A 121763-nucleotide genomic window follows, 5' to 3' on the forward strand; every position below is an offset into this window, starting at 1 on the left:
GTCATTTTAAATATGATGATCATTTTATTGAAATGTTTTGTTCAATGTGGAGTGATGTCAGACTGTGTCACATGTTGTAAATAGGGTAACAAAGAATGATAAAGGTTGATTCTTTCACCATCCGTTATTCTGACTCAGCCTCTCCATGATGTTAGTTTTATACTAGGCTATGACTTTCTGCAGGGAAATTATCTAATCACTTGCAAAATGTTCCACTAACTCATTGTTTGGGGTTTTTTGTTGGTCCCTTGTAAGTTCACTTTGTCAGTAGTTGGCCATTTGTTGATTTTTATCAATACAGAACTCTCTTTTTTTCTCCTTAACAGCAAACACAATTGAAACAAAAATAAATAAACAACAAGAGATGAAGATAATTGTTTTGACATTGTATTATTGACTGAATACTGTTAGATTTCCCACCTCTGTCCTTACTTGTTTGACATGTATTTCACAAATCAACTTTGGAATAGACCTATTTTCAAAACAGTGTTTTCTGTTTCAAAATTCTACCATTATATTCATGATGTATCGTCTGAGATACCAAAGTTAACATAAACAATGAATTAAAATAGTTGAAAATGCCTTAACTTCGATATATGCCGATAATATACATGATTGGTCACAATTTGTCCCTCTGGCAGTGATAAGTTTCGGAAAAGACGTAGTTTTAAGGGTTAATGGTAATGAGACGTACAGTATCTACAGTCAGTGTGGGGGTGGGTGGGGTTGGGGGGTAAAAAGTGCGCAGGCGGAACCAATGTGTGCGCAGCGCGGCAGAGAGGAGGGAAAATTTAAAAACACGGACTGGACGCTCGCTGGTGACAACAGTCAGTTCAAAATAATAATTTTACGACGCCCGGGGGTGTTCGCTATACACCCGATTGGTCTTGAAGCTGTTTTCGCCCATTTTGTTTTTATCACAATATGGACACAAACTACGATCAGGTAACATTATAACGAGTCAGTTAGCTGACAGTGTGGCTAACGCGTTAGCTTCTTTACTTTCGCCTGTTGACGTCCGTCACCATCAGATTATGCTTTTCTTTTGGATCTGTTGTGTTTATCTCATCGACTGTCTCAGTGTTTCTCTTTATCTCTTTGTGGGAATAAACAAAAACTACAAAAAACATGTAAACAGACAGCTAAAATTGCATCCCTTATTAAAACACGTAAAAAAAATTTAATTATTGTCTATTAGTGAGAAAACAGACGTATGCTAAACTATGCCCCTGCCAAAAAATATATATACTTTTATATGTGGGGGTATAGTGAATAAGTAAATGCAAATTTTCCAATAGAATAAATGTGACGCAAACCTGTGTCCCATCTGGTGAATATAATCTTGCCCTGATTAAAGATGCACTGTTGTGTTGTGAATGTGTCCTCCACATGCTAGAAACCATGACATGTCTATTTCCTGCATTCCATTTGTAAATAAGGTTCAAATATGACTAAAACTACAATTTTTTTTTTTTTACAGCATTAGGATTTGCATCATATATTGTCACAGATCTAATCTTGGTCTTTGGGATTTCTTTAATTAACGTTTTCCTTTTGTTTTACATCCGACCGTTTATATTTAGTTTATAGTAGCTGCAACCCGTTTCTAAACCTGCTCTTCTTGTCATTTGTAGGTTTTAGATTCACCCTCCAAAAACAGTTATATCGGGAGCTACTACCAGCCTCCAGACAAGATACTTTCAGTGTCGCGACAACTGGAGTTCCCTTCACAACCATGCGTCATCTCAGACTCGCACGTGTCCAGCCCCAATCCCAATATTGACAGCAAAGGTACAGCACATGTTTTATGTTGAACTTGTTGTCTAATAAACCAATATGATCACCCTCTTAATTGTTGTGCATTCCTCTTCAGCTGTTGTTGCTGCACTGAAGACCCTCCAGGAGAAAATCAGGAAGCTGGAGGTGGAACGGAAACAAGCAGAGAAAAATTACAGGCAGTTTTCTCTTGATGCCCAAAAGCATCAGCAGGCCACTGCAGTGCACACAGCACCCGGTGAAATACCAACCGGCCTGAATGACGCCGACCGCTTTGCCAAGAAAGGTAAGTGACAGAAGGTGGAAACGGAGGAACTTTGTGCTTCATCGAGCTCTTAAAATATATATTTTTTTTAAAACGTTCAGTGTTTTCACGGCTATGTCTGCCTTGTGATAGCAGAGCTGGACTCCAAACTGCGGTCGGCAGAGGCTCGCTGTCAGGTCCTGGAGAAGCAGCTGGCATACATGAGGAGAATGGTTGAAAATGCCAAGAAGGAGAGGATTTCTCTAAAGCAAGACCAGGTAGCCCAGAGGGCACAAACTACTGAACAGTAACACAAGAAAAACGTTTCTTGGATATATATTTGAGTTCTAAAATAGATTTTTATCCACATGCACTAACAAAAGCCTTAGTTTCTTGACACATAATTTTTAGCTCCAGTTCCCAGCCATTGTGAAATAGTTTATTTCGATTTGACCCTATTTTTGAGAAGATGAAATGTTTGTGGTCCCTCACTGTGATCATCCTTGAAGTTCGTTTACAGATTTCACAGAAACAATATTTCAAATTCATACATATATATATAGCGTCAGGAACAACATACTGTAGCAATCACATTGCCCTTTTATAGGCAAAAAAACCTCAAACTATTCCACATGAGCAAGCATAGATGACAGCAGGAATTAAAAAACCCCTTTGAACAGGAAGAAACCTGTATAGAAGTTTCTGTTTCAGATGTTTTGGGGTAATAATAACGACTTCTGTTTTATCCGAGTTCAAATGCAGGAAATCACAGCTGCTCCAGACTCTTATGTCTTTAAGACGAGCCTCTAGTTTGACAAGCTGATCAGTATCATCAGATGTAACATTCATATTTTAACACTTATGCGATCTAGAATCTGGAAGTATTTCTAGATGTTATTGACATTATACAGCCAAATAATCTCCATTTCCCTTTTCCTTTCTTCACAAGGCCTCACTGCAGCAGCAGACGAGCAGCTCAAGCAGCCAAACTCAGCGGGAGAAGCTGGAGAAACTTGAATCCGAGTGTCTCAAACTGAGCAAAACTCAAACTGTGGCAGAGGTATCCCGGGGCTTCCCAGTACATGTGGCCGTCGGCAGGCTTCGTGAAGGGTTCTATCTCAATGTGAGGTTGTGTTTAACTTTCAGATGAAGCTTTCTATTCTGGAGCAGAAACTACTGCATGAAGAGCATGAGCGCAAACTCGTCCAGGAGAAGGCCGAGGAGGTCGGTCACAGTCAATTCAGTGTTTCACAGAAAGAGAGTAGCGTTCAAACTAATATGTAGACAGCTAAAAGTGGGTATGGTGGGCAATGCAAATCCTCAGCTGCTCTTGGATTTACACAATGTTGTACTGTAGCAGGTTCTTCAATACTCCACAGAAATGCTCTGAAGAATTCTTTATTTGTGGTTTGAACCCACGTGTTTTTTTTTTTCCTTGCCTCCAGCTGCAGAGGGAGTTTGACGTCAGCCTTCGACTGTCTGCGCCAGCTGCTGAAGAAACAAAACCAAAAAAGAAGACGAAGAAGACAAAAGTATTTCCTCACTCGTGAAGCTGATCAGATGTTGCTAATGAGACGAGTGTTTCTCTGGACTTGGCAGTGACAACAGCTCTCTGCTTCAACAGAAACAAAATGAGCCGGTGACTGGCAGCCCAAAGCAAATCCGATTCCCTTTTGTAGCAGGAACAGTGAGTCGGCGCTCGTCTTTGCAAAGCATGTCATGAGCTTGTTTTTCTCATTTTGAAAATCCTGCTCGTCGACTTGTTTTTGTGTGGATGTGTTCTAGTCAACCAGCCCGAGCCACTCCGTCCACGCCAACGTGCAAAGTATCCTGCACATGATGAAACACCACCAGCCTCAGCTGTGTGAGCGGGTGAGCTCGCTGCACAGGTCAGGAGCAAAGAAAGGCCTCCAGAAGACCTTTCCCTCCTCTGCCGGTTCCGCCCGGAGGCCGGAGAGCCGGCCAGCAGATCAGCCGCTGGGCTCGCTCTCCGACCTGCTCCTGGCTCTGCAAGATGAACTCGGACAGATGAGCTTGTGAGGAAAACTCTTTTGTTTTGTGTAATTGCTCGTCCACAAATTTTAGGCAAACGCATCTCAGTCCACGTTGATGTTTTTGGCAGCGAGCATCAGGAGTTGGTGCATCAGCTCGATGCAGCAGAACATCGGGATGAGAGGCGGGACCTGGAGAGGGACCTGGAGCGGCTGCTCACCAGGATGGAGGAGAAGGGCGCTCAGATCACGAAGCTCCGCAAACACCAGGAGACGGTACGAAACGGACTGTTCAGGATCACAGGCTGAGCTTGAAGCACGTATGAGTTGATCCTGATGTTTTATCTCCTCTGCTTGACCACAGGTACATAAAATCACGCAGAGTCAGCAGGGGGCCGAAGGACACAAAGCCAAGAAGGTGGGCGGCGTCAAGCCGCCTGCTCCTTCTCCCGTTACGGCCAAACAGAGAGCAAAGAACGGCACAACAATTCAAACCAACCGGCAGCTTCTCAGAGAGACCCAGAAGCTGAAAAACAGCCTAAGACAAGACGACCTCTCCTGGGAAACATGAGCTTCGCAAACGGACCCTTGTGAGGACAGATATTGATGCTGCAACTGGATGAAGCACACAACAGACATCCTTCTGGTTCCTGACGGCTCATTTTCCCAGTCTCTGCTTGTGTTTAGAATAGAAAATGAATTGCTTTACATAGGACCTAATTCTTCATTTTTAAAGCCTTAAAAGATGTGTGCTTCAAGTTTTGCACATAGGCAGCCTTCACTGAGTGTATGAACCTGAATGATAGAATAATATGTGAGTCATTAAAATTTTTTTAATAAAGCCTATTTTTTCCGCATGTGGGTATTCTTTATGTTTAGAATCTCAAACTAATGCCAAAGTGCAAGAGTTGGACTTGGTATATCCCATGATATAGTTCGTCCCTCTACTGTTGACAACCAGAAACCATCAGTCCTGCGCCCTCATTTCTACTACTCCCCTTTTCTTTTTCCATTTTATTCACTACTTTATTGTGTTCACTGTGATGTCTAATGCACTGTTTTTATGAAAGTCCCCTTTACATTTTATTGTGATTTTTCTGGAGCAACATTTGCCATCAATTATCAGCTTTTCGTGGGACTTCTTTAGAACCACCACTAGATGACAGCACTCAACTTATATCAGCACAATGCATATGGTGTGTTCTCCTTTGGAAAAACATGTAATTGTCTGTATTGCAGTGAAATATAACTCGATGATGTTGCTTGCAGCATCAATCTCGTCACTGTCTGAAACGGTAATGGAGAAGGATGAAATGCTGAGTGAGCTCTGTAGCAGCAGCTGGTCGGACAGCTGAGTCAATGTGGCCCGGCCTCGGCACAGGTCAAATGATGAGGGCTCTTCACCCTCTGCATGTGGGAGGAGGACCTGTGTTTCACACAAAACAAAACACTTCTATTCTCCACAGTTCATGTCGGGGAGTGAACCTACATCTTTTGGTCGGATGACGGGATACATTCGTTATGTTTATTCGAGTCAGCCACCCTACATGGGATGACACGTGAATCAGCCTCATGACATTCCTGAAATTATCTCCATTATATCAGGACATGATCCACATTTATGGTGTCAGTGAATAATGACGCAGGGACACAAGCAGGAATGGTGACCCACCATTCATTTCAACATATAAACTCTGAAGTGTTGTATTGTTTCAGATGGCTAAAATACACTTTTGGAATAAAAAAACAAAACAAAAACCAATCCAACAGGTCAGTCTCTAAATAGCTGGATGACAAAGAGAAATACTGGGGTTGATGGCTGCTGTTGTGGGTTTTTCCTGGTGTGCGGCGTTGTGCCGGATTTCTTGTCATGACCCAGAGTTCACTGCGTTGTTCAATGGACAGAGCTGAGAGAGACGAGGCCTGATGCATTGTTTTTCTCTGCTCAAATATTAGATTACTGGGCATGGCTGGACACAACAATCAGGTTAAGTCAAGATCTCTCTGCGGCTCTGTCCTCGCCACTCTCCTGACCGTGCAACTTTGATACCGTGTGACTACACCCATCTTTTTGTCCGAATAGTAGCCATGTGTCCTGAGAGGGAGGTATGTGAAAGCATTGTCCCTAAAACGGCTTTAAGTTCGTCATCGGGTTCAGAAATGTTTGTCACGCAGCAGTCAAACAAGAAAAGCAGCAACATTCGACTAAAATCTCTTAACAGCCTACAATGAAAACAACAACAGAAGCACTGTTTGCTGGCGTTTGCACCATTTTCACCTCCCAGCTGATGGATTTTAAATTAATTAAATTTAAATGAATATAGTTCGATGAAGCCATTTGACACGCTGACAAATAATGTAAGAACCATTTGAGCTTCTTCTCTCCTCATTACTGTCTGTTAGGACGGCCGCTCTCACAAGAAAACACCCTGTAAAGTGGAGGAGGGACAGAAGAGGGAGTGGGTGACTGGAAACCTTTTCTATTATTCCATCTTTTTTTACTTATTGTGCATCTAAACGGGGCACATCCGATTATTTGAGGTGTGTGTCTATTTAATTAGAGCTTTTACTGACTTAATTATATCTTTTGATTTGGTTTCGATTTTTAACAGCGATCGCTTATTTGAAAGCTTACATTATGGAAAAAGGGAAGGCTCCTGACTGTAGGAGGTGTGTTTCAGCTGCTCCCTTCAAGGGTTGCTGCAAAGATCACGTGACCTGCATGTTTGTTTTGGCACAACTTTGAGCAAGGCCAGAGCAGTTGGGGCTAAATGGCCTTGCCCAGGGACCGAGCACTCTAAACTGTGAACGTCTGGTTATAGCTTTGCTTTCTCTCCTCAGTGAATGAGTATTAAGTAGCTTTCGCAAGGATTTTTCTAAATATGGCCACACAAGGGCAGCGCGTTGTTGCTTTCAATCTGTAATATTGTCAGGCTTATTCGGCTCAAGATCAGCCCTGTGGCCACATTTAATAAATGCCTTTTCTTGCAATGCAAAAAAAAAAAAAAGGATAAATACTAAATGAAATAAGAGATATCCAAGAGCACCCCACTTGCATTAAACATGGAACAAAGCACGGAATTGCAGAAAACTTGCGATGAACTTGTGTGACGAATGAAACTAAACATCCTCTCCTCGGTTCTGGGAAACTCTGAAAAGAATAACACTGTGCTCAGCACAAAAAAAAAAAAATCACACACTCTCACACTTCATGGACGTAATGTAGAGAACTGGAGCTGGAGTCTCGACAGTGTACAGGCTCACCGACGTTTCCGTTAGAATCTTTTTTTGCTACACAAGCAGAAATCTCCCTGAAGCCTCGGGAACTGAGTGTCCCGTCAGGAACACGGCTGGAGTACGAAACTAGCAGATTGTTTTCAACACACTGGTGGTTTCTATGGGGGTTTCTTTTTGTTTGTTTTTTTTTTTCCTCTTGTGACTGGTTGATATGTTGACACGAGTCAAGTTGCAATGTCAGTTTCTCGGTGGTGTTTAGACTATGTGGAGTTTGCATGCTCTCCCTGATTTTCCTACATCTAATCCTTAAAAACAGATGCCTACTGTCTCAGGAACAGAGTCTCCAGCGTGTCGAGTCACCTGTCGCAGACCAGTAACCATATTTGGTAACTTCAACATCCCCCCCCCCCCCCCCCCCCTCCCCCTCCCAAATTGGCCACCATCACCCGACCAGATTCAAAGGTCAACTAGATAAGTAAGCAAAACACTGACATCCGTTTATCCACCTCACCAATCTTTGCCTTCAGAGTGTCGAAAAAAAATTGGACTAGGACCGTTTGTTTAACAATATTCAAACTTTATTGATTTAACATTGTGAAACTGAAGACGAGAAAAAGAAAAAAGAAAAGTTCAAAACGAAAAAGCTTGATCAGGGTGGGGGACAGAAAACATTACCAGAGGCATTGTGGCACCTGCAAGTGTGTGTGTGTGTGTGTTTGTGTGTGAGAGAGAAAGTGAGAAAAGCCAGAGGAAAAGACAGCCTCTTAATTGGCTGGTCAAAGATGTTGTGCACCCAATAAAGACACAGGGCAGAAAGCTGATCACTCATCACTCTGAACGATGAATTAAACACTGCAAGGCTGAAAAAGGATATATATATAGAAAGCTCTTTGTTATAAGAATGACTTTTAAGACTGGGTGAAATGAAAACTACACATCCCCCGTTTATTGAGCATCTATGGACACATTCACCCAGATCTTCATCTTTGCTAAATGATTGCCTAAGTTATATTTCTAATATTGCATTTTCTAATAGAAATGGCTTGGCAGGGTGTTTCCCTCTGAACATTCGACAAGGTGCCGATCAAACCTGGGGTACACCCGCTGAAGGTGGAATCGTTTTTTAAATCTGGCTGGACAGACGAGCAATCAGCCAATGACCATTTCAAATGCAGCGAAGTACAGCTCACCAATGCGCCTGCTTGCACTATGAAGGAAATGTTGCAATCTGGTAGTTACAACATTACTGACGAGTGGTGTTCTTAAAATAAGCTGGTGAGAAGCTGTTCAGGCTGCATCTTTCCTAAAAATCCCTCCCATTCATGTGATTACCGCCATTTGAGCAGCGTAACTATGCCACCGAGTCTCCATCTTGATGTGCAAATCAAAAACAAGTCGCCTCAGAGTTGCCTGGACAGCTTGCTACCAGAAAAAGCGTCATAGATTTGATTAAGAAGTTAAGGCTGGGTGTGACATAACAGACGTCTAAGCTGAACACGACACAGTAAATCACTTCACAGGGGCCTGAAAGTGCTGAGTTTGCTCTTCAAAACATGCGGCATCACTCTATAATACAACTCTATGCGGTCATTAACTGAATAAGGCACTTTTCCTGAATAGGTGCAGAAACTGAGTAACTTGGAAGAGATGCAACGATGGACATTAGATAGCCGTGACTGCTGGACGTCAACATGTGACTGTGTTTTGAACGAATGCGAGACTAGATCTGGAGGCGACACAGCAGCGGGCCACGCAAACGGCCAGGACATGAGACTTGGAGGCGTTTCACTTTTGGTTTGGGCCGGGGAAAGGGGGGGGGGGGGGGGGACGACTCCGCATGCAGGGAGTGAATGTATGGCTGCGGCTGAGGCAAAACTCCTGCAGCCGACCCGCCACACTTGTGTCTTTGGGCTGTAGCCTAATGCCTCCAGGTGACCGTCGGATAGAAAGGCGTGTTGATGGTGAGCAGCAGAGAAAACGTCATCGCACAAAAATAATGCAAGCAAAAACTCAATTTCTTATCGTTTGTGGTCATAGAAAACAAGGTGATTATTCCTCCGATATCTAGTTATATTCAAGACTGAGTATTTAAACAAGCAGATTTTTTTTATATATATATATATTTTTTTTTTTAATCTTTTGGCTGAGCCATGAAAATATTCACAAACGCAAAGTCACACAGCAAAGCTCGTCGGTGCAATGCTTAATTTCCATGCCAAAAACTGAGAACTTTGGCGTAATGCACACCGTTTCAAGGCATTCTTTCAACTAGCATATGGGCTAATCGCAAATGATCAAGTGTTTTTTTTTTTTCTTCGAGCAAACGCGAGGAGGAAAAGGGGCGAGGAATCACAACTCCAAGCATCCAGCATGCACTAATGAGCGAGAAAAAGGCATTTAAAATGAAAACATTCCCGACAAATGACAAAGCCGCTACCGACACGCTAAACGATCTGCTAATGCTTCTTCATTTCGCCCCTCTGAACTTAAGATACCTGCATGAACAAAAAAAACAAAAAAAAACGAACATGGCTATGTACAGATGGGGAAAAAAAACCGAAGACAAAAATCACAGTTAGCAGCGAGCTATTTACACGACATGATCTCGAGCACAGCCAGCTAAACCTTCACTTCAAACACAACCCGCTCGTGCACAAGGAGAAGTTCAACATTTTCGAGAAATCGAGCTTCATTCATCCACTTCCTTATCCAAAAAGATAGGGGAAAAGAAAAAAAAAAGTACCCTCTTAGCTTCATCATACTAAAAGTTTGGACATTTCCTCCCAGCTCCATTCTTTGTTTTTAAGTTTAACACACTTTGCAACCATCGACATCGAGGTGGGAGGAAATCCAAATGTGCTATTTGGTACTACAAAACAGAGGGAGCCTTTACACGATGTCCTCCTACAAAGTCAAAGTGGGTTTCATGTACTATGTACTGTGTGTGTGTGTGTGTGTGTGTGTGTGTGTGTGTGTGTGTGTGTGTGTGTGTATGCATGCTTCAATACCGACAGTGAATTAGGGCCACACGGAGAAAAAAAAAAATTACAAAAACAAACAAAAAAAACACATTTTAAGAAGTCAACCCAAAAAAATAAAAATTAGGGGGAGAATTTAAAAGAAACACATTTGAAGTTGGAATATGACAAAACATGTTGACAAAAGGTTGAAACTTCTCATGGAAAATCAAACGTTTCACCATCAACCTTTTCAACCATTTACTCTAAACACTGTAATACAACTTTATCCTTGATAATTGGACTTCAATCTCCAAAAATAACTTTGTATATTTTCTTCCTTTACATTGCTCAACTGGCTGCCACACTCCACATACTGCTTCTGTACCGCGAAAGAAACGTCTTGACCGATCGAGGCCCTCGAGTGACAACTATCTACTGTATTCTTCAACAACAAAAGGCTCTTCAGTCCAGCTGGGATCAACGGTCCTCTCCAACGTCGGCACCGCAATAACAATTCTCTCCTACAAATATAAACTAATGACAGAACACGGGCCTCAACCAGGAGAAAAGACTCCTCCTCTCTCTTTTTACACCAAACTGGACATTAAAGGCACTTCACTGCTCTGTCCACATAAAGAAAGGTGCATCATGCCACCACCCCCTCCCCAATCTTATTCATCATAATTCAAAAAAGTCCTACAATCACTCATTATGACTCCTCCATAAAGAGGAGGGGCCAGCTCCGTGTCAGCAGCCCGACTGGGGAAGGTTGGATGTCGGTGGAGATCAGAAATAACAGGAGATAAATGGGAGCAAAATGACCCGATACATCATTTATTGCATTGAACGGCTCGCTGGCAGTTCATGTTTGACTTTTTCCTCACATCTTGTACTGGGGGGGGACACGTTTTCCCAGGGGAACCCAACAACAGAAAACTCACAGAACTCGTAAATCTCAGGAGAAACACCGATCGCAGGCAAGAGCTTTTCTCTGACGTCAGATGATTGGGTGTTGCTTTTATTCCCCCGTGAGTAAACCTCGCCTCTTTTAAGTCGTCTATGAACTTGGGACAGCCGCGTTGAGGAGAGACGACTCACAATTTAGGCTGAAAACAAAACCGAATCAACGCATGTATGAATAGTTGTGAACTCAAACGGCGTCTCCCAATGCGATGCTGTACGACTCGGCATCAACAGCTCTTTATACGAGACTAATTTTTCCAACTGTCATGTGGTCGATTTAATAGGACAAGGTCTGTAAATAACACAAGCCCCCTCAGTTCACTTGAAAGTGGTCTTTGCAGGATGACTAACACCATGATGGGGGTGGGAGTGGCGAGCATGACGTGATCCATAAGCTCCGGGCCGAAACGAACCATCACCACAGATCTGCTTGGTTGCACTAATCAGTGTGGCAGAAATTTCCATACATATGGCGTGCGTGTGCAACTTAATACAGATTAGAAGGCCACCAGTAATAGCAACAAACACCACAAGTGGCACACACGTCAAAGTTTTGAAAGAATTAAAAAAAAAAAAAATGGGGGGGGGGGGGGGGCTGCTTGAAAACACCGTTTGAGTCCACCCTGATAAACAAGTGCAGAGTGGGAGTTTTCTCTGGGTAGGTCTAGTTAGTGAGGGGGGGGGGGGGGGGGGGGGCAGACGTAGAATGATGAGGATCCTAAAGTGCATTCACTTCAAAGAGTGTGGTAATTGCGGTCCTTGGACTTGCAGAATTTGTAGAGGAAGAAGACGACAGCCTGCAGACCCAGGACCAGCACTATTCCACCAATGAAGCTGGCGGCATCAAAGGTCGAGTTCTTATGGGGGGCGACTGCCGTGGTGCCAGGGGCATTGGCTGAGATAAAAACAGAAAGGAGGGGAATCAGAAACGTGTATGAATATTTCATACTACTGTTATTTAAAAACGATCACACATTTGAGGTACCGATATGACACATTGACACACATTCTTATCCTAGACTTACAGCATAGTATGCAGACAGTGTACTGCAGAGCTTTGACATCGGTGCTGAAGTGCCATAAATGCGGCACATTGAACACTATAGAAGTGGTCTCCCCTTTAAGGAGATGGTAGTCTGGTGGAAGCTGAACAGACACGACTTTCACACTGAAGACAAGTTACACGTCTTTTACCTGTAAATGTACAAACAATCAAACTTACTTGTGACGTGAGCTCCAGTGGTGTTGGAACTGATGGTGGTGCCGTTAAAACTGGGACTTGCAGTGGGGGGAACTTCAGTCCCATTGCCTAAAACAGAACACGTTTGTCAGCTCGTTTACCACATTACCCTTAAGTTATAACAAACTTCTGTATTGTGAAACCACAGTTAGAGAAGCAATGACAGTAAAACGTTTTGTAATGTTCTTCATGTTAGTATAAGGGGTAAAACACTGCAGCTTCATTTCGAACAAGAAAGAAACCCGACAAAAGTTGATACTGAATACCTCTTTTTGAATGTCTTATGCAATTCTATTTATCCCTAACGGTCTTAGTACTTTGATGTCTTTGTTATCCATTTCCAGTGTAACCAGTGAAATGGGTCAAGCCTCAGTGACCCATTTGAAAGACCTGATTTCCTGCGTCTCTCACAAAAACACTTCAATATGACAGCAGCACTGCACAGTGAAGCTGAATTTGTTGAGTTGGACTCAAACGTAACTGTGACAAACAGAGTTGTTGCAAGCCACAAGAATACATACTCATAGAGCTGCTTTTCGTCTTGTCCCAATACAAGTCTGATAAACTCTTACAGGAGTGGACAAGTAGCAAAGAGGCCGATTAAAATGACAAATTGTTTGCTTTGTGTCTATATTTAATGTATTTAGAGCTTAATATGGTCTATATATTAAAGGAATTTTGGCCCAACTCTATATAACTTAAGAATATGTATTTCAAATAAATAAAATCCCATAACGACTTGCTTGAAACTTGAGAAGACAGACCACAGCAGGTACAAGCTCGGGCCTGTTGGAAGACGTTACCTGAGGTGGTGCTGCTGTTAAAGGCGGCAGTGGTGACAACAGAGGTAGTGGGAGGAGGGGGGGTGACCGTACCAGAAGCAGTTGAGCTCGAGACTGACGGAGCAACTGGACAGGGGAACCGACAGCGGGACAAGGGTATAAAGTGGAAAGCGAGAGAAAGCACCCAAACACAGTTTTGCCCAGAAATTACATTAATGTCCATCATGTCTGCATGTTAGATTAAAACAATCATCTCTTAGGCACCAACACAAGGAGGGGATAGAAGTCAGACCCAACCCGTTCACACCAACGATTAATGAGCATTAAGGCCCTGTCCACACGAGCCTTTTTCTCCTCGGCGTTCTCAAAAAATAACGTTCAGCCACACCTCACCATGAACACGGCTCAACACGATGCCTCGGGGCATGTAGTACATATGCCAAGCCTCAAGAGGTGCTGTGACGCAACCAAAACGCAGAAGACGACACAGAAGATAGAACTATAGAAGTTGATTCCTGCTCATAGACTTCTATATAACTCAGGGTTAAACAGGTCCATGCTCCTCCTGGTACTGGAGAAATCTAACATGTCACCTTATTAAACCGACTAATATCACAAGCTTCTGCAGCTTCTGTCGTCCGCGATTATTGAGATTATAAGGCAACATCGTGGACCGCGGTGGGGTGAGGGGCGATGACATCATCATTTCCGTAGATGTGCATCTTGCCCATCCACATCTCACAGCCAGGCCCGCGTTTTAGAATTTCCCCATTGTGGGACTCGTGTTAAAAAACAAAAACAAACATTTTCAGGCTCCTAAAATGCTGCACCGTGTGGATAATCGGCCAAAAACGTGAAACTCGTGTGGACAGGCTCTAACTGAGACCTTAGTAAGGGACGAGTCAGACCCAAACAGAATCGACAGACAATGTTACAACCTGTTAATATGAAAGGATCATTTCTGCTTCGATGTGCTGGTGAACTTACCTGAGCAGGTGGCATTGAAGCAGGTTTCATTAGCTGCTGTCAGGGTCATGTTGCGACAGCTGGCGGCCGCTGAAAGACAAAAGTATTGAGGATTTGCGGCAATTAGATTAACACGAGTAGTTCACGGTATATTTCAAAAGGACTGTTTTAGTTTCAAGTTCAAGAGACAGAAAGGGTAGCCAGCTCGCACTAATGTACCACACATCACAAGAAAAGAAAAGAAAAACCATCAACAACAAACCATATCTGGATATTTTGAATGTTTTTACTATACTTGATGTTGTAATCCATTTTACACCAAAACCATGCAGGTAACTAGTTAAGTTCTCGTAATTTTATGACTTCACAATGACCAAAATATGTTTGTTCAACGTCTTCAAATTTAAAGTTTGACGTTCTTCAATATCCCTGTGGGTTTTTGACAGAACAGGAAGTTCTTCTACGGCAATGGAGTAAATGTAACAACAGTATGTGGGTGTAAAGCTCCGTTTCTCTTCTTCCAGATAGTTTTTGAATGTGCAAGACATCGTGAATGGTCTGTGAGTTTTTGTTATGACAAGTATGACCTATGAGGTATGATATGAAGTATGAGTACCAAACGGTTAAACAGACTTTCTGCAGGTATGAAACACCAAAGAAAAACAACAGTCAGTCCATTGGGTCAAACTGCAGTACTCGACAAACCGCCACGTCACAACACAATGAAAAGAAATTTTTTTTGTTCAAACGTTTGCACGTGTTTTTATACTGCAGAAATGCTTCTGTCAGCAGTGCGTCACTATATTTTACATTAAAGACTCGTGCATAATGCATCAACTTAGAAAAAGCATTTTCATGTTTCAGTTCGTTCAGGCTGAGCTCCTTCAATCCACCGCAACGTGTTAAGATTTTCTAAATGGATCTTCTGTTTCTAAAGTAGAATCAGAACTGGTGAGCGTGGCAGGGAGATGAATCCAGGCAGTGGAGGGGAAAAAGAAATGTACAATATTTGCCTCAGAAGTGCAGCACAGCTGAAATAGCATGAACTTAAGACAATGGCATTAACTTTAATACATATATATGTATTGGATTTAACCACAATAATTTAATTCATTTGCATGTACCAAGTCATCATCCATCGTGGTTTTGAGGCTGAAAACGTTTAGTTTTTCCAATAATGTCGCTGTTTTTTATGTCACCGTATAATCTGATTACTTATTAACCATGACAGCGGAGAACTTTGGCCGACACAAAGCCTCCTCCGAGCCAAACACTTTCAACAAATAAGCCTGAGTCACAGACAACTATACGTCTTTGAATTACTGATTTCCTATCTGACCACGTTTTACAGACTTACAAGCAAGTAGAGGAAGGGAAATTTCCACATCTCCACTTATTAGCAAGCACGTCTTTCACAGTGTCGAAGAGTCGTGACCTCGTAACCACCGATATCTCCCACTCAGTTCGACATTGTAACCGTCGCTGCTGCGGTTCACGTTAAAGTCTCATCTGACACTATCTGACCCAATGAAGACTTATCAGCAAAGAATACCATTTGATTCAGTCTTGTAGCTGCGGTGAGCCGAACGCAGTCATGAGAATACACACAAGCCTCCAACGCATAGATGGAAAAGACATTTTCCATTAAGCTTTATAAAAAGCAATGAAAGGAAACACCACCAACAGCCTGTCGCCATCTTTTCTCGTCAAAACTGCTCTTGAATTAGTTTCTGTGTGTACGGGGACATAATGAAGACCTCTGCCCAGCGTGGTGCACCTGCTGCGGAGCTGGAAAACATCCTCCTGCACCTTCGCTGCTTGTTGGCCGATAATCCAGAGCAACAAAACCTAATGACTCCCACCAGATGGTGGCGGCCCATAAATTACAGATAAAGCAGCTTAAACACAGAAAGACAGCAGCGATTGTGGTCCTTGTCACAGGTTATGAACCCAGTTTTACCGTCATGTCATACTTGTGATTTCGTGACAACCTTCTATTCAGAGTGTCACTTTGTTGTTTCCCACTATATTTTTTTATGCGTTGGCTTTAGCATTAGAAGTCAACCGTCTAATGCTTGTCATTTTAAAAAGGAACCCCCCCAAAAAAAAAAAAAGTTTTTTTTAGATCTGGAACCTGAATGTCACAGTCCCTTTACGAGTGCGATTTCAGTCGGGTCCACAGACTCATTTTGAAAGTATCACCACCTTCCTTTTCCACACCTTTTGTATGACTTTACAGTGTGGTCTATGTACGTTAAACCATGTGGAAGGAAGGTGTTTTTTTTTTTTCTCTTCTTTTTTTAAATCTAACATGTCAGGGGGAAGTTATCTCACAGGCAGCTGTGACAGACGGGACTTGCTCTCACTCTTTTCCAAGATGGTGACATTATTATCACCACGCAGCACATCCAGGCTGCAGCAGGAGGTGTCGGAGCCTCCCGGGCCTGGATGAGCTTTGTTTTCCGGACCACAATTCTGAACACGTGTAAAATCCTGAGGCACTTAAAACAGCAGGTGGTTAGGAGACGTGCTTCTGACGCCAAATAGGTGTTTACACAAAATCCCTAAACCAAAGATAAATCTGCGGATGGCAATGTTGGAAGCGTGGGATCTTTGTGGCACTGCGGTTACGTGGCACTTCAGTCAGGAGCCGACCTTTCTGGTTTTTTCACTTGTTTCAAGAAGGTCAGCCATTCCTGAGGTTGTGAAAGCGGCTGCTGGAGACTCACTATGGGCGTGTTTGTGACTTTCTTACACCTGCGCGTGTGCAAACCTCGTGTCTGCTGTTTGTTTTGGCGTGTGTTGTTTGAAATTGGAAAGTTTCCTCAACAAGTGATTTCACCTGAAGGGAAAATGTTTTTAAAGAAAATACAAATCTGAGTAAGTCACTAACTAAATTGTCTCAAACTTAAAATGACTATGGAGTTGCTGCAAGAATACACTCCTAAAATAACTTCATGGTTGAGGTTGTTTTTTTTTTTGTGTTGGGAGGTGGTGAGTGTTTATTTCCACCAGTGCAGAAAATGCCACATAGACCCAGTCACGCTCATAGAAACAAGAAATCACACAAAATGTTCTTTTTCAGTTTCATGATCGAAAACATCCTCAAAATAAACCGGAGAGTAATTTAGAGCTTTCGGGGCTTAGATAGGAAGAGGGTGAGGGATCAAATCTCAAAGTGTAGCTTCTCCGGGAGAGAATCAGAGCACCTCATTGGTGAAGTTGTCAAACAGGTTCACTCCCTTGAGCTTTGAAAACTCCTGCCGAGCTTCGCCGGGACTCACTTGTTCAACCAACTTGTGACACAAGTAGTTTCCAATATTTGGGCCTAAAGGCAAAAAGCAGCTAAAGCGTGGTTTATGACAATGAGGCATGGAAGGCTAATCATTTACCCGATCTGAACAGTTTCCTGTCACTTGTTCGGTTACTCTCTCCTTCCTCTCCTTTTCCTGTGGGAGGACATTGCTGGCTTCCTGCCAAACGATTCTTCGCTTCCTCTTTTGTTCATCTTCATTACAATCATTCAAGACCTGCGCGTCTCTTACAAGACACACCCTCAAGGGGAACACGGTGCGTTTGACTCAAGATCTTCAATTGTGGGGCTTTTCTTTTTTTGGAAACACCACCGCACAGTCTAATCGGCATTCGTAACGCGTTGTTGACACAATACCAAGATACATCATCACACTGGCTGATCTCTGCTCCCCCTGAAAAACTTGTGACTGTATTCCACAAGATGGATAACATCTCAAAAACATGCCACACCTTTATTGAGCGACATACAAGAAAACATAGAGGGACACAGTTAACTCAGGACGCTATCAGGAACACAGTTATGAGAACTCCCTCTGCCCAAATGTTCCAAACCTCAAATCAACAACTAGCAGACTCCCAAATTAGATCTAAAACAAAAACACCATCACGGCATATTTCCAAACCACGCCGCTACAGTGCCGACGTTGAGATTTCTCATATTTATAGCATTCATGTTTACACTGACATCTGCATTAACATAATGAAATTACAGTGGAGGGACGTCGGGGAGCAAAAACAGCATACAGGAATAAAATGAAACTATCAAGTCATAAAGAGAGTGTTCCAGGCAGATCATTGAAGAGAATAGTTTATACAATAGCCTGCAAGACTGCGCCTAACCTTGATGCACTCTATCCTCACCGCTGCCACAAGATTACAATAAAACTGTTGGAATGACATGATGTGTTCAGTCAGCTGCCCCTGCCATACATTCCCCCCATACCCAGGGTCACACGTCCCATCAGATCAGCTGTGGGCACAATGTAGACACACATAAAAACGCCACATATTTATGACCAATACTCACAATCGTCTGTGCAATTCACCCACTGGCAGCCGGCAATGGATCCACATGCTGTACAGGCCAGAGAGGCACAGTCATCTGGAAGAAAATCAAGTATCATGTTATAGTAGGTGAAACCCAAAAGGATAAATTAGGCTACCAATTAAAGAGACATTAGGATCTTCGACTTTCGGGAACAATATATTTCAATTTGAATCTCTATTTTTTAACAACCCTGACTCGGCAGTCATGCGAGTCCAGGTAATTTGACCCCAGCCTCATCGTCTTGTCTTAACTTCATGGTTTGTCCAAACCGCAAGTTCACAATGGCCAGAAGCGACGGTTTGCTCCCTACATAGGTCATGTAAACATGTCTGAAATAGAATCATCTACATCAAGAAGCATCACAGAGGGACTTCAGAATGTTGTAAATCAAGGGAATGACTGTAAAACTGTGGCACAGTACGCATGTAAGGCTCTTACATAACAAGCTCTTCTGGTTCCTGACACCTGATCGGCTGGATGGGACATTTTAGGTTACACCAGTCCTTATAAAAGAGTCATTTCACACAAATCGCGTGAAAAAGGGAAAATGTCACGTTACACAACATAAATGTGATTTGAGGTCACATCGCCGGCTCGTTTGGGCGAAAACGCGTTTGCCAGATCAACTTGAGTCCCAGCGTGGAAATATCGCTGACAACTTGGCAAAACGGAGGCTCGAAGGGACCAGTGACAACCCGTGAAGTGAGGAAGGAGACCTCCAAGAGCGGGAAACACGGTTAAAAGTCAATATTACCTGAAGCTGTGGCCATTAGACGGGAAAAAAAACCCAACAACTTACCTGAGAGTGTCGCGGCTGCTGCGCCAATCAGAGCCAGAGACACCGCGAAAAACACCACCTTTACATCCATGACTGCGGCCAACTGTCTGCTCAGTCGGTACCGGGACGGAGGACAGACTGCGCGGGTCGAGAAACGTCGAGAAAGTGAGACTTGAAGAGGTTTGGCAGGGCTCGTCTTTAGTGCGTGCGTGTGTGTGTGTATCTGTGTGTGTATGTGTGTGTGGCTGCGGCTGTTCAGTGCTGCTGCGAGCTCCACTTCCTACTTCACAGGTCACGTGGCACTACTTTCTGTGAGGAGGGGGGGGACACGTCAACACACGCAGTTAGGCACGCACGCACGAACGCACACACACGCGCACACAGCTCTTATTTCTGATTGGCTGATTGAAGCACACCTGAGTAATATTAATCCGTGGCAAGTATTTAAAATACTTAAAATATATATAGCTATATATATATATATATACTATTATTATTTATTTGAGTTGCATATCAACAAAGCACAAGCCGCAAAAGAAAAGAAAATTAATACAAAGTTCACTGAACTTATGAAAATCCTACCCGGGGTTTACAGTTGTACAAAATTAAGAAGAAAAAAAACCTAAAGCGAATAGCACTAAGAGTGTTTTTTTTAGGGTTGTACAGAAAAAAAGAAGAAAAAAGAAAGGGTTTATTAAGGTTAAGGATGTACACATATGTATTTAAAAGCCCAGGATACTTTTTACAAATAGTGAAGTATTTCTACATACATCCTCTGCATATTTATGCCAGAAGTAATTTCCATAAAGATTTTTGATCGCAAGAAAATTTTCCCAGGATTTGATATCCTCCTCTAGACCAGTGGTCACCAAAGTTTTTCAAGCCAAGATCACTTTTCATGTCAGACAAAAAGCACAGATCTACCATCCATAGTGGGCTGGGCAAAATAATTATTTTTTAAATGATTAATCTAACAATAATTTTTTTCACAATTGTAACAATCCACATTTTGTAATATTATTGATAAATATATATAAAAATATATAGTAATTTATTTATTATTTGAGCTGATATCCAAAGCATGTTCACACCACATCATATCGGTTAGGAGCACATTTTCTATAAAAACTATATCAAACCAATCTTCTTGATCTTTTGTGGTCATACACCATATACCCACAGTCAAAATAACAAACTCACTGTTGATAAATTCTCACATGAATTTGAATCCTGGGCCGAATAAACAGAATACTTTGATTTGTGATATTACATTAATAAGTAATAATTTTTACATTTAAAATTTGGGACAAACGTATTCTTTCACAAGACTTCTTTTTTGAAATTCAAAAGACACAAGATATTCTGAACCAGAAAAATCAATTATTTCAAGATGAAATTATGATTAAATGATCGACACAAATAAAAAGTGGCTTCTTGATATTTATATGACAATGAAGTAAACTTGCCCTTTTTTTTAGGAGGTGTTTCTTGTAGCCGTCCTCAGCCAGGGCCATGTGGAAAGCTTGTGGATGAGTCAAAGTGAAACCCCACTTACCTTTGGCCCAGCAGGCAAGATCCTCCTCAGTACCGAGGAGTTGGCCGTTCAGAAAGCACATCAGGCTGCTGGAGTAGTGCCACACGTCACCACGCAGCTCCTTGAAGCCACGCGTTTGGAACAATATAAGTGTTGGACTTTCATATTTCATAATAACTATAACATCAAACTACACCAACACTATTTTCTTGTGTAGGTGTATTAGAGCACAGCAGAGCACACAAACCTGCTGCAGCTCTGCCATTCATCTGTATTTATTAATAACACAGTTATTTTCACTCATTTCTGATGCTGTCATTGATATGGAAAAAATAAGGAACACAAAGCTTAACAAGGCTGATTGATAGATATGTTGGTTATACAGTAAATTATAGGAACTTGGATACTGGTTAGCCATTGTTTACACAGTCATGCATTATGGCGAAAATAAACATCCTGATTCAGTAGCCACGTGGTAACATCATACTACAGTTAATACATAAAACCAATGCTCTATTGCTTAGTTTCCCTTCTTGAATGTTTTATTTCGCATATTTATTTTTGAAACGTTTCTGTCCTCCACCTACTTGTATTAATTTACGGTGATTGAACCCAGTAATTAAAGTGATTAAACCTTTGCAGGAAGCTACTTCACCTGTGAAACCGCCTTAGTACAGTGGTTACAAATCTTACATGCTGTGCGGGGAGACCAGGGTTTAGATATGTTCAGTTAATTTTAAAGATGCAGTTTTGTTTATTCTTTTTTTTTCTCTATCCGCCATGCCTCAGTATTTTGTACAATGAGGTTAAAATCAATTTATGCAGTGTTATCTTCAGTTTTATGTCTGGAGGGTTTTGCGGCTCCCAGTGTGTTCTATTCAGTAGGAAATGGGTCCAGACGGCTCTTTGAGTGTTGAAGGTTGCCGAACCCTGAACTAGACTATTCCATAGGTCCACTCCACTTAAGGTAACACACATGCTTTTTAGCTTGCCACGGATTAATATTACTCATTAATATTACTCGCCAGTCTATCACAGGGTTTCTGGATCCTTAATGTCAAAATGATTCATTTGATTTTATTTGATTCAATTTAAGGTTTGAAATTGTCTTCAAATGTTTGGAATTGTCGAAGTGGGGCATTGCATTTGTTTTGACAGACAAATACTGTATTGTGAAAGTAGCCTATCTATATATTATGTATGTATAGTATGGCTATCGCAGACAAAAATGTTCTTATCGGTGCCTCTGCAATAATTTTTTTTAATGACTAGTTTAGGATTCGAGGAAAAACATTTAGGATTGGGACTCGACTCAGGACTCGACTGTCTGGACTCGGACTCGACTTGGGAATCGAGCAAAAGACTTGGGACTCGACTTACAAAACAAGGATTTGGTCCCACCTCTGTGTATTTGTACTCGATATTAAATGTCAATATTCTTTTACATCTTACATTCTCAATAGCTTGTTAACAGTTTTAACCTCTTTGAAGATGATTTAGAGGTGTAGTGAATGGTATTGTTGTAGTACTCGAGTGCAGTCTCGGTCTTGAAACCGGCCCATTAAAATCTTTGAAAAGTCCACGAAAGACTAAGACGTCATTGACTTTGTCACATAGTGAATCAATGGCTTACTTAATCTCTTTCTCTTTAATTTAAGATTCTCTTTTCTGACATGACAGAAGCCCATTTTCTCTAAAACGATAACAAATCAATCTTCTTGATCTTTTGTGGTCATCGACCGCATGCCCACAGTCCAAATAACAAACTGATATGAAAGTTTTATACGAAACAAAGGAAAAACATGTTTCATCTGTATTCATGTTTACTGTATTGCAATAAAAACAATGGATAGTATATTAAATGAAGCACACAGTTATGTGGTAAACACTCCACATGCTGTGATTTTACAATCGTATGTAGGCCTTTCGATGCAAGTTGGGGCCTCTTCTAATTTCCTGAGGACGTCAACACCCTCGACCACTTGACTAAAACAGAAAAAGAAGACATTAGGCCTCAACACTCATCAATACAAGAAGTGATATGTCACAGGCAGCAAGAACTAGGCAGCGCAAACCCAAAGGCCACGTAGGTCTTGTCCATCCAGGGTGTTGGCTGCAGGGTGATGTAGAATTGGGAACCGTTGGTGTGGGGTCCCTTATTTGCCATTCCCAGAATGCCTCGCTTAGAGTGAGAAATAGCGAAACTTTCATCTAAAATGGGGAACAAACACGCACTAGGTGAATATAGTGAATATACTTGTATACATGGCTGTATAGTGTGGTATGATAGTGATACTGTGAATTTCCAGTGACAGCTTGTTCTTGTACCTTCAAAAGTCGATCCATAGATTGACTCGCCCCTGTCGCCCTTTCTCTCGGAGGAGATATCTGACAAATTGGGATGCATATTATACACATGATGTGATGAAAGATATTTTTCAGAAACCAATTTCAAGATAGTTTGGATTATTTGATTTAATTCACTGTGTTTGTGAAGGAAAGGCGTATAGAATTGGCCATGATGAGCGCTCGTTCAGACGATTTTATATAATTTCGGATTCTTTATAGATTTGAATTAATCTGTATTCAAGGCATCCTATTCATGGTCAACCTAATTACACATAGGAGCAGTGAGCTGCCACAATCAAGGAATCCATGATGCTAATCTGAATGCTTTCAGACTTTCTTGATCAGAAACATTGTGTTGAGAACTAGTTGGCCCATACCGCACCTCCACCTTGCACCCAGCCATTGGGAACAATGCGGTGAAACAGGGAGCCCTTATAGCAGAGCGTCAGGCCACTCGACGACGATCCTCTCTCGCCGGTGCACAGGGCCTCAAAGTTTTCCGATGTCTTTGGACACACATCTGAGAACAGCTGAGGAGGTTAAGACAATGTGTTCCGATCACACAGCTTAGTTGTGCGGCTGTATTACTTTTGAAGGCAGTCACTCACTGACTGGAGGGAATCTCATATGAATCTGAATCCTGGGCCTAATGTGTCATCCTCACCTCAAACAATAACTTCCCCACTGCTTCTCCGGCTATCTCAATGTCCATGAAGACAAAGCGATGCTACAACAAATAAACAGAATACTGTGATTTTTACTAAGTGTGCAATAAGTAATCATGTTTACAGTTACCATTTGTACAAATATATTCTTTTGTTAAAATGTAAAACGCACAAGATGTTATAAACCAGAAAATCAATTATTTTATGATAAAATTATGAATAAATGATCTACACAAATTGAAAGTGGCTTCTTGATGTTTGTGTGACAGTGAAGTAAACTTGCCCTGGTTTTTAGGAGGTGCTTCTTGTAGCCGTCCTCAGCCAGGGCCATGTAGAAAGCTTGCGGATGAGTCAAAGTGAAACCCCACTTATCTTTGGCCCAGCAGGCAAGATCCTCCTCGGTACCGAGGAGTTGGCCGTTCAGAAAGCACATCAGGCTGCTGGAGTAGTGCCACACGTCACCACGCAGCTCCTTGAACCACACGTTTGGAACAATATAAGTGTTGGACTTCCATATTTCATAATTCATCAAACTACACCAACAGTATTTTCTTGTGCCACTTTCTTGTATTAGAGCACAGCAGAGCACACAAACCTGCTGCAGCTCTGCCATTCATCTGTATTCATTAATAACACAGTTATTTTCACTAATTTCAGATGCTGTCACTGATATGGAAAAAATAAGGAACATGAAGCTTAACAAGGCTGATTGATAGATATGTTGGTTATACAGTAAATTATAGGAACTTGGATACTGGTTAGCCATTGTTTACACAGTCATGCATCATGGCGATAATAAACGTCCTGATTCAACAACCACGTGGTAACATCATACTACAGTTAATACATATAACCAATGCTCTATTGCTTAGTTTCCTTTTTTTAAATGTTTTATTTCCCCTTTTCTATAATTTTATGGTTCTACTGCTGTGTTTGTCAGTGTCTTTTTGGCATTTGCTGTTTGGATTCAAAAAGGGTCTTTCAATATACTCTTGACTTATTCTAACATAACAAACATTTTCCACTCAACATGTTGTTTGAAACATCCTACCATTTTCTTACTGCACAGGTATGTGTTCCAGTCTAATTCAAACAGCGGTTGAAATCTGGGCTCCAGAAAGGCCTCAGGAAACTTCTGCTTCAGTCCCTGTCATGAAGGGCCAGCAGACAGCTGCTTTTGAATGCAGAAGTGAAAATAAATCATGAAACTTAACACGAGAAAAACGTGAAGGTGTTGGTTTACCTCTGCAGTATTTTTGGCAGCGTGGAAACAAGGTTCTTTAATGAGACCTACAATTTCTAGTTGTATCTTAGGATCCATGACTAAAGGTAAATCCGGAAAAATAGATAGGGAAGGAGATAAGAGGGACTATTCGAACGTACCCTAAATCTGTAAACATAAGAGTGGTAGCCATGGTAACTCGTCGCTTGAATATGACGTCGATAAACAAAAGTTCGGTTTCAGTCCGTTTTGTTAGTGTTCCCTTTCTGTCCATTTGTATTCGTTTTGCAATGAAATGATTTGAGTCATAAACACAATATTCTCTACATTTAAAGTATGTTTACTGAATGTATTGTTGTTTTAAACTGTTTTCGGGTGCAGAGAAACGTTTCACGGCAAAAAAGGAAGCAAAGAACACTCTAAAAAATGGAATGGGACGCGGCCCAGCGGCGCCAGCGTTTGAACCAGGTCGAGTCGTTGTTCCATTTTGTGCTGTGAACTTCTGAGTTGGATAACATTTTCCCCTGCTCGTTTCGTTACGCTTCGCGTGTCAAAAGCAATTTATATGCGGCCATGGGCGTTCACGAGTTGTGGTCCATCGTCGAGCCAGTCCGTGAGTCGGTGCCGCTGTACAGTTTGAGCGGAAAGACGCTGGCCGTGGACCTCAGTCTGTGGGTGTGCGAGGCCCAGCACGTCCAGGCCATGATGGGGAGAGTCACGAAGCCCCATCTCAGGTAAAACCAGCATATTATAGCTTATCAATAAGGTTTTCATCCCTATGGGGTCTCTGCACGTCAGCAGTCGCTCCAATGCAGTGTTGTTTTGGCTAGGAATCTGTTCTTCAGGGTGTCCTCCCTCACTCTGATGGGCGTCAAACTTGTCTTCGTTATGGAAGGAGAAGCTCCCAAAATAAAGGCGGAAACCATGAACAAGAGGACACAAGCAAGATATGGAGGATTCAAAAGAGCTGCTCCTTCTAAACCTGCAGCAAACCCCAGCAGAGGGCGCTTTAAGGCTGTTCTCCGAGAGGTTTGCAGCTCTTTTTCTCCTGTTGATCACGTGTGGTCGTGATGAGTTGTTATCACACCTTGCGTATCCTCTCACCTGTACCTCTGTATCCTCTCTGTATCCTCTCTGTATCCTCTCCTGTACCTCTGTATCCTCTCACCCGTACCTCTGTACCCTCTCACCTGTACCTCTGTATCCTCTCTGTATCCTCTCCTGTACCTCTGTATCCTCTCACCCGTACCTCTGTACCCTCTCACCTGTACCTCTGTATCCTCTCACCCGTACCTCTGTATCCTCTCTCCTGTACCTCTGTATCCTCTCATCCGTACCTCCGTATCCTCTTTCCTGTACCTCCGTATCCTCTTTCCTGTACCTCCATATCCTCTCTCCTGTACCCCTGTATCCTCTCACCTGTACCTCTGTACCCTCTCTCCTGTACCTCTGTATCCTCTCCTGTACCTCTGTATCCTCTCACCCGTACCTCTGTATCCTCTCTCCTGTACCTCTGTATCCTCTCCTGTACCTCTGTATCCTCTCACCCGTACCTCTGTATCCTCTCTCCTGTCTGCAGTGTGCAGAGATGCTGGACTACTTGGGCGTACCGTGGGTGACAGCAGCCGGGGAGGCTGAGGCCATGTGTGCTTACCTGGACTCACAAGGCCTGGTGGATGGCTGTATCACCAACGATGGGGATGCCTTTCTCTACGGGGCCCGGACAGTCTACAGAAACTTCAACATGAACAGTAAAGTATGTTTCACCAAGTTCACAATACATTTTTTAAAGGGGATTTTTTAGATTATTTATTTTTTTTGCTGATGCTTCACCTTGTCATGTCGTCTTTGTGTGTTTTATTATAATGGGTGCAGTCATGTGTTTTCAAACTTTGTGACTAATTCAATTAAATTTTATTTCCGTTTCGAGGCCAAAACATAACTCCACACAAGCAAGCATAGGTGGCAGTGTGAAGTTAAAAAAAAACCTTTTTGCAGAACCAAGCTTTCTGCTGTTTCTGTTGGAGTATGGGTATAGTAAAAGATGAAAATGATAGGATAGAGAGGAACAAGCAAACAGACATGAATCTACTTGTTGCACAATTGATAGGGGGAAAGAGGCTGAGACTACAAACGTCCAGTTCTTTTACTAGATGGGACCAGAACAATCTAAACATTTATGCGAATTTTAAAGTAATTTTAAGCTTTTTATAATAAATATATATGTATTTATACTTTTTTTAAATGGTTAATAACATCAAGTACACAAAAATTATGTGTTGAGTTTAAGAATCAAGTCAATCAGTCAAAAGGTGGTTCTTCAACTCTGTTGTCTATCTTTGTAGTATATTACATAATCTGTACTTTAAAAAAAAAACCAATATGACACAACAGAATATTTTTAAAAACATACAAAATTTAACTCCTTGCTAAGACTACACGTAAACTTAAGAATACTAACCTTGATGAACGGAAGAAGCTTTCCTGACTCTGTTCATTTCATTGTGGTTTAAACCTCCAGGATCCTCAGGTTGATTGTTACCAGACCACTCATGTGCAGTCGGAGCTGCATCTGTCCAGAGAAAACCTTGTTGGCTTGGCGATTCTCCTCGGCTGTGATTATATCCCAAAGGTAGAAAAACATTTCAACCTGTAAAAATCAAAAAATACTGATATGGATGAACTTTGCCAACTGTGCATTTTCATGCTTCCTTGAAGGGCATACCTGGTGTGGGACGAGAGCAGGCCCTGAGGCTCATACAGTCTCTAAAAGGACAATCTCTTTTGCAGCGGTAGCTTGTTTTCTCGTCTTTTACGTGCTGACATCTGAAGTGAGTGAATGATGTGCTCTCTGAATCTTTGCTCAATGGCTTCAGGTTCACAGACTGGAAGGAGGAGATTCCAGACGTTTCTGGAGGGGCTGTGAAGAAGGTTTCTCACTGCAACATATGTCGACATCCTGGTGAGTGGAGGTTTGTTTTGCTTCCGAACATGAAGAAAACAAAAGCAAACTAGAGCGGGATTACATCTGCCTTTACTTATTTGACTCCTCATTAATCTATACCCCATTATATTTCTTAGTTACATTAGTAATGTGATTATAATAACTGTGCTCTGCTTCAGAGAAAATCTTAATGGTTCTGGCCTGATGATAAAATAGCATTTCTATCTCGATACATTTCCACAATAGTGTTTCTAAGTTGAGCTTGTTTGCTTAATATTCCGTTGTTTTTGGAATTTTGGTGTTTCGTAAAATATTTCTCCCTCTCTCATCTTCAGGCTCTGCAAAGGCACATGAGCGCGGTGGCTGCATGCTTTGTCGCAGCCAGCGATTCTGCCAACCTAAAGACTTTGACTACCAGTGTCCCTGTGACTGGCACTGCTACGAAAAGACTCGCCAGGAATTGTCTCTTGAGGCAAACGTCAAGAGGTACGCGGCGCCTCGCTGGTTTATCCGTTTCTTGAATTAGTGAATAGGAGATGTGGCATTCCCAGCACGGGCAAAGTGAGAACATGCATGGTGCTGTGGTCTCCCACTAATGTCTTCTATCAGTGAAGTCCATTTACCAATTTCATGTCAATGACTCAAAATGTCATACAATTGTATTTTCAATTTAATTTTCAATTCCTGACCTCTCGTTCAGGATGTTATGTAACTAAGCCTACTTTATTCAACGCCTGTCCTCACTCAGAAATAGGAAGCTGGAACATAGCCCGGTCAGCAGGGAGTGAAAGGCAGAGTAGAAAGTTGACAGGATGAGATGGAGGAAACGAATCTGCCAAAGAATTACTCAAACATGAATATTTTCTGGTTTTAGACTGAATGTCTATAGCCTTTAGTGGTATTGTTGAACATAAAACAGTACATGATGTCAACAAGTGCCGTGAAGACTCAGAATGGGAGTTTTCTCCCATACAGATACAGTTTATCGTTAACTTGACCGTTAGAAATTCAAAGTGTTTTGTTTTTTTTGTTTTTTGTTTTTTTTCAGGAAAACCCTGGCAAGTCAACAGTTCCCCTTCACAGAGGTGAAGCTGATTTCATTAGTTAATTTAATTGTCCACTGGTGTGATAATCTTTTAATTCTTGAGGGACTTTTTGCAGATCATCAGTGAGTTTCTGGTTTCCAAAGACAAGCCGGTGTCATATTTCAAAAGGAGGCAGCCAAATATGTTGCTGATGCAGGTAATGGATTTAAAAGGCATTATTAGGTTGTTTTTTTTGTGCTGCGACGTGTTCAGTGAGCTGCATGGGAACGTTTGTGTCTTCTCTCCAGAGATTTGCCTATGACAAGATGGAGTGGCCGAAACACTACACCAGCGAAAAGGTTTTAATCTTGATGACCTACAGCGAGCTGATGAACAGAAAATATGGACGGGACGCGCCGTCTCAAGTCAAACCAGTCCGGTAGTCCAAGTGGCTCGCAAAGTTCTTAAAAATGACTTTTTGTCGTGTGCGCTGGAAATATAAACCACAATGTTTCTTCATTTCTCTAAAAGAATCCTGAAGCCAAGGGTGAGGAATGGCATCGCTTGCTTCGAGGTCATCTGGGGATCACCAGGTTGGTTCAAACCTTGTATTCACTACTGTCACCCCCAACTTGAGTGACGCGACCGCTGCGCTGGGCTGAGGTTGGGGTGCGGGCCGCTCGCCGCCGGGTCGTCTGTTAGTGACTGGCTGTGATTTGGGGTTCAGAGGTGACAGATCAGCCACAGCAGTCACGAGGTGCTAAAGCGGCTTCCTCCTGGGAAACCTGTCATATCAAAGTCCAGCTCACTAACAAGCCCGTCTGACCGCAGCGGCTCGAGAAACTCCCAATCTCACTCTAGTTTGAGGAAATATTTATTTCGCTCATAATTCATTACAACGAATCGAGTGACTCGAAACTACCGTTGAATTGATAAACATCATGTGATAAAGATGTGAATTATTCTAAACTTGATGAACATTGGTGCTTATTTTAGATGAGCTGATGAAGACAAACTGTCGAGACGTAATTATTCTACTAAAATGACAATAACGAAATGATATTATCGATGTTTTTAAAGCGATTGAGTATTTACATTTTGTTTAAAAAGATTCAAATTAATTTATATCACCTATATTACATATTATAATATCACACATTATATAACTACATCTAGTTACAGTTGTATATTCAATTATTTGTTAATTATCTGCCTTTTTCAGTGTACCTGAAAAGATAAGATGGTTAAGTTGATCACATAAATGAGGTATTTAGTAATGCTCTGTTCTGGGGGAAAAAATATTTTATTAGTATTTTAATGTGTTGTTTTTTTAGTTTTGTTTTTATCAGATGGTTTATTAAAATAAGGATAGGGTCTAAAACTTAGGCAGCTACCTTTTATAATTTGACTGTTTTCCTCTTTCAGAGGTTAATTAGATATTGAATGACAGGAAACAAGACGTGATTTATAAAGGGCTCCATTGTTCTGTTTTCTGCAGAACATTTTGTATTTCCTGAGGAGAGGCCGGCAGGAGACCAACATGAGGTGAGGACGGTGGAGGAAGAGTCTCTGTTTCGTGTGGCCTTCCCCGAGGTGGTGGAGCGCTACCTGAGAGACAAAGCTCTGGCTGAAGAGAACAAGAGTAAGATAACAATCCATCACATTCACTTTAAATGCATATTAGTTCATCTATATTTAATGTTCACAGATAACAAGCTGCAAAGGAGTGTAGTGTTACAACAAAAGCTCCCCCACCGATTTGACGAGCTCCAAGACTTCCCAAGTTTTGTTGACAAGGACGTCCTGATCAAAGGCACCTGGAGCTCCGGGTTGTTTTTTCAAGCCCGTCTATTACAGCAGCTCTGACGCCTGAAAATGTAGCGTTTGGCAGCTTGACTAGTTAACGCCGAAGGCTTTGATGCCGCTGGGAGGCGTCTGTCTCACAGGTTGGGCCTCGCTCTCACTGGTTACTGATGCTGTAGGGACTCACTTCCTGGTGAGACAGAAAGAAGCTCCCCAGTGAAAAGACGTTCGTCGAAAGCGTCCACATGGTGTTTTGAGAGCGTCCTGACATTTTCTTTCAATCTCTTTTTACAGAGAAGAAATCGAAGAGTAAAAAGGAGAAGCCTGCCGAAGCCTCTGATGGTATTTCACATCTCTTGGCTCAGATGACCCTTCAGAGTTCCTCTTCCACTCAGCCACAACCACTCCTCCCCGTCCGTTCAGCCACAGTCGAACCAGAGGTAGTGATTTTGGACACTCCAGTGAGCCATAAGCAGCTTAGGAAGGAAAGAGAAGACCGCAGCAGTCTGCCCAGTCACTCAGAGACTGTTGCCTCACCTTCTGTCTCTGATGTTATTGACGGTCTGCACCTCAGTGATATCGACTGGGATGCTTTGTCCTTCACGTCCTCTCCAACGGGTGAGAACCACGCCGCGGGCCTCAAAACCAAACAGCAGGAAACCTCAAGTGATGTACAGCAGGTAGATCCAGAGCTGTCCATCATAGAGTGCTCTCTCAGGGACCGGGTGCTCATGAAAAACACAGCCAGAACTGTCCATCAGATGGAGGTGGCCGATGATACAATCCCAAAACGGCTTCATGTTGGAATATCCTCACAGATTCACAAACACTGCAGCGCTGATGGTAATCTATTGAGGAAAGAATCTCAAGTTGACAGGAATCAGCCATTCGCAGACAAAAGCCAGTGTGCAACAAATAATGTCAGGAGAAAAGCTTTGGAAGAGCACAGAACATCTACAGGACAAACTGAAAGTACGACAAAAGAAAAACCTCATGGCTCCCAAAAGCCTCCTCAGAAATCTAAATTTGTCAAATCAGCAATTTCATCTTTGGCTGCTCCGCAGCAGAGGTGCCACTCCGACCCAGTTCAAGCTAATAATGACACCAGAGTGCTGCAGACCTCTAAGAAAAGTGTTTGCATGAGCGTGTGTTCATCCAGTGAGGACAGTGACACAGAAAAACGACCAACCGGACCTCGAGGAGGAACAAAAACCAAACCAATGAACAAAAACAATGTGAAGCCTCTTTCTGTCCCTACCTCCAAACCACATGCAAAAACTAGTAATCCTCATTTAAATGAACCGGCTGCTCCATTTCTCAGGATGGATTTAGAAAAAGGTGCATCTGTGAACACTGAGAACGGATCTCAGGATGTCCCACCAGCTGATGTGGACAGGGATGTCTTTCTTCAGACTCCAGCATCACCTGGTGTGTGGGAGGACGACGATTCCGTGATCTGTAGCGACAGTCCGCTGCCACTGGCTGAGAGGCTGAGACTGAAGTTCATGAAGGAACCAACAAAGTTTACGATGAAATAAAAGGAACACATGTAAGATCTGGGTTCCTCCTTTAAAAAAAAAAAAAAAAAAACGTGAGGCGGCAGAGAAGCAATGTGGAAACCACCAGGACAACCTCATCTGTACAAACCGATGTATCACGTCATCCAACCCTGAAGGCGACGCATAGAAATGTTGCTAAAAATTATGAATCAATGGAAGTGCTGTCATTGTGTTTTTAATTTTAAATCTTGTGTACATTTCATTGTAGCTATGACCCAATTTTCATTTCTGTTTTTTTTTTTTTTTTTTTAGTTATGATGTAACTTCTAGAATATGACTTTTCATGTCTCCAAATTTTAATAAATGCATAAATTGTGGGCTGTTAGGACATTTGATGTACTCAGAATTTGCCGTGACCATAAAATGTATTCTCAAAATATATTAAATAAGAATCAATGCGCTTGGAACAAGTGTAAAACGCTGTGCAAAGAGTTTGTAGATGAGCAGCGATGTAAATATTAAAGGACAGAGGCATACGTGTGCTTGTTTCCTTCCACTGCTTCGTGACGAGCTGCATGTCGATGCACAAAGCTTCAGGGGAGAAGGCGCTGCAGCTGACCGGGATGGAGGACACTGAGCCGCTGGTTTTACAGCTCACCAGTGTCAGTCCCCTTGATCACCAGTGAGGCCTCACACCTCCTCAGACATGAAAGGTCTGGCAGCAGCTTGGGGACAGCTGCATCCTCTGCTCAAACAGCAACACGGCCATATAGTACCACCACAACACTCTTATTTTTTATTTATTTTATTTAATGAAATTTTGCTCCACATGCAACTTGAATTTTGAGTACTTTAAAAGCAATTTTACAATTGATAGAAAAGTTAAGTGAAACTTCATGTGGCAGTTCATACAGAAATTTCATTCTCTCCCGACAGCAATGTTGGGTTTTTATCCCAGTAAGTTCATATGTTCCCATAAAAAAACATGTGACATCAAAAGTGATTTTTTTTTTCTTTTTAAGGTGAATATGAGTTTCTCTTCTGTGGGTTTTGTGGCTATTTGACTTCCAGTCTGCAGACACACGCAGGTCTTACTTGCCAGAGAGGTGTGAAGATATCAGGTGAAGCAGCATCCTCCCACTGCTTCATTAGGCAGCTCACATCAAACTGACAATTGTCGTCGAGCAGACTTTAAAGAGTAATTTCCCACAAAAGGAATCTAATTATTTTTCTTTCTATCACATTAAGCCTCTATTTAGCCTTATTCACACCACAGTGATAACCAACGACGTCCCTCTGGAAAGTCGCATGTTGGCACTTGCGGCTTTCTTTGAACTTTTTTTTTTTTTTTTCTTCGCCTGAGCTGTGAACCTATAAACCTCCGGAGATCTGCTTTCGTATAAAAACGCGTTGTCAAAATCACTTTCACACAGTCTCCCCTCCTGTCATTCTGTCTGGATGTCATCCTCTCTGCGCTGTGTCCGGGATGTGTGACATGGATCTGCAAGGGATCACTGCTAAACTCCTGTCTGAGTGGGGCAACCACGAGAGCGCTTTTGGAGAAAACCATGAGTCCCTCCAGTCCAACTCGGAGTCCTCCATAGACTCCATGTGCTCCTCGCCAGAGATGTGCTGCCCCGGCGAGCATCCGGAGATCAAAGATTTCTCCTTTGACTTTTCCACGCGTAAAGTGACTCCAGCGGGGCAGCCGAGGCAATCCAAGTCAAAGATGTCCACCAAGAGACGCGTGAAGGCCAGCGAGAGGGAGAAGATGCGCATGAGGAGCCTCGCGGAGGCTCTGCACCAGCTCCGGGACTACCTGCCGCCGGACTACAGCAAGAGGGGGCAGCCGCTGACCAAAATACAGACGCTGAAATACACCATCGAGTATATCAACAAGCTCTCGGACATCCTGAGACGTGCGTAACGGACGCGCAGTGGACCGATTTTACGCGCCAGGTTCACTCTCATCTGGACATTTATTTAAGTCACAAACTCAACACGTTGTGACTTAATCGTGACAATTCACATCAGATGTTGTCCCGTGTCTTGCTTCCGTTGCCACCCGTGGTGTAAATACTGTTTTATACGCACACGTGTTTGTATATGAAGCTGCCTTTCTTGAGTGTGTAGAGATAGGGCATAGTTCAAGCTTGGAGTTTTACTGGGTACGAAATTCAGCTTTTGTGACATTTTGTTATATTTTATACGATTATAGAGTTTTACCGACCGTGTGACAGTTTGAAATGTTTGAAAAATATAATAAACGATGTGTGGTTTAATGATACAATCTGACTGCTTTTTTTAGTTTTATGTTACGTTTCTCATTTCGACTTATTTAGACGGTTTGGTTTAAATGTTCCTCTGTATTGAGTCGGAAGCAGGTAATCCTCCGATCATGATGATAAATGTGGTCCATGTTGAGCGTGTGGCCCAGTTAATTCATGAACCATCATTTTTCTTCAGGCTTGACGACAATTAGCATTGCGTCATCTCGTTTCTCCAATCAAAATACGAGAATACGCTGCGTCACGGTACGAAGGCAAGTAAGAGCCAATCAGAGAGCGGCTTTGTGTCCCAGTGGGCGTGGCCTGCGTGATGCATCCCTCACAAAGAAATCCCTAACCTGGACGTCTGATTGAGCCGCCATTTGAAAGAAGCCCGACGAGCAGGAGGAAACTTTGTACATTTTTTTTTTATTTTTAAAATAGATTTTTATTTTTTAGCAACCAGACAGAACGCTATATCACTTTTTTTGAATCTACCTCGCGCACATCACCAGTTGAAGTAAGTCATCCCCTCGCTCCCATTCCAGCGAAAAGCCACAGGAACGCCCCTTTTTTTTCTTGCACACCTCATCTTTATTTTGATTTTTAGCCGTTGATTGCATAATGTTCTCGAGTTGAGAAGTAACGATCCTGCCGTTAAATACTTTCTTGAATCGTGATTGTAACACAAGCGGCTGTTTTTTAGCTCATACCGGGACTGGATGGAGGATACGCGGTGGTAATTCCAGGAATTAGACGTCGCCTTTTCGGGCTTTGCGAGGTGATATCGGGTGCGATGCTCGACCTTAGCGTCTGTTGGAGGGTGTTAAATAGCCTTACTGGAAGCTTGCGATGTATTTATTACACAGGGCTCTATCTGCTACCGTTAGATCAGTATTTAAAGGGCTCACGGCAGGATCAGGGTAAAATTGTTTCCGTGACGCTCGGCGTGCCTCCACTTGAAAATCTCCCCTCCACAGTGCAGACAGACCAGGCTGCCCTTCATGCCTCCACGGTCACAGGATTTCAAGATCTATTGGAGAATCGATTGAAGGCAGTGCACAAAAAGCAACATAAATAAAGCTTCATTTTCAGAATCCCATATGTTAATGTTGGGATCACTCGGCGTTGTTCAAATTTGGTGGAGACACTCCAGATCTGAATGGATTTATGAGTAAATAAATTCGTTAAGTAAAATGAAATAAAATGTTTATTAAAATTACTATATATAATTCAGAAAAATGGCCAGGAAGCTTCATACTTTATAAATTAATTCTCTGCATTTAACTGATCCTATTCATAGTCAACCTCAACTATACATAGGTCAGATAATTATACCTTTGGTATTAATTCTAACTATTCATGTTTGCAGCAGGAGAACCCATCTTGCATCTGAAAGCACGATTATACACATAATAATTAATGGAAGCTATAAATTAGTGTGTCAAATCCCAATGCTGTATATTTATGGTAATATCTATATTTCATGCTGGGATACAGCAGGATCATTTGTTTTCTAGACTGAAGGAATCCAGTCCACTCTGTGAGCTGCAACTTTCCTCCCTCGGTTTCTTGCTTAACTTCCGCCTCCTGATTTTCACGTTGGCACAGTATGAGTTCCCAAACGACTGAACAATGCTGCTTTAATGGGTTGTCAACTTTCATTAAGCAGTCATATATATTTATTTTTTTTAAATTGCAGTTTTTATGACACACACAGTTGAAATTGTCACTCATTATTTAATAAGAAAGCTACTCAATCCCTCTGTAGTAATTATTCCATTGTTGCATTTTTAAATGCCACATTCATAGGACTGCCAACATGTCATTAAGGTTTAATCAATTGCTTGAGGATCCACTCATGAAGAAATGTATTTGCTTTTGTCAGACGAAAGTTTGAGACTCAAACCAGTCAGATATTTTTGAATGTAACTTGATGTGGTTTTTACAGTTTGCTGTTGTTTTCTGGTTTTTCAATTACCTCGAAACAGTTAGCTCTTCAATGTACATATTTCATCCATGTGAATTACACACAAAAGGATATATTTTCAATATTGGTAAATGTTTTTTTCTCATGTTGGTGCATCCCTAGTTATACAGTAGACTGTGATCTGCTTGTAATGTTTAGTCGTGACACAAGCAGGAATCAGGAAGTAGTTTGTTCGTTTCTTCAACTTCTAATGCTAAAATCTGTGTTTGTTTTTTGTTTTTTTCAGATGGATGGAGACACAGGAGAGAAGGTCACAGAAACTTCTAAAATTTCCAAGAATGAGTCGGAGAGATCTACAGCAGACTTCAAATCCAGGTCGGTCCACTTCTGGTGTTTCAATGTTATGTTAGCCCTCTGGCCCACAGAGAAACAGTCAGTCAGGTCGGATTGGTAAATACAAGAATAGAGGTCTTTGTGTAACTTGTTACTCGGCTCCTGTGCTGGAGATGTAATCTAAGCAGCAATACTTGGAGGTAAATAAATACTGCGTCACTAAACATGAACTGGATCTGGTCTATTTCTGTCTAAATGCTGAGTAAACTAAAGGAATTAAATTAACGTCTTTTTTTTTTTTTTCTTCATTCAGGGGTCGTGGGGCGAGAGGTCGCTTTCGAGGGGGACGCATGAACCGAGGTGTCATGCGAGGTGGGCGGGGCATGATGAAAGCGTTCGGTCCACCAGGACACATGAGGGGTCGGGGGAAGGACGGAGCCATGAACGGATTCGGGCCCATGAGGTTTGTGAACGTCCGTCAAGGCGACGCGGCCGAATCCGTCCGAATGCCGGTTAACGGCTTCACTTTTTGTCCCGTCGGCTTGCAGAGGAATGGGGAGGATGCGGCCTTACCCAGACCTCAGAGGTCATCGAGGTAGAGGTGGACTGATGGGCATGGGCCCCCCTCCTCCTCCTCCTCCTCCCCCGCCTCCCCCCATGCATCTCAGAGGTCCTTTCCCCCCAATGCTCAGGTAACCTCCACGAACCCTCTTCTAAAAGTTGTTTTCAGTCACAACCTTCCAGAGCAAAGTTCTGTACAAGTGACGTCAGTTTTATAATCTGATCGGTTAGAAAAGTCTGGTTTCCTTCTCTGTAGGCACAGACCCCCTCCCCCGCCTCCCCGAGGCCACCCCGCTTTCAGAGGGCGCCCGCCGCACCCCCCGGTCCGCGGCATGCCACCACCGGGACCTCCACGCCACTTCCACCCCAGGGGGCACCGAGGGTAAGAGGTGTTTCACTTCTAAAGCTCGGCTTTAGCTTTTTAAAAGCTACAACTCTTTGCGCTTTGCTTGCACACGTTTCACGTTCTTTAACTGTAAGACATCCGCCGACTGCGTTTCGAACACCTGCAAGCAAACGCAGCGAATCTTGTGACGCGAACGCACCTGCCTTTCTGTCCTTTTTCCTTAAGCCTCCTCAGAGCACAGTTCATTTTAAACATTTTAAGCATTTCACTTCAGAAGTTTGTCTTAGTGCAAATGTTAAGACAAAGAGTGTTTTTTTTTTTTTTTAATTTATTAAATTAGTATAATAAAATTGAACTTGTTTCTCTTCTTGAAAGCAGACTTAAATAGTGCATGGACTATGAAATGGCCGTTTCACTGTATTTTGACTTTCCAAGCTAGAGGATGAGCAGTGGAATCACGTTTCCCACTGGAGTAGTTCAGATGGCTGCTCTTATCAGAGTGTGCCCCCTATTGGCTCGAGCCGACAATCCAATGTGTGATTTTATCCTTTTACACAGCTACCACAATGGACCGGTCTCCCCTCCGCCTCACCCCCCACCTGGCAGGGGCCAGAGGTGGCCAGGCCCCCCTGGTGGCCGACGCTTTTAACACAGCCTGCCCTAAAATCTAAACGCAGGCACTTCTTAATGTAGAAGGGTGCCCTATGAGCGGCGCAGTGAATGAAAACGCCCTCTCTCTCGAGTATCTTTTGAGTATCTCTGATATACTCTGTGGCCAAATGTTTTGGTTATTGCTATTGTTCCAGAAATCAAGTCACTAATGACAACTGAAGACGCGTAAAATGACTCCCAACACGACCATGTAAAGGCATCCCCACACTCCTGTTACTGATCGACACTGTTCAGACCGCTCGACGTTGTTGAGAAAAAGATGTTAAAAAAATAAATAAATTTGCTGTTCTTGGAAGGGAGGAAGATATTCCTGTTAAAGTCGATCAAATGTTCTGTGGTTCTTGTTTCGGTCACCCTGTGAGCCTTAAGAGATTTCCCCCCGACTCCTAATAAAGGTAAAGAAGTGGGTGACGCTGTATGTTTGAAGGTGGGGAGAAGTAATCGGCATTATGTTGGATAGTGTAGTTGACCTCTGACCTCCCCCACCTTCCCTTTTGTTACAAGCAGCGCAGCGAATATGTTCAACACCTACACGTTTTTAAGTGACAAGACGAGTATTCATGAGTATTTAATTTCAGATCTTTAATGTGCAGCTAATTTTAAGTTATGAATATCGCTGTTTGAAACATTCATGTTTGTCTCCAGCAATCTTTTGTGTAATGACAAAGAAGGCATTATAAATGAGTAGTAGAATGAAAAATATCTTTATCTATATACATATATACATATATATATATATATATATATATATATAGTTGCTTTTATGGATAAAAGCAAATTCCATTTGTATCGGCTCAAGTTAAGGATAAGAAATTTCTCTCTACTGTGTTTTAGTTCTTTTGAAGTGTGACTTCTATATCCACTGTAATTAACATAACTTTTTGTGAACCTGTGAATGTGTTTTTGAGAAACATGGAGACATATGAGTTAGTCTTGAAAGAAAGAAAATAAAAGTAAAAATAAACTCAACCTCTTCTATTTTATTTATTTTTTTGTTCATTCACAAGTCTGAGAGTTGTCATTACAAGCTGTGACTTTTATACGAAGCAGAGTGAATCGCATTGTAATAACTTATGTGATATTTTATAGTCCGCTGTACATTCAAGAATGCAGAAAGAAAGAAAAAAAGAATTTCATCCACGATTTGTGGCTGTTTGGAGAACTGAGAGCCCATATTAAACATATTATACTTTTAGAATCGAACAGCAGCACAGGAAAATAGTCTATTGCACTTTTTTGTAGATGAGAACTTTGGAAAAAAAAAAAAAAAAAGAAGTTTAAGCCATAAATACACACCATGTGAAGTTGACTGGAGGACTCGGAGCCGCTCCACACAAACCACACGCCACAGTTTGAAACTCGGTGGTAGCATGTCTAAAAGGAGGACATCATCTTCAAAGGATAAACACTCTGATATGACCGCGGACTTCCACGTGTCGTCTTCTTAGTGATCGCTACCGGGAAGTTCAGTCATATGATGACAGTTAAAAATAAATAACAGCTGTTATTCCGAGTATTTAGTTTTTTTTTTTAATCTGATCAAGTTGCTTTTAAAAAATGTAATCAAAGAAAAGGATATTTACTCAAATTGACTGAACAGTTTTAGCAGCTCGTCCTTCGTGGTGCAAGACGACCTGATGACGGAGCTCTTTAGCATTCAAACATCGCCGATGCCTCACATTGTCCCAGGCGTTCTCAAATTGTGGGTTCATTTCATTCATCGTGTCCTCCGCGGAGCCTGAGCCACGTTTCCTCGCTCTCACCTTCTCACATCATGCAGGAATTCTCCTGATCTTATAATAATTGGATTATAAGATATGATTGTTAACTGCTCTTCGTATCCATGTAACCGCCTCTTGTGTTGTAGAAGGCACCCCCCCCCCCAGAACTCCCACAGTTTGAGAACCACTGGATTCTCGGTATATTGACGCTGTCCTGGAGGTGATCAGTGAATAGACGCAGTCAGGTGTTGCACTCTCCCTCCCCCTCCTCTTGTCTTTTTCCATCTCTTCAGCACTTTCACTCCATGTTTGGACTTCTTCAGCCTCGCCAGTCCCTTCTTGTCTCTCCCTCTGTGGTTGATTGTAACAGACTGACTGTTGTTGTCTCCTGAAGGGGGGCACACAGTACAGTTAACCTCCCGGGCCCCAGGAACCCAGGCCCACCCTCAACACCCCCCCCCCCCCCCCCCCATCCCTCCCCTCTCCCCCCTCCTTCACCAGCGGCGTGACACCCCGAGCTTCGGCACTTCACTCAAGAAAGGTGAGCCTCCTCTCGTGTCTTAAACCCCCTCATACCCCTCCCCCTCTCTTAAATCGGGAGATTCTCTCTTTCAGGAACCGCAGAGTTGTTCCTGGAGTGGCACAACGGCGGATTCCGGTTTAATCGGTAAATGTTAAATCTTAGGCACTGATTGAAGGTCCTTTTTTTTTTTTTAAATTTTGATTATATGTGGAAAGGAGACTTAAAGCCACATTTAAAAGAAAAAAGAAAGAAAATCACATTAGGTAATGTTGAAAACAGAAAAAGAGCAAATCTTTCAAATCTGAACTGGAATATGCTCGAATAAGTCGACTCATGTGAGTATTGTGTGTTCGATCAGAAGTTCAACATGATCTTATAATGGGGAAACAAAACTAAATGCGTCTAAGACGGAGACGGTAAAAGCTTCTCATTTTACTTCATTTGCGTCATTTCTTACATATATTACCCCCATCTTTAAATATTTATCGAATTTCTTTCATATATTTGTGTTAACCTCTTATTGTTTATTTTGCTGACAAACAGGTAGCAAGCTTGCATTTCCTTTTAAAGCAATAACAGAAGTCTTCATATTTATTATTGAACGTAGATTCCCTTGCATTTTCTTTTTCTGTGAATAACAGTGTGAAGCTGTACCGGTAAGTGTGTTCAAATTTTCATTTGTGGAATTTTTTATTTTTATTTTTTCAATAAATGCACAAAAGAAAATCTCACCCGTGCCTGTCTTTAATCGTGAATTCACTACAAGCTGCACACGCTCAGACGATAATGGGGCGTTACACCATGAAATCATTTGAATTCAGTCGGACACACGTCTCGCTGATTAACATAAAAAAGGTGAGTTAAAGGTGGCGTCAAAATGGTTTTCTAACTCACTGTGTACTCGCACTTGTCATGTTTGGTGTGGTTCATTTGTGCAAATGAAACGCAGGTTTCAGTCTGAAGGAAGCACCCTGGATCGACGAGCTTCAGAAGAGCTTCAGAAGAGCTTTCAGAAGAGCCATGTGCTTGGAGCAAATTATGCACCATAAAGGAATTTGTGAGGTTTAATTCTGGTACGATTCCCAACACAATAATCCATCAAGCTTTTGTGTTTAGCTCTACTGAAGAAGTTTGGCTGCAAAGCACAATGACAAAATGTGTCCAGTGTTTTAACTATTTCTTTGGTGTTATAACTTCGTTAAATCTGTATTCAATAGCTAGAGAGGGTGTTTCTCTGTTCTCTTTTGTATAGTAGGAGATCCATACGCAACTGTTTTTTGTTTTGTTTTGTATTGCTTTTATTCAACAACATTCACAGAGGAAAACATTTATTTAAACATCTTTCAGTCACGGCCGGCTTCACTGGCTGGGCTTTTCATCAGTGGGTTCTTCTTTCCACATGGGCTTAAGGATGTGATCTGGAACTTTCTCCATCGCAGTCTGACGACGGTAAGAAAGTCAAAAGACGGGATTATTTCCACCGCTTGAGGTCTGCCTCGTGTAGATTTAGAATGAACAAAGTTGGTGCGGACGGTCTGTCTTACCTTGGTCACCTCCATGGCTACACCTTCGGGGAGATTCCTCTGGATGTATTCCAGGTACACCCGGGCTGTGCTGCCTGTTAGGTGAGAGAGCTGTACAGAAAACACACAAGACAAATGAAACTGAACATCTAACCATCCTGGATACCAATACTTCATTATACTTTGATAGAAGAAGAATGTGCAACTGTTAACAAGTGTATTCAATTTGAGAATAAACAAAGGTGACATTTTAAATACGTATTTAACTCCTATTTCAATTTTATTAACTTAAGATACTGTTCATTGTTTGAGTTTAGTTTATATTCTTCTTCATTTGATCCTAACCTGTCCGCTTACAGAGAAGATTCTACATGAAAACAAAGTTGTTTAGGCTACAGCTGAGGGTGCTGAACTGCTCCGAGGGATCCTGAGGGCTTACTTCTACGATGACGCCTCATAAAAAGCTGAAGCTGCTCACCTCGAAGCAGCGGTAGTGTGTTCTCATCTCATACTGGACTCTGTGCTTCTTGAAGATGTGGACTGACTTGAGGAGCGTCAACCTCTCGATGTCCTTTCTCGGTTCAGAACTGCAGCAGAGGAAAGAAGAATTCCATAAATCTGCCGCCTGAAAACGACATGCCGCAGGAATCGGGACTCACACTTTGCCGATGGTGACGCCCAGCTCGTTAGCCGCCATGGTGGCAAACAACTCATAGCTGTCCAACACTGCTTTGTCGTGACATTTGACCAAAACGGAAACTTTCTGGAACAAAGTGTCTGGTTCTTCGGTGACTGTAATCTTTAAAAAAAAAAACAACAACAATCAAACTCCTTGTAAAAGCTCAGTGGTTTCTATTGTAGCTTCTGAGCAAGAGTACTGAAGGTACACAGAAGAAAGATATTTAACATTAAGTGGTTCTAATTTAGTCAAAAGTTACTTACTGCTGAAGGAGTGGAGAACAATGTTGTCGTCGAGTGGAAAGAAGTGCTGGGAATCAGAGGGACCTGAAACCTGCAGAGACGATACAAATCAGCAAAATGCAATGATTGACTGGCAGCTCCAGCCAGACAGACGGCACCCTCCTCAGACACTGGTTCAGCTGACTGCTTTAAAATCCACCTCTTTGTTTGTTTACTTAATGGTTTTTAATGTTGAGCAACATGTGAGTAGGAAATAATCGAAATTGTTCTTTCTGCAATCAAGCCTATAAACAATTCCTCATCTTTTCTATGTATGCCAGACTTCCAGAAGGGCGTCAGGGTGACGCAGTGATTTGCGCTGTAGTCTGCTTCAAATCCAGCCAGGGCATCTCTGTGTGGAGTTTGGATGTGAGCGCTGCTGTGTGGCTGCTACCACTGGGTCATTCGGTCAAAATTGCTTCAAGGGGATCAATTCAATTGTTAGAATAAAATAAAAAAATAGAGTGAGGTGCTCAGACATCCAGAAGAGACTCAAAAATGAGTCCCTATTCATCTGATTATGATGTCCTCTGGCCAAGTCCCGTCAGGCGTTTCCAGCTAGAAGTCCCTGAGGTCGGCCCACGACTCGCTGGAGAGATATATCTCTGATTTGGCCTGGGAACAGCTTGGGGTCTCCTCAAAAGAGCTGGAAGAAGTCTAAAGTTACAGAGATCTCTGGGCCGTGACCCCATACTGATATAGCAAGAAAGAAGATGGACCTTAAATATAACTTTCATACAACCTCCAAAAACTCATTATATTCTATTAAAAAACCCTTCAAAATGACAAATTTGAATTCCTATTAAATGTTATCACATATGCAAATGTTTTTATATTCATAAACAAAAAAATTCTAAATCAGTCCCCCAAAACTCAACTCTTTGATAGTAAATAACTAAAAAGCAACAAAATTGTTTGATCCCTATAAACACTTTTCCCCTCAAACCTCCAACTGATATTATCCTCATATTTAATGTAGTTTACGTTATATATTTTTTAATTTGTTCTCTCTTTTCATTACCCGTTTTTCTATTCTTGCATTTTGTTGTTCTCCTTTATCATTCTAACTGTCGCTACCGAATTGTCTCTATTGCACTTGTTTATGGAAAAAGATGGTGTCTATAGCACAACGTGGTTTATAATACGGCTGCTATTATTAATATAAATACACTCAAAGCGTAGACAATAGAGAAACAACGTTGCTCACCGTGCTAAAGTACATTTCCTGAGATCTGAGAGCGCTCTCAGACTTCTTGGTCCCTGAAATAATAAAAACGGAGTCAACACTTGAAGACTTTACTGCGCTCAGTCAAGCGTGACAGGCAACAACCACATCGGCAAGACACATGTCAGGCTGGTTCACATATGCGGACAAAATCAAATGTTATAGTTCGTACCACATGTGAGAATCCACTGAATATCCTTGTCAGGGCGAACACTTCACGTCTGAGAGCCATGGGCGCAGCCATTGTTTGTGGAGAAGGTGGACAGACAGACGCGGGTGCTTCACTTTACTGCCCCCTTGTGTCCTGGAGGGCAAAACACACCGCAAGTCACAAAACGCAAAATCAAAACAGGTATACTCACAATCTGGAAAAACAACCCACAAGTTCAAAGATTTGGAGGGAATTTTGTTGGAAAAAATTCACTTCATTCTTATATGACACCAAAAATAAAAAGTAAACAACTATGTGCTCAACTAGACTGCTGGGCGAAGTGTGGGCTTGCAGATATTTACCATTCACATGTTTTTTTGTTAGCCTGTACACATGTGGGTATAAGTATTGTCCTTCTGTCTTCTATACTGTTTTATCCTGCGAGGTGCTAGAGTAAGTCCCAACTTATTACGGGTGAAGGTAGGACACACCCTGGACATGTCGCCCGTCCATCACGGGGCAAACAGAGAGAGAGAGAGAGAGACAACCACACACTCACATTCACACCTCGGAGCAATTATTTTAAAGTCACCGATTAACCTCACATGCATGTTTTTGGAGACTCGGAGGAAACACAGAACATGCAAATGCCACAAAGAAAACCCCAGCTTGTATTTGAAACCACAACATTTTCACTCTGTGAGGTGGGGTAGCAAACCACTGCACCAACAATATTTCTGGATATGAAATTCCAAACGTCCTCCCTGTAATGCACCATGGAAAAGTGAAAGACATACTCATGGCAAAAGACACATACTTGCTCAAAATCTTACTTATTCAAAATCTGCAGCCAGCAAGAAATCTATCACCAAGAATCAGCATTTTAAAACAAATGCCCCAAAACAAAAACAGTGGCTGAACACTGTGCAAGACTTTTATTTGGTAGAGAAATTCACCTATAGTATAAGGTTAAAAGTAAATACATATAGAAAATAAGGTTTATATAATAGGACAACTACATGGCAATGATAGTTAGAAAAAGTATAAAGATATGCATATCGCTATTCAAAAAGTTTCCAGAAAATCATGTTGGTGTCAGTGCTTTTTTGTTTGGAAATTGCTTTGGGGTTTTGCAATGTATATAAATTCACGTAATTTTGTCTTTGAAGAAAATCAATCAAAATGAAAGATGAAAAAAACTAAACCCTCACAACCTGAAAACACCATAAAAGTATCTCTAACAATGTGAGAAGTGACACAAACCATTATTACTTGGCTGCATGAAGCTATAGTTCATCGCAGACCTGTTGTTATAATTAATTAAGATTTATATTCTTCTTCTTCTGTACTTGTGAAATGTCATCAGTTGGAGACTAAGTACTGATCCAATTCAAAGACAAATCTGGCAGAGTACGCATAAAATACCCATATGTGTACTCGCTCCACTCACAGTATCAAGAATGCATCAAGACGGGACTGGTGTGGACTTGGGAAGCCAAATTTCCCAAAATGTATTTGGTAAGAAATGCTGAAAGTCCATGTTTCCGAGAACGTCAGTGCGAGTACGGACTTGGAATTGAAAAACTGCCCAAGATTTTATACGGCAGAGTCGGAGACAGAATCAAGACCAAGACCAGGGCATCCCAAGACAAGGCCAAGACTTTAAGGGGCCGAGACCGAGTCAAAACCAACATCTCGAAAATGTGGACTGGAGACCAAGGCCGCTCTGGAGTGCTCCAACACTAATATTTAGTTTAAATGTGGGGACAAAGCTAAAGCAATGAATTATATCCATGATTATGTATGGGATAACACCCGTAAACACGCATAACAAGAGTGTGAATATGAAGAGGGGTGATTGTATGACAGGGGTAGAAGGCAGCTGTGTGTTTTACGTGTACTGATCAGAGTTGATGTTACTGAGACGTCTCTCCTTGTTGCTTCCTCCTCGTGCAGGATCAGGCTGCTTAAACACCTCAGCTCTGGATGTGGGTCACGTGTGTGTCATGTGACCCAGCTGTCGGGCCCTGGCGGCTGGCGGGGTTCAGTAGCAGGCTGCGGGCAGAGGCAGCAGCAGCAGCGGTCGGAAGCGGAGGTAAGCGCCTCTCTCTCCGTTCACGCTCCTCCGGCTTTGTTTGTTTATTTATTTATTTATTTATTTATTATTACCCACTCCCACCGCCACACCACCGGGGTGTTGTTACCCCCCCACGGTTTGCCCCATTAGAAGCGGATAAACAAGAGTTTTGCCCGTCGGCTAACCGTTAGCCGTGTAGCGTCGGATGCAGGCGGCGGAGTGTCGGAGCCGTTTGAGCCGCTTTGACAAGAGGCTCGAGCTCAGCTAGCGGCTCGGTTAGCCCGCCGAGCTCCGCTCCCCGTTTGTGGCCGAGGCAGCTCCCGTCTCCGTCGGATTAGTGTCGCGACATAAAGCGGACGAATAAAGTCGGGAAAGATTAATCCGACATGTTTTGATGTGCGGAGTCTCCGTCCTCGTCCAGCATCCAGGGCTCGGCTAGCCGCACAGCTAACGGACAAGCGGCTCCTGCTGGGACATTTCGCCCCAGATTAGAGCCTCGACCGCTAAATAACAGTCCGATTTATCCGTGTCACTTGTTTTATTTGGTGACGAATAGAGCTGTGACAGCCACGTTTCGATGGATTTTCTGTGCCACACAACACCTTTGTGGGATTCTTTGTCGCCCTGTGTGATGTTCGTGTTCTAGTAACTAAACTGGTAGAAAAATCAGATTGTTCTCATCCCAATATCTGAGGTAAAACTCGATTTTTAGTTATTTAGGGGGTGTTGTGTTACTATCAGACTGCCTGAAGGATGGAGAAGACCTCCACCGTCGGTGCAGCGTTTGTCTGGTGTGTCTGTGTCGGACGGTGTTTTCTATGGATTTTCTCGCATTACTTCTTCGCTCCGATGGTGTTTTGTTTACCTCTTGTCTCGTTTTGTCTTTAATTGTCCATTTATTTGTTTGACTGCGAGAGGCCGCCTTGTTAGACCAATTTGGCCTGAATAAAACGAGATCTCTCACTTAATATATCCATCGACCAAGGTCTAGTCATCATTCGTCCTCATTTGTGTGTATAATGTTTAGTTTCGCCTGTAAATGCACATTTTCTTTCACTTACTATCTGGTTGTAATACACATGTTTAAAAAGCCATTACCAAATGAGAAAAAGCATATTTCGTCTTTGTAAATTCATCAACTTGTGATATAACGTTCGATTAAAGTGCTATTGTAATCAGTGATAGACCTGATTGATATTCATTTCGGGCAAACATTGACATCTTTGGGTAGTTGTGTGATTTCCTTTTTTACACTTTTACTGAAGAGGCTGAACCAAGATCAAATAATAGACATCAGTCTTCTTGTCTCACCTGGGATGGTCAGAAATAGGACAAAATATAATTAGGTCTATACCGTTTAGTATCTTTTTCGTTCAAGTTTCAGTTGGTAATATATCATGACTATGTATTTGTGAAGTCAATATCTAGCCCTGATTGCAAGGATTCCTTTTAGGATTTCCTTTTTATTACATTTAGTATTGTCCTAGAAAACAGACAGATTTCAGACATTTAAAAGCATACTTTTTTATTATTATTGTTGTTTAATTCGTTCGTCTTGTCAGTTTGTAATATTGCAGTATTTCGTATTACTTTCGTAAAATTTGCAGGTTTATTGAAGTTAACTAAAACGCTTAAAGTACACTTGTGGCTTGCAGTACTCCAAAGTACCCCTAGGGGTATTAGTACTCCATGTCAAGAGAAGTGCTTCTGAATAATTCAGCGATTATTTAAACATCCTTCCGCTGAGCAGGATAGTCCTCGGCTGCGAGAGGTAATTTTAGGATAGTGCATTAATATTTAAATTACAGGCTCTGGACGGCAGGTATGCGCTTTCAGTGCTTTTAAGCTTGCATGTATCGCATGTTACGACACTATAAGTTTGACGTTTGTCATTCTGTCACTGTTGAGTTCATCGGTGACACTCTGAGTGATAATGACAGTCTTTTCTGTGTATCATCCACCAGTCCTCTATGGGAACCCCGAGGCGGGCTGAAACGGCAAACTGGCTGATGTGATGACGTTACCGGGAGAAGCAGCTCTCCTGTGAGCTGACAGCTGATGGAGAGTCCTTGCCCCTCCTCCTCTTCCTCCGCCTCCTCCTCTTCTTCGCCACACACTCAACTCGGGATCAAATGAGGAGGACGCAGAGCGCAGAAATGAGATGCTGAATTTGGACAGAAACGATACTCGCCAACTGGAAGCCCTGGGACACATTTGGATGGAAAAACAGGCTTAAGTTTACAAAGATAAAACATTTTTGGGGGAGTGTTTTTCTTTCCGATGTGAGATCAATCTGGAATTTTCCTCAGTGGATTTCTGAAAATTTCAAGAACACTTCGTTGCCTTGCCACTGAAATTGCGTCAACAAGGCAGCTCACTGATAAAAACACATCGAAATGACTTGAGTGCCTTTTTTTTTTTTCTGTGTGCAGCCCATTCGGCTCCATGACATCGCTCATCCAGCAATGTTAAAGTCCACCGTTTCCTGACCTCATTTGTGCGCCGGAGGAAGTTCTCATTGATCACCGTCAATCAACGAGACGGCCGAGCGGGAAGCGCAAGTACTATGCACCGTTGTCGCTCTCTCTCATCCGACATCGAACCGGTAACCTCACGAGAGGAGAGGCGCTCGTAACCGTACACACGTCGCCTCCAAAGAACCTCTCCCTTTGGGTGTGTTTCCACTCGGAGAACCGCAGGGATGTTCGCCGCTGTGGAGCATGGCCCGGTGCTCTGTAGCGACTCCAACATCCTGTGTCTGTCCTGGAAGGGCCGGGTGCCCAAGAGCGAGAAGGAGAAGCCGGTGTGCCGAAAGCGCTACTACGAGGAGGGCTGGCTCGCTACCGGGAACGGCCGAGGCGTCGTCGGGGTCACGTTCACGTCCAGCCACTGCAGGCGGGACCGGCCGACCCCGCAGAGAGTCAACTTCAACCTCAGGGGACACAACAGCGAGGTAAGCTCTCCCGAGACGTTAAGGACGAGATCCAAGTGGTGATTTTTGTGTTGAAAACGACAAAGACATGAGTCACCTTTTTACTGCAAAAATCCCTATGATTATCACAATGTAATCTCAGTTAAACACACACAATTTGATTCCTTGTTTAATTCAACTTAATTGCCGCTTTTCTGTCATTTTTTTCACATCGTACTAAATTTATCTTCCTAACCGTGGAATTTGGAAATATTAATGCAATTACCATATATTATTTGTTATTGATAGACCATATCACTGTAAACCACTACAGCTTTCCATATCCTCTATACTAAAAGACAACAGAAGACGAGAGTTTCTCCATGTTTATCATTTGAAGATGATTATTGATCCCACCTATCAGACAACAATTTTTATTTAGGATATTACATTTTTTAATGAATACCTATCAATGCTTTGGCTTACACCCAAAAAGTTCTCTTTGTTTCAGATATTACTACAGATATTATTGTTTTTCCCAAACTGCTTGCTATTATTTCTGTGAGGTTTTAGATTTATTTGGTTGGTTACAGTACTACTATCCCCTCAATGGCTTTGGCTTGACAATATCAGATCTTTGCGGCGGCTCCAAGTCAAAATATTACAGTGCCGGAGTCTGTGGCATCGCTCTTAACGTTAACTTTCATAAAACTCTCCGAAGGTTCTCACAGTAAGCTCATGGTGGCTATTTATTTTGCTATCACAAAGGTCGGCTGAGTAATGTCCAAAGTTAGTATCTTAAATATTCCGATAAGTAGTGCTGTCATGAGTGGAGATTGCACACGGGTTGCGCTTTCTCTGTTTGTGGGTGTAGCTGGTGGTCCAATGGAGAAAAGCGGCTGTGTCAGCATTCCTTAAAGCAGCTGAGTGGAGAGTGGATGAATCCCGACACAGAGTGACTGAAGCACAGCAGAAATGTCATTTAACTCTAAACACTGGAACCTGGCCCAAGTACTTCCATTTCACTTCTGTTGATTCAATTTGTCCAGTGTGGAAGGGATTTACTCCTTTTTTTTTCGTTTCATGGTCTGGCTGATTTTCGTCGATGACTTTAAGACGATTGCTCCGACACACACAGACACACACACAGAATATTTCACCTTCAGCTTCTCATTGCATGACTACAAACAGCAGCGCACACATTTGTAAAAGGTGAAATATTTCTATGTAGTTATTTTAGTTGTGATTTTATTCGACTTTGTCAAAAGACTTTCCATCCTTACATTCCACCTCGACTCAAATCTGGTGCTTTCTCGCTATGAGCTGAGGGTGTTAACGACTTAACCCAAACAGCACAATTTATCTACCAAGGATTTCGTCTTGCTTTACTCCTCGTTGTTTCCAAATAGATGTTTAGTAAATGAAGTGTTCTGGAGGAGCGATGTTTCCGTTTTGATGACTTTGAACAGAAGCTCACCCTGGTCTGGACTTTGCTCTTTGTGCATCGATGTTCATAATATGTGAAGGTAGATTTCGCAATCTATGATTTTTCATGATCGATTCAAAATTATTTGATGACAATCTGCTTCAAAAATGCACTAAAGTGTTCAGGAAGTGAATATAATGATTAAAATATGAAATGAAAACAAAAAAGCTGTTTCATCTGGATGACTGAATTTAGTCTGTATGTCGTGCTCCAGTTTGTTTAATGTGTTTGGCCTCAAGCTGAAAACCTTGATTGTATATTTGTTGAACTATAATTGCAACTTACCTTTTCATCGTACTTTTGAGATCTCCGAGTACAACCCCATCGTGCCTTTACTCAGCCCAGCACCAGTAATGAGAGTAGTGAATGTCCTCTCCGCTTCCTCTAGTGATCTGATATAAAGCAATAAATAAATAATTTGGCCAATGTGAAAGCCACCACCCCGTTCACCCTGTGCATAATTTCACATTACTGATGGCGGAAGTCATGTTTCCTCATGAATTCTGTCACGTTATGACGGATGTGTCCATTCAGTCATGTCGTTTTCCATCCCAGTTCTGATGAGGATTAGACCAGAGGCACTGTAAACAACAACAAATTTGGGTGGCTGTGGTTCAGGGGTTATCTGTGACTAAGCTTCTATGTTTGAGGATTGAATCCAAAGTGTCCTCGATCAAGAAATTGAACCGCAGGTTTCCTCCATTAGTGTAGAGCTCTTTGCTTGGCAGCTGTTGCCTCTGGTGTGTGAATGATTGTGTGTGAATGGGAGGATTTGACAGATCATCAAAAGTGCCCTGAGACTGCTAAAGTAGTAAAAATGCAATCTCTAAGTGAAGCCCATGTGCTGTTAGTTAATGTATTTGCATTGGCAGAAACCTTTAGCCCACATTTAATTCATTTATTTGAAGCAGCTAAGTCGGTGCCTTTCAGTAACCTTTTTTTGTCTGCAAAAACGGCTTCCTCAGCATTAAATGCAGGCCCGTCCCCTGACAGTCCTGTCCTTTAAACGTCAGCATTGTCATTGGACACTTGTCATTGCCGCTGACGAGTGTCCTTTCGCACATATTGACTCAAGTCATGCCACGAATGAGCACACGCTTAGATGCAATATGAACTCATCCAGTAGAACTTCAGTCCTGCCAAGATCAATACTCATGTCAGCATGCTTAAGTTTGCCTATTATTCCTGTTGATGTATGGACCCGAGTGTCCTGTGATCCCTCTAATGTAAGTGAGCGCCTGAATGGATGTGTCTTTTGGATTTGGTCCAACTTGGACAATGTAGTAAAGTAAAAGCCGGATCTAAGGCTGCGTGTCAGACTGATGGAGGACTCTTCTCCTGCAGTACATCATTGTGCCTATCCCTGGACTAGGGCTATGATTTATACTTGAACTCACTCGCGGTGCGGAGATTTGCTCTGCAAGCTTTTCTGTGGAAAAGCTTTCACGTCGGGCTTCGTATGTTGTGGTGACGCCACCTATTGTCCTCCTCAAGCACCTATTTAAAGGCCTCTCGCGATCTTCAGATAATGAAAAAGTCTTCCAACCCCTGTAATATATCCTGAAGAACGTTTGTCCTCCTCGCTCTAAGTCCCCTCCAACCTCTGCGAGAGGTAATTACAATGTAACAACTTCAAAAGGTGGAGGTATGTGTGTGTGTTGCCTTGATGTTTCTGTTCTGTTCTCCTAACACCATCGCATGTGAGAAACACTCCACTTTGTATTCTGTTCAGCCGTATTTGACATCAAAACTGCAGTGATCGGCGATCAGGTGAGTACAGCTGGTATTGTCTAAGCCTGTTTTTGGAGAGCATTTTACTTTTTAATTTAGTGTCGCGTCTGCTTGAGAATTCATCTGACTTTTTAATGCGTTAACATAGATTGATTGATTCCATAATTGATATATTTTTTTTTTTTTACTTTCCAACACTAAATGTTTCAACCTGACAAAATATCCAGAATACCAATTGTATATATGTACTGGACGCAACAGACAACAAACCGCTGTGTGGCTAGCAGGCCAATGGATGTGATGCGTCAATGAGATCAGAGCGTGTTGCTTGACCCAGAGGATGGAACGTTTCACTTTAAACAAAACTGTGTGATGGAGAGCGTGGTGTTGTGCCAAATGCGCAACAAACAAACAAAAGAAAATCATCACTAAAGTTATTCCAAGTTCTTAGTATCACGAGTCCAACTGACCCCATGCTAACTTTAATGTAAGAAAAACAGGCGCACACGTATCCTCAGTGGTACAACTTTGCTGACCCTCTCAGACATTTTCTCATCACCTACAGTTTTTTTTTTTTTTTTTTTTTTTTAATCCCAGGTGTTTTCGGCCCATTTCTGGTGCAGCCCTGCCTCGCTGGTTTCACCTCGGCTATATTTGCTCTTGTTATCTGGTTCTGCCTGCTCCTCCCATCACCTCGCTGCCACCCGAAGAATTTGTGATGCAGGATTTTAAAGTCTTTGCACCGCTTCTTCACAACAACGGCCAGCATGTGGAGCTGGCTTGTCTTGCCCCCGATATGATCACCCAGTCGTTCCAAGTTGTTCTTATTGAGGCCGAGTCCAAGACGACCCAGCTTTTTCAGAGATTTATTTCCAGGTTCAAAACCTCATCTTATAGTTGCACCAATTTGGTAATTAACCTGTCAAATACAATTCAAATCTAAATTGGCAGTTCTTTCATTGGGATCATTGTGCTCCGCACCAACTTAACAAAAAGGAAAAAAGCGCAATGCAAAGACGGTGTGATGCCGTGTAGTTGTTGTAATGAGCACATTTAATTTATTTTGTATACATGTGAATAGATTAGTCATACTCTTAAATTAGAACTACACTAGTTTGTGTGCCGTCTTGTTGCCAGAATTTGTACTATAACGTATTTGCATGTGTTGTTGTCAGAACTGTGCGACTACTCTTTTTAGACCAAAGATAAATCAACCAGACAAACAAGAGAGTGCAGAGCTGCAAGAAAGATTGTCCTCAATTGTCCCGGTGCTATTTTTATACCCACATTTAAAGAGAGTGACTAACCTTTAGCAGCAGGCTTGTCACTTACACCACCCTAGAATAAAATCCAAAATAGATAAAAAGAAACACTGCGTTTTTACATCTTTTTATATGACATATAATGCTGCCCAAAAACACCCTGTGGGATGGGCGTCAGAATAGATCAACACTCCTTTTGACAATACGGCACTTGTTTTTCTATTACGCCGCCTTTAGATGGTGAACAGAGTGAACAGCCAGTCACTAGGAGTCCATTCATTCGCAGTACGAACTGAACATCACAGACAGGCTTGGCAATGGCTATCACCATGTTGACAGAGAAATGTTGGCCACAGCAAAGGTTTGGGGCAAAGTATCCATCTGGGAGCTGTGATGTTTGTCTTCGTTCTCAGGAGACTTGTGGGTGTGTGCTTGCCCAGAGGCAGGAGTCCCAATGTTAGTTTTCCCCTTGAGGTCAGATCAGAGCTTTTCTCCAAGGGAAAGGAGGAGAAGTATACAAGGCCATAAGCCAACAGAGACAGGTGACACCAAGACACGGGCTTCTGTGTGCAGCTCCACTTTAAAAGTTAAACTCGCAGTGCAGGGTCTCTGAGCCTCTGTGGCTTACATATTCGCCCTGTTCCCACCTACCCACCCAACCTGCCCTCCAACAAACAAGCGTTTCAAACAAGAACAAAAAAACAAACAAAGAAATCCCTAAAGGTGCTTAAAGGAGAATAAGAGAAAATAATTGGATGAATAGCAAGACACTCCCCCGTCTGCTCTTTCGCCATACTAATTTGGGAGTCCTATCTGTAGTGATGAAGTTCAAGCAATTTATTATTTACGTCTTACTTGAGTCCATTTCAGAAACTATACTTTTCTTTTTCTTCAGTATCGAATCCTTTCCCACGTAAGGAATGTGAGATAAAATTTTTTTTGACAAAATCATAGCCAGCTAAGGAAGCTGTAATCTAACATCCTTTTTACATCCTTTATAGTACACCATGAATAATCTGTTGTGTTTGAAACTTTCAACTAGAGTTTGGTCAGGTTTTAGTAAAAGTAGTTTGCAGAGAGTGCTCAAGTCATTGTATTGCTTTAAAAATGGTTTCATTTGATCTCTGCAGACTTCCACTAGTAAGGATTGTAATGAATCAAAAAAAAATGCATCATGTTCCCCTCTGTCTTTTTCCCCCTGTGCTTCTATTGTGTGAATATTTCATACGTTCAGTTTCTTCCTGGCAAAAGCATCATAAAATGGTCAGTGTCTCCAGTTGAGAGTCTTGTAAGAATCAACTCTGATGTGACTGATGTGAAGCCTGTGAACTCTTTACAAAGGAGGAAGAAGAACTGGATGATCTCCGTGGTGTACGTTTACAAAACAGTCAGGTACAACTCCAAATTTAGGTCATATTAGAGGCTGAATTGTAGAATGAAGATTTTCCCTACTCTGTTTTAGTCAGGTTCACTCACCTTGACTCCCATCATGACCTGACACTAACATGTACATCAGTCTTTTTACATTATTCAATTTGTTCTTTCCTGTGCACCTCAGTTCTCCATCCTCATTTTCCTTCCCATTATCTTCTCAGCTGTGCTTCTCACTGCATTGCCTTGACACATGTTTCAACGGAGTACTTTCTCCTCCCCTCTCCTTCTCTGACTTCTTGTCAGTGAAGGCCCTGCTCATGTCTGAACAGTGCATGTCTCCTTTGCTGCATTAATATGATCTCACCAAATGTGCTTAGTGGAAATGGCTTTAGTGTGCTAATCCATCCTTGGAGAGGACGTGTTGCATAACACTCAGGCTTGACTCCTTCCCTCCAGCCAGGTGTACTTGTCAGTTCACTAGAAATGTCTTGAAAAGGGACAGTGTGGCCTGTGCCTTGCTGCTTGCTGTTGCCGCAAGCAGTGTAGGGACACACTTGGGTTTTACAGGGAGTCTGTTCCAAGGGTAAAACGCCATCCTTCTTACATAGACACTGGAAGGCTAAAGACAGAAAAAGATAAGATAGCTTATGCTTTTTGGACTGTATCTAATGCTTTGATGAGCTGATATTTTACATTTGGTTTTTGGATTTGGCATCTAGTCAGAAGCCGTGCCATGAGCATGAGGGGAGTCACTCTAGGGCATTTTCAGCTCAGTCTAAAGTAAACCGCGGAGTCCCACAGGGCTCTGTGTTAGGACCCAAAGTTTTCATATTATACATGCCCCCCTGTAGGGGATGTTTTTAGGACACTCCATTAACTTAAATATTTGTGCAAATAATGCCCCCCACCCCACCCAAAAAGAAAAAAGAATATTGAACCAGTGTTGAAGAACTACCTCCGACATAAAAAAGAGCCAGGGTCCCTGGAAGTGATGGTGGGCCCCGACAGAGTCCAGATATGTGCATAACAAAGTCTGTCTGAATGTGTCATGGAGAGACTGAATTATCTGAAGCAAACTAAATCCACAGACCTTCTGTGCAGAGTTCTCCAAGAGGTTTCAAAACAACTTCTGTGCAAGTTCCTTTAACTGTGTGTATTTTTCTCTCCTGCTAATTTACTTTCCAATTTGCAATTACACAATAAACTATGAACTCATAATTTGTGAAAGCACACAGTGTTGTGTATATATTTGCTCATTTAATTTCATAGTCCTTGCAGTACTTTCTTCTACATGATTTAACTATTTCCGATACTTATGTTTGAAGCTTTGTAAATGTAAACAATTCCTAATATATGAACCGCAGAAATGAAAGTTATTTTGCTGTATTTGTTATCGGTAACAACTGCTAGTGCATTCAACCCATTGTACCTGCAGAACACGGTCATCCCACAGATCAATACCAAACCCGATCACCTCCTGTGAGTACAAACCCTGTATCAGAGCTGCTGCCTGCTTTCTTTGTGGACACTTCTTTGTGGTCCCAGCAAGACGCCAGGGATTGAATAACAAATGCAAACCAAGGCAGTGTAGGAGTGAACACTGTGCCAGCCTTCCAAGCAGAAATGGTCAGTGACCACATGCATAATTTAAAAGAATTAGACACATACAATTTATTCTTGTCTTACTCATTGGTCAGGATAGTGCAGTGTTTTGTGTGCTGTAGTTCTCTTTATTCCTTTTTTTTTTTAAACATCAGTTGTGTTTTAATTAATTCAGGGGTTTCTTCCAATAAAGTTTTGGGCATAAATGCACAAACAGTCATTGTCCAAAACATTAGAGTTAATGGCGATTAATTTTTTTTTGTCATATTAATTCTTTGTTTTTATGTGATCCTTCTGACCCTTCATTGTCCTGTAGCTTTTCACTCTCATCCTGTCTGTCTCCATGTGACGTGTGATCTCCCAGATCGCTGCGTCACAGAGAGGTGCTCAGCTGTCCGGCTCGCAGGATGCCTGACCAGCTCACACTAATCTCCACGCTGTGCTAAATTTACAGACCGTATATTCTCACCTCTGTGTGGCTGCAGTTAAGTGTCCACACACGTGAGATCCAGCATGTGTAAAACCTATGGGAATGTATTATCTTCGGCTTTTTGTTGTTGTTATTATCAAACTGTGTGCTCTATACGAATAATGTCAGACTTATGCAACCTGGATCTCATACCTAATTTAATGACTCCATTGGTGGGACCTGATTGAGGCTGTACTAAACTTCCAAAATCCAATTTGATCACCACAGATTGCAGACAGTGTGCAAAAGGAGTCACGACGTGGATTTGGGTTTTCCACCTTTGAGATCCTTGCGCATGGATATGTGTTATCTTTGACAACACTGCTGCACAAGCCTATTAGGTTTGCACCCAGTGAGCACTGCTGCATGAGTGATTGCTGTGCCTGAATGATAGATGGTGGGCTGCTTTTAATGGTCCGTGAATGTGGTCAACTCAGAATGACATACAGACCTCCGACAGGCCTTTTCTCATTGTATCCTCTCCGCAGCTTGCCAGCTGAGGCCTACATATTAAGATATATACCCCTTGGAGTGGGACTGAAAACACGCTAAATCTGGCTCACGGAACACTGTATTGCTGAGTGAGGACAGCCAGGAGTGATGAATGCTACTGTACATGCTTTACACTTGAGGAATATGTGTATTCATATCAACAAGTTGGGTGACAGATCACTCTTAGGTTCACCAAGGAGAACAACTGACATTGACAAGTGGGAAAATGTAGTCAAAAAGCAATGAGTGATTACGGCTGTTTCAGTATTGCCATTTGTCTTTTTGTGTGTGTGTGTTTCTCATTTATCCATTTTTTTCTTAGACGCTAAGGCTATTTCAGCAATAATGTATTCTGAGTGCTGTACATGAACAATTATGTATAAAACTCAATAGCAATGACAGATGTTAATAAAAAGACAAAAAAAAACAGAAAACATCCATTCAGAAAATGAGGGAAAAAATTTTTAAAAAGTGCAAGAGTTAAATATTCAGTGTAACATAAAATACACAATTGATTTTCTGAAAGGCAGCAGCAAACAGGAATGTCTTCGGCCAAGTACTCAAAGCTGTAGCCGTCGTGCACTTTTTATGGTGTTTGTTCCAAATATCTGGTGCATAAAAACTAAGAGCAGCTTCTGCATGTTTGGTTCTGACTCAGGAACAGAAAGCAGTTTTGATCCAGAGGACCGGAGTTGTCTGGATACAGAATGTGTATTGTTGTCTATTCCTTTCACAACTTTGTAACAGTAGTAATATTTTGAAATCTACCCTTTAATAATGTGCACTACTTTCTTGTATGTGAGAACTCGAGCAGCAGTTCGAGTCAGCTGCTGCTGTATATCTATTTCTTTAGGACGACCAGTAAAGACAGCGTTGCAGTGGTCAAGTTGCCTGAAGAGCAATGCATGGATTAACTTTGCTGAATCCTGCTGAGACATCAGTCCTTTAACTCTTCCTGTCTTCAGATGATACTAAGCCGTCTGTGATCGTTTTAATAGAGCTGCTCAGACTCAGGTCAGAGTCCATGATCATACCAAGATTGGTGTCTTTGTTGTTACATTTAAACCTCACCAATTGAAGGGAGAGCACTAACTTTTAATCTTTCCTCTTAGGCTAAAAAAACATCTACTGCTTCTCTTTTCATCAGTGTTGGCACATCCAAACGTTGACCTGCTCAATACAATGCTTGTCTTCTGGTGAAATGAGGGAAATCTGTATAATTATGATTGCACATTTTGTTGTATCTAAACTGTGAATTGTTGTATTGTAGACACAGAAATCCGTGTCCTGTGTACAGGGAATAGCATTGGAACCAGTTGTAGTGTTTAGTGCTGTACTGGTGATGCCCACCCAGTGTTCCCTCTCTTAGAAGCAACAGCACTAAGATCAATTAAAACCAGGACTGTGTGTGTTCAGCACCATTTCAAGTAAACTTTATAAAGGGATCAAAATTAGACACATTTCAAAATTCATGGCTTCAAGATTTCTTTAAATGGGGAGAAATGTTCTCACTGGTGGATGTCTCTTTTGTGCCCGCCCTGATTTATGTGCAAATGGTTGAATTATCTCGGTTTCAATAAGCGTTTTCCAGCTTTTTATTTCCCTGTGATATGAAATTATGTTACATACACAGATGACGATTTGAAGATTGAACTTCAGGGATAATGACGGGATAGTGCTGCTGTGTTGTGAAAAAGAGCAGGACTGGCTCTCAGCCACTGATCTATTGGACTTGAACTCAGAGAGTGTAAGCCGGACTAAAACCTGCCCCACGTTGTGTGTCTGCGCGTGTCCAGCCCACGTGCTTCACTCAGCGAGAGCAGAGCTGCTCCCTTCTTAGGATTATTCCCCCTGAGAATAGGCTGAGTCACGCTACAGAGGACCACACACATACACACACACACACACACACGCACACACACACGAGGGCACAGCAAGGTTGTAATCAAGGTGGGTGACACTGATAAAGAAGCAGCTATAAACAGATTGATCTCTACTGTTCATTTCTAAGTGTTTAATACCTTCCCCATGTGCAACTCACACTTTGAACCCAAGATGACCCACCACTCGGTCCACCTCATGCATGCAGATGCACAAGCTTTTGATAGCTGGTTTTGCACACCTAAATGTTTGAATGCACAAGGTATACATTTAAAATAGAAGCAGTTGCATGGAAAAGCAACTGTAAATTCAGATTTGGTTTATGTCACTTTCAATATCTAATTCTTTGGATACACGCAGCTTCTTTTTATCTTTAAAAATAGGCAAACTCACTTTTATGTATTTCTATCCTAGTGTGATGTTATATTTAGCCATTTGAAGCATGCAAACTAGGTTTTTGCTATTTTAGACTTCAGATGTTGTTCTGTTTAATTTATTGCGTCAGTGAGAAGCTCAGACCAATAAAAAGTCCCACAGTTTACAGATCCCTCTATCTTAAACTCTTATTTTATCCACCTCAAGGAGAAAAACTTGTGGTGTGAAGGAGTTCATTTGGTTCTCTGTCTCGTGAAACAACATAAAACTGTCAGCTAATCACTTCATTTCTTTTGTTTCCTCGAAGGTGGTGTTGGTGCGGTGGAATGAGCCTTTCCAGAAATTGGCCACTTGTGACACAGACGGAGGGATTTTTGTGTGGATCCAGTATGAGGGCCGATGGTCTGTGGAGCTGGTCAATGATCGTGGAGCTCAGGTAATCGGGACGAAGGGAACAACAATAATTGATTGCTTTGAGGCTGCAACTAATAATTGATTGATAATCGGTCAATTATATTTCCCTCCCAGTTAATCAGATTTGTTTCCTTATTCGGAAAAACGAACATTTGGATTGATTATGTTACCATGTGCTAGAACAAAAGGTTGCTCCTTGAATTATCTCTTAGATGATATTCAGTAAAGAAATTACAAGTTTTTCAGTGAAAAACCTTCAGTGAAGCATCGTGTCAGTGTTGGTCATGATTATTCTGATAGTGTAAAAACCTTCCTCAGTGGACTTGGATGCACCAGAGGTGAAGTGTCCGAGATCCACTGATCCATCAGCTCCACTAAGCAACAGCAGTCAATTCTTTTATCTATCAATATATCCATGGGAAAGACTAACACAACGTTCCATCACACATATTGTCGTGACTTACCCTGCAGTTGAGCTTCCTTCGCCCTCGTAGATAACTTTGTGCTCCCATGCCATGTCATATCAGTTTTGCAAAGATTGCATGTCTGTTGGTTTGTGAAGCGTGAACTGCTCCCACACCAGTGAAGTTCCCTGTAAAAACACAGTCTCTGCTCTGAATCTGCTTCACTGCGTTAAAGTTTTTTTTATATATATATATTTGACTTCAGTCAGGCAGTGTCACTTCTTTTGGAAACAACAAAAAACAAACTTTGGCCCTGCTGGTGACGTAAACGAATCTGCAACATGACAAGTGAATCATTAATTGTGCTGCACAACAACACTTTAAACTGTCAATATATGTTGTAATATTCGCACACCTCTGATAGTTTGGTGGGAATCTCTTCACTCATCGCATGCAGACTCGCTCCCATCTGGAACAATCCTGACATCCTTCATAGAAATAAACCATTAAACCTTCCAAGTTGGCAAAACAAACGAATAAGAAACTTAAAACAACATAGGTCTCACAACTCATTTATTAAGTGTAATGACAGTCGAATCATATAGATTCAACCATTTGGAATACCTTCAGCTGAAGTCAGTAGTTTTATTTAGAACATATTGATCTTTTGGGTCACATATCTGTACAAACATGTTAAGAATGACAAAGAAAACCAATATTCAGCTTGTAAAAATCAAGGTTCATTGTACAGAAGAAAGGATGTTCAAGATGGGACTTACTCCTACAAATATATGTTCAAACTGCACGGATGGTCTCAGATGATTCTCTACACGCACTTTGGCTGTGTGCATCACTTCAAACATTTTGTCAAAAGATCTGTGAAGACCTGTCGTACAATACTAGTCTCATCCACAGTGAATCCTGCATGCGCTTTGCATCTGTAAGCGTCACAAAAACTTGAAATCTCAAGATAGTTTAAATATGAAGCAATATAAAAACTTTTTAATGGACCACATCACATTCGATAGAATGTAAGAAAGTAACTGATAATGTTGGTATAAAAGGAATTCATATAAAACACTTTAAAAACAGTTTTTCTTCTTGCTACTACTTGGAAGCGTTTAAGATTCTACCAATATTGTGTTATTTTGTTCCAAATGTAGGTGAGTGACTTCACCTGGTCGCACGATGGCACCCAGGCTCTTATCTCCTATCGGGATGGTTTTGTCCTGGTGGGCTCTGTCAGCGGTCAGAGGCACTGGTCCTCTGAGATCAACCTGGAAAGCCAGATTACCTGTGGTATCTGGACTCCAGATGACCAGCAGGTAAAGCACATGCAAACAATTATGAAGGTCATGATTTTCTCTCGGCACTCACAGCCAGAATTTGAGTTTTAATAGATGTTGAAGATTTAGGTTTTTATTTGCCATTTAGAATATGTAAACTTGTCATTGAGAAGACGGACAAGCTCTTAGAGAGATTATCGTTGAGTGACAGCGGGCATTCCCTGCCTTGTATGTGTTGGATAACCGTTTTCTTTCCATAATAATTCACCTTGGGTCCAACAGTTTTTGTTTTTTTCCAGTTTCTTTATGTGTCGCTGTCCTTGTCCATCACCTTCAATGCATTTATAGAAGCTTGTCCATGTTTTTTTACATTTAGAAAAAAACTTTTCATATTTATTTCTTCTTTATTTTTTTGCCATCAACTCCTTTCTTATTCTAGAGTGTGCTTCTCTAACTGTCCAAATTAATTTTGTTCCTCTGCCTTCTATTGCCTGATAACACTTCACTGTTTCCTCCCAAGGTGTTGTTTGGTACTGCAGATGGACAGGTCATAGTGATGGACTGCCACGGGCGCATGCTGGCCCACATACTGCTGCATGAGTCGGATGGCATTGTCAGCATGTCCTGGAACTACCCCAACTTCCTGGTGGAGGACAGCAGTGAGAGCGACACAGACTCTGACGACTACTCCCCACCGCAAGGTACACTACTTGGCATTCGATATGAACAGAAGACAACAGACATGAAATTACCCATTGGTACAAAGAAGCAGAGGAGTACAGTGAAAGACTGGGACTTTAGTACAACATACATTCATTGAAGCCTAAAGTTAGATTTGACAGGCAATTATTTTTTATTAATTCTTCAGCGCTGATACCAATTTAGACTGTCTCTTCCACTGAGTTGTGGGCTGAATCCCCTCTTGGCCTGAGCACATCAGCTTACCTAACAAGCTCGTGTTTAATGGTTCCTATTCAGTTTTGTTATATCTCCCTTGCCCATCAATTGAATTGGTATTGGTGAGGGATTCGTCTCCTCCCGCTGTGCTGTCTTTCCTCTTTCCCCTTTCCCCTTTATCACAAGCCAAGAGGTAAAGCCGAGAAATGCTTCCCTTAGCTGAAACACTGATTATGCTCTAACTCACTAATTAAAGCGATCAATATGAATTGATTGACCCCAATAGAAATTATCCCTCAAGTCGACAAGCTGACGGAGGCACCAGGCCACCTCTTCCTCTGCATGCGAGATGTCATCAGGATATACGACGATGACCCATTATCAGTGCACTGCACAGCACAATGCACGTCATTTCCAGCAGCATCGTCTGTCTGATTTAATGGAACACCTACTGCAGACTGCTTGCTGTGGGAACGTAGTGATTGTTACGAGAACAAAAGTCAACATTATTGAAGGATATTTTATTAGTGATGGTCTATAGGACACTGGGGGATCAAATGAAAGAGTACACTCTGTGATATTTTGAATGAAGAAATGTAATTAAAGTATACAAAAAATGGTTTACTCCTCTGTAGATGAGTAAGACTGATTCAAAAAGGGTCATCTTATTGCTTTTTTACTTTAAAGAGGGCATTAAATCTCATAGACTAATAGAAAAAAAAAATTATATATATTATAGCTCTTAAAATTTTATTTAAAAAGTTCAATCTCGGTCATTGTGGAAGTGACGTGTTAAAAGTGGTGCTGCTTGAGCTCTTCTGTGTGTATGGTTGTGTATCTGTTTGTATATATGCATGCACGCGTATGCGACTTTTGTTTGCGTGGTTCTGGTCTTAGCTGTTTGTTTTTATCTCTTCTCAGTACACAGCCAGAAACCGTTGCTGACGGTCAGCTTCACATCTGGAGACATCAGCCTGATGAACAACTACGACGATCTCTCACCCACCCTCATCCGCACCGGCCTGAAAGGTGTCTGGACGTTCTGTCGTTACTCTCATCATTCCACACCAGATTTAAAAAAAACAACCTTCCAGACGCTTTGTCTCGTTTTTTAATTGCCTCTTTCACTAATTTATTCATGCGTCTTTAACAATGAATATTTCTGGAATGTTATGCTGCTAATATTAACACTGCTGAGATGCTGAATACGCTCTCCTCTGTTTTCGCTGCAGATGTGGTGGTGGAGTGGTGCTCACAAGGGGATTTACTTGCTGTGGCCGGGATGGAGAGGACGCTTCTCTCCCCTGACACCTCCTGTCCTCCACCCACCAGGAACGCCATCGTCAAGTTTTACAACGTCGGAGGCGAACATATCTACACACTGGACACACCAGCTCAGGTAATCGGCTGCATTTACAAGAGAACTGTGCTCAGCACTCACATCTCTTATGTACGTTCATTTTTATGTAAGATTGATTCTCTTTGGTTATATCTGTAATCATTAAAGTTAATATATATAAACAAGGTTATATATAAGGTTTAGTACACATTTATATTTTATCCAACTTGGGCTATGACAGGCCACCAGTTCTTCACTGAGCGAACACAAAAAGACAGTCACCCCTTTTCACCAACCACCACTCGCTTTTCAGAAGATCTATGCTAAACCTATCCCTGACCCTCAGTGTTACAGAGATGACTGTATTTAGTTTCAGCTAGAATGTCGTCATGGTCATGTTATTCAGAAACCTGAACATTTAACTGACATTTGGTCTCCACTTTAACCTCGTGAAAGGACATTGTGCTCTTGTCATTAAATGCTTCTTCTTATTGGCACTGCAGCGCCCCATCACTACGCTCTGTTGGGGTCACCGGGACTCACGTCTGTTTCTGGCGTCGGGCCCGGCACTTTACGTTGTGCGAGTAGAGCACCGCGTTGCTGCCCTGCAGCTGCTCTGCCAGCAAGGCATCGCCACCGCAGTAAAGGAAGAAAAAGACGTCGCCAAGCTCACCATGCCTTCCCGCCTCTGCTCCTACGTCACTGCCGCTTTTGTCCCCACCATCAAGGTATGGCAGACAGGAGGGATTCAGATTCAATAAAGCAGGCGTTGTAAAATTTATAGTGCCCCCTCCCTCCACAAGCACACGCATAAATTACTTTGGGTTTTTTTTTAAGTGAAATTTTTTTTTCTATATATATATATTACAAGGATCATCAATACTGTAAAATATTTTCAATCGAAGATGACTACATGGTCTTAGATTTTGAACAAAGGTGAAACATCAGAACCAGTCTGTGAAAACCCAAATGTTAACAAACAATCATCATACCTCTTTTTTCCTTAAGACTGTTTCTTCTCTATCGCTGTAATTTAAAAAAAAGATCTTGCCATTTGCCTCAAGATTACCTGAACTGAGCTAATCCAATGGTTGTAGTTATTGTTTCCTTTTGGAATTATTATTATGCTTTAATGAAGTGGTTTGTACTTTCTGAGGTGGCCCATGTTTACCAGGTGGAAAACTCAGAAATAGCAAAACAAATGTATCTAAACTGTTGTTGTTATTTCCAGCCGCCCATACCAGATCCAAACAACATGAGAGATTTTGTGAGCTATCCGACATCCGGAAACGAGCGTCTGCACTGCACCATGAAGCGTACAGAGGACAACCCTGAGGTCGGGGGACCCTGCTACACCCTTTATCTGGAGTACCTTGGGGGTCTGGTGCCGATTCTGAAGGGCAGGCGAATAAGCAAACTGCGGCCTGAGTTTGTCATTATGGACCCAAAGACTGATGGGAAAACAGGTGGGACTGAGATTCTGTTAAACTGGAGAACAAACCGAAATTTTTACTTCAGTTGTCCAACCTGAATGTATCTGAACGTAACCACACATGAGAGTACTTTAATAATTACTCTTAACAACCATGAAAATACAACTTTATAGTTTAAACAAGCTGTTGCTCCCCTATATTTCAATGACTCAGATTTGGTGGCGGTCCAAAGGAACAAAGTGTATTTTATGTGATTTATTGTTTATTTAAATGGGAGAAATTTTTGTATTTATTTTCTAACACTCCAGTAAACTTGCTATGCATGTTCCTCTCAGACATATCTAACACTCTTGAGTAGTTTTCCACCATTTCTGGAGCTGGCAGAGGGCAGACAAGGCCCATGTTAATTAAAAGTTGCTTAATGGGGGCTCTGATGGCCCCTGGGTTTCTCATAAATCAAGCCTCTCCCCGCTCAGTGATAAATGAAGCCAGCCATGAAATGGTTCCAGCCCATTCACACTTTAATGTCCGTCAAATAAATTAGCTTGACCTGAAATGGAGCAGCAGGCGTGGTTTAAAGGTTCTGTGTGAAGAGAGGGTGAGGAAGACAAATAAACAAAAAAGTACTGAATGTCGGTACCTAAAAATGTGAAACTATAGTTGGAGCGTCGTCTATTTTTCTTGAAAAATTCTGTTTCTATGTTGTTAAAATACCTGAACAAGCAATAACTATAGAATTCACCACACTATTTCAAAGAGCATAAGTTTTGTCATTTGTTCATATTCCAGCAGTTTGTGAAACGTTCAACTCGCTGGGAACTCTGAAAGTTCCAAGCTTGGAGCACTTACAAAACTTGAGTCTCCAGAAAATAACACTGTCTGTCTTTCCCCCTTCAAAGCTGCAACACAAGTCAAAGAATTTTTGTTGTGTTCGAAGCATCTATGCACTTAAAGACACATTTACATTTCTTTTTCTTGTTTTGCAGCTAACAAGTTACAGCTCATGAAGTCTCGCTATTCATTTTATGAGTTAGGATTATTACAAAGACCGTCATTACGATAAAACAACTATTCTTCAAGTAGATCCCCAAATCCTGCTGAGTTCAGTGGAATCAAATTTGTTTCTCAGATCTCAGAAATGTCTCCATTTGGTAAATTTTGAGTGTTACCGCATGCAGAATGTATGTTTACCAGTTGAGAACCAGCTATTCAACAATGAATGACTAGAATCAGCAAGCTTACCATGACATCCATTGTTATAAGAGCTGGATGATGACAAGTAACAGTTCATTTGCATTCTTTTTGTTTAATTAATGATTTGATTATTCCTCAAAAAGTAAATTCATTCACACAGTTTGTCATGTTGATGTTTTTGCCCTCAGATGAGATCTACGGGAACAGTCTGATATCAGCTATGATTGACAGCTGTAACTGCTCTGACTCCAGTGATATTGAGCTGAGTGATGACTGGGTGGGCAAGAAATCTCCAAAGATATCCCGGGGTAGCAAATCCCCCAAACTCCCCAGGTAATCAAACACTGGCTCTGCATGTTTCAGCATGTTGCATCTAACAATCGTGGGTTTTTAATTTGACACTTGGTTCTTTTGGCTGTACATTGCAAGGGATGGCATGAAATGGATAATAAGAGTTTGGCTTTCTTTTAGTTTCCTCCTTAAAACGAAAAGAGTGAAACTCTTAACTAAACTGATCTGATCATATTTGATTAATCTGCTTGGGGAAATTCCTTTTTTTCTGCATTGACCCATCAGTGGGCGGTGGCCACACTACGGCGCTCTGGGGAGCTGCTGGGGGCCAAGTGTCTTGCTCAGGGACCCACAGTGGTGACTTGTCAGCTGTGGGGGTTGAACCCGCCAGGTTTTTTCCCAAGTCCATCTCTGTAACCTCTAGGGCACCACTGCGAGGAGCTACTATGATGTTTTTTTTTGTCTTTTCTTCACAAAGAAAATTATAAAATTGTAAAGGATCTCTCCTTTATTGATGTCCTGCTTCAGAAGTGAATTTTGTTGTTTGCTTTCTGGCTTTTTGTTTTCTTTCACTGCATGCCTAAACCTTTTTTTTTTTTTATTTGCCACCTTCTCTGTAGAGACTTAGTTTGTCCCTTTACCAACAGGATCAACATAGATCCCAGAAAATCCCCCAAACTGTCTCGCGCCACACAGGAGATCTCTAGATCACCTCGGTTACCCATCCGGAAACCTTCGATAGGGTCACCGAGTCTAACACGAAGGGAGTTTCCTCTTGATGACATCACCCAGGTACATGTTAAATTGCATGGAGTGAGATGCCAGGGATGGATCATGTTCATGCACCATGGATCTCATGCTTTTTACTCTGTCTGTGAAAATGGTTCCATGCAGACAATAAACACAATTGTTACTTTTTTTTCCCCCCAGCAAAATTACCTCGCTCAGGTCACATCCAATATTTGGGGAACAAAGTTCAAGATCGTGGGGCTGGCCACATTCTTGCCAACAAATCTTGGTGCAGGTAACCTGTTCACAAATGTTACTGACATTAAAGTGTGTGTTTGAAGACGGACTCTAGCAAAACACAGATGCCACCAGTCATTTCTTCACTTGTATAATTTTAACTGTGGAAATAAAAAGAAAGGAAAAAATATTTGCGATACTATAACAGGGATTTTAATAACTTAGAAGATATTATAATTAGGAATCAATCAAAATAAGCTTGGAATATTTCAGTTTTTGTGTAATTATTCTATAACATATAGAAGTTTTGCATTTTTTGAAGCAAATTGATTAATCCCCTTGGGGAAATTCCTTTCCATTTTCTTCAAACATTTTTAAGGTGCGCCTGTCCAGTCTGAAGAAAACCTGATGCACTGCTAGCCATCAAAGATTGGGAACAGTGTCGGAGACTTATTATGACATTTATTCTTCACTGCAACCCTCTTTGTCAACTCAGCACCAGTGTGCATCTTTCTTGAATAGGCTTGCATTCATTAAAAAGTCCAGTGGCACGAACAGTATGCAAAATTAACATTTATGAACAGGCCAAAGCAGTAAAAACACAGGCTGCCATGCTGGTTTTGTTGTTATTCAGTAGCATGAGCAGCAGCAGCAGCGACTACTTTGTCTCTGGAGGTACAGGAGGCAAACGAGGACAAGCGAAGTGTGATCACACATTTTAGATTTGCTTGTGTCTGGCACAGCGAGTGATATGCACCTAAAGTGGAGAACAGAAATATGTCCTTGTTTTAGATTGAGAGTAGTATGATTTGAGATGGGCTAAGTGATCAGATCTTGATAAAATAGTGAAGTAGCCTTTGAAGATGCATAACTGTTATAAATGTTTTTGGGTCAATCTGGACTAGAGTTCCCATTTAATGCCAGGTATATTAAAAAAAACAACAACACACACACACCAGCTGTCAATTCAGTAAGTCAAACTTGTGAAATTTTCTTCTTTCTTCTCAGTTATCTACAAGACGAGTCTCCTCCATCTGCAGCCCAGACAGATGACCATCTACTTGCCAGAAGTGCGCAAGATCTCTATGGACTACATCAATCTGCCTGTCTTCAGCCCGAATGTTTTCAGCGAAGATGAGGATGACCTGCCTGTCACAGGTCCTGCTGGTGGCACCGATGACAACCCGCCTTGTACTGTCAACATCCCTATTGCCCCCATCCATAGTCCTGCCCAGGCTATGTCCCCTGCCCAAAGCATTGGCCTGGTCCAGTCCCTTCTAGCCAATCAGAATGTCCAGCTGGATGTCCTCACCAATCCCACAGCAAGTCCTGCTGGAGCAGCTGGCAGTGGGTCAGACCAAAGCCAGGAAACCATCCTGACAGCTCAGTACACGGTGCCCACCCGCTACTCAAGTCCTGGTCAGGTCATTTTTGGGGGGCTGGAAGTGGGTCGACTAGTGGTTGGACCCCCACCTTCTCATCTTCCCTCACAACAACAGCAACAACAATCCAGTCAGCTTCAACAGCAGCAGCAACAGCAGCAACAACAACAACAACAACAGCAGCAACAACAACAACAACTACTACAACACCACCACCAACAAATTCAGCACCACCAACAGCAACTTCAACAGCAACACCTCCAACAACAACAGCAGCAGCAGCAGCAGATGCTCCAGCACCAACATCTCCAACAGCAACAGCACATTCAGCAGCAGCTCCAGCACATACAACAGCAGCAGCAGCATCAGCAGCAGCTCCAACAGCACATACACATACAGCAGCAACAACAATTGCAACAACAGCATCAACAAATTCAGCAGCAACTGCAGCAGCAACAAATGCACCACCAGCTGCAGTCTCATCAGCAGCAACAGCAGCAGCAGCAGCAACAACAGCAGCAGCAGCATCAGCTACAACAGCACCACCATCAACTTCAGCAGCAGCTTCAAATTCAAATCCCGGTTTCCTCCATGTCATCGGGACAGCTTTCAAGTGCAGCTCTGCACCAGCTTCAGCCGGGAGCGCTGCAGATCCAGATCCCTCACCCGACAGCTGATTTAGTGGCTGAGAGAGCAGTGGGTGGAGAACATGAGCACCTACTGAAAATCAAAACCACTCGGTCAGCTTCACAGCTTGCTGAGGGCGATACAGTGGTGTTCAGTGCGCCTCTAGAGCTCAGCAAAATGAACCCCCCGCCCCCATACCCGGGGACAGTGGCTGCTGCCGTGGCTGCAGCAGCAGCTGCTGCTGCTGCCGCCTCTGCTACAACTACAGCTGCTGGTGCTGCATCTGGAACAGGAGGAAGCGCTGGTGGAACTCCTCCCCCTGGTGATCTTTGCATCAAAAAGGGAGATTTCCCACTTTATCCTTCAGGTCAGCAACAAGCGCAGTACCCCACACCGCTGGGCTATGAGAGGATAACAACGTTTGACAGCAGTGGGAATGTGGAAGAAGTATGTCGTCCTCGAACGCGTCTCGTCTGCAATCAGAATGTCTACACACTCCAGGGTCCCGGCAGCTCCGCCACTCTCAGGGTCACCTCCTCCTCATCTTCTGCTGCAGCTGACAAGAAAATCCAGTTGCCCTACTCCTCAGCTACTCTCAACAGACTTACTGCACCTCGTTATTCCATACCCAGTGGAGACCCGCCTCCTTACCCCGACCCAGCCAATCAGAACAGCACTGTGAGTAGGAACCCTGCACAGAGGCTCGACAGCAGTCTGATCCACGCCACCCTCAGGAGGAACAGCCGAGAGGCCGCACTCAAAGTTTCCCAGATGCTGGAACCGCCTAGACCACTGCCTCCCAAGGCTAAAAACAGTAGTGCACTAGCAGCCTCATTCCAGCAGAGGGTGCCAACAGCCTTATACACCTGCAGTCAGTGTAGCAGTGGATCCAATGTTGGAAGCACTGCCCCAGGGAGCGCTAATGGGATAGCAGGAGGAACTATAATCAGACAGGATTTCCCTCCAGGGAATGGCGCACCACACAGCACAGTCATTGTTCACTCCAACAGCGCCACTCCTCTTGCCTCCCACTCCTCTTACAACTTGATGAGCTCACTTGAAGGATCAGGAACTGGAGCAGGAGGAGGAAGTAACAGAGACCGGGCTGATTATGTGAATTCAGGTTTTACAGAGGATGAAACGCTGAACCAGTCACTGAGGCATTTGGCCCTCGGATCAAATGATGCATTGGGGCTGGTTGTCAAACGCCCACCTCCTTATCAATGGGATCCTGCTGCCACAGAGGAAGTGTGGGTTCCTCAGGAACGGACAGCTTCTCTGAACTCTGCAGGCCCCCACGGACAGCACAAACCTCCCCCTCTTATTCTTAGTCCAACTCAGCACTTGGATGTAACCAGGCTGCCTTTTGTTCTTTCTCCAAAGTCCCCCACCAGCCCCAGTGCGGCGTCATTCCAAGCTGCTGCAGCAGCGACAGGCTACCAAATCTCTCTCCAGTACCCCTCTCCTGCAACTGCCTACTCTGGAGCCCAGCTCCAACCCATCCCAGGGTCACCACGCCCCTGCTCCTCCCCAAAGGAGGTGGTGGCACCAGTGCCCTTCTCACAGCAGGATGCAACCATTGTGATCCCACCAGGTTACTCAGCAAACCTTGCCAACCTTGCTTGCTGCCCGCTCCCGCCTATGTATCCAGGAGGAAGTGCTTGTGCCGGGCTTCCCATCCCTCCTATTGCACTCCATACCCCATGGGGTACCTATAACTCTTGCCCACCTATGCCCAGTCCTGCAGTGCCACTACCACCCAAAGCCTCCCACATGGTAGTAGATAAAAACGTGGTCTCCCCACCTCCTCCTCCTCCCCCACCCCCTCCACCACCACCAACAGACCTGCAGAGTCATGGGGGTTTACAAGAGGCCATGGCAGAGGCAGGGGAAGGTTTCCAGGAGGTGCTTTCTTTGACTGAAAGCCCCGTACCACAGCGGTCTGAGAAGTTCAACAAAAAGAACCGTAAGCGTGTGGATGGTCGTGCCGAGGAGGGCAACGTACCACCACTGTCTGAAGGCAGCAAATCCAAAAAGGAGGGCAGAGCACTGGGCGATTTCAATTCACTCATCTCTAGTCCTCGGCTGGGAGGCAGAGACAAAAAGAAGTTGAAAGGACAGAAGGAGCAGCAATTGAAAGCGAAGAAGCTGAGTAAAGCCACTGCCAATAGTGAGTTCCAAGATAGTTCAGAGAGTGAGCCCGAGCTGTTCATCAGCGGGGATGAGCTACTCAATCAGTGTCAAAGCGGGAAGAAGGGCTGGAAGAGTAAGAGGAACCTGAGAGCTGCCAGTGAGCTGGACGAGATCAAGTGTCGAAAAGCCAACGAGAAGGAGGACAGAGGGCTGGGAAGCCAGGGGTTTGTTTATGTCATGGCAAACAAGCAGCCTCTGTGGAATGAAGCCACGCAGGTCTATCAGCTTGACTTTGGAGGGCGGGTCACACAGGAGTCTGCCAAAAACTTTCAAATTGAACTGGAAGGCAGACAGGTGAGAGCCACTCTGCAAACAAGTGTCACTGCATGTAGCAAATGATGGACTTATGTGTTAATGTTGATGTGATTGAGTGACTGTTCTGGATCTTCCCTTAAGTCACAGAATGATTTTGTTTTTGTTCAGTCATACAGTGAGACACAGTTTTACTTTAACTTCAGACTTACTATGAAGATATTTGGTCAAAGCAGATTACTAAACAGAGTTAGTTAATGACATGTTCCATCAATGAAATACCTAACTTACTTTTTGTGATAACTTCATTTGTGTGTTTTCTTAAACGCAGGTGATGCAGTTTGGCCGGATTGATGGCAACGCCTACATACTGGACTTCCAGTATCCCTTCTCTGCAGTCCAGGCCTTTGCAGTGGCTCTGGCCAACGTCACTCAACGCCTCAAATGAGATGATCCCTCCCTACTTACCCCGAGTTATATCTGGGATTTAAATGCAATCTGTTGGAGGGGCATGGTTGTTTCATTTGAGTTTGATAAAACTCCTGTGAGTGGATTTTTGGAGAGGAGACGCATACCAGCCCTGGCCATGGAGAGAAACACAATCACGCTGCACTACACAATGCTGCCACTAGAGTTGGTGCAATAAGCATTGGCTGCATTTGTCCAGGATGCCGTCACAGCTGCTGCAACTGGCAGCCAGCGGCATCCTGCAATGCATGTAGGGCCAAAGAGCTGAGCTTTGCTAATCATCATGCAAATAAATGCTGCTTTAGCTTGAAGGAGCTTACAGACGTGAGAACCGACCGGTTGCCCGAGAGACGGGATTGTCAAGGTTCAGTTTTTTAAAAGAAGCAGCAGTAATACTTGAAAACCACACTCTGGAGATCAAAGGTGTTTATCCCCAGAGCGCACAGGTACCACTGGGCACTGAAATCCATTGCTGTACAAACCTTTAGTGAGACAGTTACCACTTTAATATACTGCTTTTGCTTTTAGGATTTTATTACATGAAAAACATGGTGGAGGGTCTGAGGATCTTTTAGTTTTGTTGCTCTCCGCCATACCTTTTGTTATTATCTCAGCGTATCTTGGCTGGAGTCGAGGCTTAGATATATGCATCATTTAGGAGTACTGCTACAAGTTTAGACTGTCCACTGTTGTGAACGGTGTACCACTGTTTAAAACCCCGGGAAGGTAAAAAGTGAACTTTGAAGGAAGGAAGAAATGTTTCTGCTACACCGATTTCATTTGTACGTACATGTTCATTTTTTTCCCGATATGAATTTTAACATTTTTGTCTTTGTGATCTACAATCCTCGCGTTGTCATCACGGTTTCTCTTATCTGCTTTATTTGGGAGACTGACTTTGAATATTGTTACGTGGTCTGGAGAATTCAGGTGGCAATGATGTGCAGAAGCGCTCCGGCTGACATGTCCTCTAACGAGCTAGCTTTTTACTAATGGTGACACTAGAGCCCAAACATGTTACCGAGACCGAGACTGAACGACCAAACCTCTGGCATGAAGCAGTCCGTCACTTCTGTGAAGTGAATGTGTCAATGGGGGGAGCTGTCCCTGCTCCTAACAGACCACAGTATAACATATGAACAAGGTACAGGAAATATTTTTGTATATTTCACCAATGCCATTTCATACTCTTTTCATGTAAATACTCATTGGTTATATGTAGATGTTGTAAAAGAGACTTGGGTGACACCGACAAATCTGTTTACGCCTGTCTCCACTGTGTTTTAAGTGTAAGTTCAGGTGTGGAGCCAAGCTGTTGTACTGTGTAGTTCAATAGCATAAACTACAAGAAAAGCTGTTCACTGAATCTTTGAAGTCGGAACTCAAATGAAGAATGAAGCTGTTGAAATCTATTTCGTAAGCTGACTTTAAAATCTGAAAAGCTGGTTTATTCTCATTCTTGTGCTCAGTTTCATGTGTTGACGCTTGTGTTGAATTGAGAAAATGAAGCAGGGCCAGCTGGACGGGAGGGTGGGCTTTAGTAAACTACTCGGCGTATTACAAATATGTGGTTTGGCTTTTTAGTTGCATAAGATGGTAGCAACATCATGAAAGGCATATTGTTTAGGCTTTATGAATGAAATGATTTGAGTAGCTGTGATAAGGATCACCTCAAACATTTGTGCCAAAATTCCAATTCAAACCAACAGGCTAAGAGGGAAGCGAAACTCTGAATATCACTTAAGACCAGCACTGTTTTTAAGGTCTCCGATTTGATGAGAGTATGACACTCTTTAGTGTGATTGTTTCATATTAAAACAAGATGCATGTGTGTTAACGGGGGATTATAATGAAGGGGACTGGAGAAGAAAAAAAAAAAAAAAAAAAACTTGCGATACTAAAGATGAAAAGAACACGAGCATGTCATGAGGAAACACCCACCTTTTTGTGTTAGTTGTGCAATATTTTCTTAAGGAAAAAAATTTCCTTTTGTCATGACTTTTGACGTTTTATTTCAGCATCTCAGTTGCTGGTCTGTACAATTTATTTATGAGATTATTTCCTAAAGGAGATGGTGGGAGTATCTATACATACTGTATATTGTGGAGTTTTCAGAAAAAAAACTTTTTTTTGTGTTGATTTAAAAAAAAAAAGAAATAGAATTTAAAAAAAAAAAAAAAAAAAAGAAAGAAAAAAAGTTTGTTGCAAGTGTAGCCTGAGCGGGGACAGTGAGGGTGGCTGAGAAGGGGGGGGGGGGGGGGTGAGAGGGGAGGGGCGGGGAGGGGAGGGGCAAGTTTTTTTTCAGTGTTTTGTGAAGTTTTCATTGGATGGAAAAAGATGTGAATGAGTAAGTGCCCAGTTTAGTGTAGTTGGTAGACTAGTTCTGTAGAGTTTAAGTGTTAAGTCGAGGTGTGTCTGTATTCAGCTGTGCAGTCTACCAATCCCATCAGTGTTAAATCTATTCTCTTCGGATGTGTGTGGTCATGGCTTCTTACACATAAAAACACACATGCATCATTCACGAGTTCACAAGTGAACGCCACTGAGCTCATGTTCATCGCTTATGGACTTGGTTAAGGATTCACTTTAGACCGATGATGACCTGTAGATATTCTAGGATCTGGATTTTCTTTTAGAAAAGATGATGTGCTTTGTATTTGTAGATGTAGACTTAAATGGAGAAAAAAAAAAAACTGTTGGAAAAAAAACAATCTGACCGATTTGGTTGACTGAACGTTTATAGTGAATGGGTAGTAAGGCATGCCATGTAAATTATTTTATAATTGTATATGTCACGCATCTTTTGAATAAAATGTCATCGTTTCAGAAAAAGATCTGTCTTGTCTTGTTCATACAAAGGTCTCAATCAGTTCAAAATGTTATTGAACCTCAAATCTATATATGACAAAGGAATGTGAGTTGGAAAACATACAAGTGCAATTTTTATGCCCAGCAGAATTGTGATTGAATAAGAATTTCTCCCAAATCACTTATTTTTTAATTTTATTGCTAGGTTAGTGTAATTAACACTGTAGCAAGTCACAATATGAATTATTCATGTGTGTGTGTGTGTGGGGGGGGGGGGGGGGTCATGACGTCATAGTTCCTTTTAATTTTCTGCAAGAAAAAATGATAATGAAGTACTAAGTTTTAAACCAATATTGATTTCTATATACACACATTTTAGAACAGATTGTCATAGAAAGGATATAGAAAAGCATTGAATTGAATTGTCATGATCATTTGGGCATGAGAAGTGGGGGAGGAGAAACATTCTTCTTTTCAGGTATTTATTTTCTCAGATTGATACAATAATCTGATTAAAAATGTTTAGCCAACAGATTGGAAAAATACATGTCAAAGGCATATCCAAATAAATAACCATTAGATAAAATCAAGACTAAAAATGTATGTTTGTCAAACCAACAGTCTTTTCACTGACATATATATGATCATATACTATATCATTATAAATGATTGTATTAATAATAAAGGCTATACTTTGTAAGAACATGCATTGTACATTTTCTAATGGATGAAACCCGATGTAACCCCCAACTGATATATCCAGGCCTCAAATATTACTTTATATTGCCAATACATTCCTAAATACAGTATGTGGAATTGGGACAACCACATTTTGCTCCGTGACGTTGGGAGGTTTCCTATTTCCGAGTTACTCGTGAACGCATCATTTATATACAGGAAATGCGTAACTGGTGGTTTTTATCATTTATTGTTCCCATAAACACTTTAAAATGATGTTGTGACTCTTTTATGTGTTTGGGATTAGGAAAATAATCTGGTGTGTGTGTGTGTTTTTTTGTTTGTTTTTGTTTTGTTTTTGGTGGCTGTCTACTGCTGTCTCTGTCCGTGGTGCTGAACCGGGATCAGCTGATGGTCGGCTCCGTGTGTCCGCCGCCCACATCTCTTTGGTTTCAGCCTCTTTTTTTTTTTTTTCTCCCCCTTTTATCCCTCCTCTCTTGTCTTTCATTGACAATCAAACAGCCTGGGCTGCACTTTGGGTGAAACGGGGCTAAACAATGCAGGCAGGCCGGCGCGCTGTTGTTCACTGAGAGCCGCGGATCATTTTCCTCATCGCCATTTTTCTTCCAGTGCGCACGATGGACACCGAGTACACGGCCGGCTTGGAAAACCCGCTGTACAACGAGCTCAAGTACTTCTGCAGGAAGGTGCAGGAGGCCTACAAGGAGCTGAAGGAGGACCTGACACCTTACCGAGATGATCGATTTTACAGGTGTGTGTGTGCGTGTGATGCTTGCTGTTTCTGCATTGGGAAGTCAGCCATACCTGTGCAAATGATCCTGTAGCGCGCGCGCACACACACACACACACACACACACACATTTAAACAAGACACAGGCCTTCTGCTTTCTCCTCTCCTCATGTTATAAGCCAATGAAATAAGTAAAATCTAGTTTAATGGTAAGATAAATAAGTCAAATACAGCAACTCGTGTGTTATGTGTGTGATTCGAAAATGCAATTTTATCCTTTCAAAAAACTGGACGTGTGAAGTTTTTGTCCTGCTGCATAATTCTTTTAGACAACACCAGTAACAAATGAAACACACCGACAGCAACATTTGTTGTATTTCAAGATCGTTTTCTTCATCTTCAAAAAACGTAAAATAGAATATAAATGAGTTTGATTTTACAGTGTAAAAATCAAGATTGCACTTTGTTTAGAATACAGTTGGGAGTTTTTTAAATGTAATAAACATGTTTTAATAATCATTTAGAATTATTTTAAATGAAACTTCCACCTTCTTTCTTATTCATGTTATCAGTTTTATAAACTCATTTTACTGAAAATATCATGTTAACACGTCAGATGTGGAAAGTACAATATTTCTACAGCGTCGTGAAAATCATGAGCTCCCATTAAATTTGTGAGCTGCCGCACTATCACTGTATGTGAATGCCACAAGACATTCACATACAGTGATTCAAACCTTTATTATTATTCTGTACTTGGTTTGGCACACTTCTCCTCTTACAATCTTTAATTGATTTGAACCATTCCAAAATCAAAATGTGCAGCTTTTTTTAGGACTTCACGGCTATGCTGGGCCTTTCCTTTCCATGAAAGCCACTTCTGATTACTTATTCCTGCTGCGCTCCCAGTCTCGAGGGATCCACCAAGGCCCCTACAGCCGAGGAACGCCGGCTGAGAGCCCATGTGGCTGGGAGCATTACAGTTTACGGTATTACAGTTCAGCTTCGTTCAGCTGCAGCATTCATATATGCATTTTCTTCCAGAAATGCAAACCTCTAGTTCCTTTTGTTTCCTCTGTCCCAACCTTTTCACTGCTATTAAATTCAAAATGATTTACGATTTGTTATGAAATGGTGACATTTCTAAATTTCCACTTCTGATATGTTGCACTGTAAATGAAACATGGGGTTTATGGGAATTACAAATTAATGCCGCTTGTCTTTTCTTTTCTATATTGTCCACATCACCACAACATTTTGGGGCGATGTTTAAAGTGACTCCTCAGAAGACTTGCGCAAAATCTGAGCAATCTGACTTGCTATGCTCGTTGTTGAGTATTTCTTAAAATAATGAAATATGCGATTCATTTAATAATCTCATCATGTTTTGATAATTATTTCAGGATTTACATTTTTTAAAACTGTGTATTTCATTAATTTTTTATAATTCTTCAACTTTAAAACACATTTAAATGTACGTGGGTGTTATTAGGTGTTTAAATTGGTATTTTCCTAATAAATAATTAAACAAAGAAGATAATTAAATCAAACTGATTTTACGCTGACGTCACCTTCACTGGCCCCGCCCACTTGGTGACGTCTCCCTCCGGTTGTCGCAGGCTGATGTGGGATCACGGATGTAGCTCCGCTGCGAGTGTTTTAGCGTTTCTTTTCTCACCAAAGAGACTGTGAAGCCACAGAAATGGAGCTGTAAGTGTCCGGTTTATGTGGCGGACACACTCGAGATGTGTCGCCGATGTCCAGACGTGTTAGAGCCGGTGTTAAAATAACTCTTTTTACCTTCTGTCACTGCGAGCTCAGGTTAGCACTGATGCTAACAGTGTTGACATCCGTGCAGGATGTAAACTCAGAATATCAGCCTCCGGATTAATATTCCCTTAGAGAAATCAGCCATTTTGGCTTAATCTCTCATAGGTGTGGATTATCCAGGGTGTGTTAACACATGTGTTTGCTCCTCCGTGTCAGACTGGCTCCCATGCGGCTCTACACTTTATCCAAAAGACACTTCGTCTTGGTCTTCGTGGTGTTTCTGATCTGCTTCGGCCTCACAGTCTTTATCGGGATCGCAGGTGAGACTCATAAACATCCCCGATAGACATCGCTGCACATATGTACTCTGAACACTCTTGACTTGTTCTGAACAAGACATACAATCATTGACTCGTCTGCTTTGGCTGATGAGTTGAAAATACAGACTATTCTTCTGTCCTCTCTACAGTTTTATGCAACAATGAAATATTATGCACATGTAGTGTTTTCCATATTGCAAAGTTCTTCACGAGTCCCACTGTGTTAGGGCTGGTTCAGGGGGTTTCAGGTTGGGGTGTGGGCCCCCAGTGATGCTGGCAACCTTCATCCTCTGCCAATTAATGTAGATTAAGAAGGCCAGGTTGGTCCTGACTCCTGGGATTCTCCCTCGACCTAGTGGAGGTGGTGAGAGAGAGGAGAATGGTGGTTACGCTGCCTTCTCTAATGAACAATGACTCCCATCCCATAAAAGACACCCTGGCGGCACTGGAGAGCTCCTTCAGCGGCAGGCTCCTTATTGCCCTGCAGCTGGGAGACTGTATTACCAGCACCGCTCTCAGTAACGCCACCAATATCTGCACACGTTTACCTCTGAAGAATTATTTATTGGCCAATTTTCTACCCACAGCTGCTCTGTACAAAGCCACAGCTCTTACACGTCTCATTAAGAAGGTGCTAGACATCTTTGATTGTTATAAATACAGCCCGGGAGAACATTAAGAATACCGACTAATAATGGACGATAATATATATGTCTATGCAGAAAATGGATTGACAGATGGATGTTTTGTATCATTATCATAATATTAGACATTTTCAAATTGGGTTCATTGTCAGGAAAAAAAAAAAAAAAAAGACATTCCTCCACGTACCACCACAGTTTGAGTTTTTTGATGAACTGTCCTTTGACCCTTTGAAATGTTGTCCTCCTTTTTGCAGGTCCAAAAATTATTGCTGAGCAAGAACACAATGGTGATCAATTGCTCGTGAAAAATGTCTCCGTTAAGGTAAGACATTGCTAAAATGAAAAGCTGTCTGGTTTGGATAAGTAAAAAATGTGCTTTTTTTTTGTTGTTCGTGACTTTCAGAGTCCTACGTCTTCACTATATGCGGCAGTGGTTCAGGATTGGTTTGAATGTGCACCGTAGGATTTTGTAGTTTCTCTACAGAATATATGTGGGGCCTGGAGAGGGTTTTAGTGGTTGCAGCGTTCTGAAAGGCTTCGTGAGGGAGATCATTGGCAAGAGCTGGAGAAGGAGGGACATAGATAAATGTTTTTTTTTTTTAGTGACTTCAAATTGTTGTGTATTTGCAGACTGGGCCCTTCAACCTGGTTTCTCCTCCTCTCACCACCTACAACCAGCAGCTGTGGCTCACCTGTGTGATGCAAGCTGAAAACAGCAACAGTAAGGGGAGAGAATGACTTGGCGATGAGTTTGTGGTCGGCCTTCGAGTCAGTGACCGCCACTGTGAAATGTCTTTGCCAGTGGGAGATTTCAAGCAACGCTTCGAGATCAGCGTCGGGCTGAAGGGAGTCATGCAGGACGCCAGCGTGACGCACAGCAACAACGCGCAGCAGAAAGCTCGGACGCTACACTGCGGGGCTGTACGTATCGACGTGCGGAGCAACTTTCATCCTCCATTCATCTTCTGCACCACTTCATTAGATAGGAAACACAATGCGCACACTTCATGTCAGTGACGGTTCTGTTTGGCCGGCGAAGCAAACTGCTCCAAACAGTTGTTGCAATCATATTTCTTTTTTTCCCCTCGGGAGTGTTTTGCCGATCCGTTCTCGAACATGTAGTAATTCCAATTTGATCACAGAAGTAACGCGGCGTCTGATTGTTGTCCCACCTTCCAGAAATGTGACGAGATCATCGTGCTGCATCTGGCCTACCTGAACTACACCCAGTACCAGGTGGTGGTCAGCTTCAAAGGCCTGGAAAACATTACATATGACATCAAGGTCAAGTTTGTGGTGAGTGAACGCCGCTGATCTGTTGATATGTGTTCCAGTAGTTGGAGCTGGAAGGAGTCACGCTTGTTTTCCTTCTTCCTCAGTGGAAAACTTACAATCCGACCTTCTCACAAGTGGAAATCTGGTTCCGCTTCGTCTTTGTGGTTTTGACCTTCATGGTGACGGTAAGGACGCAGTATATTTTATGTCTTTAAATAATAACTTGACAAAACGCACAAGTCGTTTGGATTAAATGCTTTCCTGAATAATACAATGGTATAAATCCATTTTCCCTTTATGTCCCAGTGTTTGTTTGCTCATTCCTTGAGGAAGTTTTCCATGAGAGACTGGGGCATAGAGCAGAAGTGGATGTCCATTCTGCTTCCGCTGCTGCTGCTGTACAATGGTCAGTTTCTCTTCCATCCTCTAGATTACAGATTATACTCTGGACAGGTAAATTGTCCATCACATGGCAAACACACAAAGACGGACAATCACACATTATCATGTAATATTTGACAGCAGTTTAAATGCTTTTTTTTTTTTTTTTTTTTTTTTTTTAATGATATGAAGAGGTTCTCATCTAGAGATCATTCTGTCGTCATGCCTGATCAACACCCGTGTCGGTGTGTAAACATTTTATTTTAAAAGGCATTTTTATTACTAAGGATAGAGATGATGTAAGATCAGTTTTCCAATTTGTCTCAACTTTAAACACTAAATATAAGAAATTCTCATGACGCAAGTTCATTGTTGTATGAGTTTTTATTCTTCTATACACAAGTGTTATTAAGACCTGCTGCCTCTTTCTTTAAAATATTTATAATAGTTATAAATGGACTGTTTGCTCACTGGGTACAGCTGGGAACACTGGGAACAGATGTTTTGAGTTCACATGACTGTTTTTTTATAAAAAAAAAAATTTTTAGATTATTAAACATATATTTATGCATCTGGTCATTTAATGCCTCAAGTCTTCCTTCAACATGTAACACAGATTAGTTGAATTAGTCAACAAAATGGGATTTAGAATAGCAGCAAGACGAGAACACAGTGAAACGTTTTCAGGATGATGAAATGCTGCTTGTCAGTCCTAACACAAGTCCTCCACCAGAGGGCAGCAGCTCTAAACTTTACACCCAATGTCATCGACTGCCTTTGACATGATCCCTACTATTTATTCACTCTGGATTTTTACAAAATGGGATTTAAAGCGTTTCTTGCTTCACAGCGCTTGTTTCAGAAACTGTCTTATTGATCGTGTGTCCAGATCCCTTCTTCCCGCTGTCCTTCCTGGTGAACAGCTGGTTTCCAGGGACGCTGGACGCTTTCTTCCAGGCCCTCTTCCTGTGCGCGCTGCTGCTCTTCTGGCTCTGCGTGTACCACGGCATCAGAGTGCAGGTGGGTGAACTTCCCACTCTCACACTTTCCCTCCTGGGTTTTATTTTTCCCGGCTCGTTACAGACATGTTGTTTCCGCCTGTGCAGGGCGAGAGGAAGTTCCTCACGTTCTACTTGCCAAAGCTGATCATCGTGGGTTTTCTGTGGCTCTCTGCCGTCACACTTGGCATATGGCAAACGTACGTACGGCGTCTGCACCCGGCTCGCGTGGGCCTTTGATTCATTCTCCATTGATTAATTTGTGACACGACTGAGAGGATCTGCTCTGCTTGCCTGACATTTCAGGGTGTACGAGCTCCAGGATCCAACCTATCTATACAAAGTGGACATAGCAAACTTTCAGGTGAGATCAGTGGCTTTTTGTTGTGACTGTGAACAACCTGTGATGAGAGAACGTGGGGAGTTTTTTTTTTTTTTTTTTTTTAATGTGGCTATCCCAGTTTGATCAGGCCTTTTGTCGTTTCTCCAGGGGATGAAGGTTTTCTTCCTGGTTGTAATTACCATCTACATCCTGTACCTGATATTCCTGATTGTCCGAGCCTGTTCTGAGCTCAAGAACATGCCTTACTCAGGTAGCGCAGCTTTACCTTGTCTCTCTGCGTACAGCGCCACTCCAGCGCTTCCTGTTCAAATGGTAACAAGCGGTCCTTTCAAATCCCCAGATCTCCGCCTCAAGTTTTTGACCGCGCTCACGTTTGTGGTCCTTGTCATAAGGTTTGTTTCAACCTCACTCCGGGATGTAGTTTCAATCGTTGAGAAAGTTGAGTTCTCATCATTTGATTCCCTCTTTCTTTCCTCCAGTATGGTGATCCTCTATCTGAGGTTTGGAGCCAAGGCCCTTCAAGACAACTTTGTGGCTGAATTGTCAACTCATTACCAGAACTATATCCTTTCACCGGTGTTTTGTTTTTAATTGGAGTCGTGTCATCTTGACGTCTTGAATTGGGTTCATTCTTTAACTCCAGACGTTACCAGCTGAATTTTTATCCTTCTATGGCCTACTCAACTTTTACCTGTACACCTTAGCATTTGTGTACTCTCCTTCGAAAAACGCCTTTTACGGTAGGTACTACATCTAAGTTAGACGTGTGCAAGTTTGTGAATGCACACGGTCTGTGTGGTGAACCACGTCGGGAGCCACTCAGTCAAAGATAACGGACTGATCCGACTCGTTCTGACTTCCCAGACTCCCAGTTGAAGGACAACCCAGCGTTCTCCATGCTGAATGACTCCGACGACGAAGTCATATACGGGTACGTGTTTTGCTCACTTCCTTCTGTTGACTCGCACGGGTTCTATAAAAAGCTCCACTGTGACGTATGAATGGGCCCGTCTCAACGTTGTTTCTGTGTTTATCAAGAAGTGACTATGAAGACATGCCTCTACAAAACGGACGCGCCATCAAAGCAACCGCCAAGTACCAGGATGAGAGTGACAGCGACTGACGTGCCTCGGAGTGGCGCTTCGCTCATCCTGTGTTCAACATCCTCAAAAAAACACGTCGCCACAAGTTGTTTGTGCGAATGTGCTGCGTTTGCATTGGTTAAAGAAAACGAGATTCTTTAAGTGTATATACATATATTTTTAAGAGGATGGATTACATGTCTGTTGAATGTATTGTTCTTTCAATGGTGGTGTTTGTAGCCACTCTTTTCTTTCTTTTTTCTTTCTTTCTTTTCCACAAGATTCATTTAAACGGTTATGATTTGGTCGATTTCTGAACTTTTTCTGCCGGTAAGGAGCATTGCTTTCCAACCTTGTAATTCTAGGCGATCAGAAAACACATTAACTGGGACGTTCTTGAGTGGAATCGTCCTGTTTATCGCTTTGTGTCAAACCACTGTTGTATTCCTGTGTTCTCGTGTTTACATCATTCCTTTTTCGCTCTCTGACAGCGGGAGAATTACGACGGTTTGTCTTTGACCAGTTGCTTGAGCTGTAAAAAAAAAAAAAAAAGAAAAGAAAGTTCAGAGAGAGCCTTAACAAGGTACCACTCCTCTTCATTTTTGTGGAAAACAGCTTTGTAATTGCACTTTTCAACTTTTCAAGAATTGTATTTATTTGCCAAAAAGTGATTTGATACTTTCCCGACTCCGTGGATTGATGGATTTTTGGACTACTGACCGATCATGATGAACATTTCATATCCCAGCATGTACAGTACTTACACCATTGGCCAAATAAATGTTGCCTTTTGTTAAACATATAATTTTTAACCATAACTTTGCATACATTGCCAACAGTGTGGGGCTTTTTTTTTTTTTTTTTCACTTTTGTTTTCTGAAACTGGGGCTGATGACTAGAAAAAAGCCAACACTAAGGTATTTCTGTTCTTTACAAATCTGTATTTTAATGGAAAATGGTGCCTTGTCCTGACATCACTCAGTTGTTTTCCTTTTTTTCATTCAATGAACTGTGGTCACAGCTTCATAAAGGCTTACACTGAAATGTACATGTTTGTCTCTTTCACTGTGGAAGTGGCTTTTTTTGGGTAAAGGTGTTTTTTTTGAAATATTTGTTTATTCATAATTAAAGACGCTGTACATGGAGCTGTATCATGTCAAGTGTAAATAAAGTTAACTATATTCAAATACCAGCCCTGTTAATTGCACTTTACTGGAGCACATCCCATTTGCTCTAACTAGTGTCGCTAAATGTATCGTGATGTGGGCTCTCTGAGTCACTCCTGTTTGCTTCTGACTTTAGAGAGAAAACAAAGTTGGGTTGTTGTTGTTGACTCAACTATAAAACTACTTATACATCTAACTTGTACATCTACGTGAACGTGTGCAGAAGAACTATGTAATATGACCGTGGTGTGCATATGCAGTTAGCAGTGTTTCAGAAAAACAGTTTTTCTCAAGTTTCCATGGAGACAATCGAAGCAATTTTGAAAATCTTCCAAAGTTCCTTTCAGTGGCTCCAAGCACCTTTGTCGTGTAAACGGAGACGCAAAAATACAACAAAAGATTTGTGTTTTCACTTGAAGGTGTGCAAACGGGACCTTAAATGTCTCTTTAAGGTTCATTTGTAAACGTAAACGGCTGAGTTGAGTCGTTGTCTGGGGTGTGAGCACATCTCAGTGGCTTAAAGAGCATCCGGTGTGAAAAACGATTGTGTAACAACGCTTTACAAGCAATAGTCGTATTGTGTGTCTCCTTACAGTAACCTACTGAAAACATTGTGCATCAGATTAATATTTCATTTCAGATTTTTGTACTTGAGCAGAAACATCTAGACTAAAGTAAAGGATGACAGTATATTGTCATACGTTTGCCACCTCTGGTGATGAGTGCGTCTTATTTCACTAAGAAACTGCGATAATGAGGAAATGTCCTCTGAACTCACTCTAAATTATTTTCTATCAACCGAGTTGGAAGAGGTGCAGTTTCACAACCTGTTCTAGAATCTACAAGAAAAAGAGGAAACCTCATGGCTTTTTTATACTTCTCCATCAGATAATCATCAGTTTCAAATGATCAGACGTCAGATGGCTTCACTGAGACTTGTCCTCGTTTTGTTGCTTCAGTTTGAAGGTAATTGCTTAAAATTCTCGTTTCTTTTTCTTTTATCTCGATTCAAATTATTATCCTTTTTTTCCCTATAAGTGGTAAAAAGTTCAATAATTGGTTATGACAAAATCTAGAAAAATAACTTGACCAAAACGCAGAATAGATTTGTTGTCTGAGGTTTTGGACTTGGTAACGTTTTGTGTGGAGTTTCCATGTTCTTCCTGGATGTGAGGTTTTTCCTTCAAGTTCTCTGGCTGAGTTCAAAAGCCCAAAGAGATCCTCGTGAGGCTGATCGGTGAATCATGAGCTGTAGGCCTCACTGTCACTCTGTGTTTCTGTGTTCACTGATGGACTGTGAGCATTAAAAAGAGCCAAAGCTGTTATGTGACGACACAAAACCTCAAGTGTAAAAAATGAGTCTTATTTGGGTCTGAAAGGTTTTCAAGCAACATTTATTTATTTTTTAACATAAAGTTTTGGGCTTAGTTTTGACCAACATGACATGGACTGTATTGTTTAATTCATAATGTGTTATATGTGGTTTTCTTTTTACATCAGGCATCAGAGGAGACATCCCTCAATATCATCTCTATCAGAGACCTGGAGATGAAGTCTTGTTAGCTAATCTTCAGCTGTCATTATCTGGGAGCAGATGCTCAGGTATTGACTGGTTTTACAGCAAAGATCCAAGTGGAACTTCTACTGATGTCCTTGATGGAAAGGTTCAGAAGGACTCAGCTCGAGCTGCCAGGCTGAGTCTGCACAGTAACTGCTCTCTGACCATCAAGAACATCACAGCTGAGGACGCTGGTCGGTACACCTGTCGATATGTGTGGGACAGTAACTGGGAAACACTGGTGTTTCTAAACATTTTGACAAGTGAGTCTTTCATCTTGTATCTGACAGTCATATGATTGTAACAGATATTGTAACGGTTAACAGCTATTACCTGCTTTCTTCCAGTTTCACCATCGTCCACAGACACAGATCCAAATGAAGAAGAAGAAGTGACATTAACATGCTCTCTGTTGGGATATGAAAGACGCTGTGAATCCAGGAGTCTCCGCTGGGTGGATGAGCAGGGAGCTGAGCTGGATGGTGAAGGTGATGGAGGAAAGACAAACTGTGCTTCTTTTCTGACTGTGAAGCGTCAGACTAAACAAAGAAGAAGATACTTCTGCCAGTTTGTCGATTCAACAGGCGTGAAGATCGAGGCTCATTACACAACTGTGTCCTCAGGTACAATAACACACCGCATAAACCTTAGAAAATGTATTTGTCTATGTCAGCGTTTCCAGACTGAAGAAGATTCTGACACACTTTGAAATTCACACAGTATTCCTACATTGTTCTTCTTCTACTGACATAGTTTTACTGTAGAAACCAAAAGTCTTCTCTAAAAATAAAAATCCACCTTTCTTATTTTATAATGTAATAGTTTGCTTACAAATCGCTCAGTGATGATCAGATTTTTAGGCGCAACCTTCGTCATCCGATGTGTGACTATCAGTGTGAGTTGTATTTTGCCTGCAGGTTCCACAGACTGGTCTCCTCTGAGCTACGTCATGTTGGCTCTGCGCATCTCATCATTGATCCTCATGATATTCATCACAGCTCTGATCATCGCAGGACGAGGTGAAACGTTTCACATCCTATCATAATTTGACTTCAGCCGTAAAATCGGAACTTCAGTTACGACTCTGGATGTGTTTTGCAGGAAGCACCAGGCGGCTCAAAGACACCCGTGTGAGTATTTAAAAAAACAGATTGAACTGTAACATTAAATGAACATATTCTTTAAATGCAGAAAAAGAGGAATAGTTTGCGTCACTTGTTCATGAGATCATTCAGTTGGTCACAAGTGATCAATACAGATTGTGAAGATGAGCCTCCAGCAAGGCTGCTCTAGAATTACATTTTGTACTTTATTTTAGATGAATAACTCGTTAAGTATTTTTATTTATGAATATCCCGTTTATACTTCTTAATTAATTTCTAGTCCAGCACTGCAAAAGCTGATTAATCCAACTGATTTCAATGTAATGACAAACATTTTACGTTAAATCAACAAACTTTATCACAATACAACAAACTATTTATTCTTATCGTTATCAATTTACCTTCAAACTGTCAGGTTGTAACACAAACTACAAAAAAAAAAAATGAAAGTAATAACTTGTGTTGTAGTTTTGTATTTGACTTTGCGTTGCGGAAACCCTTCAGGGCCACCGTAGTTTATTTAGTTCCTTTAAAGCTTCATATTGAGATTTTTATATGTTTTACAGGTTCATTACGTCAAGGAGGATGAAAGCTGTCGAGCTCCGTCCACACTGCGGTGAACTCCAGCAACAAGTCTCCATCTTAAGAAGAATTGTTTTCATTCCTCACTGAAGAATTGGACATGTTCACAGAATTTAGGATTAATGTCTCTTTCATGCAGATGAGGTTGCAGGTTGTAGTTTTCAGATCTTAAGAAGAGTTAAACAGTTAGTGCTCAGTTCTAATCTATGAGATTAAAGGCTGCAGCAAAGCCAGAAAACCTCAGAGTCAACATGGACTCTGACACGAGTCTCATCAAACATTTTTAGACAATTTGAACAGAAAACAACAGACTTTCATCAGACGAATATGGCCAGGAAAGATGAATGTTTATTTAGTGTAAATAAACTAATCAGGTCTTTCTTGGTCATACTAAAAACATTGTTCATTCATAAAGACGCTGTACATGGAGCTGTATCATGTCAAGTGTAAATAAAGTTAACTATATTCAAATACCAGCCCTGTTAATTGCACTTTACTGGAGCACATCCCATTTGCTCTAACTAGTGTCGCTAAATGTATCGTGATGTGGGCTCTCCGGGTCACTCCTGTTTGCTTCTGACTTTAGAGAGAAAACAAAGTTGGGTTGTTGTTGTTGACTCAACTATAAAACTACTTATACATCTAACTTGTACATCTACGTGAACGTGTGCAGAAGAACTATGTAATATGACCGTGGTGTGCATATGCAGTAGCAGTGTTTCAGAAAAACAGTTTTTCTCAAGTTTCCATGGAGACAGTCGAAGCAATTTTGAAAATTTTCCAAAGTTGCACTTTCAGTTGCTCCAAGCACCTTTGTCGTGTAAACGGACACGCAAAAATACAACAAAAGATTTGTGTTTTCACTTGAAGGTGTGCAAACGGGACCTTAAATGTCTCTTTAAGGTTCATTTGTAAACGTAAACGGCTGAGTTGAGTCGTTGTCTGGGGTGTGAGCACATCTCAGTGGCTTAAAGAGCATCCGGTGTGAAAAACGATTGTGTAACAACGCTTTACAAGCAATAGTCGTATTGTGTGTCTCCTTACAGTAACCTACTGAAAACATTGTGCATCAGATTAATATTTCATTTCAGATTTTGTACTTGAGCAGAAACATCTAGACTAAAGTAAAGGATGACAGTATATTGTCATACGTTTGCCACCTCTGGTGATGAGTGCGTCTTATTTCACTAAGAAACTGCGATAATGAGGAAATGTCCTCTGAACTCACTCTAAATTATTTTCTATCAACCGAGTTGGAAGAGGTGCAGTTTCACAACCTGTTTTATAAACTACAAGAAAAAGAGGAAACCTCATGGCTTTTTTATACTTCTGCATCGGATAATCATCAGTTTCAAATGATCAGACGTCAGATGGCTTCACTGAGACTTGTCCTCGTTTTGTTGCTTCAGTTTGAAGGTAATTGCTTAAAATTCTCGTTTCTTTTTCTTTTATCTCGATTCAAATTATTATCCTTTTTTTCCCTATAAGTGGTAAAAAGTTCAATAATTGGTTATGACAAAATCTAGAAAAATAACTTGACCAAAACGCAGAATAGATTTGTTGTCTGAGGTTTTGGACTTGGTAACGTTTTGTGTGGAGTTTCCATGTTCTTCCTGGATGTGAGGTTTTTCCTTCAAGTTCTCTGGCTGAGTTCAAAAGCCCAAAGAGATCCTCGTGAGGCTGATCGGTGAATCATGAGCTGTAGGCCTCACTGTCACTCTGTGTTTCTGTGTTCACTGATGGACTGTGAGCATTAAAAAGAGCCAAAGCTGTTATGTGACGACACAAAACCTCAAGTGTAAAAAATGAGTCTTATTTGGGTCTGAAAGGTTTTCATGCAACATTTATTTATTTTTTAACATAAAGTTTTGGGCTTAGTTTTGACCAACATGACATGGACTGTATTGTTTAATTCATAATGTGTTATATGTGGTTTTCTTTTTACATCAGGCATCAGAGGAGACGTCCATACATATCATCTCTATCAGAGACCTGGAGATGAAGTCTTGTTATCTATTCTTAAGCTGTCATTACCTGAGAGCAGATGCTTAGGTATTGACTGGCTTTACAACAAAGATCCAAGTGGAGCTTCTACTGATGTCCTTCATGGAAAGGTTCAGAAGAACTCAGCTCGAGCTGCCAGGCTGAGTCTGCACAGTAACTGCTCTCTGACCATCAAGAACATCACAGCTGAGGACGCTGGTCGGTACACCTGTCGATTTGTGTGGGACAGGAACTGGGAAACACGGGTGTTTCTAAACATTTTGACAAGTGAGTCTTTCATCTTGTATCTGACAGTCATATGATTGTAACAGATATTGTAACGGTTAACAGCTATTACCTGCTTTCTTCCAGTTTCACCATCGTCCACAGACACAGATCCAAATGAAGAAGAAGAAGTGACATTAACATGCTCTCTGTTGGGATATGAAAGACGCTGTGAATCCAGGAGTCTCCGCTGGGTGGATGAGCAGGGAGCTGAGCTGGATGGTGAAGGTGATGGAGGAAAGACAAACTGTGCTTCTTTTCTGACTGTGAAGCGTCAGACTAAACAAAGAAGAAGATACTTCTGCCAGTTTGTCGATTCAACAGGCGTGAAGATCGAGGCTCATTACACAACTGTGTCCTCAGGTACAATAACACACTGCATAAACCTTAGAATATGTATTTGTCTATGTCAGCGTTTCCAGACTGAAGAAGATTCTGACACACTTTGAAATTCACACAGTATTCCTACATTGTTCTTCTTCTACTGACATAGTTTTACTGTAGAAACCAAAAGTCTTCTCTAAAAATAAAAATCCACCTTTCTTATTTTATAATGTAATAGTTTGCTTACAAATCGCTCAGTGATGATCAGATTTTTAGGCGCAACCTTCGTCATCCGATGTGTGACTATCAGTGAGAGTTGTATTTTGCCTGCAGGTTCCACAGACTGGTCTCCTCTGAGCTACGTCATGTTGGCTCTGCGCATCTCATCATTGATCCTCATGATATTCATCACAGCTCTGATCATCGCAGGACGAGGTGAAACATTTCACATCCTATCATAATTTGACTTCAGCCGTAAAATCGGAACTTCAGTTACGACTCTGGATGTGTTTTGCAGGAAGCACCAGGCGGCTCAAAGACACCCGTGTGAGTATTTAAAAAAACAGATTGAACTGTAACATTAAATGAACATATTCTTTAAATGCAGAAAAAGAGGAATAGTTTGTGTCACTTGTTCATGAGATCATTCAGTTGGTCACAAGTGATCAATACAGATTGTGAAGATGAGCCTCCAGCAAGGCTGCTCTAGAATTACATTTTGTACTTTATTTTAGATGAATAACTCGTTAAGTATTTTTATTTATGAATATCCCGTTTATACTTCTTAATTAATTTCTAGTCCAGCACTGCAAAAGCTGATTAATCCAACTGATTTCAATGTAATGACAAACATTTTACGTTAAATCAACAAACTTTATCACAATACAACAAACTATTTATTCTTATCGTTATCAATTTACCTTCAAACTGTCAGGTTGTAACACAAACTACAAAAAAAAAAAATGAAAGTAATAACTTGTGTTGTAGTTTTGTATTTGACTTTGCGTTGCGGAAACCCTTCAGGGCCACCGTAGTTTATTTAGTTCCTTTAAAGCTTCATATTGAGATTTTTATATGTTTTACAGGTTCATTACGTCAAGGAGGATGAAAGCTGTCGAGCTCCGTCCACACTGCGGTGAACTCCAGCAACAAGTCTCCATCTTAAGAAGAATTGTTTTCATTCCTCACTGAAGAATTGGACATGTTCACAGAATTTAGGATTAATGTCTCTTTCATGCAGATGAGGTTGCAGGTTGTAGTTTTCAGATCTTAAGAAGAGTTAAACAGTTAGTGCTCAGTTCTAATCTATGAGATTAAAGGCTGCAGCAAAGCCAGAAAACCTCAGAGTCAACATGGACTCTGACACGAGTCTCATCAAACATTTTTAGACAATTTGAACAGAAAACAACAGACTTTCATCAGACGAATATGGCCAGGAAAGATGAATGTTTATTTAGTGTAAATAAACTAATTCAGGTCTTTCTTGGTCATATTAAAAACATCCTCAGATTGCTTCGACTGAAAGCCAACCACATCAGTCCTGGTCCTCACATTGACTTTCCTTCACTCAGAGAAATCTAATGTTACTGTTGCTTCACAAAGATCAGGTCCACGAAGGCCTGAAACGTATCGGGACCGCCATTTTGAAAAGGTGTTGTGAAAGTTCCTGAAAAGCATGACTTGATTACAGTTACTTCTTTGGAAAGTGACTCATCTGTTTCTTTAGTTCCGCCTTCATAATGTGTACATGGATTATTGTGTCGTGACTGATACCAAAAACTGGATGGATAGCGCTTCTTGCTAATGCTAATGCTCACGTGATATTATGGTGGACCACCGTTCACGCGGCTGAACCACTTTCTCTGCTGAGGACTTTTGTTCGGATTTAATGATGCTCTGTATCTTCTACACTTATGATTCTACTGCTCTTGATTTTATTCGGTCTTTAGTCTCTAGTATTCCTTCATATTTTTATTTTCACCCTATTGTATATTTTATTGATGTCATCATGTTGAGGTTTGTTGATTTGAACCACTGTGAGTTGTCTTGTTGCTTAAATGTACACATACAAATAAAGTTGTCTGAATATTCAAGTATTTTGTGGTCAATATTGATGAATGGACTTCTTCTTCTTCTTCTTCTTCTTCTTCTTCTTCTTCTTCTATGAGAAGAAAAGACTGGCGCTGGGGTTCAATAAAGTAAAGTACAATGTTGTCTAAAGAATGTCTTGTGGTTGAAGGAATATTAGAATACCTGATAATAAAATATCCACGGCAAAGAAGAAAATGTTATAACACACTGCATTTATACAGCGCCAAGCTCTAATATGGTCATCATCCACTAAGAAGCTTCTTTTCATCTGTAGAGACTGAAAAAAAAATAATAATCACAAACCAATAGAATTCATTAACACACTTCGAGCCTTGTTGTGAGACAGGTTAGTTTGACCATATTGGTGATGTGCTGTGACTATTAGTCACTGAGATAAGTGATTATTGATCAGTTTGTACTCTATATGACAGCTGCTACAACAGAAGAACTGAACATTACACCCATACAAAAAAGAGTGAGGACAGAGGACAGAATGAAGACATTTAATGAAGAAATACTAGATCGAAGCTGGGGATCGGTACTGGAAGAAGAAAACAGGGACAAAGCATATGAAGCATTTCTCATTACCTTCAAAACCCTTTATGATAAACACTGTTCAACAGTGAAATACCCAGAAAGAAATGAATGAATTATTCTTATAGCTCACCTCTTATCGACTTATTCTTATCTCTATAACGTGTGCATTCACCCATATATATTGTGAAATGGCTTTGAAGGCTTCTGACCACAAAAATCTGCAGTGTATTTCGTGCAAGAGTCCATTTTGGTTCTCCTTTCAGAGACGTGCCCCCAACATATTCTTTATGGTCAGTATTTAAACTCAAAGCTCTGTACTGTTCTGAAAGACGTGTCGGATTGTTTTCTCTCGACTTATCACCAAACACGGCACTTCTCCTTTTAATCTACCACTGACGTAACGCGGTGCAAATTGCAGCACTATGTATTTCACCATTTCACAACTAAATAAATAAATAAATAACGGTGATCAACAAAGCAAATGTATCACTGTCGCGCTTGTCTGATCAGACGTGATAAACTCGAGACACTTTCATGAGGAGCCGGCGGTGGGTGCAGCTGTCAAGTATTCGTTTTTTAATCGTCCATACGTCAGCCAGAAAGAGGAAACGGCTCAGTCTCCCACAGATTTTGTGTCAGAGGAAAAGCCACACATCGATTTCCTGCTGACAGAATGACACAGAATGACTCTGCTCAAGCTGATGCTGGTTTTTCTGCTTCATAATGAAGGTAAAGATTTAGTTTTTTTAGTCAAGGTGCTTGTGATAAATGTATTAACCTTTATTTGAACTGTGAAGGTGGTGGACACTTATAGGAGTATCACATTTAGTCGTGCACGCTACTTATAGGTTTGATTGTCAACTTCACGATGTCCGATGATGGTTATTAAGTTGTTCATTGTGGTGCAGGTCAATTTGGTTTGTGTGTGACGGCGTCTCATCCACTTCAAAAGTGTGTTGACATTATTTAACTTCACATTTCATGCATTCGTGAGTTTGATCAACTTGAAAGCAGAATCTGTAGTTCAATGTGTTTAATATACATCCGAACCATGAAGTGAACATGATTAAATTACGTTTGTTTGCTGGATTTAATTAGACTGAGTTTAGGGATTGGTAATAATTTAAATGATCGGATTTGGATCAGAAGGATTTTTGTTGAAAAGTGAATTTAATAAATGATAATTTTGTAACACTGTGATAAAGGGTGAGATTAAAATAGATTTCATGGTTGTTTGAAATATGTAAATAAATTAAAGTTATGTTAGAAAATGGAAATATTTGTTGGTGGTAGTATTGTTGAAGGATGTGAATAATACTTTAAGTTTAACATTTCAATCACAACTTTAGTTACTGGAAGAGACAAACCGATTTTGATTCATAGATTAGATTGAGAGAGTTGATTTTTTTTTGTGTGTGCAACTTTTAGAATGTAGATATTTGACAACATGACATGGCCCACATCCATTTACTCAAAATGTGTTATTTGTCCTTTTCTTTTTACATCAGGCATCAGAGGAGACATCCCTCAATATCATCTCTATCAGAGACCTGGAGATGAAGTCTTGTTACCTATTCTTAAGCTGTCATTATCTGAGAGCAGATGCTCAGGTATTAACTGGCTTTACAACAAAGATCCAAGTGGAACTTCTACTGATGTCGATGATGGAAAGGTTCAGAAGGACTCAGCTCGAGCTGCCAGGCTGAGTCTGCACAGTAACTGCTCTCTGACCATCAAGAACATCACAGCTGAGGACGCTGGTCGGTACACCTGTCGATATACGTGGGACAGTAACTGGGACTCATGGGTGTTTCTAAACATTTTGACAAGTGAGTCTTTCATCTTTATGATGTTTTAACATAATGATTTTGTTTCTGACAGTCATATGATTGTAACAGATATTGTAACTGTTTTCTTCCAGTTTCACCATCGTCCACAGACACAGATCCAAATGAAGAAGAAGAAGTGACATTAACATGCTCTCTGTTGGGATATGAAAGACGCTGTGAATCCAGGAGTCCCCGCTGGGTGGATGAGCAGGGAGCTGAGCTGGATGGTGAAGGTGATGGTTTCAAGTATGGAGGAAAGAGAAACTGTGCTTCTTATCTGACTGTGAAGCGTCAGACTAAACAAAGAAGAAGATACTTCTGCCAGTATGTCGATTCAACGGGTGTGAAGATTGAGGCTAATTACACAACTGTGTCCTCAGGTACAATAACACACTGCATATTCAATCACAACCATAAACTAAGATGAGCCTAGAATCCAAACTTTACTAAAGGAAGTGCTTATTTTGCTTTAATTAATCACCTTCATGTGACCATAGATCAAGGCCATGATGACAAGATCATCTTCATCATTGGAGGAGTGGTCGGATTGTTGGTGTTGTTACTTGTCATTGCAGTTATCCTAGTGATCCTATTGAAATGCAGAAAGCAAGCCAAAGCCACAAAAGGTCAGTAAAAACAAACAAATCCAGCTCTTAAGTGAATAATGAAATTAATTTCTACTTGACATCACTTACAAAACGTTGATAATATGTTTTTTAATGGATGCAGCAAGAAGATAAAAACGGCAAACATCAAAAAGTACAAGTCACTTGTTATATTTTATAACTCTCACACTGCCTGTTTAAATGTCATCCATCGTTAATGGAAATACATGGGTAATAATCACGCATTGATTCAATGAATGTTCCTCTCATCCAGATTTCTTTTCTGCTTTTTTAAAATTTATTTCAGTAGGATCTTTTTATTCTCACTGCTCAGCATTTAAAATGAACTTTATATTTTTTTAATCCTCCCGTGTTTCGTCTATTAATACACATTGCTGAATAATGCAACATAATTTAATGTGTTTCTGTGCAACTGATTACACTCTTGAAATTAGTAACTCGTTGACGGCTACTGAAGTTTCAAATGGTGTATTGCTTGTCACTTGTTACAGCAATGGAAACTTTTGTCAGCTTTGGATTTTTCTGAATCGGGGTTTCAAGCTGATTTTATTTCATTTTAATCTCAGTTCAAAGGTCATTCATGACCTGGTCTTAGTAGGGCCAGATCAAAAAATGGTAGCATGTTAACCTGTAAATATTACAAGACAACTTCAACATTGCGAGTGCAGCCTGGTGCATAATTGTCTCAAAACACTTAGTGTGGTCAACTCTACTTTTTATTGCAGTGCTGAAAATGTATTAAAACCTTACATGATATAATCCTGGGATTGCACTGGTGAATAAGGCATGAAATCTTATTTTTTCTTCCAGATGTTCACAAACCAGCCAATATCCTGGTAAGTATTTACAGAAAATACTTCAGGACTGAATACAAGCGTCATACAACCAGCTACTTCCGATATTTGGTGAAACTGAATTTGAAGATCATTTCTTGTGCCACTTATTATTTTTAGACTGCAGCATGCTTACAGGAAATGCAAGCATGGGTTTTGCTTCCCTTTTCTTCTTCTTTTGCCACTTAGAGGAAACGTAGAAGATAGTATGATTTCTTAACCTGCATCCAACATCATGGTGCTCAATGGGGCACCTTAGTGTGAGATGGGGGGAGATGGGGGTCAAGGGTCATGCTCAGGGACCCACAGTGGTGACCTGTCCTGACCTGGATTCAAACCAGGATTCAAAGTCGGCCTTTCCAACCTCATGATTGCCACTGGCCCAATAATTAAAATCTCAAAGAAACTTCAAATGAACAAATTTAGCAAAAGCAGAGATATAAGGACTTTTGTACTCTGCACACTTTCAAAGTGACAATAACGCAGCAATTCATTGTAATACACCGACATTTCTGTAGTTTACATATCTTTTCCTCGTAATTTCGCTATGATAATCTGAGACAAAACACCACCACAGTCTGCATGGTGATCCGGATTTAGTTTCACTCACAACTGTTTCTGACGCGTATTTATCCTGAGAGGTGATAAACTGTTGTTTTGATTTCACTTTCATGTTTAGCACCTACTAATAGACTCTCTCCAGAGATGATTTTCTGTTGTCAGTTTCTCATGTGTGTCCTTATGACCGTCGCTCCATACACACTTGTCAGCTTTCTTATGTACTCGCTCTACATTTCCCAGAATTCTTTGCCAGCTACAACAATATATTGTGCTCCTTTCTCCAGTATCTGAGCGTGTGCACGTTAAAGTGTTCATCACCATGGAAACCTATTTCAGGCCACCCTGATACTGATATGAATCCTAACCATGTGATTTCAGTGCTTGAAATCCAGCGAACTATAACTGATAAGAGTCGTCAGTGGCCACATTTTTCATAAACTCCTGTGTTTGCATTCAGGATGAGACGGACCTGACCTACGCCACAGTAAATGAGCACAATACCACTGAAAATAAAAATGTAAGTAGTTTTTGACTAAGCTTTAGCCAGAGGCATAAAAGTACGCTTTTTGTCACACTGACATTGTAATGTTGTGCAATGGTTGTTTAACAGAAAATGAATTAATGTGCTGTTTGCTATTCTTAAACCTGTGTGTTCACACTCAGGATGAGACAGAGATCAATCTGACCTACGCCACCGTGAGCCATTCCAATCAAAAGGTCCAGCAGAAGAAAAAGGTACGTTTATACATACATCTTCTCGAGTGCAGGAATACATAGTTACATTTATCTAATGGTAATACGAGAATTAATAACGATGTCTCTTCAGCATGACAAATCAATGAGAGCAACCAATCTGCACAAACATGGTTCCTGTGAAAGAAATCTATGCAAACTAATACGTCACAACAAGAAAACCCTAATCTGATTCCTGCCGGTGATTGAGGCAACAGTGATGACCACTATTCCATTGTGCTACTCCACACAATCCGAGTTTTCCTATTGAAATACTATCATGTGTCGTGTCTAAACATTGATTATTATTATTATTATTATTATTATTATTATTATTATTATAAAAAGGAAAGCTCCATTGACTGCGAACACTGCACAGTTTCTCAAAGTGAATCACACAAAAACGTGTTTCTGTCGTTCAGGTCAACGGAGAGGAAAAGGTGGACGAAGTGACTTATTCTGCAGTCAACACTCGGTGAAGAGTAAAGAGAAAGCTCCCAGGATGCCTCGGTAAAGGAGCAGTTTGTTCAGTTAAACGTGCTTTTCTTTTTTTCTTTCTTACTTGCACAGAAGCAGTGTCATCTTCAAATTGTCTCAATCGCTTTTTTCTCATGTCAGTATTATTGTATATTATAATTATTATGTATCTCAATAGAATTGATTCTATCTGAGTCATAGTTGTAAGGAGTCCAACGGACTTGATTTGTGTTCATTTTCTAAGATTATTTTTGGAAGATATCAGGGTTTTTACAACTTTTAGGATTAAATATCTTGTGTGTGATAGATGAAGTTAAGGTTATTTTTTTTTGTTGTTTTTTTGCCAGCTGTACTTTTCATAATGCTGCATTTGTCTTGAAAATGTCTGGAGTGCTGCTGTATCGTCTTGTAAAATGCACAAAAAATTATTTTTCCTCCTTTTTTGTGGTCAGCTAATTAGTTTAAAAATCAAACAAAGTTTCTTGAAAATGTATTGTTTATGTGCAAGTCACTTCTGCCACGTTTCACTGTCACGAATCTTTGGTTATGTAATTACTTTTGGAAAGGGATTTACTCTAGATTTTAATTCTACTGGCACTGCAGATACAAGAAAATAATCTGCAATCGTTTGGTCTCGTTGAGAATGGAACCGCTGACAGCCTGCAACAGCTTCCACACACTGTTCTCTACACAGCACAGAAACTATAAGTTGACAGATTGTAATGGAGGTAAAACACAAACGTTTGTGGAGAGTTTCAGAATCCTTCATCAATTCCTCGTCGCATTAACCAGCTTCTACCATGGCTGCAGTACTGTGACCGTGTGAAGTCACTGTCATGACATGGACATCACCTCCAATTCAGTGGAGGTTGACATTGTGCAGTTTAAACATATTGTGAAAACCCAAGTTTATAAAATCTAACTTGCACTGTGTGTCAAGTAATAGCTACTAAAATACAGCCTTAAAATGTTTTGATGCACAATCTACTCACAATAGCACCGACACTAAACCCCCTGATGGTGCACAGATCAAAATGTAATTGTGTTGTTTTTAATACAGTGGCTTTTCTACTGTATTAAAGTTTCATGGTCTTTTCTCTTGTCTGGAACTTGCTCCGCCTCTGGATTAAGTTGCTGCGGCTGCCTGGACTCTGCTGCCTGTTTCATCTGCATGTGGTTGCAGTTGACGCCCTGGCTTTCACAACTGAAGGAAGGAAGTTACATTTATCTAGTTATTTCGTCCTTCATGCAGCTATAGGGTGAAAGTTACATGTGTGGATATCCACCAGGTCTTGCATGTTATAGAACAGCTAATCTGGAGCGGCTGGATTATTGTGCAAGGTCCCACTCAGGGGTGTCAAACTGTATAGTCAGCTTAGCCAGACCAACAAAAGAAAAATATTCCTGTTTTTAAATTCTTTGAAAATGTCACACATGACACAAAATGGTGTTGACGAACTTAAAGGTGTCATATTATGCAAAAGTCACTTTCTAATGGTTTTGGAATCAGAAATCAAACCCTATTTAGTGTCATCCAATTCCAGTTCAGCCAATCACAATCAAGGTAGGCCCTCCCTTTGACCTTCCCACAATTAGGGACTTCTGCTCTGGCACATGGCACCACATGAGGAAGTACTGCCTACTCTTCCCAAGATGGGCATGTGTGGGCGGAGCCAGTCCAGCTCACACAGACACAGCAGATTCTGAATGCAGCTCCTATGATCCAACGTTCAAATAGCTGAAAGTCAAGGAAAAGGCAATAAACTTTGAAAACAATGTTTTTGGACCAACGGGGCCGATGTGAAAATGTTGAAGAGCTGTATAATATGACCCCTTTAAATGCTGAGAATATGTGTTTATCCGAGTGTAATGAGGAATTTTCTTCTGAAAGGTATTGACAATGTATTCGAGATGTACATCAACAACTAAAACTGGGTCCTCTATGCTTTCTTTTTTCCCGTGTGTATTCTGGTAGAGTAACTTTACGAAACGGCCGCCTGTGGTGGCCACAACATTCAGTGCTCTGAACCCCAAACCTGGAGAGTGGCTTGGGCATAAGACCAAAGATCTTGGTGCACAAGAACAGTAAGAATTTATAAAGAACCAAAGCTTAAATGAGAAATGTAGGACAATCATGCAAAAGGTTGGACTGTGACATTGTCTCTTCTTGCAAGAATGATGTTAAAATAAAATCAAATGTTTTTTTACTTGGAAATTCTCATGACATAAACACATTGCAGCGATGTCATTCAAACACTTCAAGACTTTTATTACACCGACGCTTTAAAGAAAAACCCAAAACAAAACAATTTGTCTCCTAAATAAAAACATTTTCGGCCAGACGATGTGCACTGTTTTTCCTTTGTGTGAGTTTGAGAGGAACGCAGGTCGTTATGATTGTTGAAATGGCAGGGAATCGTTGGGGTGACTTCACAAAACAACAGCACACAGTTTATGGGGGGAGGGGTTGAGGGTGAAGCCGACGCGTGGCGTCAGATCCAGATCGTCCTCCGAAACTCCAGGCGGAGGAGTGAAGCGAAAGTGTTGCAGGAGGGTGCAGAAGAAGAGGAAGAGCTCCATCCTGGCCAGGCTCTCTCCGAGACAAATCCTGCGACCTGGAAGAGAAGAAACACTCTGAGCCTCCAGCCGGTCGATACGTCCGCCGCAGTGATGGCCGAGCTCACAAACCTGCAGAAAAAGCCATGAAGGCATCTCTCTTGACAAACTTTCCGTTTCCGTCCAGGAAGTGTGCGGGATAGAAAGTGTGCGGGTGCTCCCACTCAGTCTCGTCATACAGGACGGACGTCAGAAGAGGATACACCGTGGTTCCCTGCAGAAATGACACAAACTTCTACGGCAGGTGTTTCAAACTCAAATGGGCCCGGGCTCACCTCTGGCTCTGCCTGCCGCCTCATTAGAAAGCAATTTTCTGTGTTTGAGTAGACAAAAATAAAATAAAAATGAAGAATAGATTTTTCCAAATGTGATGTAAAACTGCTGGTTCTTGAAAGAATCTAGTAAATGAGCGGTACTCTTCTCCGGCCTGACACAACAGCACACTTCTTCATCACACATCTTCCATTTCATTTTAAACTACAACTAGCTTTTCTTGGCGTGCCCGATTTTATGAATTTACCAAGTTTTACAATTTTCTGACATTTTAAACGGCAAAATATATCAATTCCTTGCAGAGAAGATCCTCAGATTGATTGAATGGAGGTCGCCTCCCTGATAACAAAGTAATAACAGGTCTTCTTCATTTCATGAGGTCACCCTTTGGTGATCTTTTATTCGGCCTCACCTTCTTGATGAAATACCCGTGGAAAGTGACGTCCTGAGTGGTCTTGTGAGGAAGCGACATGGGAACGATGTTGGCCAGTCTCTGGGTTTCATGGATGACGGCGTTGGTGAAGTGCAGGTTTTTCCTGTCATCGAGCTGCACCTGACGATCTCCTACGACCCTCCTCAGCTCCTCCTGGACCTGCTCTGTAAAGGAAAAACAAAGGAAAGACCGGAGATCACGTTAGTGTAAATAAAACGGCATCAGAGAAAAACTACATCCAAAATTATTGTTAAAGTAAAAGCAAAATGACATTCAGAACTATCGCCAAATTAGTCTCAAATAGTCCACAACAACATTAAAACCAGTCTACCATAAGTTCTAAATAAAATACCAAACTAGATTAAAACTAATTCACAAGTAAATTCATGAGAATGAAAGCAAATCTAAAGGAAAAACGTTGGAAGCAAAGGGTCCCAAAGTGAATATTGTATGTCCCTACCTTATAACGAAAGCCATCCAGGAAAATGGATTTCAGTTCAATCTTTTAAAAGAAACATTTCTGGCCCTTCTCAGATCCTACGGACCTATTCTAAAAAAGAATTAGCATTTGTTGTATTTAAGTTGGGGACGTCTTGAGCCTTGTACCCTGTATCCTGGGATACTTGGCCATGAGCAGGAATCCCCATCTCAGAGTGGTGGACGTCGTCTCGGTGCCGGCACGGAACAGGTTTGACACTGTGTTCAAGAGGTTCTCGCTGTGGAAGTGACTGTTGGTAATACCAGCGTTCTAAACAGAGACATACAAAATCATCGTCGGTTCAATAAATCTGACGAGGTCCCAGTTTCCCAGACTCCAACCTGCGCCGGAAACGATGTAGAATAATGAAGAACCGACCTCCAGCTTCTGCTGCCGGAACAGAAAAGCATCCACGAAGCATCGGCACATCTGTGGGTCGAACATCTCTCTGAGACGAGCAATGAAGGACCGGTTAAGTACTCGCTCGGCTTCATTTGCGGCAAACATGGCCTTTGTATCAGCAGCCCACCGGAACAACCACGGGAGGACGTTGTACTTCTGCGCCACACATTAAAATAACACACAAAGTGTATGAGTGGATGGAAACAGTTCGTCAATATGAGCTTAGCGAAGGTCTGATAAAATACCTGGACTGTAGGGACGCCCAGAAGTTCAATGGCTCTGATGCTTTCCTTTACCATGGATATGAACTCAGGATCATCGTATTCAAATCTGCTGCCATAGACGAAAATGCAGATGATGTTGGAAACTGCACAGTTCATCGGCTGAGTTGTATCAACAGCTTCTCCTGAGATAAAAAAAAAAAGAAGAAAAAATCGAAATGAAAACTTAGTGATTGTTGAAGCCATGCACTGCTAATATGCGACTGAACGGTGGGCTACCGTTGAATTTCTTGAAACCTTGAACGAGATGGTGGGTTTCTTCAATTATTTTGTCCTCACACGCCCTCTTGCCCATCCCAAAGTCTCTCAGGTTGGTCAGAGCGAAGCGCCTCATTTCTTTCCACGTGTCCCCATTGGCCCATAAAATCCCTGGAACAAAGAGTTTCAGGGGCCACCTCGTGAGAAAGAGCAATGCACATTAAGGCGGATGCAGAAAAATTGTTCCCGGCAGATAGATTGGTTCTCACCCAGAGTTGATCCCACCTAACTAGTGTTAGGATCTTTTTGTCTTTTCTTACCGTGTCCTTGGGAGAGGGCTTTCGATGATTTTGGCGGATCTCTGTCTCCGAACACCGCATCCAAGGTCACAAGTGCTTCCTTCACTGTCTTGTATCCTGTGAGAACCACCACTTTCTTGGGTCCCAGATAGACGGTGAAGACTGAACCATACTTCTTGGACAGCTGAGAATAGCAGAAAATTAAAAGAAAAAAAAAAAAGAAGACGTTTTTAAAGAGAAAGCTGACAGAGTGTCTGAAGTTCCCTCTGCCGTCCTCACCTTCACCAATGTCTGGTAAGGTCTCTTCATGTCCAGCTGCAGCAGGTTTCCTATCAGAGGCAGTGGTGTGGGTCCTGGAGGCTCCATCCTCTGGTGTTGGAAACTGACAATAAAACATAAGTGCATGTACAAAAAAAAAGAAAAAAGAAAGAAAATCAACAAAATGAAAACATGCATTTGACACATAAACTGAGATATTTCAGTTGAAACCTTTCAGTCTATATGTTTAAGTGGGAAGAAATACAACAATAAAAGGAACTTTAAAATTTTCCTTTTTTCTTTTTTAAATCTGAATGCACCTGTAGATGAGCAGGAAAGTCAGAACTGCCAACAGTGCGACCGGAACCCAGAACTGAAGGAAAACATCCATGATGCCCATGAGTCTGAAACGAGTGACTGCAGGATTCGATAGAAAGAAGTTATTTGCGGGCAGAGGAGGGATGAGTTTAAGTCAGCAAACTAAGTTGGCACAACAGGAGGGAAAATAAATACTGAAAGAGAATTTATGTGGACTTTGACTCGAGAATAAATGACAGATAAAGTCTGTGGTTAGGACCGAGGGTGAGATTAATGTTTCTGTAAAAGGCAAAAAGCTCAACATTAGAGTGTGACCAAGCCTGTCTTCATCTCTCGCTGTACCAAGTTGGAGTCTTTGGTTTGAAACGAGGACGTTTAACATTGCCTTGTATCATTATCACAATATTAAATACATAAATATTTATATGTACGGGGCTTAATGGTGTTTAAATATTATACAATATATTATATACCTGGAGAAGAGCTGCACGATGAAAACAACACTATTTATGACCAACTAAGCAGTGAAATAATAAAATGAAATATGTGAAAAGAATGTGTGGATCCGGTATCAAATATAAAACATGTACAACTATACTGTATATATATATATATATAAATATCCAAAAAGTAAAACTGAATAGATATGATACAATGAAAAAATATGTTACAGCTACCATGTCAATAAATCAATATAAAAATTCATATAATTGGGTGAAATATTTTTATACGAACTTCAATCCTGATCAAAATACAGAAAATCCCAACTAATGACTGAACCCACAACTTATGTATTCACCTCAGATGAACCTCAACCGATAACCTGTGTATTCTGGATTGTGAAGGAAACATGCGCGCAGTGACACCGGCATTAAATTAAAATGGCTCATGTATTATGTTACCCAACAGGATCATTCACCTCTCAGCCACTCATTAATTCCATTCTAACTCATTTTATTTGGACTGAGATTTCTGACGCTTTTCTGTCGGCACCATTGATCATTTGCCCCAAGGAATCGGCGTGCATTCATCAAAAATAGCGTTGGTACGCTTTCTTTAGTTTTTTAGTCAACACATGTTATAGAACAATTATCAGATTATCTCAGGTTTTATTGAAGGCAATCTTTTTTTTACTTTAGCTATAAATAGTATTGTAACTTTTCTTCATACATTCAATACAAGATTGAACGACAGAAGATAAGACACATTTTGTGTAACAATTTCATAAAATCTGGACTGTTTGAGAATCGTTCTGTCGAAGCAGCATCAAGCCTTCAACTACAGGTTTGTGACCTCTTGTTTGTTTTCACTGACTGGGTTGGACTGTTCCAGGACAGAGAGGGCATGAGTTACTTTAACAGGAACCACAGGTAGTAATCCTTCACCAATATATAAACACATTTATTCTGCGTAATCACAGCCAAAGGTAAAACATGTTTGCTTTTCTTATTCTCTCACTATGGAGTTCATGAAAGTCAACTTCAGAAGTGAGAAAAAACAAACCAAAAAAAAAAAGTCACATTTTTGGTGAAACTTGCCATTTTCTTTCCTGTAATTTGTGTTTTACTGAAGTTTGCATTGTGAATACTTTCTGCATTTTATACAACTTCAATGGAGAGTGAACTAAAAGGTCAGCCACTCTCCAAATCCAGTTTAAGCATGTACCGGACATCGTATTTCCTCAAATCATCAAATGCAAAGTCTTTTGCACACTAACATGTACCAAACATGGTTTAATTTGCTGGAAGCAACAAGGAATTACCGACCTGATGTGAGAATTTATTTTTATTCAAAAAGAATCACATTGATTACTAGCTTGTTGGAGGAGCACCGACAGTCCATAGCGGCGGCGATGTCGGCAGAGCTCCAATCGGCCTTTGCCTCCCTGGAGACGAGTCTGGACGCTTTACAGGCCACTGTCACCGACTATGGTGAACGCCTTGTAAATGTGGAGGCCGGCTTAACATCACATGAGGAACGCATTACAGACCTGGAGGCCTCGTGTGCTACGCTAACCGAAGCTTGTGCTAAGCTTCGTGCCAAAAATGCAGACCTGGAGGGGCGGAATCGGCGCAACAACATTCGTATTATTGGCCTACCGGAATCAGTGGAGGGTCCTCGACCTACAACCTTTTTCGCTGAAGCCTTGGTGGAGATATTTGGAGACCAGCTGCTACCGACTCCGCCGGAACTGGACCGGGCCCACCGTAGCTTCGCCGCTAAACCACGACAGGGGGACAGGCCTAGGCCAGTGATCGCATGTTTTCATCGGCATCAAACGAAGGAACTGATCGTCCGGGAGGCCCGTAAACGGAGAAACGACCTGAAGTACCGTGAGTCGCCAGTCCGCATTTACGAGGATTACCCACCCGATGTTTTGGAGCAGCGCGCGGCCTACCGCGACATCATGGCTAAGTTGTACAATGCGGGCCTCCGGCCTGCGTTGCTATGTCCAGCGAAGCTTCAGATTACCAAGAAAGACGGTAATAAAAAAACGCTTTTACCTTTTTCACGACAACCGGAAGTAGCGTCTTGTGGTGCTCGATCACTTCCTGTTTGTGCCGGTCTCATTGAAAATGGACCTTATCTTTTCACCCACGCTCCTGAACTTGCCAGCTTTTTCATTTGCTGATGGGAAGGCCATCGCAGCGGGTAATACACGAACAAATACACTTGAAGAAGGGTATAAGTTCATCCATGAAGAATATATCCACAGCTATCAAGGTAAGAAAAGACGTAGTTCAGTGAGTTAACTGCTAGCTACAACATATGATGAACATAAACATGGTGAGAAGCCTCATCTAGTCTGCTTAATTATTAGAGGTATTTATTGGAGGCATGATCTAGACTTTTAAATGATATTGAATGAGTTTGCTATTATGATAGGGGAAAGTTATGATGATGATGCCAGATGTTAACCTTAACCCTGCTTTGCTTCTGCATGCTTTTAGTATCAGATAGTATCAGCTGTCATAGATGAGAGCTGAAGAACACTTCTCTGTTTTAGATCTCACTGGGTGTTGACAAGCTGAGTTGTTGGTTTATTCCTGTAGTTGTGCAGCTGGTAAAGGCTTTTTCAACCATGTAGTTGAACTCCTGTATCAGACTGCTCACTTCTCCCAGCTCCAGCTGCCAACGCTTCCTCCTACACTGACCTGCACAAGTGATCTACACAGATGGACCAGACCAAGAACACAGGTGATCTACACAGATGGACCAGACCAAGAACACAGGTGATCCACACAGATGGACCAGACCAAGAACACAGGTAAAAAAAAGTGAAACCATTGTTTTCCTTTTGTAATATCATTTAGTATGTGACAATCTCCTTAGTAGTTTTAGCAATTTAAGTAAAAATCTTAGCTCTCACAAATCTATCCCTCCATGTCCGACCAAATTGCTCACCTGTCCCTTTATTTATTTGTCATATTTGTTTATTTCTTGTATAGGATCCATCCTGAACCTGCCAGTGAGGTGGTGGGGGGGAAACAGATGCGTGCAGTCCAGCTGTACAGAGCTTACACAGGTATCATTTATTAGTAATTAATGTTTTTATGCTTGTAATGTTTCCTTTGTTTTAACTTACTGTGATTATGTCACTCATGTGTTTGTAGGACCACTTCCTGATCCCGACATCCTGACATCAGGAGAAAAACTATGCCAACTGGAGTCCCAACCACTCATAGCTTTCATTTTAGATTGCCTCTCAACTTTGGAGTTCGTCCAAAACAAATGATGTGACCCAGGTTGCTGACCTCAAGGTTCAGGATGGCCACACAAGTCTGAGGCGTTCACACACATACTACTGGCAGGAACAGGGTCAGCTGGTAATCACTGGATTGGAATGGTGGGACTTTGTCTCTGACACATTTATAACAATAACTGTTGAGCGAGAGTGGCGTGATGAATCGTTCATTTACCAGATGAAATCAAAACTGGACATGTTTTACTTCAACACCATCAATGTGTTTATTTCAATGCAGTAATGATCATATTAAAATGTATAAATGACCCTTTGTCACTTTGTGTTTTGAACATTAAATCTCAAGTTGTGTGAATCACTGTAAATAGTGTGAATCACTGTAAATAGTGTCTAACACGTCAGCAATAAGCTGCTCCTTCATGCCCACAGCCACCCTGAAGGAGAACATTAAAACTCAAGGCATTCTGGGGCAGCGCTGGGTTCAGGCTTCATCTCCTCTTGTCTGAGCTCTGGTCCAGTATATGAGGCGGGATGCAGGTGGAGCAATGGACTCCCAGAAGATCCAGAACACACTCTCAGATGGGAATTTCATCTAGTGCACCTGTGAAACCAAAAAATAAAATGATGATCATACAATAAAATACATTACTATATAAATAAGGTCTAACTATAAAATAACTCACAATGTTATAAACGTTTTAGTATTCATTTTTTTCTAATAATTTCATGACTTTATTTTTTAAATGTAAAATTAAATTGAAACCGTCTCGTTTTCATTTTCACTGACTAGCACGATTGGTTTAATTATTGAGCTCCTGTGACATTATTTCCTTGTGGATCAACACATTGTGTGAGTCCAGGTACAAGTATACAGTATATGTATCCGTCATTGATTTGATCTCTAGATGGTCTAGATCTACACACTGGTGCTGCAACGCGTCCTGCAATTGTATTATTAGTTATATTTGATCTTATATGACAAACTTATGCAATTTACCATCTTAGATATTTACCTGTGGGTGGATGAGCCACATAATGGTGGTCTGCAGTAGCAGCTTCAGCCTGGCTTGCTGTGAGAGGACAAGCTACCGTTTCTGAGCCAGAGACAGAATCCCTCCGAGGTGGTGCAATAAAGTCATTCCAGGGAAAGAGACATGGAACTGGTGGTGGAGCCGCTGACAACATCCTCCTGGTGAAGTACTGGCTGCATACAAAAGTGCTCCCTGGCTTTATGCAGAATTTCAGACCCTCATCCCTCCTAATAGCTTGGATTCACTGCCTCCTTTAGCTCGGGTCCGTGGGAAAAGCGTGGTAAGAGAGGTATGGTTGTTTTCTTGCCCCACAAGAGCAACCAGGAACACAACAAAAACAACTGCGTCGAGACTGAGCCATTATCGTCACTGTCCAACGCTAAAGCCAGAGCCACCGGAAGTAAATGAGCACCACATCCGGTTTAAAACGCGGAAGTGTGAAAAAGGTCTATTGAGGAGGCGACCACCTTCCTGAACTCTATGAGTGCAGCTTAAATGTGTCTAGTGTCCCAACTCGCTGGCTTTTGTTCAAGCCGACACTGTTTTGGTTTCCATTGGTTGATGCTAGCACAGTTGCTAACGGCTAATTTTGTTAACTACTGTCTCAGACTTTTAAAGAATTCTTCAAACTGTTGAATCGCAGGAGTTTTGTCGTGTTATTGTTTAAGTTCAGTGAATTTTGAAGCTATGTGCCTTATGACGTTTTGTGACAACTTTTGTTTTACAGTACGTTTATACTGATCCTAAGGGACTATTTTTCTATATAGGAAACTTTTGCTATTGTTTTTTATTTTATTTTTTATATTAATATATTATATTTTTATTTATTTATTCCTATTTACTTGAAGGATGCGCTGTTTTGTTTTACTTAGAAGATACTGTTATGGTTAACTGCGCCATATGACCCGGTAACGCTGAAAACCGGTTTTATTTTGGGTAATTTAATTTGTATGCCATAATGTCCCTGACACGAAATGTATGTCAGGAAGGGCATCCATATATATGTAAGTATATATATTATTTTTCTTTTTATAACTTGTTGAGTGAAAAGGTTACACCTAATTTGCACAGGAAGGGTTAATTGTTGTCCTGTGGGAGTGGTAATGGTGTGGGAATTAGTGGGTATGTATAGAAACTGGAAGCTATACAGGTATGTGTTTCATATGTGTGTGTGTGTGGTGTTTTGTGTTCGTTTGTTTTTTTTTTCTCTTTTTTTTTTCTCTCATCCTTCCCCCCCAATCCCCCTTCAGTCCACTGTCGCTTATCTTTCCATAACAGGGTGAGTAATGTCTGACACTTTCTCATCACGCAGTCGTGGCTGTCGGTTTGTGTCATGGAATGTCAGGGGGATTAACCAGACTATTAAGAGAAATAAAATACTTTCGCATTTGAAACAACTTAGAGGTGACATTTATTTTATTCAGGAGACGCACCTTAAAAGCTCTGAGATTTCTCGCCTTAAGAGATCCTGGATGGGACATGTATTTCATTCAAAGTTTCCTGCAAGGGCGAGGGGTGCGGCAATCATTATTGGCAGGAATACGCCTTTCGAACCCACAAAGTCTATTGAAGACCCAAATGGACGTTTTGTCGCCGTATCAGGTAAGCTGTTTGATATTCCGGTCATTTTAGTGAGCGTTTATGCCCCCGTGTGGGACGATGACCAATTTATCACTCATCTTTTTTCCTCCCTTCCTGACTTGGATTGCCACTACCCGATCATAGGCGGTGATTTCAACCTTATCCAAGATCCTGCGTTGGACAGGTCCTCCCCTAAATCTCTGGCTTTATCTAATTCTGCCAACACATTAAAGACATTTGCGGAACAACTCGGTCTAATTGACCCCTGGAGATTCCTCAACCCAGCCAACAAAGTTTATTCATTTTTTTCCCACGTTCATCGCACATATTCGAGAATTGATTTTTTCTTAACAGACAACAGACTATTGGACTGGGTGGAGGCAAGTGAATACCACTCCATAGTAATCTCCGATCATGCTCCCACCTCGGTAGACATCAACTTCCCAAATTACAGTGCCCCAAATTCACAGTGGAAACTTTCTTATTTTTTAATGAACGATTCTGATTTTAGACCTTTTTTTCAAAAAGAAATAACAACATTTACTCCAGATATCTCGAAAGGCATTTTGTGGGAGGCATGCAAAGCATACTTGAGGGGGCAGGCTATTTCATTTGCCAGCCGTCGGAAAAAGGCTGAGACTGGGAGGATGATTTGGCTCTCAGATCAGATCTTAAAAGTTGATTCACAAAATGCCATCACACCCTCGCACGATCTTTACAACGAGCGCCTCAAACTTCAGGCTGAATATGATCTTTCGTCAACAACAAAGGTGGAACTTAAACTGCTAAGAACCAAACAGCGTTATTTTGAAATGGGAGATAAAGCTGGGAGACTTCTCGCTCATCAATCCAGGATCACAGCCCTCTCGAGGTTAATCCCCAGAATGAAAACAATGTCTGGGGCAATATCTTCTGACCCCAAAGTGGTGAATGATACCTTTTTAAATTTTTATTCTGACCTGTATAAATCTGAATATTCGCCAGAGATTTGGGATAATCACAACCCTCTTGATGGACTCACCTACCCTAGGGTTGATCCTGATTTGTCTAAAAGTATGGGTGCCCCGGTCGAGTTATCCGAAGTGCGAGAGGCAATTGGACTGCTTCAGGCGGGTAAGTCCCCCGGCCCTGATGGCTTTGTCGTAGAGTTTTACAAGGCCTATCTGGACCTGGTAGCCCCGCATTTGGTTAACGTTTATAATGAAGCTTTCTCCACTGGCAGACTGCCCCCAACTTTAACTGAGGCTAATATTTCCCTTCTATTAAAAAAAGATAAAGATCCTTTGGAGTGCGGCAGCTATAGGCCCATTAGTCTTCTAAATGTGGATCAGAAAATTTTGGCTAAGGTGCTGGCCACGGGTTTGCAGCAGTCCTTACCTACTCTGATCTCTGCAGACCAGACCGGGTTTATGGCCGGGCGAAACTCATCATTTAATACCAGACGACTTTTTAACATTATTGGCTGCCCCGGGTCTGACGTGCCCGAGGTGGTGATTTCGTTAGACGCTGAGAAAGCTTTTGATAGGGTTGAGTGGAAGTACTTGTTTTATATTTTATCAAAATTTGGTTTTTTAGCTCTGATTTTGTTGCATGGATTAGGCTGCTTTATGACTCTCCAACTGCTTGTATCCTTACAAATGGGGTGAGGTCATCCTCATTCGCTCTTCATCGCGGTACCAGACAGGGATGCCCCCTCTCCCCCCTCCTATTTGCTCTGGCGATAGAACCTTTGGCTATTTGGCTTCGAGGGGAGGACAAGGTTGTGGGTATCACGAGGTATGGCATCACCCACAAATTGTCCCTTTATGCAGATGACCTGCTACTCTATGTGTCCAACCCCTCGTCATCTATTCCAGTTATCACGGATATCCTGACTCGATTTGGCAAGTTTTCTGGCTACAAGCTGAATTTTTGTAAGAGCGAACTTCTCCCTATTAATCACTTGTCAAGAATTATACCAACTTCATCCTTACCATTTAAGGTCACATCACAGGGGTTTCGTTACCTGGGAGTATTTATCACGTCATTTTTTGAAGACCTTTTTAATAAGAATTTTCGCCCTCTAATTGACAAATGTAAACTTGACATGATACGCTGGTCCGCTCTTCCTCTTTCGCTCTCTGGTAGAGTTAATTTAGTAAAAATGGTGATACTCCCTAAGTTTCTTTATTTGTTTCAACACATCCCATTTTTTATAAGGAAGTCTTTTTTTTTTGTCAGCTGGATAGTTCAATTTCTTTGTTTCTGTGGCTGAACAAACCCCCCCGTATCAAGAGGACCATTTTGCAATTACCTAAACAACAGGGGGGCCTTGCACTGCCAAACTTTATTCACTACTACTGGGCGTGTAACATTGCTAAGCTTAATTGTTGGATGGACGGAGGAACCGACACATGTCCCTCTTGGGCCCAAATTGAGAGAGGCTCTTCAAAGCTTTCATTACACTCTCTTCTAACTGCGCGTCTTCCTCTCAAGATACACAATTTTTCTCAGAACCCTGTTGTTGTCAACACATTAAAAATTTGGATCCAATTTCGTAAAAACTATGGTCAGACTGAACCATCGTCTCTTGCTCCGATTGTCAAAAATCATTTGTTTTTACCATCTAATTCTGATCCCACTTTTGTTAACTGGCAAGGCAAAGGCCTGGTACTGATTAAGGACCTCTACACAGATGGACATTTCACAGACTTTAATGGACTTGCTAATAAGTTTGACTTACCCCAATCACATTTTTTCCGTTTCCTACAAATTAGGCACTTTGTCCAAGCTACCTACTCTAATTACCCCAACTCACCCACCAGTTCCCTGGTGGATTTGATGCTCACCTCTAATTCAGCTCAGAGGCGCACTATATCTGTTATTTATAACTCCATTGCTTCGTTTAATCCCCAGCATCTCGATACTCTTAAACAGAAGTGGGAGGAAGAGATTGGGGTGTCCATTTTAGATGGGCAGTGGGTACAATTCCTTAAACTTGTTCACTCCTCCTCGATCTGTGCTAGACATGGTGTTCTACAATGCAAGGTTATTTTTAGAGCTCACTACACTAATGCTAGGCTTTCCAAGATTTACCCTACCGTCAGTGACAGATGCAAGAAGTGCAATCAATCCCCTGCCAATCACACACACATGTTCTGGTCATGTCCTCGTCTTGTCGGTTTCTGGCGTCAGATATTTGATACATTGTCAGTGGTGCTTGACGTAGACCTTGACCCGGACCCATGCACGGTTCTTTTTGGATGCCCTCTCCTCTCTACTCGGAGTTTGTCGGCGGCTAAACGTCATGTGCTGGCCTTTGCAACATTACTTGCGAGACGTCTTATTTTACTGAGGTGGAAACATGCCTCCCCTCCGGCGCATAATAGTTGGCTTCGTGAAGTTTTGACCCACATTAAACTAGAGAAGATGAGGTTCTCCCTTTCTGGCGCTGGTAGTGTTTTTGACAAGACCTGGCGACCCTTTATTGAATATTTAAATAAAGTAGTGATTCACCCAGACAGCGACTAGATGCCCCCCCCCCCACCATCCCAATTCTTTTTTTTTTGTTTTGTTTCTTGTCCTTATTTTTGTTTTTTGTGTTTTTGTTTTGTGTGTGTGTGGTGATGTGTGCATTGCTTCATACTACACACATTTATTTGAGTGTTTCGGTATGGGCGATTGTTAAAGTGTTTGTTGGACAAGCCGTACACGTTTATGTTCTACACTTGTTGATTGCTGTCCTGGGAAAACTTTCTCACTTCCCTCTCTTACGGAATCACTTTGGTTGGACAGTATGCTTATGTATGTATGTTCCTAAAAAAACTGAATAAAAAGATTTATAAAAAAAAAAAAAAAAGAATCACATTGGAAATACAAACATGAGAAAACCTTGAAACGTCATCGTTTGCAATTTATACAATTCTTCTGACTGTGGTCCCAGTGAGCACTGTCAAGAAGCCTAGTGTTGACGGTTCAGTTCTGTGGCGTTTATCCCTCTGCTGGTGCGTTTATCAGTTTCCTCCCACAATCCAAACACATCCAGGGTAGGTGACTGCGCTTTTAATTCACAGCCAGTCTTTTTTCTCATATAAATTAGTCTTTTTCTGCATAAATGCAGAAGAACGGTTAAAGAATCCAAACTTTTATAACCTTTGTCGTAGAGTTTTTGATAGTGGTTCAGACACAGTGTGTGTGTGTGTGTGTGTGTGTGTGTGTGTGTGTGTGTGTGTGTGTGAGATCAGCGGATGCCGAGGAATGGCTTGCTCCTGAACTGATAGATCTTCTCCACTTCGTCCAGCGTCTGCGCTCGCAGGTTGGCCGCCTGCAGCCGCCTCAGCACCAGCTCCTGGGACGTCGGGCTTGAGCGACCGCCCGGCTGAAGGTTCTCGTCACTCTGACCAGCAAAGTGCACCTTCTTCTTCCCGGGCGAGATGTTCTCCACATCTAGAAAGCAAGCAGCAAAGAGTCAAGTGACCCATCTGCAAATAAACATCACGGGAAAGCTCAATAAAGGCCAATGATGTTTGACGGTTGCCATGACAGCAGGTTAAAAAAAGGTTCAAAATGTCGGTATAGATAACCTTCAACATGAAAACATGTCAAGTGTTGTGCTTTTGTTATGGCGATCGATGATTAACAAAAGATAATCCAGCAACTAGATTGTCCTCTGCACAATGGCAATGATGGTATTTCTAACAATGAACACAAAATAAGCTGGATGCTAAAGCACAAAAGCAATATGGATTAAATTGAAGAATTATTCCAGCAGCTTTATTGATGCAAGACAAATTTAAAAAAATATATAAATAAAACTTTATTTACATGATATAAATAATTAGAACAGACTTTCAAAAAGCCACACAGAAACAGTTTAGTGGTGGTTGCGTAAGTCCAGAGGTCTTCGGTGGAGTCCCATACCTCGGTGTTTGGCGTACAGCGCCGCCCGCTCCCTCTGCTGCTGCAGCCGGTCGAAGTCCTTCAGCAAACTCTCCGCCCTGAAACGGCAAACCACGATGAGTATCGAGAACCGAGGGAGTGAGAGAGACCGGGGACGCTTCAGATTGTGCCACCTGCTCCGGTCCGGTGATGGCGGCGGCTTTACCGTGCAAGCTTCTCTTTTGAGCGCTGCTCCCGGACACACAGCTCCTGCTCCCTTTCTGCCACGGACACATTGAAAAACACATTGGAAGGTTTGAGAGCGTCTGAGTCCGTGTCTGAGGTGACGTTTTGTTGTGGCCATGCTTTGGTTAGTGTGTCGCTGAGCCAGACTGAGGTCAGTGTGGCTCAAACCAATGGCCTTACTCTCCAGCCTCTCCTCGCGCTCCTTCAGAGCCTGCTCTCGGTCCCGCAGCGCCTGCTCTCGGAGTCTCAGCTCTGCGGCCGGAGCGGGCGCCGGGTCAGCCGCTTTGTGAACCGGACAGCTGGAGTCCGACGACCTCCTCCGCGGACGCGCCTGCGCCTTCCTCTGCTCCTCGGCCACCGCCTCGCTCAGCAGGGTGCTCTGGAGGATGGACTCCACAGAGGGCCGCAGGTAGTCCTGCAAACACACCGGCGCCGTTATTCAGCTCTGAAAGTTTCAACAAAGTAAATCTTCAACCGTTTCAGAGATGTTCTCTTTTTTTTCTTCAAATCTGATGCTTCTCCAGCTTCCCGCTAACCTTCAGGTTGAGCATCTTGCTGAGCAGGTCGTTCAGTTCGACGGAGTAGCGGAACGGGATTCGTCTGAACTTCCCCTCCCTGATCTTCTCTGCCAGGTCTTTCTGGTTGTGGGCCGTGAACGGCGGTCTGAACGGGAAACATCCAGCGGGAAATGTGAGCAGACAAGACACTTTGCTCTGGAGGGGTTCAGAGGAAAACTTACGTTAAAGCGCAGAGTTCATACAGCAGACAGCCCAAAGACCAAATGTCTGACTTCTCGTTGTAGGACATCCTGTTCATCTGTTCCTGGAATACACAGGGAAGACACACGTCAGTAGGCGAGAAACTTTTAGAAAGCGGTTGAAACGTCTTTGTAGCATTCGAAGCAAAGTGCAGTTCTATTCAGAGTTTGGCACCTCCGGAGAGATATGAGATGAAACGATCAGGGCGCATCAACAAATTTCAAAACAGGTTTCACAGTTCTCTTCTTTACGCCGATACGTATTCACATGTTAAGATATTCACTAGGAACGATTTACCATGACCGGAAAATATATCTAAACGTGCAACATTAATCATGTCAGTTCATCTCGATTAGTTTCAACATTTCCAAGCATTGTAATTAGTTGACGTTTTCAGGAAGACAGGCTCCGAGGTTGGACAGTGTGATAGAAGTAGTCCCTACGAAGAGAAAAAGAAATCCCCCGCGAAGACTTACTGGAGACATGTAGTACGGCGTGCCCACAAACGTCTTTGCGAAGCTGGTGTCGTGGTTCAGGATTCTCGCCAGGCCGAAATCACCCAGCTTGACGTTCTGCCGGATGTCCAGGAAGATGTTGGCCGGTTTGAGGTCTCGGTGGAGCACCGTGGCTCTGCCGTCACTCCGCCGGTGACACTCCTTCAGCGCCAGCGCCAGCTGCGCCATGACCCGCAGGATCAACTGCTCCTCCAGGTAACGCCTGCCGCAAAAACAACAGACAATTACCTCTTTTCACACTTGGTAAAAGCCTTTTTCTAAATCCAGCCATCTGATGGTTTACCAGTTTAACACACTCGCATTCATGCAGACAATTTACAGTCACCTGTTAACCTCAAAGTGCATGTCTTGCACTGTGGAAGAAAGGAAAAAAAACTAAAACAAAACATGTATCCACAGGAAAAACATGCAAAACAAAAGTCCCGCCAAACCAAACTCAAACCAAGGGTCGTCTCACTGTGAGGGTGCAAACCACTACTCCACTCCACTGTGTGAAAGCTTTAAATCTGGGCTCCTGTTCATTGGCAACTCGTGTGTATGTTTTCACGTCTGCCTCACCTTTCCTTAATGCACCGGCTGATGAGACTGGACAGGTCTCCGCCCTCGCAGTACTCCATGACGATGTACAGCGTGGTGTTGGTCCGGTCGATGATGCGGTCGTAGTACCTCACTATGTTTGGGTGCTTGAGCTCTCTGAGCAGGTTGACCTCCGACACCAGCATCTGCTTCTCGGTCTCGGCCATAGTCCCATAATCCAGCTCCTTCCACACAAGGGCCTACAGCGCAGAATAGAAGAGATCGGAATTGATAACCGGTGCACTCCAAACATGTTTGAAAAACAAAGCAGAATCCACACAGGAGCTCCTGAACTATCTGCAGCCATCTACATATAGACGCTCACACGCATCACAGCAGGAGAAAACATCCAATCAGAAAGTGAGTTATCAAGCCTCATATTGATGTTGACATGTGCGTATGCACCCTGACAACAAAGAGAGAGAATTCGCCGAGCCAACAAAAGCAGAATGAAGCAATAAATACACTAACTTAACGACTAAAAAGCTTATTTCCCTTTTCTTTTAGGAATTCATAAGAATGTCCCGTTTTCATTGATTTTGAATGGATGATGAAACAAGTATTTAAAATCAGGATACTATAGTACTTTATTAGATGTGGCATAAGCTGATTAAACTTTAAGAAGTCAGGTACCCCCCCTCTCACTGTAAACATGTCCTGGATCCGTCCCTGGACTGGAGCTACAACAACAATGCCCCGGGCTCCGCCCCCCCCCCGCAGTTTAACGTCCGTTCCAGGTGGGCAGTGCGATTTTCGGAGTCGGTTTACTCACTTTCCCGTCAGCTTTCCGTCTTATTTTCTGGCACTTTCCGTACGACCCGGACCCGATGGTATGAAGCACCTCGTAGTCCTCCACACGGGACGGCATGGTTCAACCGACTTAACGGTACAAGTGGCCCGACTTAACGTTACCGTCTGAGGAAAACCAGCCGCCGCGGCCCCTCCAGCAGACTCCCTCCGCACTCCTGAGCTGAGTTTAACGTCAGATGCCGATAAAGTTGATCAAACCAACCAAACGTGTTTCTCTCGTCTGTAATCAGTCTCGTCTCTGGAGCAGCTGCCAAACCAGGAAGCGCTCGCTCTCCGTTTTTAAACTGGTGCCGAAATCCTCAATCGTGGTTGGTCCGCTCGAGCCCACCACGCCAACTCCTGATTGGCCAATATGCTGAGGTTGCTAAGCGCCCGAATACCGCGAGACTGACGCGGGAGAATGACGTACGGTTGAATGTACACAAGGTGGCGCCAAAACATCATCATATTTCAAAATAACATTAATTCCAACAATTACCAACTCAAAATACCTTTACCTTTTTAATTTATATAATTTGCACATAATTTAGGAATTTTTTTTTTATTAACGGGACTGCGGGACACTTGCCATGTCCTTGTAGGGGCTCCATAGCTTATAATTGAAAAATTATACTGAAAGCTGTCACACTGCTGGAGTTAAACTCTTGTTGTTTTTTTCAAAAGTACTTTTTAACATTGTATTGCATCATAAATAGCAGGCTATGATTTTAATGACATCTACTGAAATAAGATGTGGGAGGGGTAACCATTAAAAAAGTAAGAAAAACATCTGTGAAGATGAATTGACAAGTGTTGTTATTTTGGCTCTTATGTAACTGTTGTTATCATTTTACATCTCGGTGCCAAATGTGGCCTTTTCGTGTTTTGTCATTTTGTAGTCGTTTTTGTTATTTTGAGTCTTTTTATATATCTATTCTGTATATGGTTGCATCATGTTTATTCCTTTGTGTCTCTTTGTTGTCAGATTTTGGTCTTTATAATTGTATTTTAATACATTTGGTCTCATTGTGGTTGTTTGATGTGTCGTTTTGTGTCTTTTGTTTTGATTCTCTATGTTTTAATAGCTCACCTCCACATTGGTGTATTATGTCTGTTTATTTCTATTTCTCTGTCTTCAGTTCTGGATTTCTGTGTTTATTTTGCAATGTTTTTGGGGCATCTCTTTGGAATCAGTGTTTTCACTTTATAGTCAGTTCAAGTTTCTTTACAGTCATTTTGTGGTTGTGTGCGTTTACGCTACATTTTGTTCCTGTAATTATTTTCTGTCATTTTAAAGTTTTTCTGAGTATCTCTGCTTTTACTTTGTGGTTGTTTTACATTTCTGTGGTCAAATGAAGTACTAGTTTTTTTTTTTTTAATTTAATCCATTTTTGATCAGTTGTTTCTTTTTGTAGTTTATTTGTGGCTCATTTCTGATGTGATCATTTTCAGAATTTTTCTGAAGTTTATAGTTTTAATCCATTTTATTATTTGAGCTTCTGAGACATTTCCAAATGATCACAATACACTTTCATTATTATTATTACCAGAGTAACTTCCTTAATCCACAGATATAATCTCTGTCAGTGTTGATTTAACATATAAAGGTTTCCTTATACTCCTTCCTTCATTTGATTTTTATATGACATGCTGAGAACAAACTGATTAGATCTGGAATTATCAGTAATATATGCACTGTTTTGTCATTATTCTGTCAGAATAGCAGAACAGAGTGAGATTAGTTCTGGTTAAAGCATGCAGAATCAAAGAGTGACTCCCCGTAACAGACGAAAGACACTCTCTCTCTCTCTCTCTCTCTCTCTCTCTCTCTCTCTCTTTTACAGTTGCTCTGTGATCGCTGCACCAGATAAAACCCGATTTCTGGGATCTCTCTCTGTAGAAGGATTCCTCCGGTTGAGACACTCCTCTGGGCCTCCATCCTCTCCACTCACACCACCAGGAGAGCGAGCGCCCGGGCCGGGCTGTCAGTCTGCCTCTGCAAAGGTCACTTCTACAAAGAGCTGGAGGAGTTTGGACACCAGCCAAGAACAGTTGTTTGAGGGGGCGAGGGAGGGAGGGAGGGAGGGAGGGAGGGAGGGAGGGAGGGAGGGATGGATGTGTGTGAGTGGAAAACTGACAGCTAAAAACAACAGAGACAGTCAGATGCCTGAGGGCGCTCTGACGTCAGATGGCCCCGTTAAAGGCCGAGAGTTTAGAGGGAGTGACAGGGAGGGCAGGCCGCTCCATCCTGTAACAACCTCCTCACCTCTGACGGGCCGGAACAGGGCAACAGGAGGCTTATGGTTCACTTCTCTCACCTCTCACTCCCCCTTTTCTGGGGTTTTGGCTGAGGATGAACACAACACAGCACAGATAAACGTTGGACTCCGTAACGTAAAGGAATCAATCTCTTTTTCAGACAGCGAATGTGACTTAAAGTGTGGTACAGGTGAGGGACAGTGGAAGCAAAAAAAGAACTGCATGAGACAGAAAGACAAGCACACATGCGTGTTTGGACACATGTACACTATATGGACACAGAAGCATGGACACACACATGCAGAGACGAACACGCACACACACACACACACACACACACACACACACACACACACACACACACACACACACACACACGTGCATAGATATGCGCAGACAAAGAAGTATATGTGGACATGTGGGCCTTTGGGTACCGACACAAACAAACATTGTGACTCGCACACATTTCTTTTCACCTCGTGTCTGTAGTATTTAAAATTTTTATTTTTTGATAATGTTATGATAATTGATCTCCTGCATGGTTGTTTTTTGACAGTTGGTTCGTCTCTCTGCCAAAGCTCAGTGACTCTTTCTCATGTTACACTACTTTTTGTGTCTGTTTTTGTTTTGTGCCTCTTCGCAGAAGCTTTGTGTCTTTTGTGCCGACTCCGCCGCTCTGTTTGAACATTTAGTTTGTTATTTGCTGGCTGTCTCACTCCAGAAACTCTCCAGTGAGATGTGTCGCGGTATATTTGCATGCGAGATATGATAAGTGAAAACAACTCAGAGGGTTTTT

The 121763-nt window shown here is 41.9% G+C and overlaps 14 protein-coding genes across 20 annotated transcripts; 9 read left to right on the forward strand and 5 right to left on the reverse strand.

The window, feature by feature from the left end:
- Window positions 1–775: 775 nt before the first annotated feature.
- Window positions 776–4867, forward strand: cep57l1 (centrosomal protein 57, like 1). 2 transcript variants are annotated; one of them, XM_080491240.1, is made up of 11 exons: window positions 776–945; window positions 1635–1791; window positions 1874–2062; window positions 2174–2298; window positions 2970–3080; window positions 3167–3244; window positions 3466–3552; window positions 3645–3707; window positions 3806–4056; window positions 4143–4287; window positions 4376–4867. In XM_080491240.1, exons 1-11 carry the CDS (start codon window positions 925–927, stop codon window positions 4580–4582), a joined length of 1434 nt encoding a protein of 477 aa, XP_080347366.1. In that variant the 5' UTR covers window positions 776–924; the 3' UTR covers window positions 4583–4867. The 2 variants fall into 2 exon arrangements, with proteins under 2 accessions (XP_080347366.1, XP_080347367.1); XM_080491241.1 differs by having other exon boundaries at window positions 2177–2298.
- Window positions 4868–11016: 6149 nt separating this feature from the next.
- On the reverse strand, window positions 11017–19604 carry cd164 (CD164 molecule, sialomucin). Of its 2 annotated transcripts, XM_080490387.1 has the most exons (6): window positions 19322–19604; window positions 18502–18576; window positions 14181–14249; window positions 13215–13319; window positions 12394–12480; window positions 11017–12066 (listed from the first exon to the last, which is right to left on the reverse strand). In XM_080490387.1, the coding sequence occupies exons 1-6, from the start codon at window positions 19389–19391 to the stop codon at window positions 11906–11908; spliced, it is 567 nt and encodes a 188-aa protein (XP_080346513.1). In that variant the 5' UTR covers window positions 19392–19604; the 3' UTR covers window positions 11017–11905. The 2 variants fall into 2 exon arrangements, with proteins under 2 accessions (XP_080346513.1, XP_080346514.1); XM_080490388.1 differs by lacking the exon at window positions 13215–13319 and having other exon boundaries at window positions 19322–19587.
- A 3104-nt stretch (window positions 19605–22708) lies between these two features.
- Window positions 22709–25169, reverse strand: ppil6 (peptidylprolyl isomerase (cyclophilin)-like 6; the record flags this gene model as incomplete). The annotated part of the gene is made up of 8 exons (XM_080491093.1): window positions 22709–22820; window positions 22910–23045; window positions 23163–23222; window positions 23566–23713; window positions 23848–23910; window positions 24132–24320; window positions 24900–24995; window positions 25092–25169. 8 exons carry the CDS (start codon window positions 25167–25169, stop codon window positions 22709–22711), a joined length of 882 nt encoding a protein of 293 aa, XP_080347219.1.
- Window positions 25170–25515: 346 nt separating this feature from the next.
- On the forward strand, window positions 25516–32876 carry gen1 (GEN1 Holliday junction 5' flap endonuclease). The gene is made up of 13 exons (XM_080490304.1): window positions 25516–25804; window positions 25901–26099; window positions 26650–26826; window positions 27592–27702; window positions 27789–27862; window positions 27947–28032; window positions 28350–28500; window positions 29063–29099; window positions 29176–29256; window positions 29348–29478; window positions 29571–29632; window positions 30538–30681; window positions 31137–32876. Exons 1-13 carry the CDS (start codon window positions 25644–25646, stop codon window positions 32378–32380), a joined length of 2658 nt encoding a protein of 885 aa, XP_080346430.1. The 5' UTR covers window positions 25516–25643; the 3' UTR covers window positions 32381–32876.
- A 951-nt stretch (window positions 32877–33827) lies between these two features.
- On the forward strand, window positions 33828–34268 carry msgn1 (mesogenin 1; the record flags this gene model as incomplete). Its single annotated transcript, XM_080491094.1, has 1 exon — window positions 33828–34268. The coding sequence occupies one exon, from the start codon at window positions 33828–33830 to the stop codon at window positions 34266–34268; it is 441 nt and encodes a 146-aa protein (XP_080347220.1).
- A 678-nt stretch (window positions 34269–34946) lies between these two features.
- LOC308126079 (uncharacterized protein) lies at window positions 34947–38772 on the forward strand. The gene is made up of 6 exons (XM_080490183.1): window positions 34947–35128; window positions 36825–36913; window positions 37185–37334; window positions 37420–37563; window positions 37689–37814; window positions 38337–38772. The coding sequence occupies exons 2-6, from the start codon at window positions 36825–36827 to the stop codon at window positions 38425–38427; spliced, it is 600 nt and encodes a 199-aa protein (XP_080346309.1). The 5' UTR covers window positions 34947–35128; the 3' UTR covers window positions 38428–38772.
- A 3213-nt stretch (window positions 38773–41985) lies between these two features.
- mrps10 (mitochondrial ribosomal protein S10) lies at window positions 41986–44668 on the reverse strand. The gene is made up of 7 exons (XM_080490074.1): window positions 44575–44668; window positions 44385–44437; window positions 43160–43229; window positions 42877–43016; window positions 42696–42804; window positions 42239–42328; window positions 41986–42134 (listed from the first exon to the last, which is right to left on the reverse strand). The coding sequence occupies exons 1-7, from the start codon at window positions 44644–44646 to the stop codon at window positions 42054–42056; spliced, it is 615 nt and encodes a 204-aa protein (XP_080346200.1). The 5' UTR covers window positions 44647–44668; the 3' UTR covers window positions 41986–42053.
- A 4663-nt stretch (window positions 44669–49331) lies between these two features.
- tulp4a (TUB like protein 4a) lies at window positions 49332–75501 on the forward strand (the record flags this gene model as incomplete). Its single annotated transcript, XM_080490794.1, has 13 exons — window positions 49332–49583; window positions 60521–60649; window positions 62195–62356; window positions 62838–63018; window positions 64136–64243; window positions 64447–64613; window positions 65057–65281; window positions 65785–66019; window positions 67369–67513; window positions 68119–68263; window positions 68402–68495; window positions 69446–72933; window positions 73223–75501. 13 exons carry the CDS (start codon window positions 49332–49334, stop codon window positions 73337–73339), a joined length of 5448 nt encoding a protein of 1815 aa, XP_080346920.1. The 3' UTR covers window positions 73340–75501.
- Window positions 75502–77234: 1733 nt separating this feature from the next.
- tmem181 (transmembrane protein 181) lies at window positions 77235–85600 on the forward strand. Of its 3 annotated transcripts, XM_080490877.1 has the most exons (18): window positions 77235–77408; window positions 77476–77617; window positions 79583–79686; window positions 80585–80652; window positions 80961–81051; window positions 81133–81251; window positions 81510–81626; window positions 81710–81790; window positions 81912–82011; window positions 82876–83006; window positions 83093–83184; window positions 83291–83348; window positions 83475–83577; window positions 83668–83719; window positions 83807–83889; window positions 83978–84067; window positions 84192–84258; window positions 84366–85600. In XM_080490877.1, the coding sequence occupies exons 2-18, from the start codon at window positions 77484–77486 to the stop codon at window positions 84448–84450; spliced, it is 1575 nt and encodes a 524-aa protein (XP_080347003.1). In that variant the 5' UTR covers window positions 77235–77408; window positions 77476–77483; the 3' UTR covers window positions 84451–85600. The 3 variants fall into 3 exon arrangements, with proteins under 3 accessions (XP_080347003.1, XP_080347004.1, XP_080347005.1); XM_080490878.1 differs by lacking the exons at window positions 77235–77408; window positions 77476–77617 and adding an exon at window positions 79195–79306; XM_080490879.1 differs by lacking the exons at window positions 77235–77408; window positions 77476–77617 and adding an exon at window positions 79195–79306 and having other exon boundaries at window positions 84369–85600.
- A 521-nt stretch (window positions 85601–86121) lies between these two features.
- Window positions 86122–89293, forward strand: LOC308126041 (uncharacterized protein). The gene is made up of 6 exons (XM_080490141.1): window positions 86122–86541; window positions 87076–87396; window positions 87481–87756; window positions 88051–88152; window positions 88235–88263; window positions 88803–89293. The coding sequence occupies exons 1-6, from the start codon at window positions 86481–86483 to the stop codon at window positions 88854–88856; spliced, it is 843 nt and encodes a 280-aa protein (XP_080346267.1). The 5' UTR covers window positions 86122–86480; the 3' UTR covers window positions 88857–89293.
- Window positions 89294–90147: 854 nt separating this feature from the next.
- LOC308126157 (uncharacterized protein) lies at window positions 90148–93627 on the forward strand. Its single transcript, XM_080490328.1, has 6 exons — window positions 90148–90234; window positions 90769–91089; window positions 91174–91449; window positions 91744–91845; window positions 91928–91956; window positions 92496–93627. Exons 1-6 carry the CDS (start codon window positions 90174–90176, stop codon window positions 92547–92549), a joined length of 843 nt encoding a protein of 280 aa, XP_080346454.1. The 5' UTR covers window positions 90148–90173; the 3' UTR covers window positions 92550–93627.
- An 860-nt stretch (window positions 93628–94487) lies between these two features.
- LOC308126304 (uncharacterized protein) lies at window positions 94488–101439 on the forward strand. 2 transcript variants are annotated; one of them, XM_080490583.1, is made up of 9 exons: window positions 94623–94767; window positions 95547–95867; window positions 95960–96247; window positions 96365–96493; window positions 97304–97329; window positions 98345–98404; window positions 98551–98622; window positions 99042–99129; window positions 100228–101439. In XM_080490583.1, the coding sequence occupies exons 1-8, from the start codon at window positions 94722–94724 to the stop codon at window positions 99096–99098; spliced, it is 999 nt and encodes a 332-aa protein (XP_080346709.1). In that variant the 5' UTR covers window positions 94623–94721; the 3' UTR covers window positions 99099–99129; window positions 100228–101439. The 2 variants fall into 2 exon arrangements, with proteins under 2 accessions (XP_080346708.1, XP_080346709.1); XM_080490582.1 differs by having other exon boundaries at window positions 94488–94767; window positions 99042–101437.
- On the reverse strand, window positions 101343–107178 carry LOC308126303 (cytochrome P450 2K1-like). 2 transcript variants are annotated; one of them, XM_080490581.1, is made up of 11 exons: window positions 106752–107178; window positions 104655–104751; window positions 104356–104458; window positions 104098–104260; window positions 103799–103948; window positions 103544–103704; window positions 103275–103454; window positions 103025–103166; window positions 102398–102582; window positions 101785–101926; window positions 101343–101711 (listed from the first exon to the last, which is right to left on the reverse strand). In XM_080490581.1, exons 2-11 carry the CDS (start codon window positions 104732–104734, stop codon window positions 101527–101529), a joined length of 1491 nt encoding a protein of 496 aa, XP_080346707.1. In that variant the 5' UTR covers window positions 104735–104751; window positions 106752–107178; the 3' UTR covers window positions 101343–101526. The 2 variants fall into 2 exon arrangements, with proteins under 2 accessions (XP_080346707.1, XP_080346706.1); XM_080490580.1 differs by having other exon boundaries at window positions 107157–107172.
- Window positions 107179–114558: 7380 nt separating this feature from the next.
- nek2 (NIMA-related kinase 2) lies at window positions 114559–119021 on the reverse strand. Its single transcript, XM_080490510.1, has 9 exons — window positions 118692–119021; window positions 117902–118119; window positions 117305–117545; window positions 116810–116892; window positions 116607–116733; window positions 116251–116485; window positions 116051–116105; window positions 115867–115943; window positions 114559–115392 (listed from the first exon to the last, which is right to left on the reverse strand). The coding sequence occupies exons 1-9, from the start codon at window positions 118785–118787 to the stop codon at window positions 115187–115189; spliced, it is 1338 nt and encodes a 445-aa protein (XP_080346636.1). The 5' UTR covers window positions 118788–119021; the 3' UTR covers window positions 114559–115186.
- Window positions 119022–121763: the final 2742 nt, after the last annotated feature.

The sequence above is a fragment of the Lipophrys pholis genome, assembly GCF_963383615.2.
Source record: "Lipophrys pholis genome assembly, chromosome: 21".
NCBI classification, from domain to species: Eukaryota; Metazoa; Chordata; class Actinopteri; order Blenniiformes; family Blenniidae; genus Lipophrys; species Lipophrys pholis.

Bases quoted from the DNA above. Each gene is read 5' to 3' on its own strand.
- cep57l1 (XM_080491240.1), top strand. From the start codon at position 925: ATGGACACAAACTACGATCAG. The intron at 3,081-3,166 runs GTATCCCGGGGC...TTTAACTTTCAG, and splicing joins AAACTCAAACTGTGGCAGAG to ATGAAGCTTTCTATTCTGGA. The intron at 3,245-3,465 runs GTCGGTCACAGT...CCTTGCCTCCAG, and splicing joins TCCAGGAGAAGGCCGAGGAG to CTGCAGAGGGAGTTTGACGT.
- cd164 (XM_080490387.1), bottom strand. From the start codon at position 19,391: ATGGATGTAAAGGTGGTGTTTTTCGCGGTGTCTCTGGCTCTGATTGGC. The intron at 18,577-19,321 runs GTAAGTTGTTGG...ATTTTCTTCCAG, and splicing joins AGCAGCCGCGACACTCTCAG to ATGACTGTGCCTCTCTGGCC. The intron at 14,250-18,501 runs GTGAGTATTGGT...TTTGTCTTTCAG, and splicing joins GGTGAATTGCACAGACGATT to CGGCCGCCAGCTGTCGCAAC.
- gen1 (XM_080490304.1), top strand. From the start codon at position 25,644: ATGGGCGTTCACGAGTTGTGGTCCATCGTCGAGCCAGTCCGTGAGTCG. The intron at 28,501-29,062 runs GTACGCGGCGCC...GTTTTTTTTCAG, and splicing joins CTTGAGGCAAACGTCAAGAG to GAAAACCCTGGCAAGTCAAC. The intron at 29,633-30,537 runs GTTGGTTCAAAC...TGTTTTCTGCAG, and splicing joins GGTCATCTGGGGATCACCAG to AACATTTTGTATTTCCTGAG.
- LOC308126079 (XM_080490183.1), top strand. From the start codon at position 36,825: ATGGATGGAGACACAGGAGAGAAGGTCACAGAAACTTCTAAAATTTCC. The intron at 36,914-37,184 runs GTCGGTCCACTT...TTCTTCATTCAG, and splicing joins ACAGCAGACTTCAAATCCAG to GGGTCGTGGGGCGAGAGGTC. The intron at 37,335-37,419 runs GTTTGTGAACGT...GTCGGCTTGCAG, and splicing joins AACGGATTCGGGCCCATGAG to AGGAATGGGGAGGATGCGGC.
- mrps10 (XM_080490074.1), bottom strand. From the start codon at position 44,646: ATGGCTGCGCCCATGGCTCTCAGACGTGAAGTGTTCGCCCTGACAAGG. The intron at 42,805-42,876 runs GTGAGTCCCGAT...CCTCTGCTGCAG, and splicing joins GGCGTCACCATCGGCAAAGT to TTCTGAACCGAGAAAGGACA. The intron at 42,329-42,695 runs GTGAGCAGCTTC...TTTTCTGTACAG, and splicing joins CACACTACCGCTGCTTCGAG to CTCTCTCACCTAACAGGCAG.
- tmem181 (XM_080490877.1), top strand. From the start codon at position 77,484: ATGGACACCGAGTACACGGCCGGCTTGGAAAACCCGCTGTACAACGAG. The intron at 80,653-80,960 runs GTAAGACATTGC...GTGTATTTGCAG, and splicing joins TGAAAAATGTCTCCGTTAAG to ACTGGGCCCTTCAACCTGGT. The intron at 83,890-83,977 runs ATATCCTTTCAC...TCCAGACGTTAC, and splicing joins GTCAACTCATTACCAGAACT to CAGCTGAATTTTTATCCTTC.
- LOC308126041 (XM_080490141.1), top strand. From the start codon at position 86,481: ATGATCAGACGTCAGATGGCTTCACTGAGACTTGTCCTCGTTTTGTTG. The intron at 87,757-88,050 runs GTACAATAACAC...TTTTGCCTGCAG, and splicing joins TTACACAACTGTGTCCTCAG to GTTCCACAGACTGGTCTCCT. The intron at 88,264-88,802 runs GTGAGTATTTAA...TATGTTTTACAG, and splicing joins GGCGGCTCAAAGACACCCGT to GTTCATTACGTCAAGGAGGA.
- LOC308126157 (XM_080490328.1), top strand. From the start codon at position 90,174: ATGATCAGACGTCAGATGGCTTCACTGAGACTTGTCCTCGTTTTGTTG. The intron at 91,846-91,927 runs GTGAAACATTTC...TGTGTTTTGCAG, and splicing joins TCTGATCATCGCAGGACGAG to GAAGCACCAGGCGGCTCAAA. The intron at 91,957-92,495 runs GTGAGTATTTAA...TATGTTTTACAG, and splicing joins GGCGGCTCAAAGACACCCGT to GTTCATTACGTCAAGGAGGA.
- LOC308126304 (XM_080490582.1), top strand. From the start codon at position 94,722: ATGACTCTGCTCAAGCTGATGCTGGTTTTTCTGCTTCATAATGAAG. The intron at 96,248-96,364 runs GTACAATAACAC...ATGTGACCATAG, and splicing joins TTACACAACTGTGTCCTCAG to ATCAAGGCCATGATGACAAG. The intron at 98,623-99,041 runs GTACGTTTATAC...TCTGTCGTTCAG, and splicing joins AGGTCCAGCAGAAGAAAAAG to GTCAACGGAGAGGAAAAGGT.
- LOC308126303 (XM_080490581.1), bottom strand. From the start codon at position 104,734: ATGGGCATCATGGATGTTTTCCTTCAGTTCTGGGTTCCGGTCGCACTG. The intron at 103,949-104,097 runs GTAAGAAAAGAC...TCTTTGTTCCAG, and splicing joins AGCCCTCTCCCAAGGACACG to GGATTTTATGGGCCAATGGG. The intron at 102,583-103,024 runs GTACAAGGCTCA...TTTCCTTTACAG, and splicing joins CAAGTATCCCAGGATACAGG to AGCAGGTCCAGGAGGAGCTG.
- nek2 (XM_080490510.1), bottom strand. From the start codon at position 118,787: ATGCCGTCCCGTGTGGAGGACTACGAGGTGCTTCATACCATCGGGTCC. The intron at 118,120-118,691 runs GTGAGTAAACCG...TCTGCGCTGTAG, and splicing joins GACGGAAAGCTGACGGGAAA to GCCCTTGTGTGGAAGGAGCT. The intron at 116,486-116,606 runs GTTAGCGGGAAG...GTGTGTTTGCAG, and splicing joins GCAAGATGCTCAACCTGAAG to GACTACCTGCGGCCCTCTGT.